Here is a 144,179-nt window from a genome sequence, read left to right as displayed (position 1 = left end):
AGAAGAAAAGGAAAATCTACGAATTCTTACTATGTCTCAGCTACACGGAATTCTAACTGCTTATGAAATGAGAAAGGGAGGTCCATCAGACAGAAGAGAAGCTGCTTTCAAGGCTTCAGGCAAAGGAGACTATTATGAAGCAAGTCACGTGCCAGAAGAAGAAGAAGAAGAATCAAATTTTGTCAGAAATCTTCAAAGGGGAACTGGAAGGTTCAGAGGTAAGTTACCTTTTAAATGCTTTGCTTGTGGAAGAGTAGGTCATTATGCTGCAAAATGTCCTCATAAGGATAAAGGAAAGGAACCTGCTAGATGGAACAAGAAACAGATTGCAAATAAGAAAAGCTACTACACTCGTGAAGATAGTGATGGTCTATCAAATAGTGACGAAGATGAACGAGGTAATGACTATAAACTCTTAATGGCATTTGAAGATGATGATTACATGGATACTATAGATGTGGATAGCTTTTGTGAAGAAATTTCTAGACTCAAGACATGTATAGAAGAAAAGAATAGGATCATTGATACTCTACAACTTCAAATTGATGAAAAAGAAAAATATCTTGAAAAGTTAGAAGGCGAAATTGTTGGTCTTAGAAAAGAGATTGAGAAGACAAAGGCTATTAATCTTAAGTTTGTCAAAGGATCTGAAACTCTGGATGAGATCATCAATGTACAGCGCTCTCCTCTAAACAAGACAGGTCTGGGCTATAATGGAGAAACTTCTCAAGCATCCACCTCAAAGAGTTATCTTGATGCAGCAAGAAGGAATGAGCAAAATCACAATGGAGATCACCAAGTAAAGCAGGGACCAATTACAAACAAAGACTATCAGGCAAATCAGGGGCAATCTGTCTTAAGGATGAACAAAAGCTACAACCAGCCACAGGTAAAATCCTCTCAATTTGCTTCAAGAATGAATGACAATAGAAATTACAATCGTTTGGCCGGAAGATTTGATAACCGCAGAAATTTCTTCAATGGACAATGCTTTTCTTGCCATAACTTTGGTCACAAAGCAGCTCAATGTGTTGCATATAAAACGATCATGACTAGAGAAGCTCAAAAACAAAGAAGTATGACCGGGATTACAAAAAGGACCTATAACAACTTTTCGGTTCTTGAAAATGAAGTTGAATGTTCTATTTGCAATAACTTTGGTCATGAAGATTCTGAATGCAGGAGCAGGTTTCAGCAGACAAAGGAACAAGCCTCAAGCACCAAAACATGGAGAATAAAGGAACCACAAATAGAAAGGTGTGGGATAGCATTTTATGCAGAGGGACAGGAAAATCTATGGTACATTGACAGTGGATGTTCGAAGCATATGACAGGTGATAAAGAAAAACTTGAATCATATTCTGCTCTAGAAAAAGGAAAGAAAGTTTCTTTTGAAAATGATACTCCTGCAACTATAAAAGGAAAAGGCACTGCTCAGTTAAAAGAAAAGGTCAAAGCTGGAAATGTTTTGTATGTTGATGGATTGAAACATAATCTTCTAAGTGTCAGCCAGATGTGTGATCAAAGAACCGAGGTGATATTCAGATCAAATGGATGTCTTGTTCGTGATCTTGATATAGGTAAAACAGTGATCAAAGGTAAAAGAACTCCAACTAATCTATACATATTTGAAGAAGGACAACAACAATGCTATCTAAGCAAGGATGATGAGCACTGGTTATGGCACCGGAGGTTGGGGCATCTAAGCTTTTCACAAATAAGGAAAGCATGCAAATATCAGGCAGTTCGTGGTCTTCCAGATATCAAAGTTCCAGACAACACCATATGCAAATCATGTCAGTTTGGAAAGCAAACCAGAACTACCTTTCCGAAAAAGGAAGGATCAGCTAACATGCCTCTTGAGCTAGTACATACAGATACATGTGGTCCATTCAGGAAAAGGACACCTCGAGGAGAAGAATACTTGATATTATTCATTGACGATTTCTCCAGGTTTGTCTGGTTAGGACTTATGAAGCACAAAGATGAAGCATTCGAAAAATTCAAATCCTTTAAAGCTTTGGTTGAAAATGAATCAGGATACAAAATTAAGTGTCTTAGATCCGACAGAGGTGGGGAGTTTACATCAAATGAATTTTTCAATTTCTGTGAAGAACATGGAATAAGAAGAGAATTCTCTACAGCTAGAACTCCTCAGCAAAATGGAGTGGTGGAAAGAATGAACAGAACTGTCCAACAAATGGCTCGTGCTATGCTTGATGAATCTGGAACTCCCGCAACTTTCTGGGGTGAAGCAGCACATGCTGCGGTTATTATTCTCAGCAAAACAAATGTCCGAGTGAACAGCACTCAAACCCCTCATGAGCTCTGGTATGGTGAGACTCCTTCGGTAAAGCACTTCAAAATCTTTGGGAGCAAATGCTATATTAAAAATACTGATGAGCAACTTGGCAAACTTGAACCTAGAGCAGATGAAGGCATCCTTCTTGGTTATTCTCCACACAGCAAAGCATACAAGTGCTATAATAAAAGACTTGGAAGAATTGTTGACAGCATTGATGTAGTGGTTGATGAGAAGGGATACATTCCTAGGCAAGTAAATCATGAAGATATCGAAGAAGATGAAGGCCATCCTCAAAGACAGAATGATGAAGAAGAAGAACCTCAAGAAGAACCAGAGGAGCAGATAAGGATAGAAGAGAAGACTCCATCCAGATATGTTTAGAAGAATCATCCAGAATCTCAGATTTTGGGACAGAAAGAAGCAGGTGTACAAACAAGAAGAACAATTGCAGAAGCTTCAAGCTATTTGGCATTACTCTCTTCCACTGAACCACAAAATGTGAAAGAGGCATGCAAAGATGAATGTTGGGTCAAAGCAATGGATGAAGAACTTGAGCAGATCGAAAAGAACAACACTTAGGAGCTGGTTCCTAGACCAAAGGATAAGAATGTTATAGGAACAAAATGGGTCTTCAAAAATAAATTGAATGAAAATGGAGAAGTAATTAGAAACAAGGCCAGACTTGTTTGTAAAGGGTATGCGCAGCAAGAAGGAATAGATTTTGAAGAAACATTTGCTCCTGTTGCAAGACTTGAGGCCATCCGAATGTTCCTTGCTCTCTCAAGCTTTCAAAACTTCAAAGTATTTCAAATGGACGTGAAATCAGCCTTTCTGAATGGAGACTTGGAAGAAGAAGTACACATTGAGCAGCCAGATGGTTTCATTCTTGGAAATGATCCAAATCTTGTATGCAGATTGAAAAAGGCTCTCTATGGCCTCAAACAAGCTCCAAGGGCTTGGTACTATCATTTGGACAAATATCTTCATCAACAAGGTTTTTCAAAAGGATCAGCAGACAGCAATCTTTATATAAAAGTTGAAAATGACAAATTGTTGATACTTGTTGTGTATGTAGATGGCATTATCTTTGGCAGCAATGAAGAAGCTATGAGTCAAAGCTTTGCCTTGGTGATGCAGAAAGAATTCGAAATGTCCTTGCTGGGAGAACTGACATATTTTCTTGGTTTGCAAATCCAACAAAATGAAGGAGGGATCTTCTTGTCTCAAACCAAGCATCTCAAGCAGATTTTGAAGAAATATGGTATGGAAGAAGCAAAACCAGTATGTACACCCATGGTCACAGGATGTAACCTCAGTGCAAATGATGAATCAGCAGCAGTGCATCAACCAACTTACAGATCTATGATTGGAAGTCTACTTTATTTGACAGGTACCCGACTAGACATCATGCATGCAGTGGGAATAGTTGGAAGATTTCAGGCAAATCCAAAGGAAACTCATCTTCAGGCAGTAAAGAGAATCTTCAAATATCTTCAAGGGACTCAAAACTATGGCTTATGGTATCCTAGAGATACAGATCTCACACTTCATGCTTATACAAATGCAGATTGGGTCGGAAGTGTGGATGACAGGAAAAGCACAAGTGGTGGTGCATTCTTTATGGGTTCCAGATTAGTATCTTGGTTCAGCAAGAAACAGAGTTCGATTGCCTTGTCTACAGCTGAAGCAGAATATGTTGCTGCTGCATCTTGCTGCACTCAACTCCTTTGGATGATGCAGACCTTGCAGGATTTTCAAATCACTTGTACACCACCCATCTCCATCTTATGTGATAATACAAGTGCAATCAACATTTCAAAGAACCCAGTCATGCATTCAAAAACCAAGCACATACCAATCAAGTATCACTTTCTCTGGGAACAAGTGCTTGAACAAAAGGTCAAGTTGGAGTATGTTCCTTCTAAGGAACAGGTTGCTGATATACTCACCAAACCATTGCCTAGGGAGACCTTTGAATACCTCAGGAAAAAGCTGGGGGTTGTTGATGCATCATCTTGTTGTTGAATCTCTTCTGATTGTTGGTTGTACGCAAGGTTCATCTGAAGTATATGCGTACATGTGCTGGGTTGCGGATTAGTCAAAGATCGAATGGCACAGGTTCAGGGGGAGCATATCATGCATTGTTGGCATTATGGAGGAAGTACAGAAGGAGATCATGGATGCTGGTCTGAATATTGCTGCAATACGTCTCTATCTCTTTCATGGTCATGGATTATGGTTCTTCTTTGCAGATCTGGTTTATAGTCAGGGGGAGCATGTTCTTAGGGGGAGCATAACCCTTTGCCCTTGATGTCAAAGGGGGAGAGTGATTGGTTGTTGTTGCCATCAAGTCCAAAGGGGGAGATTGTTGGCATTATGATACATATGTTGTACTTGATGGAAACCCACTCATCTCAGATAATAAATTATAGTGTAGAGAAAAGTTCACGCACTTATATGCAGAGAAAAGTTTATTTCATGTAGAGAAAAGTTCACGCACTTTTATGCAGAGAAAAGTTTATTTCATGTAGAGAAAAGTTCACGCACTTTTATGCAGAGAAAAGTTTATTTCATGTAGAGAAAAAGTTCATGCACTTTCATGCAAGGAAAAGCGCGTATATGTTGGAGAACTTACCTTTGGTCCATGGTAGTTAGTCCTTGGTATTTGAACCTATGAGGAAAAGCGCGTATATGTTGGAGAACTTACCTTTGGTCCATGGTAGTTAGTCCTTGGTATTTGAACCTATGAGGAAAAGCGCGTATATGTTGGAGAACTTACCTTTGGTCCATGGTAGTTAGTCCTTGGTATTTGAACCTATGGTTTTGGACCATGGTACGCACTTTCATGCAAGGAAAAGCGCGTATATGTTGGAGAACTTACCTTTGGTCCATGGTAGTTAGTCCTTGGTATTTGAACCTATGGTTTTGGACCATGGTACCTCATCAAAAGTGTTGATCTCACGCAATTTCATGGTTGGTTCATGGTATTAGTCCGACAGTTTTTGATCCTATGGTTTTGGCCTGTGGTATTGCATCCAAAAGTGTTGATCTCACGTACTTTCATGGTTGGTTCATGGTATTAGTCCAACAGTTTTTTGATCCTATGGTTTTGGCCCGTGGTATTGTGAAAGGCCTAAGTCTATAAAAGAGGAAGGAGATCATTTGGCAAAGCATCTTCTGAATTATCGAATATCTGATAAAGTGCTAGATCTGGAATATTATGATTGGGTTTTGGTGCAGATCTGGATCTGAATGAAGAAGGTACCTGAGCGTAAGGAGAAGGATAAGTTCTATTGATGGGTCAAAATCTTAAGGCTGGAATAGTGGTATCTCTATATGATTTTGATCTGTGATATGTGGCATACGCTTGATCTATAAATCTAATAATCTGGGTCTGAATTATTGATGCATGTTTTATTTTACACATGTTATGATCTAGGTATGTCTGATGTAACAACTGCAAAGTTATAAGGAAATATTTGCAGATCTGTATGCGGGTTGGCTTTGGTGAAATCAGAGATTGATGATGCAAGTGTAGTTGATGGGTTTTTGATGTTCTTGGATCCAGCTTTTTTGTGGTCCTTGAAAGAAAAGAAGTAGGGGGTTGTAGCTCCCTTCCAGGAGAGACTGGAAAACGAGAGAGAGTTGTAACTCTCTGCAAGTTGCAGCCTGCGTACTGGTAAAGGACTGCACCAGTACAAAACCATTGTAAAAGGAGTTTCTAATTTGAAAGAAGATAGAGACATATTGCAGCAGGTGGTTTTCACCCACATTGGGTTTCCACCTTACATCTTGTGTTCTTTGGTGTGACTATCTGTTTTCTTTGTTCATGCTCATTATTTTATGGTACTGACATGCAAAAATAATTCAAAGAATAAATAAGGAAGATTTATTAAAAGAACTTGATAATACTAATTCACCCCCCCTCTCAGTATTATTTCCAACAGGTGTTGTGTGACACTACGTGCAACTTTGAATCAAAAGCACACTCTTGATTGAGACATGCAAGCAAACGAAAGAAACAAAGATAACTTGTGTCACGCACGATTACTTGCAATGTAAGACTCCTCCAATGCATGAGCAATGGGATCATGCAATTCGAGTGGAGGAAGTGCGATCTGTGTGTGAGATGGATCTTCAATGCATACTGATGAGTGATGAGAAGCCTTGGGTATTAAATAGTTTCGTGATCAGAAGTGAGACTAACCCAAAGAGAACAAGGGCCTGACATAACCATCAGCTCAGGCTGAAGTGCCTCAACAATCTTGGGTGTCTCAACCTCATCATTAGGTAGATCATTATAAACTGGAGGCTTCAAAAGATCAACTGCGATAGATTCATGATCGTGATAGAAAATGGAAGCTAATGGATCACGACCACCATGATCAAAAAAATTAATGAATTTTTCGGCATCCTCGTGATCTGATGAATCAAACAGAGGGGTAGATGCAAAGCGAACGAACTCATCCTTTGTGTTTCCAGAAAAGACAAATGAAGTGATCAACAATGGGTGCACCCATAGATGAAGACACATATACAAAATCATGGATGGAAGGTTCACCAAAGAAGTTAGGAAGGAATGGAGGGGGCTTGAATGCAAGGGAATCATCCTTCACCGAGTGTTGATGTTCAAGCTCCCACTCATACTCTTCATGAATGACAGCACAGGTTGGCTGTGCAACACCAAATCTGTCAGTGGGTCATTCCTCTTTCACAAAAAGTGAAGAGCCTGGAATGGATGAACACAAGATAGCATCATCCGGAGGAAACCTAGGTGCGAAGACGGAGGTTGAAGAAAAGAATGTATATGGGAAATCGAAGGACTAACAACCAACTCTGCGTGAAAAATTAAGTGGAGTGATGTTGGAAGGGTGTGAAGAATGAACAGATGTGTGAACATGATCCTTAGCATCACTGGGTGATGGTGGAACTATTGGATGAAAGGGAGGCGAACAATCCATTGAGATAGTGCCTGCTCCCACATGGGATTGCACAGTTCCATCAATGAAGAAGGTTGATCGAGGCTTGACATCAAGCTTTCTCTTGGGAAGGGAAGATTTCTTAAGACAATACTCGAACTGGTCCCAAAGATAAGCAAACTTCATCTGGCTCTTCGGAGCTTGAAAATTGCGGTCACAAAAGCACTACCAAAAATCAATAACAGATTCATGTGGGGCCTTCCGTTACTATAACAGTTTCCGGTCAAGATGGTCTAGATCAAAATGATGGAACATGTCTTCAATAAGATCACAGAAGTGCTCGCTTGAGTGGATGGTGTCAGCCGGTAGGATGAGCACCCATTGAAATGGGGATTCACGAAGTGTGAATGCAAGCAGCAGACTGGCCTGTTTGTCAGTAAACTCATATTCCTCATAAATCATGGAAAGGAAGTTGTGTAAGTGCTCAGGCCAGGCCACTACGCCTTCACCATCATATGTGTGAGTGGACAAGATATTGAAAAGCTTCCCCGAGATGGATACATCTTCACAATTCGAAAAACACCTCGAGGGAAGAAGAATGCAAGATTCTGTGAAAGATATGCAAAGGTTAAAAACTGGATAAGACGACACTGCTTGTGATTGGGACCTCCTTCTAGCGCCAGAAATGTGATGGTGTTGGACTCGCCAACATGTCAAGGGGATCTTCCCATAAAGAAGACCCAATTAGACCTCAGACCATTTGGTGTAGGAGTCCCAACAATGGGTTGTAAGGTCATGCCTTGACCGCGATTTCGCATAGAGACAAGTAAGATAACTCTATCAATAGCAAGGGTGTGACTGATGCAGTGAGTCAAGGAATGAGTATGAGAGGTTCCAACCCTTCAAAGGGAGAGGAAGGTGAATGTGGGTCCTAGGTTGAAAGGGATCAGTCCCAACTCTACTAGGAACACACAACACAAAGGACATGCACAACTTCCGGCAGAGTAGTCGACACGGATGTGAAAGTCCCAACATACAGGTAAGATAACACAAAAAACACTCACAGATTAGTCCGAGACGAGTGTGACGGTTGATATAATGAGGTTCAGAGAAAGGTTTGTCTAGTGTCCGGCAGAGCAATCGACACGGAAGTTGACATCATTAACAACATATGCAACACATTAACAACAAGATTCATATAATTGCATGTGAATCAGTTCATACACAAGTACGTAAGTTAAACAACATATATCATTAAGGCAACTGGAGTAGTCCAACTACAATAACAACATATGCATGAAAATGTGTTGAATTTTATTATATAAAGAAGTGTAAGTCACAATCATACAATACACCATGTAAACCTGTTAGCCCTATCAGTAGAACGTTACAGCCACATCCACTTTCTCCTCCAAAAAGATGTACTAGCTCCATGCAATGGAGAAGCCAAGGCGCGTTACAATACTTTCCAAGCCTTCTTCAAGATATTTTAATAGAAGCTTGGCTAACCAAAAGCTTCTACGATTATTTATGAGGGACTATTTAAAGCAAAGGGTGGGGTGACCCTTGACATTCCCCTTTGTGACAGTTCAACTATCCTCATGACTCTTCACCTACTTTATGATTGTTACATCCAACTGTTGACACTTGAATTAAACTTGACATGACTCAACATTAAAATGCACGTGTACTCATGTGAGACAACATGGCTTGAGTAAGCCTTGCAAGACATCACTAACACTTCGTCTGTTGTGATGAGACCAACTCTTTGACATGCTTGTGATGGTGAAGGTGGTGAGCTGATGCCAAGCTTGGTCGTCTGTGATGATGTGCATGCACCTCATGGTGACATCTTGTTAAAGTGAACTCTTACCTCTATTGCAACTAGTGCATTGGTTCGACCCCTTCATCGAACTCGTCTGCTAACATGCGCATGGTCTTCTTGGGTATGGTTGAAACGGAAACACATTGATGCATAGTGTCCATGCTGATATCCAAGTGCGTGTTGGTGGTCATGCACATCAACTTGCCAAAGTACATGTTCAGCCCCAGTTGGACTTGCTTCTTGTCTTCGCCTTGGTGAGTGTGTCGAATGGGTTCGATTGCATGCGTGCGCTCAACGACATGCATGTTGTTGGATCCTTTGCATGTGATCAACAACATTGCTCACCATGTTTTCTCTGTGTTAGCTGCTAGGATGGATCCTTAACTTGTACTGGCTCAATTTCATCCGTGAGTGCATGTTACGCCCACTGTTTTTCATGTTCCTGCGGCAACTCATGCAGCTTCATGTTCTTCCAAAGTTACTGCTTTAGCACATGCAACTCCTTCTTTGTTCCATCTTCTGCCTTCACGTGATCTTCATGTCGTGTCGTCACTTCATAGCTGAGTCTCCAAAGTTGCTTTTATTATCATTGGATCTACTTGATCTTGCAACTTTGCTCCACCTCTATGTTGTTAACAACCTTCCTCTTCATTCACTGTGATCGCTTTATTTTCTATGTTCGCTGCATTCGGTGTGCTGCCTTTAGCTATTGTTCATGATGTTGCTCATTGTGATGTTGTTTCTTAATGTCCTTGTCCACAAAAAACTTGATGTCTTCGTGAGTAGGTAAGCCCACGGACACTTGATCGATTGCATCCCCAAGCATGCTCTTAATGATGTCTTTGTCCCTGCTCTCTTGGAAACCATTGTACTTTACTACTGAGAGGCAGATGAACACCTATGATACGTGGAGACATGGAAACACTCATAGCAAGAAATTTTTCAGTCAAAAACCAAAATGAACATGAGAAGTGACTTGCAACATACCTGGGTGAATGATCATGAAGGTTGCGTAATTTTGGTCGAGAGGTCGGGACTCTAGGTTGCTGGGAGACTAACTGACTGCTAGAACTACAAAATGTGCAATCCAGTTGGACAGTTGGCTGATTCGATTGCAGAATGCGCAATTCCAGTTGGGAAAGGCTATTGGCCCAAGGACAGATTTGGGCAAATTTTTGGGCCAAGCAGCCACTAACCTCCAGAAATGCGCAACTCAGTCTAGAAGGCCAGTGTTGGGCCAGAATGCACAAATCTGGAGGGGAAGGTGAGCCTTCCTTATCCAGATTACGTAATGCAGCCTTGGTGAAGGCAAAGATGAGGCCAAGGTTGCCCCGACTCGCCGACGGAAATTGAAAGCAAGTAAGTCGATGAAATGCATGGCGACACTAAGTGACAGTATAAGTGATAAATAATGCATGCAAAACATGAATGGAAGATTGAGAAAATAGATCAGCATGCATGTGGGTGAGGCCGTTCACCAGTTGGGCGAACATTCGTGCAAAACAATTTCATGCATGTGACAACAGTGAGATAGCAATGAAAATTGAAACAGATCTAGGATAAGCTAGAATATATGTAAACGATAGTAGGTGTTGAAAGAAATCAAAAAAACAACACTCACACAAGAAAATACACAAAAAGTGGCAGAAATGCTGAAAAATACAAGTTGAGGCCACCTACCCGTGAATAGATGAGCCGGATGTGTTGTGGGATGTCAGGGCTCCAAGATCGATGTGAATGAATGAGCTCTAATGTGCTGAATAGATAAGTTTGGTCTCAAGACGTGCAAGCCACAAATCTAGGAAAAAGCGACACTTGGAGGAAACCTTCTAAAACAACTTTGCATGTACCCTCGGCTACTAAAAATAGCTCCCTGAATCATGGGATGCATTTTTCATGTTGTCTCTTGCTATTCCAGGAAGATCAAGTCATGCATGCATGCAAGTCAAGTTTCCTCGGTCTCGGGTGGAACTAGTCAACCGGACTGTCCATGCATGTCAGTGCTCAACTGCTTGGGGAAAATGCACATTCATGACTATAAGTTGGGCTAACCTCCCAAGGGGATTGTGTAATTTCTGGGCCCAACAGCTGATTACTACCAAGATTTGCGCAAATCTTCGATTGAACTGCCTGTTGATCGGAAAAATTTCACAATTCCTGCTGGGAGAGTTGGTTGGCAGGATTGCGCAATCCTAGAGCCCAGCAAGCTGTCAGAGGGAATTGCACAATTCCTGGAGGGAATGGATGGTTTTCCTCCAGAAATGCACAAATTTCACTGAGAAGTTGCTCAGCCTACAGTGGGACCAAGTCCGGGTGAGCAGCCCGTGAAGGGAAAATATCAAATTTTGATCAACAGGCTGCCTTTGAGCAAGAAAGACACTGAAGCTTGAGGACTTGACTAAGCAAGGCAAGCTGTTGTGAAGGTTGGTAGGGAGGCTCCAAAACAAGCTAAGGCAAAATTTTGGAGGGTGGTTGTAGGCGCTACAACAATTACTAACAACATTATGTGTAGGGTTTTGTATCTCAAAGATTATTGTTAGGGTGATTAATCATTAGATTGAATCTACCCTCATGATATTATTTGATCATTCTTGTGTAAGCCTAAAATTTAGGTTTCACTATAAAAATCTAGCCTCTTGTTGCTAAAGGCATGTCATTATTCATTCTGAAACCCTATTCTATTTAGGGTTGTTGATGAAATTTAGAATTCCTATTCTTTTGATGTTTAGGTTTTTGTACTGTTATGATAGAAACCCTAGCCCTTTAGGGGTTACTGTTAATGTCTAAATTATGTATCGAAATCCTAGATCTTTAGGGTTTTATGAATTAGGGTTTATGAACAAAACCCCTATAGTAAGATCATAGGAATGAAACCCTAGGTGTATGTTCATATGTTTGATAAAAACCCTATCCTGAAAGAAAAATTGTTGTATTTATAACTTTGATGTATTGATGTGTGTGTCTTGGGTTTACCTATTAGAAATCGATGTGAAATGCATCCTAGATATGTACATGCGAGTATGTTGACCTAATTATTGATGCTCACAATTTATGAATTCTAGGCCCTGATAGAATATTTATATTCTAGGATATAATGATACTATTTTCCATTATTGATATGATTCAGTTTTGATGATAAAATCTAGGGTTTGTAACAAGACCTTGTAGAAGTATAACATGTAAATGTAATTAGTTGAAACCTTAGATGCATTGTAGAATTTCTATTTGATTGAATTGATGATATCTAAGGCTTTATGTCTTGAAGATGGAGTCTTAAGGGTTTGTGACAAAACCCTAGCAAGAGGTTGAAGTTGAGTATGAGTCTCTTGCTTATTATGAACCTAACTAGGTTTAGGTATTTGATTTATAAAGTATTTGATTGTTTTGATGCTTCCTTTATATTAACAAAATCTTGATATAGTTAACTTCATGATTTTATATATGTATTTTGGTTGTACTTGCTATTAAATTTTTGCAAGTACATAATCTTCAAGATGTTGAAGATGTTCGTAAGTGAAGAAGACTTGATAATATTGGTAAGCATGATGAAGGAAGTTATGATGATCAATATGATCTTGATGTCGTAAGAAGGAAGTGATTGATCTCCCTAAGTTGAGAGGGAACCTATCCAGAAGAAAGGGTATATCTCCCCAGTTGAGAGGTAGGGCATATTATGACAGTAAATAGTTTGAAGTAAGCAAAAGTACTATCAATAAATGTTCATAAAATTGCAAACAAAAGACCTGAGGAAATTTGAAGATGTATTTGGTGTTGTTGTAGAAATGAAAGAAGAAGAAAGCTTCTGACAAATTGTATATGGATAAATTGATGATGAAAATAGCATCAGAATGATTGAAGACCTTGAAGGTTTGTGTTTACTTATATGTATAATTGAAAGTTTATTATTGATTGGGGTTTGTGTTTGTATAGGTGAATATCTCCATAAAAAGTTTTAAAACTCTAGAAGCATGCTTGGAAAAATGGATATATCTAGTTCGATAGGAAGAGTTGAAGCACCTAATGGTGGATGCTTGGGAGGACATCTAGCTGGCCTATGTGTTGATGTCTAGATCCCGAAGAGGGAGGGTTGTGTTGGTCATGGAGCTTCCACCTTGGACACACACCTAGATACTTGGGTTGATGGTTAGCACGTAATCCTGATATTACCTAGAGTTGTTGAAAGCTTGAGTCAATCTTAGTCCCACCCGAATAGAATACCCTGGTCAGGTATCTAGTCTACAACACTGAGTTTGCTAGAACTCTTCGTAGTTCATTTTGAGATCTTCTATGTACCTCCATATATATATATATATATATATATACCTCCCTAGTTAAAAGGGAGTTTTGAAGAATGTAACTAGTGTCGATCTTCATAATTATATTTGAGTCATGATGTAATGTAATTATCAAAAGAAAGAAAGAAAAAAATTATTATTGAGAAATTGACTTATTAAAGCATGGGTTTCATGCTTGGGTCAATTATTTATAGGTCATAGCCTCCATTGCAAGCTTCTAGGGTTTATGTCAAGTGTCCTTGTCCATTTCATAACGTAAAAGACCCTTCTTGGGCTTCTCTTGTTAAGAAAGAAATATATTTTATTATATTTTAGGTCTTCTAGGCCTCCTCCACCAAGTCAACCTCAAAGAAGGACAAGTCAACCTAACTAAGGGGCAGAAACACCTATATAAAGGCAAGTCAAAATTTCAGAAGTATAAGAAAGTCAAATTTCAGAAGTGAGGCAAACCGAGAAGTGCAGGCAGAGTGAGAAGTGCGGGCATGATGAAAAGTGAAGGCATGTTGAAAAGTGCAGGCAGACTGAGAAGTGAAAGCAAGCTAAAAAGATACAGAAGTGTAGGCAGGTCTGAAATTCTTAAGAAGTTGGGGTCGAAATTTTTGGGTTGTTGTTGGGTTATAGCTGTTGAACAAAAGGAGAATATCGAAAGTTGTTGTATCATCTTGGAAGTTTGACTTGGTGGAGGAGGAATGCCTATTAGTCTAAGGTCTTGGTCTATCTCATTTTGAATCTATTGAAGTAAGAGTTTTTCACTACGTTTTCCCCTATATAGGGGTTTTAGCCCTTTCTCCCACTTGTTGTTTTCTTTCCACAGGGGGCCACAAGAGATCTTAGTCATTTATCCAGCCCTGCAACGCCTATTGTTTCTCTACACCAAGAGAACTTCTCAGAGCTCACAGATTTTGTCAATGCATCTGCAGTATTCTTCAAAGTGTCCACCTTTACCAGCAACACCTTTTTTTCTTCTATCATATCCCTCACAAAGTGATACTGAACATCAATGTGCTTTGTCTTTGAATGGTAAGCAGGGTTCTTTGCCAAGAAAATTGAACTTTGGCTATCACAGTCTATCCTTATAGTTTCCTGTACTAACCCCATACTTGAACACAATCTCTACAACCAAATTGCTTCCTTGCTTGCATGAGTGGCTGCCATGTATTCTGCCTTTGTAGTTGATAATGCCACTACAAATTATTTCTTACTCATCCAACTAACTGCACCTCCAAATAGGTTAAACACATACCAACTTGTAGCTCTTCTCTAATCCAGATCTCCAGCCCAGTCTGCATCAACAAAGCCACGAATATCCAACATTCTGTCCAATCCTGATCTTCCCTGGTAGCACAAACTATAATCACTAGTGTCGCACAAATACCTGAAAACCCGCTTCACTGCTGTCCAGTGCTCCTTCCCTGGTTTTGACATAAACCTGCTCAATACTCCCACTGCATGTGCAATGTCTGGTCTAGTACATACCATCGCATACATCAAGCTATCAATTGCACTTGCATATGGAACACAGGACATGTCCTCTTCCTCTTCTTATGTCTTGGGACACTATTCAGCTGATAACTTTACACCTATAGGAATAGGAACCTTCACCGGTTTACTATCCTGCATATTAAACCTCTGCAATATTGTCTCGACATACTTCCTCTGGTTTAACCAAAGCTTTCTCTTTGTCCAATCTCTTTTAATTTCCATGCCCAAAATGTAGTTTGCAGCACCAATATATTTCATGTCGAATTTGGAGGACAAATGGGTCTTCAAATCCTGGATAATTTCTTTGTCATTTCCAACCAGCAACATATCATCCACATACAAGACCAGATAAATAACACGGTCACCAATTAATTTAAAATACACACAGTGATATGCTTTCCTTCTGGTGAAGCCAAGTCCCCGTATAAATGTATTAAATTTCTAATACCACATCCTTGGTGACTGTTTTAACCCATACAGATACTTCTTTAAGTTGCATACCAGTTCTTTCTTACCCTTCACCGCAAAGCCTTCAGGTTGCTTCATGTAGATCTCCTGTTCCAGATCCCCGTGAAGAAATTTTGTCTTCACATCCATCTGTTCTACCTCAAAATCAAAAGCAGCAGCAACAGATAAAAGTAATCAAATAGATGTTACCTTGGAAACAGGAGAAAAAATATCACCAAAATCAATTCCCGGCACCTGGGAATAACCTTTTGCTACCAACCGATCTTTAGATTTCTCCACCTTTCCTTTTGCATTTGTCTTCGTCTTGAACACCCATTTGCTTCCAATGGGTTTCCTTCTAGCCGGAAACTCCACCAGATCCCAAGCCTCATTTTTGTGCAAAGATGCCATTTCATCAACCATGGCCTTTTTCCAGAGTTTTCCATCCTCTGACTCTATTGCTTCCTTCACAGTTCTGGGATCATCATCAATAATAGATAAATCAAAATTTGAACAGAAAGCAGATGGACTATACCTTTCTTGCTACCTTATTTCTCGAACTAATCTTCTCACACCCGGAGTTTGTGCCTCTTCATCTTCTGATTCCTCCTCTGCTGTAGAGTCTGATTCTTCCTCCTTTAACTCAAATTCTATCTTCTCAAGTTCCTTTGGTTGGACTTCATGTTTAATAACATATTTCACTTCTCTGAACACCACATCTCGGTTGTACACAACCTTCCTTGTTACTGGGTTCCAAAGCTTATAACCCTTAAACCATCCTTATACCCAATAAAGATGCACTTTTCAGATTTACTATCCAACTTGGTTCATTTCTCGTTTGGAACATGTACATATGCATCACATCCAAATACCCTCAGATGCGAAAGAGAGGGTTTATTACCAGTCCATACCTCTTGTGGAGTCTTATCCTCCAACGTTGTTGAAGGTGATCTATTGACCAAGTAACATGTTGTATCCATCGCCTCTGCCCAGAATTCTTGTCCTAACCCAGCACCACTGAACATGCTTCTTGCCCTTTCCATCAACGTTTTGTTCATTCTTTCTGCAACTCTATTTTGCTGAGGTGTATATGGAGTAGTATTATTTCGTGCTATACCATACTTCTTACAAAATTCTTCAAATTCCTTACTGCAAAACTCTCCACCATTATCTGTCCTTAGCACCTTTATCTTCTTCTCTGTTTGGTTTTCCACCAGAGCCTTAAATTCTTTAAACCTGTCAAAGACTTCAGATTTCTTCTTAAGGAAATATATCCATGTATTCCTTGAGAAGTCATCTATAAATGATACATAGTACATAGACTTATCCAGTGATAGAACCTTCATAAGTCCAAACACATCACTGTGCACAAGCTCTAATATTTGTTTCATCCTCTTACCACCAGAGGGGAAACTCACCCGATTTTGTTTCCCATATACACAATTTTCACAGAAATCAAAATCCAAAGAGCTATTACTCATACCTTCTACCATACCTTTACCATGAAGTATTTGAAGGCCCTTCTCTCCAATATGTCCAAGCCTTTGATGCCACAACATGGTCTTCTCTCCTGAGACCACTAGATTTTCTGCTCCACTTTCAGGAACCACAGAACTGTTGCACCCATCAACAACAGTACTACCAATTCCAATTCGAACTCCCCGCATCAATACTAGTGCCCCCAGAACCATTTCTCAAACACTATTTTTACACCTGCATCATCCAGCTTGCTTATAGAAATTAGATTTCTAGCCAATGCATGAATATGTAGAACACCCGAAAGTGTTCTAACCCTTCCACATTGCAACTTCAACTTTACTTTTCCGCGACCAACGATTCTAGCCTTCCTATTAGCCCCTAAGAAGACATCACCACCATCATATTTCTCATACTTACAGAACCACTTTCTATGGGGAGTAAAGTGAAAGGATGCACTTGAGTCAATCAACCATGCCTCATGATCTACATGTGTACTTGAAGAAGTCAAGTACACATCCCCACCTTCATCTGAGGTGGTTTTCGCCTCTGCAGAAGGAGAATCATCAGATCCCTTTCCTTTATCAGGAGCTTTAGATTTACAGTCCCTTTTGTAGTGCCCTTCCTTTCCACATTTCCAGCACACCACCTTTACAGGTTTTCCTGGAGATTTAGATCTCCCTCTAGATTTAGATCTCCCACTTGATGACTTATTTTTGTTTATGTTCTGGGACCGTCCTCGTACAGACAAGGCATCACCATTCTGACTCTCCATATTTTTCCATCTCATCTCCTCTGTCAACAAGGATGAGACTATTTCATCAAACTGCAAGGCAGTTGCATTGCTACCTATTGCAATAACCAGACTATCCCACGAATCTGGTAGAGAACACAACAAACTGATGCACTCATCTTCATCTGAAATTTCAATCAACAGATGCTAACTGACTTACCACAATATTAAATGTGTTTAGATGCTTTGTCACCGAGTCTCCATCTTCCATCCGCAGGTTATACAACTTTTTCCTCAGGGACAGTTTATTCACCAGAGACTTAGATTGGTACAAAGCCCCTAACTTGTCCCACAAGGCCTTCATCATAGCTTCCCTTGATACATTCAGCAATACTAAATCTAAGACATACAATCTTATTGTGCTCTTTTCCTTCCAATCCAACTTTTTCCATTCTTCATCGGACAATCACATTGGTTTAGTACCCGGATCTACTGCAATCCACTGATCTTTATCCACCAACAAATCCTCCATCTTGAGTTTCCAAAACTCAAAACTCTGACCATTAAATTTCTCAATCTCTATCTTTCCATTGCTCGCCATCTTCTTTCACCACCAGAATCGATCTCGCAGATCTCCCACTGAACAAGGTCTACCACAGGCCCGAGTGAAACCCTCAGCAACAAAGGCATCTCCTTGAAGCCAAAATAGATCCGATACCAAAAGTAGGTTTTAACCTTGTACAGAAATTACCTGCAGACGAATTCTAAAACATAGAAAATAAACAATGCGAGAGCATAACACATAAAACACATATACACATAGATTTTCCCCTAGATCCCAAAACCGGGACTACCAGCTTGATTTTTCATTATGTTCCTTTCAATGTTACAATACATATTTATACATGCCGAAGCATCCAATACCATAGACCAAAAACCATCGCGTCCAAAACCATGGACCAAAAACCATCGCATCCAAAAACATGTGCGAAAATCATGCACAAAACCATAGGTGGGTCCGCCCAACCTAACATAGGTTCCAAAACCAAAATTTTTCAGGGCGCTACCCCGAACCCCATAGAGTGGGGTTACCTGCACCCCTCAAACCCCCTGTGACTCCCCCCCATGCAATCGGCACAAAGAAGGGGGGGCTCCTCTCCCCTTCTAATCCTCTGATTAACAATGTGGGCTAGTCGTGGAAAGAATATAACCTACATCTTGTGTCCTTGATCTTCATGTTTTTTTCTATATAATTGCTTGATGAGAAGAAGATTAAGGAAAAACATAAAGAATAGAATGTGAACATAATAATATCACAAGTAATTATCAACATAAGAAAATCTTTCTGCCTTTCTGGTTTTCTAACACACACGAAGAAAAGTGGGGATGGCTACTTCCACCAATAAAGACTTGAAGAAGTGCACAAAAGGATGGACCAGAAGTAGATCACAAAAGAAATATTGCTTGAATAAACTCGAGAGTTTTCTATGCTACATAAAGAGGAATATGAGATTTGTCACTTGAATTCAAGGAGCCTTTGGCTGAATGTTGGAGATCGAAATACAGTTCTTTCCATCATCAAGCAAAAATGCAAGAATAGAAAAATAATATGAAATCCATCACGATAGAGGGAGTGGTCCTAGGTCCTTATGGAAAAGTCAAAGAGGTAAACCATGATATTTTTTCCAATATGTACAAGGACCCACAAGTGCATAAGCAAATAGAAAGGGAAGACATGTTGGTGCACGCCCCCCCCCCCCCCTGCTGACAAAGAGGATAATGAACTCTTGCTTTGTCCTATAATAGAGGAAGAAATTTAAAATTTGCTCAAATAAAGTTGGACAAAGCCATTGGATCAAATGGCTTCTCAACATGCTTCCACCATTACTACTAGCACATTGTAAAGTTTGATCTATGCCAAATGGTAGACATCACTTTAAAACATCGCACTATGGGAGGTGGGATCAATTTTTCTTTATTAGTTCTCATTCCCAAAGAGATTAGTATGCCCTCATTTTCAAGATTTAGACCCATCTCTTTATGTAATGTCTTATAAGGTCATCTCAAAAGTTATAGTTGGTTGTCTTAAACCCATTTAGCCCAATATTATCTCATAAAATTAACGAATTGTGGGTAATCACAAAATTGTTGATAATATCATCTTAGTTCAAGAGGCTACTCACTCCAATAAACTCAGAGGGGAGAAAGGGATGATCATCACATTGGAAATGGCTAATGCCTTCAACCAAGAAAACCACCAATTCCTCTTTAAAGTAATGAGAAGATTTGGATTTGACACTTCATTTCCCAATTGGGTTATAGAAAGCACCTGAAGTCCATGGATTGCTCCTCTTGTAAATGGCTGACCAGGTGGTTTTTTCCAAGCCAACATGGGCCTAAGTCAAGGGTTGTACCCTCTCCCCTTATCTATACATCCTTTTAGCAAAGTCGTGGAGTAGGTGATTGGAATTTGAAAGAAGGATTGAGATATTTCCAAGAATTCATTTTTATGGGGGAGTGAAAAGCATAGATCACTCTAAATTCACCTACAACACCTTGTTTTTAGAGGTAGCATCTATAATACTTGCTTCAAGTTTCAAAAAGTGTTCGAAAAATTTTGTGGTTTCCTCTAGAGACTTGATAAACATTGAAAAAAGTTAAATATAGACTTGGAATGTAAGTAAGCTAATTCAAAAGTAGCTTCTTTGAGTCATAGGCTTTCAAATAATAGAGGCATGGAAATAATTTAAATATTTTGGAATGCCTATTTCTCTTAGACCTTTCCCCCACCCATCTTAGGATCCCTTACTCTCTTAATTCAAGTCAAATTCACTCAATGGGGAGAAATATGGTTTAACTCGACAGAGAGAGTGATCCTCATTAATGTTGTCATCTATTCCCTTCCACTATATCATTTTTTATCCCTTTTAGCTCTTGTAAGGTTGAAATATCATAGGGCCCAAGAGATCCAAAATTTCTTGTGGCAAGGCAGAAAGTCGAATAAAACATTCCATATGGTAAAATGGGATTTTGCAAAGCCCAACCCTCCCCCCCCACCAGGACCTCGCTTGGAAATCTTATGAAAATGTAAAGTAATCATGAGTATAAGGTTTCATGTTCAAATCCTTGGTTGCTCACCCATGGTCATGTGTCGGGGGTAGCACAATTCACTTAATTTATGGTGGTAGTGATCGGAATTGACCCTATGTTACACAAGCACGAGAGTGGTCTATTATTATTATTATTATTATTATTATTATTATTATTATTATTATTATTATATATTGTAAAATCTATATATATATATATATATATATATATATATATATATATATATCTGTGTGTGTGTGTGTGTGTGTGTGTGTATTATAAAATCCATGAGATTTCAGGGAGACCTTGGAATCAAGTATTCTCAACTAGTGAACATAACATTAGGAGCTAAGTTTCTTTGGAGATTAATCACAAGCATTGAAGAATGGTGGAAGTAGGTTATCTAGAAAAAAATATATTAGTAGAGAAAGAAGAGACTATCTGCATCAAGTAACAAATTTCAAAGGAGTTTCCTCCATTTTCCCACTTATGTGCTTGACCATACCCTCATCAAATCTTCTCTTTCCTAGATTCCTAGAAATGGACCTTGTATCAATCTATGAGAGGATAACATTATAGGGAATCATACCATTTCTCTTCTTCCTTCCTTGTTTCCATTCCATGCTTGAGTGGTTGGCCAAAATAAGTTTCTCCTTGCTAACATTTCAGCTTGGTATGAAGATAGTTTTTAGAGGAAATGCGACTGTGGAATTGTTCCCAGTCATTTACAAGGCATTGACAAGCAAGTTAAATCCCATCTCTTAGGTTTTTCTCCTAAAAGGAAGTTGGATGAAGACATAAGAGGTTGGGAAACTTTGTAGTTGTAATACCCCTGCTGACTTAAGATGTGAATATGATGTAATGATGTATATCTTGATATTAGGTTGGTGATTCAGACTCATATTGGTGCTAGATTGCCTAGGAATATGTGTTATTTGGTAAATAGTCGGAAGACGAAGATTGTAAAGATTGTAATCTTGTATATATTTATATAAAATAAAATAATGTTTGATTGTAAGGATCACTCCATGAAAAGAGTATGGGGGGCAGTGCAACTCCATGGAAATAAGCAACGGGTGTTGTAGTTGGTTTTTGGAAAGGAGGCACTTGGGGTCACGTGGCTTCAAGCGGGTGCCACATGGCAAAGAGAGGCCTTATATGACACATGGCATTGAAGGGACCATGCATTATAAATACCTAAGGGGAGGAGACTACCATTAGTTTTTAGTTACTAACCGACATTCATCACTATGCTTACCAATCTTTGTCACTAACCATCATTTCGATTACTTGATAAGAAATTCCTAGTCGGCCATAAGGTGCCACTAGGTTGCAGGTATGAGGAAAATTGGAATCCTATGGTTGAGAAATTCCAACCTAGCTGTAAGGCACCACTGGGGCGCAAGTATGGGGGGAATGGGAGCTTGTTCTTGAGAAATCACTGACTAGTCGTAAGGTGCCATTTGGATGTAGGTACAAGGGAAGTAGGGCACAAAGATTAAGGTCATGCAAGTAGGGTTGGTACCCTGGCCATGGACGTGTTAATTCAATTATTTATCAATTTTTTCGCTGCATATGGAGTTGTAGCCCTAGCTCGGGGGTGACCCGTGGTTGAGAATAACGAACCACGAGGTCTATGGTTGGTTGGAATGTGGAGAACCTATAGCCAGTTACCATTTCTATGAAAACAAGTTCCCAATTTTATGTGCAATGTTGATCCTTGGTTATGTAATGAATGGTTAATTAATTTATGTTGTGCAAATTGTCAATATGCATTTTTATGGTTTAATTAAAATTGCATTGTTGTTCTAAAATAATTTGTTTTTCTAATTGAATTAACTCAGTACATATATTATATACTCATGTGAAAATGGGCTACCAAACTTCATGTAGTTGCATTTGAGTAATAGAAATCACAGGGTTTTTTCCTTCACTAAGAGTCTCATAGAGAACTTGTGTGTTTTTATGTGGTAATGTTGCCCAACAATAGAGGGGACATTACAAAGTGGTATCAGAGCCAAGTTTCAAACCCAGGCCTGATTGGGCCTATTATGGGGAAAATTGAGGAAATCTTAGGATTCCTTCCTATTGTTTGACGAAAGTTCCAGGTACGAGTCGTTAAATTTCCACTTTGAGAAAGGACATAGGAGTCCAGAGAAATTTAGTAGGGTTAAAATTTTGTGAATTTGACGAAAAATTACTAAATTTTGATCCAAGTATGTTAAATTTCGTGTGTCATACTCATTCCTATATCAGGTTTTATTTTAGAATGTGTGTGTGTGTGTTTGTTTGACGAAAGTTCCAGGTACGAGTCGTTAAATTTCCAATTTGAGAAAGGACATAGGAGTCCAGAGAAATTTAGTAGGGTTAAAATTTTGTGAATTTGATGAAAAATTACTAAATTTTGATCCAGGTATGTTAAATTTCATGTGTCGTACTCATTCCTATATCAGGTTTTATTTTAGAACGTGTGTGTGTGAGAGTGAATTGGGGAAAGTAACTATTATGTAGATATATGTAATAATATAGGTTTTAAATATCCTATGCAATGTTTTATATAACTATATATAGATTTTATGTATAAAAAGTTGACAATGGAAACGATAATCAATGTAACGAAGTATTTACTAAGTTATGAAGTTCCACAGGGATGTGTATTATAATGTTTGGTTTTATAATGTTTCAAAGTACATTAGTTATATATTGTTAATTCTCGTTTATTACCAGTTGATGTGCATTACATGTAATATATATATATATATATATAGATATCACGTGAATTTTAAATGGTATATAAGGCATCGCCTAAGGGATATACTTCACCGAGTGCATTATATGCTCTCGCAAGTTACGATCCGAGGTTTGACTACAAAATTAGGGATATATATATCAAAATTAATTGTACATCACATATCATTTGAATTATCATGGAAATGTTAAAAGGTATATTTATATACATACCACAATTATATTGAAATAACATTATATTACTTAATATTTTGAATTCTTTTGGTGGGGTGCATTACAATGGGGGGCAATATTTTGTTGGTTATAAACAATAAATATTAGAAGGGGAGCCATTTGGAATGTTAGAGGGATCATGCAACTAATCAAAAGGAATGATGCCCCATCAACACAAAATTGGACTACAGAGTCGTGGAGGCATATCTATAGTGGCAGTTCATGAGGATGCAATCCCCGTGCTGAGTGAGAAAGTAAAGTGCAACCACAATAGAGGAACCCTGTGGAAGGTTGGAACGTGAAGGTGATTACATGGTTCTAGGGAGGGGTGGAACAATGATAATGAACCCCCTCCCCCCTGTGTTTGTTAATCTCATAAGGACACCCCTTGCTTTCCGTAGATTTAGCCAGATTAACCTAAGTTATCAAATGGAAGGGATCAAACTGGGATGTGGAACCGTGATAATGGACACCCCCCCGCCCCGCCCCCACACTATTTTATCCTATTCATTGATTTTAGTTGAGTTTCACCACTTTCATTTCTCTAGGAGCAAGCCCATTTCTCATTTCCCATATCTGTGTATGACTTATTAGGTATCAATGGATGCAACTTTTGGAGCACATATATACTATACATATATTGTTCTCAATACATTCCCGATGTGTTTGCTTGTAAAATTGATTTGACGTGAATTCTTTTTTTGTGTGTGTGTGTGTGAGATATGTCGATTATAAGTGCAGGTTGTTATATACAATATACTCATGGTTATGTAAGGCAATAAACCATCCATGTGTAGTTTATTAATCTTAGACCTCCTAGAGTGAGTTTATTTATACATATCCAAATATAATTTGTATAAATTTGATTCGTTTATATATATACATTACAAATCAAACTAAAAGTGTTGCATATAATATAGGTTATGTATGGTAAATGACCACATTCCTTCATATAAGAAATATAACACTCGTATGTATATATTTTACAAATTATGAACATATATTTATGTGTGTAGCGAACGTGTAATCGCTGAGGAGTAAGAACATGTGTTTCCTCCTAACAGGTTACAGGTTCAAAACCAGAGGGGTGTAGAGTATGCATGCCTTCCTAGACTTAGCAGTGAAATCGTTGCGTGGAGATGGGTCCCTTGTCCCACAAACAAGGGCGTCTCATACACCAATTTTGCGTCTAGCTTGGTCATGACCTTAAAATTAGATAATAATAATATAATAATATATTTCAGTGACGTGTATATCATGGGTAGGCCACATGGAATTTTTGAAGAATTAGGCTCGTCTGTTGACGTAAAACTGACCAATGCATGTCGGCCAAGTTCCTGACAACTCAATTGTCGCCCAATGAAGACAAAATCGGGTATAATCATAAAGACCAAGTCTAAGAGAATTTGTCAAAGAAAATAAATTTGATTCTATAGCAGCTACGAAGAGGCAACGAGAGTACCAGAATTTTGAAGAATGTAATTCTATGTCTAGTAGTCAGAATTTTCTCTGTAACTAGTCAAACAAAATAGATTTCCAAGTAGAACACATCTGGCGAAGAAAGAACTAAAATTGGTGGCAAAAAACTATTAGAAATTGGAGGTTAAAGTTAGGGAGGTCTTGCTAGGAACAAAATTGAGTCAATTGACTATTTCTGAAAGACCTAATTTCCTATCCAAGTAGTGAAATACTTCAAAATAAATAGTCTACAAAAGGGTGTTGATAAGTAGAATGTGTCATTGGTTGTAGAATTTTTTATTTGGAAAAGGTATTTGCATAATTTCTTGGAGAAGTATGGAAGAAGAAGGGAATACACCAAACCTTAATTATCTAGGGGAGGAAGTTAGAACAGTTGATGTCAACATAGGGGATGACAAGATAGAGTCAAATGGACATGGAATGATTAGATATGAAATTCCCAACTTGGATGATCCAAGATCTTTTGCTTATAGATGTATTAAAGAATCACATGCATCAGTTGCAACTTAACCATAGAAATTTAATGTGCACATGAGAGAAGAGGAAGAAACACATAAAACATTAAAGAAGACAAGAAGCTTGATAACGGAGTTTGTCCCTCTTGGACTACGTCTCCAGGCCTTACTCGATCAATGGGGAGGCCTTCATTCATTAAATGGCATGAGGAAAAGAAATACAATCATCAGTTACAAAAAGGAGTCTTATACCTCCATTCTGTAAAATGGTCGAGAAATGGAGAGCTCTGTTGTAGAAACTAGCATCACCATTGAATTCTTGTCGCCGAGAGGTGCAAAATCGATATAAAACTTGCCCAATTTTGACACTGGACCAAAACTGACCCCCCGGGAAAATGTGCTCAGGCAAGGTTCCACCCCCTGTTCTAGCGCTGTTCAAGGTTCCGCCACCTGCAATCTTGAAATCCGTGCCCACTATCCTTTGTCCCGTACTGAGCAAAAATATAAGTTTTTATATGATGGCTTGGGCGGAGTTTTCAAAACTAGACCGTTGGGCGCATTGGTATAAATGTCAAGTGGTTAGGGAGGGGTCGGGTGGTCAAACCCCGCCCCTCCCTTTTTTTAACTGTTTGTTATTAACATAATGATTTTTTGTTTTACAATCAGCGGGCGAAGATCATTAAATGGTCGTTTTGGGAGGCAGGGTCGTCAGTCCCGATGGCCCGCTCCCCCTCCATACTCCTATGGCTCTGTATTAACGCGCTTTGTTGCACGTAGTGTGACGGTGGTGGGCGACGGGGTTGGCAGCCCGTGCCCACCGTTATTGTTTATAGTATATGGTTGTGGTGGAGGGGCGACGAGGTTGACAGCCTGCGCCCCACCACATATAACAGTTTTGTTGTATGGTTTTGGGGTGGCAGGGTCATGGCCGCCCACCCCAATATTTTAATACGTTTTTTGGTTATGATTGTTGGGAAGGTCGGCGGGGGTGGTGGCCTGTCGACCTATATTTTTTATTTTTTATTTTTAATAACCATCCCGCCGTTTCTCAAAATTTCGAATCTGGGCCGAAGGAAACAAATTAATTGGGCCACAAATTTACCCGGAATCTGGCCCATGTTGGCCAGAATCTGGTGGTCGGGTTTGGTCAAAATTGTGCCTCCTTTAAGCCTGCCACATGGGTAAGTCAACCCTCAACTTTGACTGCTTCTATCTTCTCCATACAGACTCGGATTGGAGCGTCGTTCACACTGTTGGAATCAGGGCGACGAGCACTTCGATCTGATGTCAAGTTAATTGTCTTTCTGCCACTTTGAATTTTGAGCCTTTTCATGCCTCTGGTGTCTCAAGATCCACCTGGATCATTGGAAGAGACTATGAGAAGCCTGAAAATGGAGGTTTTGAGTGTTAAAGAGGATAATTCTAGATAGGTTAAAGAACAATAAGAAATTAACACTCAAATTATATAAAGTTTAAGTAGAATCCAACAAGAATTGGGCCAACAATCTGAGTCAAGACAAGCTCAAACAACTGAGCACCGAAGTGGTGAGAAGGTAGATGGGAGTCCAAGGTGGACTAGGAGTGATGGTTAGCATCATTTTCATGCAGAAAGGAAGGCACGTAGAGGGCCCATACCGCTTCGGAGTCTGATAGCAGCACTAGTGTATCACTAGATAGAAGGATAAAGAATAGGAAGTTGAATAAAGAATAAAGAATAGGAAGTTGAAGTGTTGGTCCTATGAAGGAAACCATAAACTCAAGTGTTTCCCTCATAAGAATGGGAGCTAGAAGATTATGCATACTATGAAGGTGGTTGATAGAATAGTAAAGATGGGTCACATGCCCAAGATTTATGTGGCATTGGATAATAAACAGGTTGAGCACCAAGCACATATGATTGAGGTTGGAGGTAAGTTAAATAACTAACCTATCACTATTTTAATTGATTCGAGAGCTAGTCATAGTTATATTGATCCAAAAATGATAAACAAATTTAATTTGAAGAAATCCAAGCATCATAGGGTTTGGCTGGTTCAATTAGCTACTAGGGTACAAAGGAAAGTTACTAAATGGGTGAGAAAATGCTTAACTGATATGAATGGGCTAATTACTAAGGCTGATTTGAATATAATCTCGTTGGGTTCTTATGATTGTTTGATCGACATGGATTGGCTATAAAAGCATCGTGTAGTCCTAGACTACTATAGTAAATCTTTTAATTATATTAATGATGAGGGATGACAGACACAAGTCCAAGGAGTTCCTTGACTGATATCTATTAGAGAAATATTAGCCTTACAGTTAAGGAAGAGTTTTCAGAAGGGTTATCAGATTTTCGCAGTTCATATGGAGGAACCCAATAAGGATTGACCAACTAATTTGGAAGATTACCCTGTAATAAAGGAATGTGTTGGTGTGTTCTCCGAGATCCCTAGATTACCTCCAAGGAGGGGCATTGATTTGGTACTTTGAGCTACTCAAGCATCTATGGCACTGTTAGCGCTTGAATTTGGCCTCAGGCTGAAAAAGACAAAATCCAAGGCAACATCAAACCACTTAGCCTTGTAGCTAGCCCTACGGGGCAGGAGAGGGTTCTCTCCGGGTCTATCTCGGCAAAAGGTTTTCAAAGGGCGGAGATGACCAATAAAGAACACTGATTTTAGGCTAGTAAACTGATTGAGAAAGTTTGATTTCAGATTTTTAGGGTTTTGGTGGAAAACAGGAGGAGAGCAATTTTGGGTGCGGGGATGAGACACAGCTTTTGCAGAGGTCTTTTTGGGGCAAGGTAGGAGATTGTCTTGATGCCTTTGATTTAAGTGAATGAATAGGAATGACCGGTGAGGAGCTAAAGAGAGCAAGAAGCTTTCGAGAGTTCTCTTTAGACAGAGGAAAACATAGATATTACACAAACTTAAAGGCAGAGCATACAAATTATGAATTCTACCTTAACACTTCATTTACTTAATGTGCAGAAAAGAAAAGTGGGAAAATGATACACATAACACACTTACAAGTACATGAGAGAGGCACACCATCAACACAAATAACCACAGGAATCCCAAAAAGTGCTGCAAAACCCTGGTCTTTCCTTTTCCAAAATTGCAGAGATACAAAGTGTAATACAATAGAAGCTTATCCCTCAAGAGTCCAACCATGAAAATGACTAAGAAAATACACAATATAGGCAAACTAACACCTTTCCTTGCCTCTAGGGGTCGAGCTCATCATCCTAGGAGCTGTTTCAACCAATTCTCTAAACTGAGCACTATAATCTAGGCAATCAAAACAACTTGCCTCTATAAGCTAGGAAACTAATTCATTCATTAAATTTTTGACTTTTTATGAATGAATCTTCTAGAAGAGATAAATAAGTGCCATGACATCATAAAATTACATCAATTACATCAAGGAGAATGAAAAATCACTCCAAAAAGTCAAAACTAGTCAAATCTGCGTTTTGCTGAGCTGTAGGTGAAAATCTGGCAAACTTCCCTGATGCGTAGCGCCCCAATCCTCAACGCGTAGCGCGCCTTTGAGCCAACTTTTGAGGCACTTCCCGGCATCCAAATGAGGCAAACGTAGGCTTGTTGGAAAGGTCTGGATGTCTACTTTCCAGCCCAAGTGGAATTTCTCAATTTGGTGGTCATTTGCCCCTCCAAAATTGCAATCTCCCAAGATTGCTCCCTGTGTGTCCAAAAAGTGGCCGAAAGTCATTTTTTGCATGTTTTTTGACCTTCTAAGGACCCAAAACCTGATGAAATGTCTTGGTAATTGCTGAGCAAGTGTAATTTGTCATGACAAATCCAAAAATGCTGAGTTTTTGAGGAATGGACTTGCCCATCTTCAGGGTAGCGCGCGGCGCGCTACACGTTGAGAGAAAACATGTGTGTGGCACAAAAAACTCAAAATTGACCAAAATTGCTCAAAATTTCCTAAAATTTGAGCTGGAAGTGCATCATTGAGCACCATGCTCCTCCAAGGAAGCCTCAGCCAAAATATGAAGGGGATCGGGCCTTTTCCTCCGTTTTAGTGCCTTGGCCAACCGTCCTTTGAGCACCTTCATTCTTGCTTTACACACATGCATTCGAGCCCAATAGTGATTCTTCATGTGTCGGAGCATGTCTTTTTCCGTGTTTGCCTTGGCCAGCAACTTCTTCAAATGAGTATTGACCCGGATGAGCATAGCCTCTCGCTCAATGGGTGTCAAATCACCGGGTCTCTTGCGATCCAAGTTGCGGTCTTCATGGATTCTCCGCAACTCATCAAGAGAGTGTTCATCCTCTAATTGCTTGTTGTGCTGCTCTAAATAAGTAATTGTCCAGTTTGCCATCTCCAATTTTTGCTGCAACAAGTCATTTTCAGCCCTTAGTTGCTCGATGATCTCCTTTGACTCTAGGCTAGGAGAAATGATATCAAGGTCAACAACATCTATGCCTGGAACACCTGATGGCCCCTCATCAATCTTGGGCTGCTTGCCTCTCTCTGGTACCTGTGCTGCTGTCGAAAGCGAGGCCCCTTCCACTTGATGTGGAGATAACACTCGTTGTGCTGATGAAGAAGGCGAGACCCCTTCCACCTGATGTGGAGATAATACTCGTCGTGCAGATGCAAATAAGACCCTGTGGCCTCTCTGATATGTGACAAATGGAGGGGAGCTGACATGCTCGGGCTCTGGAATATCAAACTGATGTGAAGGCCCTCCCTCATCACGAACAACCTCAGGAGGTGGCTGTGGCACTGTGAACAAGTCACGAGAAATGAAATCCTCCCATGGAATACCCTGTTGTGCCAACTGATGCATGACCACAATCTTGATCAGTGCATAATGATAAATGCTCTTGTGTTGCTGTGCTGGGCTCTTTCTTTGCACCAAGGGCACCATCCTCTCTATATTTCGGCACATGAAGAATGGAATGTTCATCATTCGTACCCGTGTGAAATGCATCAACAAACGGATATGGTACGAATACAAACGTGAAAATCTGCCCTCACAAGTGAAATAGCGAATGATGATCCTCATCAAAGGTGCATACTCGTCTCTTAAGAATCTGAAGGGAAAAACACCAGTTAGGTACCTCATATATGCAGGTTTGATATATGGATCATAATGAAATCTGTCCAACTGCTGGCGCTTGTTCCATTCTTCTCCAATATTGGGTATCCCTGTTGCTTGAGCAACAATCTCAGGTGACAATGTGAAGTCCACTCCTGCAAGATTCACATGCCCATTGTGCAAATGTAGGACAAACAAGCGGGCCAATTCCTTGTGGTGTTGAATTTGGGAGATTCTCTCACAATATTCATAGCATGATAGATATCGGAAACATGACACTGCAAGTGGACAAGCTTGTAGATAAGCCAAAGAGGTGGGTTCCTCCCTGACATGCTGACCACCCTTACCACCCCTGTGATGCCTCCTTGGCACCTCTACCTCTGGTGTTGATTCACAGTCATCACTTTGCTCATAATCTGTTTCGGTTTTTGACATGGTTTTGGAGGCAAGTGACTGAAAAATAATGCTCACTGTGCACCCAATGAACTGCTGTTTTGACTTGTTTAAATGCTGTTACCAAGGGGACAAACACACATGGGAAATGTTAGGGAAAAGGGAAAATTGAGGGGATTAGGGAAAACAAATGTGAAAGGAAATTTTAGGAAAGGAACATGGAACATATACAATCATAATTTGTAGGATTGTAATGGGAAGTGGGGTTTAGGAAATTTACATAGGATTTTAGGAATTAGTAGGGTTTAGGGATTTTAATGATTTTTAGTAGGGAAATTATATGATTTGCATGGAAAATGTCAAGGAAAATGGTGAGGAAAATATGGGGAAAGAGGAATGGGAAAATGGGTAACCTTGGGCAGCAACTTTCAATGAAACCCTAGCACATTTGCATTTTTAAAATTTGATACAGCAAGGTAGGGTTTTACTCCATATTAGCATGGCATTTTTGCATGTTCATTGCTCATTCATCTTAGCCAAACCAAAACCATCATGGATTAAAGGCCTACCTGAAAGATTTGGAGAGAGAAGCAGCTTTGATGACTTGCTGGCGATTTCCTGAGCAAGAAACCCAACGCGTAGCGCGCCCAGCCTGATGCGTAGCGCGCCTCCAACGCGTAGCGCCTGAGTTAAATTGAACTGGAAACTGCGCGCTGATGCGTAGTGCACCCCCAACGCGTAGCGCGCCTCCTCTGATGCGTAGCGCGCTGCTGCAACTACTCAATTCGCCCAATGAACCTTGAAATTGACTTGACAAGTATTCTCTTGAAGTGTTGAGAGGCAAATGAGTTACCAATGAGGAATGGCATGCTTTTATAGGCTTCCTTTTAATTTTTACTTGCCCAAAACCCACTTTGTAATGTTTTGAATGTTGACACTTTTTGCTTTAATTGGCTCTGACCTTTAATTTCATTTCTTTGAAAAATTGGTTGAAATGATGATTTCTTCTGAAAATTTTCGCAGGGATAGCTTCTGGGATGCTTTGGCAAAGGAGACCAAGGCTGCACTTCGACATTTGAAGAATTTGAAATTTTGAGAATTTTTACAAAAATGAGATAATGACCTTGTTTTCAAAAACGGAGTTTTTGAGAACAAGGCAAAAATTAAGCTGTACAATGATAAGAAATGTTTAATGAAGGACATCCCTCTAGCCTGCTGGTCCTTGATGACCTCTCAAGACAAAATTAGACTCAACCCTAGACCTAAGACCTTAAAACTTAAAGCAAAATGAATGACCCATTGAGGACTTTATTTATTTGAACAAACCTGAACCAGCAGTGCCAAACAAGAGGGGAATAATGACATAAACTCCTTCCACCGAGATTATGGCATGCCTAACGAAATGCAACATGATCATGATCACACTGATGAGACACCTAACTATGAAATGCAAAGAGCTTTGATCTCTGGTGAATGGCTACTAGACTGACTCTAACAAGCACCATACCAGATGAGCACTCCAGAGCTCAAGGAATTACAAATGTAGTGGGAAGAGTTACTCAAAAAGGGGTTCATATGACCAAAAGTATCACCAAGGGGAGATTCAATTTTGTTTGTTAAAAAGAAGAATGGGATATTGTGTCTATGTGTGGATTTACGAAAGATAAATAAAATGACAATTAAGAATAAGTATCCATGACCAAGAATAGATTATTTATTCGATCAACTTCGGGGAGCTAAAGTATTTCTAAAATTGACATGAGGTCAAGATACCATCATCTTCGAATTAAGGAAGAGGATATCTACAAAGCATCATTCCAAACTCATTATGGGCACTACGAGTTTGTAATGGTGTCTTTCGGATTAACCAATACACCAAGTGTCTTTATGTGCCTGATGAATGGTGTTTTTCAAGATTATTTGGATAAGTTTGTGATTGTTTTCTTGGATGATATTCTAACTACTCAAGTAAGAAGAGGAGCATGAGAAACATTCGAGGTTAGTTTTGCAAGTGCTCATAGACCATTATTTGGGTCACATTATTTCAGAGGTTGGTATAGCAGTGGATCCAAAAAAAAAATTGAGCCATTGAGGAATGGTCAACACCAAAGAATGCTTCTAAAATCATAGCTTTTATGGGCTTAATCGGTTATTATAGGCGGTTTATTGAAGGGTTTTCTAGGATTTCTTACCCTATCACTTCATTGCAGAGGAAAGTAATCAAGTTTGAATGGACTCTTCAGTGTGCAGAGGCCTTTCACTGGTTAAAGGCATTATTGACAAGTACTTCAGTGTTTCAAGTTGCAGACCCAACTGAAAATTTCCTTGTATGCACTGACATGTGTAAAGAAGGTTTGGGGGGATTACTCATGCAGAATGGGCACATGGTGTATTATGAATCCAAAAAATTGGAGCATGAAAAAAACTACAATGCTTATGATTTATGATTGGAAGCCATTATTCACACACTGAATATGTGGAGACGTTATCTCTTGGGACAAAAATTTGAGTTACAGTGGATCACTAAAATTTGTGACATTTGTTTGAACAACCTAATCTGAATGCTCGACAAATTCGATGGTTGGAATTTTTAGCGGAATATGACTTCGAGATCAAATATATAAAAGGAAAAGAGAATAAGGTGGTAGGTGCACTTCGCTAAAGAATACACCTAATGCATGTGGCACCAATCAGCATGTGTAAAATGGATATTTTGACCCAAGTTTTGAAGGATGGGGACTCAAACCAATTGTGTGTGGATATTAAGAATAGTTTGTAACATGAAGAAAACAAGAAAAATATTTGGAATATGAACTTGGAGAGGATAGTATCCTTCTTTACCGAGGTCGATTATATGTGCCAAATATGCAGGAGGTGAAGGAAATGATTCTGTAGGAAATGCATAGGGTACCTTATGTAGGACACCCGAGATATCATAAAACTATTACATCAATCAAAAAGCAATATTTTTGGCTAGGATTAAAGAAAGACATGGCAAGTTACATAGTTGGATGTTTAGAATGTCGGAGTTAAGGTCGAACACAAGCATCCAACAGGCCTATACCTATCTCTGAATGGAAGTGCAAAACGGTGTCAATGTATTTTATTGCTAAATTACCTAGGACACAAAAATGCCATGATGCGATAATGGTAGTGGTCAACAAGCTTACTAAAGTTGCCCATTTTATTCCCATGAAATCAACGCATAAAGAAGCCAATATTTCCGATATTTTCATGAGGGAAGTTGCTAGGTTACACAGTATGTCAAAGATCTCTGAATTTCACCTCTAATTTTTGGAGAGGTTATTCAAGGGATGGGATGCTAATTTGATTTTTATTAAGGCATATCACCCATAATTAGATGAGCAAACTGAGCAGTTTAATCAAGTAATTGAAGATATGTTACAAATATATGTGATGGAGAAACTATCCAAATGGAAGGATTATCTCCATTTGGTAGAATTTGCATATATAACAGATATCATGCCTTGTTAAAAATGAGCCCTTTGAAGCATTGTATCGAAGAATGTGTTATACTCTTGTGAGTTGGAGCAATCCAGTGGATAGAATTATGGTTGACCCTGAGCTACACCAAGAAATGGAGGAACAAGTGATCAAATTAGGAAAAACCTGAAAGATTCCTAAGACAGACCAAAAGAGTTATGCATATAGGCATAGAACTTTTCAAGAATTTAAAATTGGGGATCGTATGTTAAAGATTAAACCACAAAAGAGCATAGTAAGACTGGGCAATTGTTCCAAGTTGGCAATGTGTTATTGTGGACCGTTTGAGATTCCTAAGATAATTGGTTCAGTGGCATATAGACTTGCATTGAAAGCATCTCATGCATATTCATGATGTATTCCATGTATCTTTGCTTAACAAATACATTCCTCGTACAAACCATGTAATTGACTGGCACATGATTCAAGTGGAACCAGAAAGGGATTTTCAAGTCTTGCACATACAAATTATAGACAAGATGGTCAAAGTGCTTCGAAATAGAGTCGTCGCTATGGTAAAGGTACAATGGACCCCACTCAATCCTAAAGAGGCTACATGGGAACAACATATAATGAGGGAGGACTACCCTCAAATTTTTTTATTGATGTATATATTTGTATATATATACGACACAAAGGATAATGCATAAAATAAGGGGGCAAGAAATGTAATATTCCTACCAGTGTGGAAAAAGTTGCCAAAAAGTCGCGATTAAATCAACAAACTCTGATTTTTTGGACTATCCGATTTAATCAGCCGATTTTTTGGCGATTTTTCCCTAGTTGAAAAAGTCAAGATTAAATCGAGACTTCTTCCAAAAAATCATGAGGTAGTTTCTTTAACGACTTTTTAATTTATTTTTTGTAAATCGGGATTTTATTGAAAACATCAGGATAAAATTGGGAGTTTTTCCAAAAAAATTGTGAGTGAGGTAGTTTTCTTAACAAATTTTTTAAACTTTTTTAAAAATGATTTTTTTTGTATTTTGTTTTTTTATTTTGCCGATTTTTTTCAAAAATCTCCAGACTTTAAAGACTTTTTCAATTTCTGGACCCTTGTCTATTTAATCCTGACTTTAACTTTTTCCACATTGATTCCTACTGACTTAAGATGTAAATATGATATAATGATGTATATCTTGATATTATGATGGTGAGCTGGAGTCATTTTGAGACTAGATTTCCCGGGCATATGTGTTATTTCCCAAATGCTTGGAGGGCCAAGATTCTAAAGATTGTAATCTTGTAAATATTTATATAATAATAAACTAGCAACTGGTTGTACGGACCACTACATGAAAAGAGTATGGGGAGAAGTGGAACTCCATGGCAACAAGAAACATGTGTTGTTGTTGATGTTTGCGAAGGAAGCACTTGGGGCCACATGGATTTAGGTGGGTGACACATGGTAGAGGGAGGCCTTACATGACACATGGCATTGAAGGGACCATGCATTATAAATAACTAGGGGGAGGAGACTACCATTAGTTTTTCGTCACTATAATTATTGATCTCTGTCACTAACAATCATTTCGATTACCTACTGAGAAATTCTTGGTCGTCCATAAGGCACCACTAGGGCATAGGTACAGTGGAAATTGGAATAATATGGTTGAGAAATTTCTGGCTAGCCATAAGGTGCCACTGGGGCACAGGTATGGAAAAATGGGTGATTGTTGTTAAGAAATGCTTGGCTGGTTGTAAGGTGCCATTTGGGTGCAAATATAGGGGAAGAAAAGCACAGAGATTAAGGTCATAGCAGTAGGGTTGGTACCCTAGAAATAGACATGTTAATTCGGTTATTTATTGGTTTTTCCATTGCCTATGGAGTTGCAACCCCATCTCAAGGGTGACCCCTGGTTGAGATTGACAAACCACGAGGTCTATGGTTGGGTGGAACGTGGAGAGGTTGTAGCCAGTTGTCATTTCTATAAAAGATAAGTACCCAATTTTATGTGCAATGTTGATCCCTAATTATGTAATGATTGGTTAATTCATTTTCGTTATGCAAGTTGTTGGTATGCATTTTTATGGTTTAATGTAATAATTGCATTGTTGTTCTAAAATAATTTGATGTGCTAATTAAATCAACTCAGTACATATATTTATACTCATGCGATAATGGGATATCAAACTTCATGTAGTTGCATTCGAGTATTAGACCTCGAATGGTTTTTCCCTTCGCTAAGAGTTTCACAGAGAATTTGTGTTTTTATGTGATAATGTTACTCAACAGTAGAGAGGGAACATTAGATGAGTATTATGCTAACTCCTCTTTCTGAATGGTCCCCCGCCCTCAAGAAGTCGTATTTGGGGAAATATATGGAATATCGTTGGCCTCTTGAAAATCAAGATTTTCTGTTGGACCTTGGTTAATAAAAAAAATTCTAACATAAAATCTTCAGAAAAGAGGAGTTAGCAGACCATCTAGATGTGCCCTTTGTCTCTCTTAAATTGAATCTTCCCCATATATTTTTCTTGAATGCTCATTCTCCATGGAAGTGTGAAAACATGCCTTGAAATATTTTTCTCCTACACTGGTCTAGCCCTCTCATCTCCCAACCTTCCTCTCAGCCTAGGATAAGAATTATTTGGGAGGATTTAAAGAGAAACCAATCTTCAAATGAATCCATAAATCCCTACCAAAATATGTCTATTGGAAATTATGGATAGCTAGAAATCAATCCATCTTTCAAAAACAAGCAGTTTCTTCCTAAAATTGTAGTTTCTCACTCTCTCTCTCTCTTCTGTAAGAGCACTTTGGTTCCCAGACTATCCTTGGCATCTCCACAACAATTGGACCATCATGAAGAAATTTGGTGGAAATAGTTAGTCATTAAGATCCAACCCCCTACAACAAGCCCTCAATAGGAAAGTTGGTCTCTATGACTTCCCCCAAATTAGTTTAGACAATGGATGGCTTCTCAATCACGCAACACTGTGTTTCGACGAGGCCTCCAAAACGAACCTACTGGGGTGCTATTTTTCGCCCTGATCATCAAGTAGATATTTGTTTGCTTGGAGTTTGGGGTGGACCATCAACAACCAAGTATATGCTCATGGCCTTTTTCAAGGTCTCTCTATGCCTCATGATAAGGGGATTACCAAGATAACAATTGTTGGGGATTCCAAAGTTATAATAGGTGACCTACATAAATGAATCATACCTAGAGACCTACACCTTAATTCAATTTTTCTTCATATTAGATCCTTTCTCACCCAGTTTGAAGAACTCAAATATTACCATATTCTCAAACAAAGCATTTTTTTGGTAGATCAAATGGCTAACAAGGCAATTTGTTTGGCAAGGGGGATCACTGCTTATCAGTGATCAAATAAGTTACTATCATATCCCATAATTGAGCCCCCGATCAAAAAAGTGTGTTTTGTAGATTGTGCAGTAAATTATGTTGATGACAACTGCAAAAATGATTGTTTTGGGAGGCTATCGCCTCCATTTCCCACATACCCCCTCATGCAAGGTGGTGAAGGACAAGCAACCCCTCATCCCTCTATTTGGGTGAGCCTACTTGTGTACAAAGTAGTTATTTCTTCCAGTGGACGAGATGTATGGCACATTATTGCAGTCATGAATGTGAGAGGGTAGGAGTGTTGAGTTATGTTATGTACCAACCATAATAATACACATTATTGGGTAGGAGTGTTGAGTTATGTTATGTGACCAAACCATAATAATACTTGTTGACCTTTGGTACAAGCCTGTAGATCTAGATTTGTGGACAATCAAGATTAAGGTGATCAAGGAGATCATTAGCTATAATGAACATTTATGGGGGCGAGGAATTCCAAATGAGCAAGGGATAGTTGGGCCACTGCACATTTAATTCCCCTCGTGCCATTCTTTAGGTCTATGTATCCTCTACTCCCCTTTCCCTAGTATGATTATGTTCATTAATGTCTTTTGTTTGGTCCTTGGTGGCATTCTACATAGTTTAAATTTACACTTGCACGGTTGGCTAATCACATTTGTGGTAGTGGGGATAATCAACTAGTTTTCACTCGAGTAGCCGAGATCTAGGGGCTCCCCCATCTTCCCTCTGCATTTCTTTGTTTTGTGTGGTATCAATTTGGCCTCCTTTAGGTTCTTGTTTGACCTCTTTGCCTTTACTTCGTTTATCCTGTATCCCTGCTTTGGGTGTTTAGCAATGTGGTTGTCAATTCGTGCTCCCTCTTCCATGTTATTGTTGAGTCCTTTTATGGCCTTTTGGTTAAGTTGGTTAATAGGGGAAGTGTCAATTTCAATTGGGTGGCCATTTGATTTTAGGGTATCAGACTTCCTCTGTCACTTAGGAATGTCTCGCACGTTGGTTTCTGCTTTGTATTTACAAGTGATCGACATCAAAGGACAGGCCTTTCAAGCCCTCTCTGCGAGTACACAATTAGAAGAAAATTTGAAGTTTGGTTTTGGGTATATTTCTCCGCTATACATCTTTCAAATCAAAACATGGTTAAGAAGCCTCCTGGGAAAGATTTTTGTCCCGACTGGATTGAAGATATTGAGCACTTACAATAAGAACAGTTTCAATTGCAAATTCAACATAGTCAAACAGTGCCTGAAGTGAAATGGCCCCTCGTGAAATTTTTTAGTTCTAACTGATTCTTCCTGTCTTAATCACTCTCTTTACTGTGAAACATTAATAAGATGTTAACATATTTTGAAGATTAAATTTGACTTGTTTCATTGAAATTGTTCTAACTTCTTACACGTTCCCTGAATTTGATTTAAATAATGTAGAACAAGTGCCTGTGCCTTCCCCTTACTGTACACAACATAAATAATATCTTGACCAGAATGTCACATGATTTTATAGATATGGTACAGATCTAACGATTCTTGGAAAATAGCTAGATATATCTACTCTCTGAACAAATAGCAACATGTTTCAGTGGATATGATACAGATGTAAAATTCTTGTAGAAAAGCTAGAAGTTCTACAGATCTATAATTCTTGAAGAAAAGCTAGAAGTGATCGGCTTGCTGCCCAAATGTCATCTTCTAGAACATGCTCTGCGGGAGAATGGCTTATTCCCCCAGTACATCGGACAAACAACATCCCAACCTGTAAATTTCTACGATTAGATACACAAGAGAGCTTATACCAAGAAAAATGTGGACAAAATTTGATGTGTAAAGGGATAAAACAAACCTTCGTCAGATGTGACATTGCCATTGCATCATGTCCTGCTCCACTCATCAACAAAGGAACAACATTTGATGCCTTGGTTATCTGAAGCAAAGCCAAGTCCTGTGTCGCAACCCTTGCAGCATTTTGTAGGCGAAAAATCATATCTTTGTCGCATTCCATTGCACTTGCATCATGCTGGATTGAAATAGAAAGTCAGTCAGAAGTATGTTTGTGCGAATATTTAAATAGGGCTCACACTCAAGGAATTCATGCAACAATATTAACCTTATCCCTTCATCTCTATTACTTCTCCAAGGTATTAAATATAGGACTAACCTTTCTTTCAATAGAGCATGAAATAGATCGTTGATCACAAATTTGAAATATTCTGTCATTCAATTCAGAAATGATAACCTCACGAATAGTGTCCTCTTTTGCACGGACATCTACTGTAAATATCACCTGCAGAGACATGAATACAATACAAGCTAAAAAACAATGATGATGATCCCTCGATATTCATTAACAAAAAAAAAGAAATTGGAAGTTAAATTTATATTGCAACCAATCATGTAATAACATGTTTCTCATAAATTTGAAATCAATTATGTTAGTGTACATACATTACAGAGAAGTCTTGTTCAAATTTCATTGATTGTAATTGGAAATTGTTGATGTTTGCAACTCATGCAGGTATTTATGCACAGACCTAAGTGTCTGGGCATGCAAAAATGACCTAATGGAACCTCAACTTTAATAATTAAAGTAAGTTCTTTTATAAGAAAAAAGTGGGTTTAATAAAATATAATGCAAAGTTTATTTGCATTAGTGAATTAGATGAATTGCAACCATCGGCCTCAAGTGAGACAAGATCTAATCTTATCCGTCAATCACTTTGGAGATTAGGGTTGTGGATTCGGTCGTAACTCAAGCTTATAAAGGAAGGCTAGGCCAAGGGAGAAGACAACACACAGGGGCATAAGGAATTGAGAGAAACATCTCAATGATGGGTAGAGAACTTTTACTCAAGTGTGTTAGGCCCAAACAAGGTGTAAAGGGAACAGCAAGGAGATCCAAATCATCCAAAGTCTAGTGCCTGATCAGTCGAATCAGATCCAGATTGTTGTATGTAGTTTCTTTAGTTTGCGTCATCTTCCCAACAAGGGAGCCCAAGCAGAATATAATTAATGAAATGAAGAGTTGTTGATTGAACAGAAGTTTGTGTGCGCATGTGTCAGATTGGTTATTTAACGTGCTTGCGCTAAACAATTTGTAATGTCCCTTCCTAAATATTTTGCTAAAGGGGAGAAAACCCAATTTTGTAATTTTGTCATTTTTGGGGGTAGATTATAATTAATGAAATGAAGAGTTTTTGATTGAACCAGTGTAACAGGAATCAGCGAGTACTCGCGAGTTAAAATCTGATCGCCCGTGAAACGAGCAGAGTCAAAACTCTGCGAGTCAAATCGCGTTGACCGAGTTTGACTCGTGGTCAACGTGAGTTTGACTCACGAGTTTGCGATTAGGCCGATTCTGCGTTTTTTTCCAGAGTCCTGCCAGTTTTGGGTTTAGGGTTTATCGGGTTTTGGGTTGTCGCCAGTTTTTGGGTTGTTCACTTCGCTGCCGAGACAAACGTTGCTGAAGCCGCATTCCACTACAACGCTGCAGAGCCATTCCACCGTCCATGACGCCGCAGACTCGCAGAGAAGCCGCCACTACGACGCCGTAGAGAAGCCGCATTCCACTACGACGCCGCAGAGAAGCCCATTCCACCGTCCACGACGCCGCAAACTCGCAGAGAAGCTGCATTCCAGACAGACGGGCAGAGAAAACAAATATGAAACGGGCAGACTGTATGAGTCCTTCAATTTCAAAATTTCCTTAATTGTTCTTAGGATATCGAATCCTTGTGTTCCAAGGAAAAAATTTCTTGAATCATCTTGGTGCCTAACTTGAATAACCTATTTCAGTTGCCAATTTGTTATGGAGCAGTATTCTAATGTACTAGGAGATAGATAGGTGTGAGGATCACTGTATTAGGAGATAGATAGAGTAAACATTGGTTTACTTAGTATTTTACTATTTTGGAGTTCTTTCTTTTCCAACGAGACTGGGAGTGATATGACATGGAAGTCTATCCTAGTAGTACTGCAAACAGATCCCATATGAGTCCATGAACTATCCCATTCAAGTACATATTCATGAAGGATCCCAGCCTTATCCAAGAAAGAACCAGATCTAGTGCATATCTGACTGTATCTACAAAGAAAGGGGTAAGGATCTGGTAACAGATAAAAGCCATCAAAAAATATTAGGACGGTATTATGTCAAGTATGTAATTCATTTATAATCAACATCTCTCCAACTACCAATAGAAATCCAGAAGAACAAAGTTACAAAACGATGATAAACCTAGTCCATCCAAAAATTTGGAATACCTAGAGTGTTGGTATAATCATAGATGAAATGTAGGTATATAATTAAATTGTATTTTTTCTGCTTCCTAGAATTAGAAAAGGTTTCAAACCAACAACAATACTGCTCCATAACAGTGATCCTCACACCTATCTATCTCCTAGTACATTAGAATACTACGCCATAACAGTGATCCTCACTTGCCTTTTGCATAGTCTCTATATGTTCACTGACATCTATCTTCATTTAATCTTTTAGATTTCTAGAATATTTTAAATTTTTGGATCATTTTTAAATTTAATTTTTTTATTGTCTTTCACAGGGGCCACAAATTATATAGAAGCCATGACTCCAAATCTTAACAGAAGCCACAAATTATATAGAAGCCATGACTCCAAAACACAATTCCAAAACAACAACAATGCCGAGGGAGGACTTTGCTTGGGTTTATTGTGACAAGATTCCCGGAGACCCCAAGCTCGTTCGTAAATTTTGCAAAGCAAAATGTAGTGGAGGCATTTATAGATTCAATTTCCACCTTGCACAAATACCTGGCCATTATATAGGTCTTTGCAACATGGTTGACGATAATGTCAAACACCAAGCAACCTTGGCCATTGATATGTTGCGTCAACATAATGCCAAGAAAGCAAAGAAAAACAGTGAGATAGGAACTCTTGGAGTTGATGGTTTTTCTACCACTACCCCCTTGTCACCTCTCTCTGTTGAATCCTCAATGTTGTTCCCAAGTTTCCCACACATGCCTCCAAGTCTAAGTCAAACTCAAGGCCAAATGAGTCCTTCCTTCAACACTGGAGGTGGAAACATAAACACCTTTTTTGCTCCCCGCACAACACCCGGTTCCCAACATACCTTGGATGCCACTGGTTGGAAAAAAAATATCCATAGTCAAGAAAGGAAGGCCATTGCTAACTTTTGGTACTATTCTGACATACCTTTCCACTGTGCCAGAAGTCCTTATTGGCAAGCTATGATTGATGCAGTTGCTATTGCAGATCCAGGGTTCAAAGCCCCTACATCAGAGAACCTTAGGACAAATTTGTTGTTAGAGTGTTGAAAATGTCATGCTTGTGCTAGCTGAGTTTCGTTCATCATGTGTACAAATAGGTTGCACCATCATGAATGATGGATGGACAGATCAGAGGAATAGAACTTTAATAAATTTCCTTGTATCTTGTCCCGCAGGCACAATGTTTCTCAAATCAGTGGATGCTTCAGACAAGGTTAAGACTGCCCAACTTATCTGTGAAATGATGGAGGAAGTCGTTCAAGAAGTGGGAGAAGAACATGTTGTACAAATTGTCACCGATAATGCAGCGAATTATATGGCTGCTAGTAGACTTTTTGAGATTAGGCACCCCACTATTTTTTGGACCTCTTGTGCTACCCATTGCATAGATTTAATGCTTGAGGACATCGGTAAGCTTCATTGGATAGAGGTTGTGGAGAAGGCAAAATCCATAACCAAATACTTATACAACCACACTATTGTCCTAAACACGATGAGAAAATACATTGAAGGTAAAGAAATTATTCGACCTGCAGTGACTAGATTTGCAACAAATTTCATATCTTTGCAATCTGTGGTTGAGCAAAAGATAAATCTGAAGAGGATGTTCTTGGGACCTGAGTGGATGTCATCTAAACATTCCAAGACCCTTGAAGGCATCGAAATTGTTGCACTTGTGTTTAATGATGGTTTCTGGAAAGATGCCGAAGAGATTATTGTTGTGACGGAGTCCCTTGTTAGAGTTCTCAGGTACTTCAAGTCTTTTAACTTTTTCATGTTTTAAATTTCATTTCAAGCTTCTTTTTATTTACAATGTTTCATATTTGTTTAAATTTGAATGCTTGAACTTTCAGGATGGTTGATGGTGGCAAACCCGCTATGGGTTACATTTACGAGGCAATGGATCTCGCAAAGGAGGCCATCAAAAGAAGATATGGGGATTACGAGACAAAGTATATGCCTCTTTGGGACATTATAGATGCACGTTGGGATAGGCAATTGTATTCCCCCTTACATGCTGCTGGGTACTTCTTAAACCCACAATATTTTTATGATAAGAGCAAATTTAATGAGGATGGGGAGGTTGGCAGAGGACTTATGACATGCATGGAAAGGTGCTTCCTTGATCCAGAATATCAAAGTCGCGTCTTTTCCCAACTACAAGATTATAGGGTGCCATCTAAATTGTTTGCCTATACCAGTGCTATAAGAGAAAGGTCTAAGATGTTGCCAGGTACCCAGCTTGAAGGCTTCATCAATTCATTAAATTTGTTTAAACTTTATTTTGTATGTTAAATGTTTTATTAAATTTTCTTGTCTTTTTAAGTTTTTACTATTTAATACTTCTACTCACAAACCCTTGCCAGTTGCTAGGTCTTTGGTGGCAAAACTTTGGTAGTGATACGCCAGATTTGAAGAGATTTGCCATTCGAATCTTAAACCAAGCATGCAGTGCTTCAGGTTGTGAACGCAACTAGAACATGTTTGAGAAAATAGATTCTAAGAAGCGCAACCGATTGACACAAAAACGCTTGAATGACCTTGTATTTGTCCATTACAATATACGACTTTGCAACAAACAAATACTAGGTGAGACTCGAGAGCTTGAATTTGAAGGTTTCATAATCTAGTTCGTAATTTAAAGTTCAAACTTCAAACTTCAAAGTGAAACTTTAATTCACATTTCAATGTCTCGTGATAATGACAGGTTTGGATCATTCACCAATCGACCTTGAAGAGATAGATTTGCAAACTACAAATGTGGCAGACTGGGTCCAATTAGAGGAGGCTCCTCTTTTAAGCCTTCATGACTTGGAGAACTTTGAGATTCAAGCAAGCGAAGGAGTGAAAGGAATTGCTTCTAGTTCTCACTCTTAGGAGTCTTAGACTCTTAGTTACTGATTTTTTTCTGATTATTATGCAGTTTTTTGTAAACTTTTAGAAGCATATGCCTCTGGTTCTATGTACTATGTAGTCACTGGTTAGGACTCAGGAGTCAAGACTCAATATTTTGGATCATGTTTGGACTCGTAACATATATGAGATACTTATTCATTCAAGATATTTTTGACATCTATTGATATTATGCATTGTTTGGACATGCCTTTACCGAATATTAATGAAAAATGTTTTTTAATTCAATATATGTGTATATTTTTATTTAATGAATTCAGCGATTTTTTGCCAATCTTTTGCCGATTTTTTCCTGATCCGATTAAAAATCTTCGCTCTTTTGCCTCGCCGATTTATTGGCGATTCCGAGTCTGGTAACATTGGATTGAACAGAAGTTTGTGTGCGCATGTCTCAGATTGGTTATTTAACGTGCTTGCGCTAAACTTGTAATGTCCCTTCTTAAATATTTTGCTAAAGGGGAGAAAACCCAATTTTGTCATTTTTAGGGCTTAAAGAAAAATTTGGAGAAACACTTAGGAAAAGTGGATCGAAGTTTTTTTAGTGGAATGTTGGGGCCACATTCCCACAAAATAATATGCTCTACTTGGTGAAGGAGTATGAATTGCCTAAGGAGGTCGAAATTATTGGAGGGACCCACATGAGGCCAAGGTCCAACAAGTACAAACAAGAGATAGGCAGCATCATTTGGGGCTTTTTGATAATTTGATATCTGATCGTTGCTCTAGTTGTTCAGCTGAGTTACAAAGTGTTGCTGAGCATAAGAGTTTCCCAAGGAGGAAGCTCAACCTTTCTTCGGTGGACCTTGAGTGCCACCCTAGGGAGTCTTTTACCTTTACTTGGAGGCTAGAAGAGAGACACTACGCAGGTACCACGCCATTTTTGTTCATCTGGGACGCAGAAGAAGAGGCCACGCAGTTCTTGAGGAAGGGTGGTGTCGGAGTTGGGGATTGTATTATTGCTGGAGTGTTTCTTGACTAAATTCCAGGCTAAAGGGGAGGATTTTCAAGAGCAGAGGACGTCCTCCACATCAGAACGAATTTCTGGGACGTGGGACTACGTCATCTTGTACAGGCCTGCGCAATCACTTGTGGGTGTTGAGTGTGGGAAGGCTTGGGTGAAGGATTGAGGAGTTGGGTTGTCCGGATTTTGGTTGGAGTGGATTTGTGGGGGAAATTCCTAGCCATTTGGGAGTAGTAAACACCATTTTCTGCTACAAGAGGAAATTTTTGGCAGTGGAGAAGGGCCAAGCAATTTTGGGTCAATTTTTGAGGTTCAAAACTAAGGCAAACCCTTTCTGGGTTTTTCTGGGTTTTTGGCAAGGATCTCAACTCTAATTTTGCAGAATTTTCTGGGCAGATTTGAGGGGTCAAATCAGGGTCTCAACACAACCAGCAGTGCATAATTACTAGGCCAATGCAAATTTCTAGAAGATAAACTCCTGCAACAGTTGGGCATTGATATATCAACCACCTGAGGCTTGTAGCTTGCCTTGTGCAAGCCCAGGTGCACTCTTTCTATTTCACATTGTACTCCAGCAATTATATACATAATAAAATTCCCATTTTGGAGTGTTTGGAGCATTTTTTGTTACATGGGTGTTTACCGAAAATTTTTGTGTTGGATTTTATTGCATGTTCTTGTTATAACTGTTAATTTTTCCATTAGGAATATTACAATGGTATCAGAGCATGTTTCGAGCTAGCATGGGGAACAAGAGCAGGTAATGCCACCAAGGTATCAGGGAGTTGTTTTCCATAGGGACCATGGTATAGGCAGAGGCAGGGGTCGAGGTAGAGAAGAAGAACCAGATCCATTTTCGGACACTAAAGTGGAAAATATTAGAGGTCGGAGGGACAATCGAGAAGACAATGAGCAGCCCAGGAAAATGCGCCAAAACCAGGTTTTAGAGGAGTTGCTGAGAACCAATCAACAGATGTTGAGGCAAGCGCAGCTCATGATGGACATGATGTAGAAGGTGATGGGGCTGCAAATGAATGGGAGGCCTGAGGGAGAGGTCCATGGTGATGGAGGTTTCAAAGCAGGAGGTTCAGATCCCATACACACCCCAGCATGGGCAGGCTGGCCGTCCCACTATGCCTCACTTTGTGGATGATCCAGAATCGGAGACGAAGCTAGACCCGGTTGTAGACTTGGTCAAATCAGTTGCATCAAGAATTGATGAATATGAGGAGTTGGATGCCCAAATTAAGTGGGTGATGTCTTTTGGGGAGTACATACATCTCAAGAAGAGACATACTACTGGGGCTGGAGCACACTACCGAGGGGGACCCGCTAATCAGGAGATGCATAAGATAGCAAGGAAGGTTACACTTCCTAACTTTGATGGGTCGGCCAGGAGTTTAGCCAAAGCTTGGGTTCATAAGTTAGGCACATACTTCTAACTGAACCCTATGTGGGAGACCGATGCTATTCGGTTTGCTACTCTTCACTTGGAGGGGGATTCCCAGGAGTGGTGGTACCATGGGCTGATCACATTGGGACATATACACATCACTTCTTATGTCGAGTTTGTTGATTTGGGGTAGTATCGGATGTGCTCTAGCCATGAAAATTGGTGGAAAGGCTAAAGCACATGAGATTTCCAAGACCCAGAAATGGTTTGGGCAGATTCTTCTGTGCAGAGGAAGATGCTCCTAGAGAATCAACTAAGGTCATACCAGATGCAGAAGGGAGAGCAGATGGATGTCTTCCTCGGTTGGTTGAAGGAGATCCATGACCAATTGACTTCCATAGGGTCCACGCTGAATCAGGAGTTGATGGTAAGGACCGCACTTAACGCAGTCTCCGAGGAGTGGGAGACATTTCTCCAGAGCATATTGGGCAGGGCAAGTCTTCCAGATTAGGAAGAGTTGTGGACGGCTCTTCATCAAGACAAGATCAGACGACTGACCAAGACGGGAAGTAGCAGCAAAGGGGTCAGGATCAAGAAGGAAGAGGAAGAGGATGCGGCTCTGGCATCTGCGGGAAAGCAGGAGAAGAGGAAGAAGAAGGACCTCTCCAAGGTCAAGTGCTTCCACTGTGGGGAACTGGGTCACTATGCGAACCAGTGTCCGAGGAAGAAGAACAAGGAAAGGCTTCTAACTCTAAGGCAACGCCAGCGAAGGCGGATAAAGAAGTCGAAGAGGATGATGATTGTGCCATGAGTGCTCATGTGCCACTTGGGAAGAAGTGGATAGACATCGAGTTGTAGTCAAGAGGACTATAGGTGATGAGGGGCAGGATCCTTGAGGTACCCAACCTCTTGGATTATGCCTTGCTACGGGAGCCTCGAAGAGGAGTAGCAGGACTGGCGAATGTCAGTAGAGATGAATGCAGATGATGCGGCAGAGAGTGCTACAGTGCAGAAGTCTCCAAGCAGGGCGAGCCTAGCAAGCTGCAACAGTGCAAGAGGCACGGGAGTGTTGCACCAATGCAAGATGGCACAAAAAGGTGTGCAACGGTGCGAGATGCAGGGAGTTGTTGCAGTAGCGCAGAGGTTAGTAGAGGGAGCACTTGTTAGCGACAGAGGGAGCTTCAACATCGGGAGTGTTTCTAGCCTGATAGGGATGTCAGAGTTGGGTGGATCAATTACTTACTTCTCAGTGACTGAGTTGCAGTGCAATAGCAGTTAGCAGTAGCACGATGCAGCATGATGAAAAGGGGATGTAGTGCAGATGCAATGCTGGGAGGATGGACCAGCAACAACACGGATGCAGAGGGAGCTGCCGTACGAATGCGACAATGGCAGTGGCAGGGCCATGGGCAGTAGTACAGGATGCAGCAATGCAGAGGATGTTGGGCAGGGAGGCCTAGCATCAGCACATGTACCGGTGTCGGATAATCAAAGTGATGCTCAATGTGGAGTATTACTAGAGCACAGTCCTCGCTAAGAGGGAGTGTTGATTTGGGGTAGCATCGGATGTGCTCTAGCCATGAAAATTGGTGGAGAGGCTAAAACACATGAGATTTCCAAGACCTAGAAATAGTTTAGGCAGATTCTTACCGGTTTGGGAGATATTAAAATAATTAATATTTTTAATGGAGTTTCTAAGTCTAAACTTAGGAAAAATAACATATTAATGGGTATTAATATAAAACTGGGTTAAAAGGTTCCAAAAGTCATGGATCAAGCCAAATCTAATCTTAGTCGTTGATTAGAGATTTAATCTCGGTCGTTGAAGTTCACGACAGAAGATGCAGATTCGAGAGAAAGGCCATGATGATGGCATAGCAATTTGCATTCGTGATGACAAGAAAAAGATTGTTGAATTAAAGGTGTGACTTGACATGTTGCTAGAGGTATTACAGAGACAAAGACACGGATGGATAATGAAAAGAAAAGTCAAATGGCATAGATTGCAAGTGAAGTGGGAGCATATATTGAATGCTCAACTAAAGGAAGAATTACTCAAAGTAAATGAAGTTTTGGTATGTGAACCAGAACATGACCCATTGCTTTTTGAAAGTAATGAAGATACAAAGGATAAATCTACAGAGAATCTTCTAAATCATATGAAGGATTCAGAACAACAAGAAGACTTGGTGCTTGAAGCATCAAATGGGGCCGAAAGGTCTTGTATTTTAAAAATTGATAGCTTGTTTGTGGATGCAGGACATGTTAAAGATGTTGAAGGTGAACAAATAATTGAATTTGTTGATAGTCATCAAATAATTTCAGATGTCAACATGAGTAATATTGCAACAGAACTAAAATTTCTAGAAGAATGGTTGGATAATCCAAAGTTAGAATGTAACAATATGCCTTCAAATCAACAAATATGGCGCATCGGAAGCATAGAGAATGATAACAAAGTTGAAATTGAAGAAATGAAAATGTTGTTGGAACATGAACACATTGCACATATGGAAGAAAAATGTTCAAATGTGGAACTTGAATGTAATCATGATGATATGTTATTCCAATCTTGTAATAATAAACTTCAATCAGAAACTAGATTGGATATTGAAATCGAAGATTTAAGGAAACAACATCAAGAAGAAAGACTGAAGGACCAACAGCAAAACAGAGTTTGGAATCCTGGAGGTAGCAAGTCATTGAGACTTGTAGTTGTCACATTACTACAAAAAAGTGACAGACCTCATAGACAAGAGTCTATGAATTTTTCTTTTCTACATCGGGAGTCTGATGTAGGAGCATCCTGCTTCAGAAAATCATTGTATATTTGGTTGACTTAGGGGGCGTGATGTTTTTAATTTATTTGTGTATTTTTAATAAATTGAGTGAAAAATATGTGTGAGGTTATAATTGTAAATATTCTCGATTATGAAATAATATGAGTGATGATAGACTTGTAAAGATCTCATAGAGATCTTAGGGATTAGGGAATCCTAGAATAGAGGATCAGTTGAGTTAAAAGTGGAATTAGAGGATTTTTAGGATTTGAATGAGAGATTTTAGGGATGAAAAGAGATATTGTTGGAGTTTGTTAAGGGATCTAGAACCTACTTGGGTTCTAATCCATTTGTATAAATTGAGAGGAGCCCATGATGCATGTAAGATGTAGTAGTGTGTGAGTGGGTGTGAGGAGTGAGAGGCCATGAATAGGCCATGATTTCTCATGTAATTATTTTACTAATGAATCATTTTCTGAGTTTTATGTGCACATGATTTGGTGTGCTTTTGATTTTAGTTTTACTCTTTTTGTAAAGACCCATGGTTAGATATGTTGCACCACCTCCTCCACACAGAAACTCATGAAGTCACTGTCTATGTACTCTCCTATGTTATCTAAGTGAAGTACCTTGATCTTTTTGCCTGTCGCATTACCTACTAGAGCCTTGAACTCCCTGAAGCGACTAAAGGCCTCATCCTTTATCTTCAAGAAATAGATCTAGGTTTTCCTGGAATAGTCATCAATGAAGGTAACAAAGAAGTTGTACCCTCTAAGAGATCTAGTGGACATAGGGCCACAAGTATCCGAGTGTATAAGTTGTATCACACCATTTGATCTATTGTCACTTCTTGGGAACGCTGCCGTAGCATACTTCCTAAGTATGCAATCCCGCACACATCATCATGTTCCATGCTCAATTCTGGAACACATGTCACTGTCTCCCTGAACATTTTAAGTGCTCCATGGTGTAAATTCCCCATTCTCCTGTGCCATAATTGATTCGGATCTCTCCCACTGCTACTATTATCACTGTTGCTGTTGCTAACTAGTGCCTTTGGAGAGTCGAGTTGCAACTTATACAGTCTGTTTCTATGAACTCCAATCTACCTTACCTTTTTACAATTTTGGTGTTTAACGAACACCTTCTTCCCTACAAAGTGAAAATCATATCCCTTATCTTGTAGCTGGGATACTAAAATAGGGTTCATATCCAAGTTGGGCACATGCAGCACATCTGTAACATTGGTAGTTGCCCCAGACTCCCTTTGAATCTCAATGGCACCTACTCCAACTAGAGTACATTTACTCTTCTTTCCCATCTTAATCGTGAAGTCCATTTGCTCCTCCTCGTAACCGGAGAAGTATTCTCTAACTCCTGTCATATGAGTTGACGCTCCACTGTCTATATCCCAAACACCCTGTGAAGTCGAGCTAGGGAGGCAAGCTATCAAAGCGAATTCATCTTCCAATCTGGAAGACAAATCCATGGCCTCCTGAATGTTGAATCTTTATGCGGCCATACTGCAGAAATCTGAGAAATTTACTGGAGACATCCTAGGAATAATTTCTGTGTTTTTCTCTTCCAATCCCTGCACAGATTTGCAACTTAAACCCTCGCTGCAAAACTTCTACGCCTAGATCTGCTCAACGAACTAACTGATCTACTCACCGGAATCCTTTATCTAGCAATCCACTACTTGCTGGAATTCTGCTCAAGGAAAATCGAAATTTTCTTGCACCTGCAACTGGAAATCAATTTTTGTCCAGCGATTCGCATTGTCTAGATAGCCTACATAGATCTCGAGAAATTGTGCTCAGATCTCCCTCTGAAATTGCACAATTCTACCTCTCTCGCTTCTGAGCCTCTAATCTAATCTTAAATGCTCTTATACCATGTGAAAATTCCTTGATTGCAATTACTAAAAATTTATCTCCCAACTATTTAACAGTTTATTTGTTATTACAGCAAATATCAACAAACTCACAATTACAATCTTCACCAGAAATAAAATATGCTACAGAAAATAAAGTGGAATCTGAGAAAATATGCACACACATAATAAAATCGACAAAATAATTTTGGACTAATAGTCCCCGAAAAAAACCCTAAAGGGAAAATCGATGCAGCAGATGAGGATTTATTTATTATGCAGCAAAATAGATAAGTCCCCGGAAAAACCTCGAAGGGAAAGCCGATGCAGCAAGTGAGGGTTTATTTTATTATGCAACAAAATGGAGAATTACAACTATTTGCCTCCTTGGCTCAGCTCCAAAAATTTAATCTCAACTAGGAAAATTATTTTTCCCTCTCGCCAACGCAATTTGACCCTTTGTGCGTAATTTGCACTCCTTGGCAAATTCACTTAGCCGGACAAGAGGTACACACTGTTGCTCCTCGGTAAATCAATCTTCCCTGGAAACCCCTCTAGTCGAGCCAACCTGCCTGTTTCTACCTCCAGAAACAATTCACTAGGCTTCCCGATGCTAGATCTGGACACTAGCAGTTGAATCGAACCTCTTTGGGCAACTCACTCTGGCAACTTTGCAACTCGCGTTGCAGAACTCAACCTCTCTGCTAGAAATTTCAGCCTTTCTTCCCCACTACTAGAAATTGGAAAACCACTAGAGGATTTCTTTGGAAATTCTCCCCTGCTACTCCCTCAATCACTGATGCTTCTCCCTTTGGCTCGAACTCTTCCCTCACTGGATTTTTGCACACTGGGTAGCTCAATTTTCCTTCCTCTTGCTCTCACAATTATGTTTATCTCCATCCCATCGACTTGCTCTTATAATCTCTCGTTGGAGCTTCAACGACCATGATTAGATCCTCATCAACAGCTAAGATCATCTTAGACTCGATCTGTGTGAGTCTCTAGAGCATTCTCGGTCATCCTTAATTAATTCCCAGTAATTAATCAATTTTGCTAAGTTAGAATTAGCCATTTTTTTATTATTGATTAAATAATTAAATTAAGGAGTTTTGTAAGCTTATCTCATGAAACCTTTTCTAGGTTTCAGAGACCTTGTGTTCCTTAGTCTCTTAGACACAAATCAAGACTAGAACACTTGTCCGATGCTACCAAAATCTAATAGATAGTGGAGACACATGTCATATGACAAGAGCACGAGAGTTGTTAGGCATCTTGATAGAGTGGGACTCAAAGATGCATGTGGAGTTTGGTGTTAATACCAAACATGCAATAAAGGGAGCTCTAACAGTGGTATTCCAGTGTGATTCAGGAGGTGTGTTGGAAGTGAAAGACGTGATATGAGTGCCAAAACTAAGGAGAAGTCCACTTTCAGTCTCTATGATGAATAAGAAGGGATTTGTTGTAGTGTTCTAGGATGGACAGACACTGATCAAATCCATGGGATCTAGCTCTAATGATGGCCATGCATTAGAGTTAGAGAGGGAAACTTGTATAGGCTAAAGGGCCAACCTATTGAAGCAATGACAAGCAACAGGACAATGATAGAGAACAACAAGCAAGAAGCTCCAAAAGTTGAACAAAGTAGAGAGAGTCAACCTTTAGGCTCAAGTGGGAAGAACCAATCAGCGAATCCTTCCAATTCTGTCAAGGTCTCTGGTATGAAATGACTTTACAGGATGTTCAGGAGTAGGGGGTTTCTAGGAGCAATTTTAAAGGGAGCAAGTCTTCGAGGATGATTCCAAACCTGGCAGCAAGGAAGGCTTAAAGTTCAAAGGGAGCATCCCTAATAGTGGATGTGATGTGGGACATTGTTCTAAATTAGAGCTAGTTCTAGGTTGTATAAGTACCTCCCTGCCAAGAGGGAGTGTTGACATTTGTAGCCCAAGCAAGTACCTTTGCACAAACCTAGATGTTTGGGCATGTAGAAGTTGCCAAATGGACCCTAGAACCTTCGTAATTAATTTAATAATTAAATATATTTTATAAGATAAAAGTGAGTTTAATCTAATCAAATGCAAATGTTATTTGCATTAATGAATTATATGAATTTCAACCATCGATTTCAAGTGAGGCGAGATCTATCTCTGTCATTAGTCACTTTAGAGATTAGTGTTGTGAATTCACTCATAACTCAAGATTATAAAAGAAGGGCTAGGCCAAGGGAGAAGACATAACACAGGGCCCCAAGGCATTGAGAGAGACATCTCAGTGGTGGGTAGAGAAAGACTTCTACACAATTTTGTTGGGTCTGACGAAGGTGCAAAAGGGACATCAAGGAGATCCAAATCATCCAAGTCTAGAGCTTGATCAACTCAATCAGATCCAGATTGTTGTATGTATTTTCCTCAATTTGGGTTATTTTCCCAATAAGGAGCCCAAGTAGCTTTTGATTAAGGAAATGAAGAGATGTTGGTTGGGCAGAAATTTGTGTGTGTGTGCATGTGTGAGATTGGTTATTTAACGTGCTTCCACAAAATAGTTTTTGTTTATGTTAAGAACTCAGTGCTCTTATTTAGTAGATGTAAACATGTTAGGAATTAATAGATAGATTGTTGGGTTCAAAAATTAATGAAATGTTTGAATTGTGATACAGCTATCCTTCACTGACATGCGATCAATGCTTATGAGGTCTTACAAAGTCATAAATTTAGAGATCAACATAAAATACAATAATTTTATAATTTCCATCAAATGGCCAAGAAAAGGTCAATGGGACTAAAAAGTATATATGGTAGCCAATAGACAATTGGACTATCAAGAACAGTCCTAGATGCTCAAAATAAGAGATACAAATGACAATAAAAGAGAGAGTAGTGAGGTCTAGGCAAAGGATAAAACCTTAAAAGGCATAAGGCCTTAGACAAACATGAACATAATAACCAGAGATAAAGATAGAGGTGAAAGGGGGAGAGGAGGTTTCCTCGTCTCTATCTATCATTGTCAAGGGGTCGATAGAAAGCCTGATGATGTCATCTAGAGAATGCCTAGTGCTAAGGGGGCCTAGTTGTGCAACCCCGAAAGGAGATATAGAGCAAAATGAACTCTCTCTCCCAACATACAAGGCCAAGTGAAAAATCCCTTAAATGGAAGTTTAGCTAACCGACTAGGGCCAATGGGAAATTCTCTATACTTTCTCAGCAATTCCAACTTTGAAAATTCCTAGAGGTGGGAGGTCTATTAGTCAAGTGGGAGGAAGTCCTTTGTCGCATTGATCTACATTGAACAAGCCCAAGATGTGAAGAGTTAGATTGTTGCTCATTGTCTCTAATAGCACAGATGGGCTTGAAGAAAGAGGTGAGGATCCTAATGATATTGAGTCTAGACATGCCATGCAAAATCCCTCATTTGTAGATCATGGCCTCTTAGATTTATAAGGTTCGACATTTATAGTGAAGGTACTAAAAGAATGTCACAACGAACAGCCCTAAGCCCCAAAATTAAGTGATGGAACCTCCCTAAAATATCATAGTATATGGGACATTTGAAAACAAAATGCTCCTTAGTCTTCACCTCCTAGATATGGGAAAGTTGGAAGACCCTCTTAGACTATCGGTTGTGATGGTTCATCTCAATCTATACATGGTGCAAGAAAAAATCCACAACTAGTTCAAGTGTACCCCAAGGTCAAGAACCAATTTGTTTCAAATGTAATCGGGATGAACAATGACACAATCTTGCATTTGCATGAAATGCTCATAATAAAAGGCCATCTTGGGGCTAAACACTTAAAAGGGGTGAGACCTAGGTGCTTTGAATGTATATATGATACATGTCATCCCTAACAACTTTGTTGAGGAGATGTTTCGAGGAATCTAAGAAGAATTGAAGGAATGTATATGATTTATGAAAATGCACCAATAGTTAGGAGAAAGTAAGTGGCCTTTGGGAACAAGCAGCATCCTTGTAGGAGCATAGAGTGAGATAGGGATATCAATCTCAACTAGAAGCAAGTCCCTTGGCATGTAAATCTTATGGAGGAAGAAAATGAGTATGAAAATGTGCTCCAAGCATAAAGGATGAACCCTAAACTCAACTAGGACAATGGTATGTGGGACCACCCATTTGAATTGTGGAGCATATAAGCTCACTAAATTTACTCAATGTTCTTATAGATCAATTATAAAATACTTGAGATATAAAAGTGAATGAATGAAAAATATGGTTTACATATGAAAAGTCTTGAATGTAAATATATCCTAAAGTGCCTTTAAATGAGAAGACGTGACTTTGAGTCATACGTACAAATTTTTCCTTTAATATTATTATTATTTATTTTTATTTTTTTAACTAAAACAAAAATTTCTAGAGAATCAGTAACATCAAATGATCCATTGCCACTATTACAACAGGGATAACTATTTATAAATGCCAAAAAGGGGCTGATCACAACATGTCTCTAAAGACTTGAACCCACATAGATGGAAAAACAAATTGTTCTCCAAACCACTCGAGCTAAGACACTTTGACTCTTTAAAAAGGAGGACATGGGGGTGGGCTTTGATCCACTTATGTGTGCATAAGTCACAAAACCATTTAATATGGTCTCTTTGGGTGCAACCACATGTTCAACCACTACCTCAAGGTGCCCCCATGGCTCCAAGGAAGCCCTCATGGGAATTAAACCTTGCCCAATGGTAAAGAATTGAAATATTATTATTATTTATTATATTTAAATTTTATCATTTTTAATCTTAGGCTTTATGTATATACAATGCATTCCTTTTAAATGCTTCATCCTCAAAGCAATCTTGGATGATTTTTCCTTCCATTATATAGAGGTATCTTATTTTCGGATTTGTTTTTGAATATTTGTGAGTTCTTTTAACGGATAATGTCGACATTATGAGCCATATACTTTGTGGTTCTTTTGTTTCCATTTGAATTCCATAAATTGTTCTTGTAATTTTGTGGCATAGGTGCCCAATTACATCAACCATTCCAATCCTAACATCATGTTCGTTCCACTAAAGAGTAGAGCCTAGTATTCAGATTGTAATTCTAGATTTTTTATCTTTACAAAAACATTATGGCACCATCCTAAGACTTTTTTTTGTTGACCATCAGCAGCTATAACTATTACGCACCAAAGTGTGGGTAACCCATCAGAGAAATTTTTTTCCTCGGACAACAAGCCAGCCAACAACCCTATTGATCAGCACATGACATGATACCATAGATCCTCCGCCTATTGCTTTGATCAAAATTTCTTTCTGAAATTCCTCTTTGAAGGAAGTGTTGATTTCTGGTAGCATTGGATGTGCTCTTAGCCTCAAAATTCGCAAGGAGGTGAGGACACATGCATTCCACAATACCCAGAGATCATTTTGGGAAATTCCACCCGGAGACATTTTTATTAAAATAATTAATTATTTTTCATGGGTGCCTAAGTCTAGACTTAGAAAATTAAAATAATTAAAGGGTATTAATCTAACTTTGGGTGAAATTTCTAGAAGAAGACAAGGATCAAGCCAAGATGATCTGAACCATTAATTAGGATCTAATCTGGGTCGTTGGTTCTCAACAAAAGGATTATAAGAAGAGGGTTGATGGGAATTTGGAAGGCACATCGAGTGAAGATCAGAAGATCGAATTTCTGAAGCATAGCAGTTGTCGAAAGAGGAATTCAAAGTGATCTTTTGCAATGAGGAGCATGGGTAATATCCAAAGAGAAGCTTTTCAGTGGCCAGAGAGTGCAAGGCAGAGAGGGCAGAACGACGTCCAAAGAGGCCGACACTGGGCCACGCAGAGCCTGAGAGAGAGATTGAATTCCTGCTAAGGAAATCGAGTTTCAGAAGTCGAGAGCCGAGGTGTGAGACTGGGACGCTAAGAGCTAAAGTTTCCAGCCAGTAGAGGATCAGAAGGAGGGGCAACGCAATCCCAGCAGAGTTGACGCAGAGACTGCGTGGGGTTGACGCAATTCTGTGCAGAGACTGATGCAGAAGGGACGCAAAGGCTCAATTCCAGCGAGATCAGAGACAGTTCTTCCAATGATAGGGTGAGATCATCTCACTATTTGTTTTGCCTAGTTTCTCTCTATATCGGATAGCCAGTTGAGCATCCAACGAATTGTACTCAGGATTACTACTGCTTAATAATAAAACCCTCAACTGCTACATTGGTTTTCCTGCATTGGGCTTTTCCGGGGACATTGGTCCAAAAACAACGGTGTAATGTGTTGTGTATTTATTTCTTGCTCAGTTTCTTGTTTCTGCTTATAATTTAATTGGTGAAGACTCCAGTGTATTAGTTTTGGTGTTTACTAAAGGAAACAGTAAATAATTTGTTCAGTGATTAACAAATAGAAGGAACTTAATCAGTTGCTGCAATGGTGAATCCGGTAATCGAATTTTCACATGGTATCAGAGCTGCAAGTGAAGCAAGAGAGCAGAGTTGGAAGAGCCGAGAGCTGAAGAGAAGGATCGAAGTGCTACATAGGCAGTAAATCGAATCCCTAAAGGGATTGCACAATTCAGGCATGGAGGGCAAAGATTTTTGAGGAAGGTCTCTCTTTGACTGAGTCAACAGAGAGGTCAGACTTCCAGATCGAAGTTTGACAGTGTCAGAGGGAGCAACGTAGCAGCTTCAACGAAGAGGTAGTTTTCTAGTGTGACGCAATTTTCTGCAGCAATTGTTGGGGTAGAAAATCGTCAAAAGGAAGAAGGGAGACACTATTGAGGGAATTTCTTCCTCGGAGAATTCCTAGCCAAGGAATTTGATTTCTCTATTGCTGAGCAGCAGCAGAGAGGAGCAGATCTACTAACTCCAGCAGGGAGTGCGTAGGCCATCCCAGTGCTGCGTAGAGGAGAGAGGAAGCAATTCAACACTTTCGTTGGCAGAGATGGCAGCCAGTGGGTTACGAGATCAGGATCGGTTGGATGGCACATCCAACTATGTGATCTGGAAGGCGAGGATGTCATGCCTTCTCGATGAACATTTTTTCAAGATCTATGTTAATAGTGCGGTAGCTGAGCTTGCGAATCCAGATCCGCTCAAAAAGTAGAAGGGAGAGATGGCAAAGGCAAAGGGGCTGCCAAAGACTGCCAAGGAAATGTGGGATGCCTTGTCCATGTTATATCAGGGATCTTCCGAGCAGCGGAAGACGTACTTGGAGCAAAAGATTAGAACCACGTAGATGCAAAAGGGGGAACACATTGAATCGTTCCTTGCAAAGCTTTAGGAAACCCGAGACGAGTTGGCAGCTGTGGGGCCAACACCTCAACCTACCGAGATGGTAAGGCTGGCTCTAAATTCAGTCTCAGAAGAATGGCAAGTGTTTGTCTAGGGCATCCTGAGCAAAGCAAGATTGCCAGATTGGGAAGGGATGTGGGCCACTCTTCAGCAGGAAGAGAAGAGGAGAGACTTAGTCAAGTGCAAACTTGACAATAGCAGTGGCAACAGTGGGACAAAGCTAACGGAGGAGGATGAAAATGCATCCCTCGAATCTAAGGGGCAGCAGGAGCAACGGAAGAAGAAAGATATTTCGACGATCAAGTGCTTTGGTGTGGCGAACTTGGTCACTACGCTACACAGTGTCCTCTCAAGAAGAAGGACAAGGACGAGAAGCAGGATTCGAAAATTGCATCTGCATAGATCGAGGACGAGGAGTTTTCCATGATCACCCAGAGGCGAGGTGATATAGAACTGTAATTCGAAAGAACTGCAGATGGGCGGGATCCTTGAGGAGTCCACCTCTCAGATCAATACCTTGCTACAGGAGCCCAGATCAGAAGTAGCACGATGGATCAGGTCAGTTGACACAGAGGAGTATCGGAGAGAAAGTTACAATAGCTAGGAACGCCAAAGACTGAGCAGCGCAAAGCTAGAGTCAACAATAGTGCAGTTAGCACAGAGCAGAGTCAGCAGCGACGCAGAGGCTTCAGAGGCTCACACAGAGGCTAACAGCAGTCAAAACTCTAGCAACAAATGCATCATGTTGAACACCAGTTCAGTAATTTTGGATGCTTTTCCGTTGTTGATGCAGTAGCAGTAGCAGTTGGAGAAGATTGCAGTGTAGATGCAGTGTTGGCAGTGGTGGTACCAGCAATAGCACAGATGCAGAAATTATGAGGGTTGTAGTACAAATGCAGAGTTGGTAGTGGCAGTGTTAGCAACAGTACAGATGCAGCATTTGCATAGTAGTTGGTGGGCAGCGATGTCAAACATCAACAGCACAAAGGGAGATGTTACAGAAGGGTGATGCTTCAACAGGTTGCATAACTATAGGCATTGAACAAGAATATCAGGCTCAAGGCACGAGCACGAGTACAGTGACTAGTATGGCATTGGTACAGTTGTTGAGAAGAGTTCGCAACATGATGAGGAGCTTGAAGCTCCACCCACCACAAGTGGGAGAAGAAATTGAGGTTCTTCGAGCATTGAGATATGCAGGAGTTTGTGGGAACTCCTAGATCAAGCACTAGGGACAAGATACCACCAGAGAGATATTTGGGGTACACGGAGTTGATGAGTGAGATTATTGACAATGAGCCTTCCAGCTATGAAGAGGTTGCGCAGCATCAGGTGTGGCAGGATGCAATATTGGAGGAGTACAAACCATCATGTTGAATGATGTTTGGGAGGTCGTGCCTAGATCATTGGATAGGGCAATGGTTGGTTCTCATTAGATCTATAAGATCAAGCACACTACAAATGGCAACATATAGAAGTTCAAAGCCAGGTTCATGGCCAAGGGGTTCTCCGAGGAAGATGGAATAGATTATGAGGAGATGTTTGTTCATGTGGCCAAGTATACTTCCATTAGTGTCGTGATCTCACTTATAACATAGATGGGATGGCATATCCTAAATGGAGTCATAGAAGAGAAGGTGTACATTCAACAACCAAAGGGCTTTGAAACACGTGTATGAAGGTTGAAGAGAGAGCTACACAAACTCAAGCAAGCTCCTAGAGCATGGTATGGTCGGATTGACAACTACTTGCAGGAAATGGGCTTTGTATAGAGTGAGGCAAATTCAAACTTCTATAGACTACTATCTTATGATTGGAGGTGAGCCACTCATTCTCGTGTTATATGTGGATGATCTATTTTTGATTGGGTCGCTACGGATCATAGAAGACTACAAGAGGGACTTAGCAACAAAGTTCGAGATGAAGGACTTGGGATTGATGCACTATTTTCTAAGACTCAAGGTGTGGCAAACAGACGGGCAGATCTTCCTTGGTCAAGGGAGATATGTTCTGGATATCTTGAAGAGATTCAGGATGTTGGATTATAGACCCATGCCTACACCTATGATAACCAATTGGAAGAAGATTGATGCATCGAATCAGGAGGCAGTGCACCCCACCTTGTATAGATAGCTTATTGGCTCTCTCATGTATATGATGAACACAAGGTTAGACATTTGTTTTGCAGTCTGTTGACCACTACGTGTCAATGACCCATAGCAGTACACCCCCTTTTTTCGCAAAAAGGGATAGCGTCTGATCGATGTGTCTATGTCGTCCAGCTATCATCATCAGTCTGATCTTTTCATGTTATAATGTAAACCCATTCTACATGTATATGATGTAAATAATCTCAACAGATTTGTGTCATGTATGTAATTGCCTAGGCAAACCTAATTTTTTGGTGACGACCTACATTCTGGGAGGTTTTTTGTCTCACCAATCCATTCTCGGATGGTCAACAGAGTTTTCCTTTAGTCTTACCCCAAAGCCGGAATTTTTTTTTTCACTGGGATCTTAAGCGAGTCCTAGTTATAGATCGAGTCTATGTAAAAGTGATTTGGGAATAATCCTAACTATTTGGTTAGATTATTTTATTACAAATTGTTTGGTCTGCTAGATTATATTTGTGTCGCATAAATAGGTAATCTATGAGGGTCTTTTATAAATGGGTTTTCCCCCTTGAGATGTAAAAAATATGAAAATTATGATGTAAAATGTCTTGAGGGTTCAAAAAATAATTTATCCCTTCATAGGTTATTTAATTAAATTTTCTGGCCAAAAATTAATTAAAATCCTAAGCCAGAAATTTAATTAATTCTAAGTCCTAGGTAAATTTTAATTTTTCAAAGGCAAAATTCGTTTGTCCTTCAAAATTCAAATTTTAAAAGGTCCCGGGATTAAGGTAAATTAATTATTTTGCTAAATTTTAAGACTTTGGTCCCTAGGGTTCAAGTCAAAGCCAACTTTTTTAGGAAATTAACTCAAAATCTTTATCTTTGAGTTAATTAAAATGCATTTAATTGAAAAATTCAAATTTTCTCAAGAATTTAATATTTCAACAAATGAGATTAAAAGAAATTTTAATCTTCATCAACGGTCGAGATTGCTTTGACGAGGATCACTCGAACTAGTCGTTCGAAGATTTATCTTTAAATAGGAGGTCATTTGTCACTTATCCATCCTATCTCTAGATCGTATACTAAGCTCTCAAGCTCTCTTGTATACCTTTCTGAATTAATGCGAAAGTCTTTGGGGTTTCAACGTGCTGTAGTGTTCCTCTTCATGAATTTATGGTAACATTGTTTTAATTTCTGCTTAATATTATGTGAAAACTATCAATCAATAGCTCTCTTAGAATAATCTGAATACAAGTATCTTATTCAGTTTGTTGGATCTAGGGTAACATTTTTAATTTTGATTGAAGTAGCAGGTATCTCTATTTCTTTAGAATTTTATTGTTGTTCTATTTCTCTACTTGATTTAATGGTTGATCTAGTGTTTGCAGAAGATCTCTCAGGTTCTCATTGAGTGTTTAAGGATAGTCTTTGGTTGGACCAACCAACTCTCAACACATATTTTTCGAAGAGCCTACTTAATATAAGCCTCAAGATTTATCTACCAATAATCTTTTTTTTCTGCAGGGTGTTTTTGGGCTAGTACCTCTCTAAAATTTCAAAATCTTTTAAATATTTTGTGGAAATTTTGATAGATCTAGCTATTAAGAGCCTTAAATTATCAGATTTGAGAGCGGAGTTATAGTCATACTCCTTAGATCTGATAAATCTATAAATTATTTGTATAGATCTGTAAATTATTTGTATAGATTTGTTATTTACTTGTGTAAATCTGAAATTTTGTAACATAATTTTGAATTTTAACACTTGGGTTTTTGGGACTTTCTCTAGTTTTGTACATATTGGGTAGAGTTTTTTACTTTTCATTTGTGTAGGAATAGATATGAGAAATCAGCCAAGAAAATCTTCAAATCTAAGTTAGATCTAAACCCTGGAGGGCAAAATCTAGGCTCAAAGATTGTGTGCAAGAATAGATCTGAGAAATTAGTCAAGAAAATCTTCAGATCTGAGCTAGATTTAGACCCTGAAGGGCAAGATCTAGGCTCAAAGATTGTTTGTAAGAATAGATCTGAGAAATCAGCCAAGAAAATCTTCAGATCTGAGCTAATTCTAGACTCTGGAGGGCAAAATCTGGGCTCAAAGATTGTTTGCAGCAATAGATCTAGGAAATCAACCAAGTAAATCTTCAGATCTGAGATTTTTTCAAGAAAATCTGGGGGTTTTGAGACAAATCTAGGCCCTGGAGGGCAATATCTTGTCCGAAATATTTTTACAAGGCTAGCCATTAAAGATTTTGTAATAAACCTGAAGATCTGAAGCAAAATAACTTTTTTTAGAACAAGGGTTTCAAGTTTTGGAGCTCCTAAGCCCAGATCTGCCTTCTCCTAGCCCAACGCTAGTTCTATTAGGCCTAGTGCTATCTCTCATTGGCCCTAGATTCCCCTTGCTCCATTTCTGATTTGAATGTTTGATTTTCTGAAGCTAATCATTGGTGGGTTTTTGCAGAAAATTTGGTAAAAATTTGTGTTTCAAGTATTGAAATTTTTTTTTGGGCAACTTGGACAAGGTATCTTCAAGGCCTAGGGTCTAAGGGTTTGATCTCTAAACCATATTTTTTCTCACTGTTTGCTACAGCAGTCATATACCTTTCTAATAGTGGTGAAAAACACATCTAAGTGGTTTGAAATTAACTAAAAAAAATTGTTAAATACATTAATAAGTCATTTATGTTTGATGTGTATCAAAAATTTGGCCTAGATCTACATTTTGGGTGACTGTTATCTCTGAATAATTCTGTTTCTGAAGTCTGAAATATAACAGTGGCAAAATTTCATGTGGGTTAGCCTAAAATCAGTTCCTAAGTTGTCTAATACATTAAGGAATTAATTTCTTGAGTTGGGCATTCATCATTAGGCTTATTTCATGTTTTAATTGTTGGCTGTAATAAGTATATCAGATCTGATATAATTCTGGAAATCACATCATAACAGGCTGAAAAATTTTTATAATTCATGTGGGCAAGTTTGGAAACTTTTCGGTAAATTTTTGGCATAAAGATATCATTGATAGCTTACTATTTTCATTGTCATATTGTTGTTGTCATAAAGTTTTTCTTACTACTGTCCTAAAAACTAATTTCTGAAAATTAAGTACTCTGTCATGGAATTGTGATAAAATGCATATCTTTTGTTTCATAAACTGAGTATTTTTTGAGCATCTGTTGACATTGATTGCAAAGAATTTTTTGTTCTCTTTGAGCTATAATTGTATCAAAATTATTTGACATACGCTTGTGGTTTAATTGTAATATTTTCAGGGGTTTATTTTTAAGTCTTCATCCAATAAAGCGAGCATTTTATTTTGGTGATTAAGGGCTTTTGCAACACAAGTGTTTCTAATCCTCGGGTCTAACTTCTTCTCATCATCTGGTGCATTTGCATATAAGTTAGTTTTGAATAAATAAAATTTACTTCCAAGCATAAACTTGATCGATAGAGATAGGTATCCATCCATCTTTTCTTGAGAAGTCTGCTTTTAATAGTACTTAAAACGGCGACCTTGCAGTTGTTAGAGCCACAGCTCTCTGCGGCGCCGGAGGCACCGGGTATGTTAGATTTTCAAGAGAGGTATCGTTAATCACACCTTAGTGTGCTTCACCTTATCTTCTTTCTGCCAATTACTGCGAAATCAGGTTCAATATAGAAAGGATCGAAGGGTTAAAACTTAGATAGGCATTTAACTAAAATGAACCAAGATTCTTGCATCTCATATTAACTTTAGGATCTGCACTTCATATAAGATAGTCATTCATCCAAGCAGCAGTTGCAAATCAATTACATGGTCCTAAATTTCCTAGCAAGATAGTTGACTCCATAAGGAATTGGCATCAATTGCTTAAAATCTGATCAAAACCTATAAACCTTGCTAAATCTAAATCAAATACTTGGTCGCTTCGCTGTGTCTCCCGAACTGACTGGTTGCCAACTAGTTCTCCTTCATAGGGTCTACCCCCCTTAGCCTACTGTAGGGAGACAGCTTAAACGGAGAGATTGGGGATCAGGGTGACAACCTTCGATCTGAACCGTTGTCGCGGTGCCTAGACATTCTGTGCGACAACACAGTCAACACACTTAGTCAGTTCATGGTGGAGCAAAGAGAGTGCATTGAACACTAGCAAAGCATGTGTTGTGATATCTACGAGGTACAGTTGAGTATGGGCTGAGACATACTCAAAGTGATGGTGTCGGGTTGATGGGATATACTGATGAAGACTAGGCAGGTAATGCAGTGGGAAAAACACTTCAGGATATTGCTTCAGCATGGGATCAAGGATCGTCTCTTGGTACAGTAGGAAGTAGAAATCAATTGCATTAAGCTCTACTACAGATATTTCTTTATCTCATACACTGTTCGTGGACTTTATTGCAAATTGAAAATAGTTACACTTAAGTTTCCTAATCCTAAACTCCATTTTACTCATGTCTAGGGGCCAATAACAAAAAATTACTCAACCCTTTTTAAGTTACTTGAGATTTTTAAGAATTGGCAAGTGTAAAAATTGTGCATAATACTATATAATATACCTTGCTATGGTTATAAGCTTCAAGCAAATACAAATGCTAATAGTTAATTATGACTTTTAATATATATATATATGATTGTCTTCCCCAACCTGTCATCCCTTAAAAAATTTGGGGGTACACTCTAGCAGTCCCGGGGACATGTCCTCGTCATTCCCCTATCCTGAAAACCAATGCGAGAAGAAACATTACACGAAAAGGGAATAAGCTAAAGTTGATAATTAGATCTCCCCTACAAATCTCACTTTTCTCCTTCAGCATACAAATCCCACAGTGAACACGCATTCCTAAAGGGCGTATCAGGGCATCCAGGGCTTGCATGCTTTTCGAGGCACTCAAGCTGATTTTGTGGAGGCCGTACAGGCCGTACGAATCTCGCAAGGCAGCAAGAGAGGGCCGAACCTTAGCATGGATTTCGAGGCAGCTTGGAGCTGCATTTCACAGTTGGCATATTTTTCTAGGCAAGCCATACAGCTGTACAGATGGGCTGGACTCTAAGTCACCTGACACGGGGATTCGGGACACGTAGGATTCGGGATTCGTGGTGTCGGATTCGGGACACGCTGACCCCCGGAACAGGACACGTTAGGACACGTTATATATTATTTTATTAAATATATATATATATATATATATATATAGATATAATATTTAAAAATATATATATATATATATATATATATATATATATATATATTAAAAATTAGATATTATCATATTTTTTACACAAATTTTAATTTAGTAGACATATATATACATATATTTATATCAAATATAAATATATTATATGTTATATTTATATGATATAAAATATATAACATAAATCGACAATAAATTAAAAATGTGTTGTCCTCACTCTCAAATTTACCATATATATTGGACATTAACATATATTGAGCATATATATAATTAACCCAACGGTCCCCACACACCCATGTCAACGCTCATCCATGTCCCTACCTATCCACGTCAATACATCCACGATGATCCCACTCCTCAGTGGTCACCATGTCATTTGTGGTCCCAAATACCCACACGATCATTCGTCCATCAGACGTGCAACAACGAGTGCGGGTTTCACAGAAACGTCGAACATCTTGATCATGTTCAAGTGCTCACTGATCATGATTTGTTTGCAAGTCTGCCCTCAAGTCGGTTTTATCTAACTCGATGTGTCCCTTCATATTCAATCAAAATGACTATAAATATAAGCTCTGGATGATTCATTCCTCATCGAATTTTAACGCAAAAGATACATATGGTTCACAACTCGTGAACTGAGGAAATAAGATCAAATGGTTTCATAAGTTGATGGCAATTAAGACTTTTGGAAGTAACAGTAACACGCCCCTTTTAAGTTTTAACTTTTAACCTAGCAGCAGATCCGAAAACGAATCCGCAAACCAGGACTCGACAGGAAAATCGTGACACGCTTTCGAATTTAGAACACGCCCCTGGACACGACGTGCCACAAGAGGACACGACGAGTCCTGCCATCATGACACGTGTCAGGACAGAATCGTGTCCGATTCGCGATTCGTCCAGGGTTTTGGACGAATCCGGTTTCATAGGCTGGACTGTTTCAGACACATTTCTCAGTGACATTTCAGAGTTGTACCAGGTTCTAAATTGCTGTAAATAATTCATAGATTTTCTCTGAGCAAAATATATAAAAACACTTGTCGCTGGTTTCCCCATTGGGGTTTCCAGGGTAAAATCTGTGTCATTTTTTGCTATTGGTTTCTGCATTTTTCAGCTGCATTTAAAGTTATATATTTCTGTATAATGTTGTTCTGAACAATCAGATTTAGAAATAATCATTTACAAAAGTAAAAGCTGGTTAGAAAAGTTTTCATTGGAACAGTAAACTAACACCATGGTCATGGGACCAACTAATGATGGTCCATCATTCTAAGTGGATGCACAAGTTATCCCTTTCCTCAGTGTCCTTTTTCCACCTCTTTGGTGCGCCTTTTACTTCTTTTTGATAATTCTTTGATAAGGAGCATAGGTCAGGTGTCCAAGCTTGCTTTTAATGATGTAGTGTTCATTTGGGGTAGCATCAGATGTGCTCTAGCCATGAAAATTGGTGGAGAGGCTAAAGCACATGAGATTTCCAAGACCCAGAAATGGTTTGGGCAGAATCTAACCAGTGTGGGAGATATTAAAATAATTAATATTTTTAATGGAGTTCCTAAGTCTAAACTTAGGAAAAATAAAATATTAATGTGAATTAATATAAAACTGAGTTAGAATGGTCCAAAAGTCATGGATCAAGCCAGATCTAATCTTAGCCGTTGATTAAGGACTTAATCTTGATTGTTGAATCGTCAACAGGAAAAGTATAAGAGGAGGCTTGAGGGTCAGTTGGAGAACACACCGAGTTGATCAAGAATTCGATTTTCTGGGGCAGGGCTTGCTGAGGAAATCGAAAAAGTGATCTGAGTTGCAGCTGAGGGGCAGTGAATACACAGAAGAGAGGCAGAGTTAGTACCAGGAGCATCAACGCAGACGCCAGGAGAGGGTTGACGCAGAGCCAGCTAGAGGCCACACAAAGGCAACCAGGAGCTACGCGGAGCCTGAGGAGGGCTAGCGTGTGAGACACAGAGGCTCCAGAGGCTGACGTAAAGCCCCAAGAGGCTGATGCTGGGCCAGATAGGCTGATGTTATGCCAGAGAGCCTGAGACAGACCCTAGAGGCTGACGCTGGGAGATTCCGTGGGATAGATTGGAGCTGGAGAGCTGGAGAGGGTGATATAGCCCCTATCAGATTGATGCAGAGCAACAGATGTGCTGCAGTGTTGCTGTGAGATCGTTCATCCAGTGATTTAGCCGAAATATCTGTCTCCGACTGAGAGGTACTACTACCGAAGGCATTCTCTGTTGGGTGAGCCATTTTTGGCACCCAGGTTGTATTCTGAAACAGCTTAATAATAAAAGCCTCTAATAGCTGCACCGATTTTCCCGCATTGGGTTTTTCCGGGGACATTATTCCAAAAACAACAGTGTCACTAGTGTGCTTGTTTCTTTCAGTTGATGATCTGTATGTGTTGATATTGTACTTGCATTTATTTTTAGTATTTACATGGTAAATAACTTGTTAATTAACAGAACAAGTAGGAAGAAATAAATCAGACAGTACAGGAAGAATTTCTAACAGATAGACTTAGAAATTCCAACATGTAGCATTGATTTAACCCTTAATGATGAGTCAGCTTCTCACTCATCAAGGTTGGAACATGCAAGGGTTCCTTTATTATGTGATGGAGCATCTAGTGCTCAAGAACTGGGTGATGGCTAATGAGGGGGGTAGAGCTCATGCTAGCCTTTTTCCCAAGTGCTAATTAATGTCCCAGCCATAATTTGCATTTATTCTTTTTCTTTTATTGTGGCCATCTTATGCTTTTACCTTTCTTTTAGCTGCATCAACCTCCATGACAAAGTTTTCCAGCCCTACTCGCTGGCTCTCTGTCCAAAGTAGTAGAAAATTTTCTGCTATCGGGTTACCCACTTTTCGTGGGTAACAAGAAGCACACTCGCACTCTAACCAAGGTCAAGCATCCACCCAAACTGATCCATCCATTTGTCCATAAAGCATCAACAAGGAGCTAGGAGACACAGCACACCCCTAGCAAGATGAAAATGCCTTTGGGCTAACCCCAAAAGCTAATAAATCAAAGGGCTTCCCAGCTGAATTCTCCAAAAGCATGTAAATATTTTAATTGACAGTCTATATGAATAGATAACCTACCATTTATTAGCCAGAAAGATAATACTAAGCGAAAGGCCACAAGCCTTAAAAACATGTTTTTTCACCCTTGTGACTAGTCAACGCTTATACGTATACCATCACAAAGCTCATTGTAATCATCATTTAATACATCTCTTTTATATATATAAATATTTTATCTCCAAATTGGAAGAAAAATCAGATTAGAAATTTAAGTTATAATATTGGTGTCAAATCTAATCCTAGGTCGTTTGTGTTGTGATAGATCACTTGCAAAACACCTCCAATATTTGTCAAGGGCAGAATTCATGGAGACCATATTTTGCAGGAGGTTATAGTTTAATTAGGCTACAACTAGTAATATTGCATTCAGAGTTTCTCTACTCGATTTGCATGCTTGCTGCCAACTTATTTATTTGCTGTTTTATTTCTGTTCTATTTCTGTTTTATTTCTAAACAGCAGATTCATTTGTTCAATTGAGGTCACAGTTATGCAGTTGATTCAATCAGTTGATACGTTAGACTAATCAGGAAGAATCCTTTGTTCTTTGCAGGAAGGAATCTCTAGATGATAACAAACCCTATGGGGTAATAGTATTAGCTGGGAATGATCCAAATGTAATCCTGTACATAATGTGAAAACATATATTTTGTTTCTATTAAAAAAATACTTAGCAATGGAGCCAGAACTAAGTAAAAAACTGCAAAACAATATCTAACTTTTATTTTAATAGGAAAAATTTCGAAGTCAATTTTCGTTTAAAGATCAATGATTTCACAAAACTAGCCTATCGACAATGACCATAGATGAGCATTAAGTCTTCAAATTTGATAATTATTTGGCACAATTGCTTCTATTTTCATATCTGCAAAGATTATGTTTTATCTTAATTTTCTAAGTCATTCTGCCTTGAAAACATTAAGTTTTAGAAATGATGCAAGCAGAAGGAAAATAAGAACCTGCCCAGGAATAACATTGCTTGCACCTGGCCAGCTTGCTAATTCTCCAACTGTACATACTATTGATCCTTGTGAAATTCCTTTCCTTGAAATTTCATAGTTACTACCTTTGTTTAGATGTTCCTCTGGATATTTACAAAGTTTCTCGACAAGTAAGATAGCTTCTGCAGCTGCTGGCATTGGGTCATTACGCATTGACATCGGCACTGTGCCTGCATGTCCTTGTGAGCCCTTGACTGTAACCTATAAAGGAGGACCAGATTTATATATTTAGTTTTTGATACATTAAATTTGCAGAGCCAATAGTATTTGTTTCTGAATTTCTTTTGTAATTAATAGATGCAAACTTGCATTAAAAAAGATCTTATTTCTTCACCACTATAAGGTCCCTAAGAAAGGAGAATGTATCCCAGACTTGCCAAAGAAAAAACTGCTTACTTTTAAACGTGTTTGCCCTGCTATCCCAACTACAACTCCCAGGGGAACATCATGTCCCTCCAGCACAGGACCTTGCTCAATATGAACCTGTTCCATTCAAAATAGTTTGTTCAAATCTAGACATGTAAACTTTCATGCTCCAACAACTAAACAAGTGTAATGTGGTCTTGCAGGAATGACCTAATGAAAGTTTATGTTTTTGCAGTCGCACCTCAATATAACCCCAAACTGACTGAGGATCATACTTGAGTTGAAGCAGGCTTTCTTCTGTGCCATCAAAAGCCTTATCTATAAGTGCATCCTGAATTGTCAATCCACTGCACAAGTATCGAGAAATACCAAATATTAGGATTAGGTAGAAATATATTTCACATATTATTAGTTTGTGATGGAAAAAACCTTTTATCAGATACACGTAGAATATCAACAGCAAGTATTCCAGCAACAGCTGCACTTCCCAGGAAGGTAGAATGAAATCTAACACCCTCCTCATCACTAAATGCAATAACCTGCTCAAGTTTCAACTTCCAAAATAATTAGCAAGTGGAACATAGGCAAGGTCGCATTGTTGAAGAAAACTAAACATCAGTTCTCTGTTGAAATCCAAATAGCTGCTAGAAAAATAAAACAAATTGAAGTTCAAAAATCAGGATACAGTTAATACCAATAAATATTGTAAATCAATTTGATGAAATCTGAATACCGCACATCTACAAAGGTTCAATTCTCTATAACCATATTGTTGGTGGTCAAGAATATGGACCAATGCAACCGATATTACATTGTACATTACTAGATAATTCTAAAATACATCAATGCTGAAACATCGGGGATCCAAAGGGAAGATACACAAATTCCCCCTCCCAACAGTTTGCTTTGACCAAATATATAAGAGTCTACAATTTCCTAAAAATATCCATCCTGGTTAAGATCTGCATACACCAGTATAATGATACTTTCCTTGGCTTCATTGGCAGGGACCCTAACATCAAAAACAAAAGGGATTATAGAAAAGTTTGAAACAGAGAAGAACATATCATTACACAGAAAATTGCTTGAAATCTGTGTGTCCTTGTTGAAGCAAGCACAGATGTCATTTTAAGGTGAAAAGGGAGAATGCTCTCATTATGAATGCTATATGCCTCTTTGAAGATGATACAGGGTACAGGTAATCCTTATACATCTTGAAGAACACCAAAGGTAATATTCAATTACCATTAAATTGACAAGACAAGGCAAGTTTGGAAAAAAAATGCATACTTCCCATGACCTACTCTCCTTACTAAATGCAGGCATTTCATAGATTGTCTGTTGTATTGTTATGCTGCTTTGGCTCCCATAATTATATCACACACTAAATACATGATTCCATCCCCTCTCTCTTCAACTTGTTAAGGTGTGAATCTTATGAAGGCTAGAAATTAAGGATGTCATGACTGCATATTCTCTCTCAAAACATTCTCGAAATAGAAGTCTGTCTGTATGATACATGTCTAGATCTTCATAACTTGGACAATTTCTTCAGTTGCCAATAGAATGGCATGAAATGTGCATTGGAGGAGATAATAGTTACAAACAAAATGCAAATTATAGAATTTAATAGAGTGCAGGAAATTTGTCAAAGAGTTGAAGAGGTACAATGAGAGAAATTCAATGCAAAGTTCCGGAAGGTCTCCCCGTGCAATAACTTAGCAAGAATAGTAATTGGGAACATCCTGTTTTATGAAACATAGACTAGAATCCCAAGTGAAAAAGTGAGAGAAAGAAAGAAAGATACTAATGTTCACAAATGACCAAAATAAGTTATGGAACTACAAAATACAAGTTATAATGGCAATGCAGGAAGGCTAAAAGCAACTACTTGATGCAAAAAGACGTCAAAATAAAGATAAAGTGTACAATGGCATACACAGAAAAGGTAAACCCTAGATAAAGAAATAGAGAAGAATATTTCCCCTATATAATTAAAGACGCAAAACTCTACACAAGAATCAGAAGAGGAGATAGCACTGTCATCAACCACAATAAAGTTGTCAATATGGAGTTAAGAATGTCTTAAAGGGAATGGCATGGGCTATGTGGACCAGGTTGGAATATCCTAAAGGGAAGCAAGATGTTATCTAGTGGAGCCTATTGCCTCAAAATCTAGCAAAGCTTGTGAGAGGCCTCACAAGACAAGGACTAGACCAAGGTACAACAATAGGGTGGAGACCACTGTCACCTCAACACTCCATCTCCTTCTCTTTAGTAGAATTTCACCATAAGAGAGGCTTCCCCAGTATAAGTCACCTAATAGATATTCTAAATCAATAGCTCAAAGGTGATAGTTTTAATAGCTCAGATAGGGCACTCAAACTAAACCTCAATCCAATGAGAGAAGAAATAGCATACCCTCTAAAGAACCTATAGGGATGGCTTATAGTGTAGGATATAGATAATGTGCTACACAAAGGACACACTTGGGCACATAAGACCAAGAAAAGGCTTGCACGAGACGTGCATGACATGATGGCTGGGGCGGATGGCTTTCGCACCCCCCAGCCGTGTTCGATCCCTGCGGAGGCTCTCTCGCATCGGCGAAATTGTGACGGCTATGCCGTATATAACTGCTGGCTTCGGCCATATCGATTGTAATCTGTGGCCTTTGGCCATATGATAAGGATTTCTCTCTGAAAAAAAGACCAAGAAAAGGCTTGCAGGAAAATATCATCAACAAGGTGGAGCAACAAGCCCTAAGTTGAAGCCTTAATCTTAGTTTAGGGTTTCTAGGCTAGAATCGCCTAGGGTTTGTGACATTAGCTCTATGGAGGCTATTCCAACCATGAAAAATGGAGGATTTAGATGTGATAAGGTCCAATCAGCAAGAATAACCTCAAAATCACACTTGTCCACTTGTCCCACATGTTCACCTCCTAACACGCTACTTTCCATAATTCTCCTTACATAAGGGCATGTGGCCTCTTCATGCAACTCATCACATGGCCTACAATAAAGGAGAACTTGATTTACCATGTTGATGGATTCCAATGGATTTGGAGGACTATAATCTTGTGAAGGCCCCTTATTTTTTTGCCATATATCATTGGGCCTATGTTGGAACCTTTGCACTTGTGATCTTTCCATGGCCACCAACCTGTTTTGCATGACTTGCATTTATTTTGCATGATTAATCTCCATGTTCTTGACTAATTGGGTTAACTCCTTAATGGGATCCTTATCAACCTCCTTTGCTTCAGCTTTCCCCTTAGATTCATGAGACTTTGATGGCCCTCTACTATAACCAGGAATTTTTTACTTCCCTAATTCCTTTCTAGCCTTTTCCATGTCTAAGGCTTCTATTTGAGCTACGTCTAGAGTTGCAGGCTTCTTTCTTCTCAACTCATAAGATGTGTCAACACCAAAAGCATCTAGATAAGAGCACAATAGAAACTTCCCAGGAGGTCTAACATCTTGAGGCATACTCTTTACCACATCATTGAATCTTTTGTTAAACTCCTCCACAGTTTCATTCTCATTCTTCTTAATATGGCTCATGGCATTAATCAAGTGTCTATCTTTTTTATTTTCCCCTTACTTGTCCAAAAAGGCAATAATGATGGCTCTCAAAAAGTCATATGAGTTAGCAAGACGCTCAGTGAACCAATCAAGAGCATCCTCTTCTAAGGAGAGGACAAAAAGTCTCATCTTTACATCCTCATAGTTAGCACCATTACACCACTTAGTGATGCAAACATTGAAATTCTTTAAGTGCGATGCAACACTAATGGCATTGTTACGTTGGAAAGAAGACGACTTCTCAATAGACTTATCTGGAATATCAGGTGGATAGCCATTGATGTTAGTAAAGTTACAAGGACCAAACAAATCATTCATGATGTCTTGTTCTACTTGTCCTTGGAAAATAAAATGGATATCAGAAATAGCCTCCTGCCCAAGATTAGCAAGAAGTCTACTAGAAGAGAGTCTATTTAACCTCACTCTAAAAACCCTTTCAGGCTCAAGAGTGGGGCTAACTAGGCCACTTGGATTTCTCCTAGTAGAAACTCTTGCAGAAATTGAGCCAAGTGGAGTTGCCACTTGAGCAGGAATCTAACTCTAAAAATCCAATATGCAAAAACCGAAAGTTAGTCGTATTCCAGGTACAAGAGGACTTGTCCCCGGCAATGGCACCAAAAAGTGTTGTCGCCTCACTTGCACACCTAGGTTAATGTGGGAAAAATCCTCAACCCCACAAGGTGTGATCTTGGTGGCAAACTAAGAGAAGGGGTTGTCACCTAATCCCAACTCTCTCCGTTAAAGCTCTCTCCTAGTTAAGCTAAGGGGGGTGGTCCCTAAGGAAGGTTAATGAAGTGAAATGTGAGGTTCTAGGAGACTAAGGTTAATGGAAATCCTATCAAAGATAACTTGATTTCAAGATGTAAACAAGCATGTAAATATATGAGCAATATTCAATGATTCATTCAAAAGATAAAGAGTATAGACCAATGCTTAAACAAATAATTGCTCAAAGTAAATGACAAATACTTGCTCAAATGGAAATTCAAAGTACAATGATAAAAAGTCCTGCAAAACCAATGTTAGATCAAAATGAACAAATAAAGTATCACTTGCAAATATAAATGGAAATTGTACTTGTAAAGGGGAGATTCAAGTAGCAATAAATAATGACATCAAATAACAATGAGTCAAATAATCATCCAAATGACAAGTACAATGAAAAACAACAATATTGCAAGTAAAACTTGAAATACTCACAAGATGAATTGATTAAGATGATGTGCAAATGCTAATTTTAGGTATGTTTTATGCTGAGAGCAATTTACTTCAATTTTTCACATTAACTCAATATCAATTCCAGATTAGCAATCACATTTAGCATGATAGTAAAATGCAGATAGAACATAAACATAAATCACAGAAGACAAGCCAAGACAAGAGGAAACAAGATGTGGCGCCAGCCAGGGACAAACCCCAATGTGGGGAAACCCTTGATCAATTCTTCTTATAAGTTCTTCAATAGTTCAGCACAAAGAGAGAGAGAGAATGTATACATCAGAAGTCAACATTTTGACTTGTCATAATAAGAATAGAGATCTTCTCTAAGAAGATGACACATGAGGTAGTTGATCCAAACACAGGTGATTCCATCACCTTGCTTGCTGTACCTATCACTGTGCTACAACATGCTACACCATCATACCATGTCCATCATCATTGTGCTACACCATGCTACACCATCACTGAGATGTACCTCATCATGTTGTACCCAACATGTTGCTCTTCGTCACCATGCTGCACTATGCATCATTGTATTGTGCACTATGTTGCACCTATTCACTATTGTACCCATCATTGTGCACTATGCTGCACCAATGATTGATGTACCCATCACTGTGCACTATGCTGCACCCATCATACACATGTTGCATCCTTCATGCTGCACATCAATACATTCATGTTGTTGAACCCTATTACTATGTTGTCCCATCATATCATATGTTGAAATTTGGTACCAGAGGACAGGTGGTTCCCTAAGGCTTTGATCTTTGGCCTAGGGAAAAGTGTCCAAAAGAATTTAATTTTTCTCCTAAAGTGACTTTATAATTTTTATAAAGTCAAATCTAATTTAAAAGTGACTTTAAGTGATAAAGTTACTAAAGTCTAATTTTAAAGTGACTTTAATAAAGTCAATGTAAAATTAGAAAGAAAAAGGTGACTTTGGAAATAAATGACTAAGTGGGTCTTTATTAAAGTGGGGTGAATTAAAAAATAGAAAGTGAGATTTAAATGAGTTTTAATCTCAGCCCTAGATCTCAATCTATTTCAGCCATTGGATTTAGGGATCACCCAAAAGTCACTTAGGGTTAGATTAAAGAAGGAAAAGGAGGAAAAGATCATTCATTCTTTCATGAGCAGATTGGGAGAAGGAGAGCAAGAGAGCAAGGGAGATTTCTGGAGAGGGAGGAGAAGGAGGCAGCAGCTTGGCACACATTCCAAGGCAGTATTCTAGCAAGTCCGTATAGCTGAGTTAGCATACAGTGAAAGGAAGATTTTTGGGCACAATTTTCAAGGAGGTTGTACAATAGTTTGCACAGAAATCGAGGAGCAAAAATCTGAGTTTGCTAGCACGATTTTCAAGGAGGCCGTACAACAGATTTTCAAGGAGGTCGTACAACAGATTTTCAAGGAGGCCATACAGCAGTTTTCGGCATAGAAATCGAGGAAATCGTACAGCAGAATTTCTGGCAGCTTGCATGCTTTTTTAGGCATGTCGTACAGCAGAATTTAACGCTGAAAATTGGCACAGAAATCGAGGTGGCCGTACAGCATTTATTGCTGTTCAGATTTTGTTGTTTGCAAGTTTTTCCAGTTGGCTGTGAGGCACGAAAAACAAGATAAGTTGTAAAATTTGCTCGCTGATTTTTTGCTGAATATTTCTCACTATAAAAGGCATTTTCCAGAAATAAGAAGGAGCTCTCGAACTGGTTTCCCCAAGAGTTGTAGGGAGGTTTTCCAGGGTCACCTTGACCAAAAATCACTGTGTTTAAATGTGTTGAATGGCTGTTTATATGTGCTGATTTTTATATTTCTGCATTTTCCAGCATTCTGTAAAATTTCCAGAATTTGTGTTTTCAGCAAAATTTATTTTTGAGTTGTTAAATGTATGGATATGGGAAAGGACATTTAACTATTTTGGAGAAATAAGGTGAAACTGAAAACTGGGGTGCGAAATGATAAATTTTTACATGGTATCAGAGGTTGAGTGCTGAAGTGCAGTATGGGACAGCAAAGAGGAAAATTACAGCGCGCTGATTTTTCACTCAGAAAATTCCAGCAAGCTGATTTTTCACAAACAGCAGTTTTATCTTTATTACAGCAATGCCATTTTTCAGTTTTAGGACAGCAGGATGTCATTGGGATTGAGGGTGGAAGATAGGTTGGATAGGCATAGCAATTACAGCGTTTGGAAGGAGAGAATGCAGAGTATCTTTGAGGAGGCAGAAGTTTAGGACATCATGGTGCATACCACACAGAACCCTGTTGTTGTGCCTACTGATGCTACTCAATTGGCTGAGTATAATAAAAAGAACAAGGGTAAGAGACTGATTCTAAATGGAGTCAAAGACCATTGCATTCCTCATGTGAGAGGAAAGAGAAATGCCCATGAGATGTGGACAGCATTGTCCAATCTCTACCAGAGTACCAATGAGAACCGGAAAATGGTCCTGAAGGAGAAGTTGAAGACCATTAAGATGGGTAATGATAGTGCAGCTGGATATCTCACAAAGATTACTAATGTGAGAGATGAGTTGGTAGCAGTTGGAGAGGACATCCCACCCACTGAGTTGGTGCGGATTGCAGTGAATGGCCTCCCCCGTTCATGGATGAACTTTGCTGATGGGGTTTGTGCACATGAGACACTTCCCACATGGGAGAGGTTTTGGGATGATTGCATTCAGACAGAGATCAGGAAAGGTCAGCTTGAGGCAGCCAAGCCAGTTGAGTAGGATGAGGATGTAGCACTGTTGGCAGGAGGCAAGAAAGGCAAAGGGAAGAAGCAGGCTTCCACAAGCAATGGTGGGGGCAAAGGCAAAGGTAAACAGGATAACACACAAAAGGACTATTCCAGGGTGAAGTGTTGGAATTGTCAAAAGATGGGACACTATGTAGTTGTGTGTCCGGAGAAGAAGAAGAAGGGGAAGAACCAAAGCATGGCAGCTTCAGCAGAGGTTGAGGACTTTGCAGTTCGTTTTGACCAGGAGTTTGCATTCACTGCATATGAGTCCTCTAGTGCAGGATCACCTGCCACACAGGTTCAGAGGGAGCATGCTTTTCCCTCGATTAGCGGAGCATCTTCAGGTATCTGGTATGTGGACAGTGGGGCTTCACGTCACATGACAGGAGTCCGTGAGTACTTCTCAGAGCTTTCAGAGAGTGGCACTGATATAGAGGTACTACTCAGTGATGACAGAGTTGTTAGAGCAGTCGATGTGGGGACATTGACATTTCAGAGGGAGTCGAAACCTCCCTTGAAGGTGTCAGATGTTCTTTATGTGCCAGGGATGAGGAAGAACCTCATATCTGTCTCAGCTTTGGAGGACAGAGGATATGAGGTAATGTTCAGGGGAGGACAGGTGTTGATGTATCCTAGGGGCACTCCAGCTGATTCAGCTAGAGTGATAGGTGTACGCCATGCAAAGGTGTACAAGTTTGCATTCCAGCCCCTTTTGGCATTGAGCAGTAGTACCAACAACAGAACTAGCAGTTCTGAGCCGTGTGAGATTTGGCACCGCAGGATGGGGCATATGTATCATGGAGCCTTGAGGACATTGCGGGAGATCACTACAGGTGTGTCAGATTTCAGTGCTGATCACTTTGATACTTGCAGAGGATGTGCGATGGGCAAGTTTGCCAAATCCCCTTTTCCCAGCAGTGACAGCAAAGCGATTGGGATACTTGATTTGATTCATTCCGATGTGAGCGGTCGGATGTCTCATTTTTCCTTGAGTGGATATGAGTACTATGTTTTATTCATTGATGATCACTCCAGGAGGACCTGGACTTATTTCTTGAAGACCAAGAGTGAGGTCTTCAAGCGGTTTCAGGAGTTTAGAGCTCTTGTGGAGACACAGACAGGTCGGAAGATCAAGTCCCTGAGGTCGGACAATGGGGGAGAGTACACCCTTGGAGAGTTTGTTGACTATTGTGCGGAGGCAGGCATTAGGAGGGAGTTCACTGTTCCTTACAACCCCCAGCAGAACGGGGTTGCGGAGAGGAAGAACAGATCCATCGTAGGCGCTGCCAAAGCCATGTTACATGATCAGGGGTTTCCATTGTTCTTGTGGGCAGAGGCCTGCAACACAGCTGTTTATTTGCAGAACAGGAGTCCGCATCGTGCGTTGGGGAACATGACTCCGGAGGAGGCTTTTTCTGGGAAGAAGCCTGATATTGGTCATCTTCGTATCTTTGGGTGCATTACATACTCCTACATACCCAAGGAGAAGAGGACCAAACTAGAGCCCGCCGCAGAGAAGGGTATCTTTGTGGGCTACAGTGAGACCTCAAAGGCCTTTCGGATTTACATTCCTGCACAGAGGAAAGTTGTTGTCAGACGGGATGTGAAGTTCGAGGAGGACAGGGCCTTTAGGAGGTCACAGGAGTTAGAGTATCTGGATCAGCCAGACCCTCAGCAGCAATTGAGTCAGTCGCAGGGATCCAGTGGGCAGGGGTTAGGAGGATCCGGAGGTACATCTATGAGGATGTCAGGTCCGTCAGTGAGCAGTGGCTCACCAAGCCAGAGGGGTGGTGCTCCGGGCAGCATGCAGAGCAGTTCACATAGCAGTTCACTAGGGAGTCCACTAATGGACAGTTCATAGGGTACCTCAGCTTCTACAGGTTCAGGTGCAGGCAGGAGGACAGCAGACAGACAGTCAGGAGTTCAGGCTCCTGATGATGATGAGGAGGAGTTTCATTCTCCTATGGGAGAAGTGCGCTCAGGGAAGAGGAAGCCCAAGTGGCTTCAGGACACCTTGAGAGATGCCACATCTGTTGCTGAGCCTAAGAGGCCGATCAAAGAGAGTAGACCACCTGAGAGGTTTTGTAGTTATATGGCAATGACTACCAACATCCTTGACTCTAATCCTTCTAGCTATGAGGAGGCAGCTAGCCAACAGGTCTGGAGAGAGGCCATGCAGGAGGAGTATTCTTCTATCATGAAGAATGATGTTTGGGAGGTGGTGTCGAGGCCTGAGGGCAAATCCGTGGTTACTTCCAGATGGATTTACAAGGTAAAGCATGCTGCATATGGCAGCATTGAGAGATTCAAAGCGAGGTTTGTGGCTAGAGGATTCTCCCAGGTAGAGGGAGTTGATTATGAGGAGACCTTCGCTCCCGTGGCTCGATATACTTCGATCCGCTCCATTATATCGATAGTAGCAGAGATGGGTTGGAAGATCCACCAGATGGATGTGAAGACTGCATTTCTCAATGGCTTCATACAGGAGGAGGTGTACATTGAGCAGCCACAGGGCTTTGAAGTGCATAGGAAGGAGTCCCATGTGTGCAGACTGAAGAAAGCTCTTTATGGCCCGAAGCAAGCTCCCAGAGCTTGGTACTCCAGGATAGATACATACTTGCAGGGGATGGGTTTCACAAAGAGTGAGGCAGATCTGAACCTTCACTATATTGTGATAGGTGAGGAGCCTCTCATTCTGGTGCTGTATGTGGATGACTTGGTCATTACAGGTGCAGAGAGACTCATAGAGCACTGCAAGAGAGATCTTGCGGCGGAGTTTGAGATGAAGGACATCAGCGTGATGCATTACTTTTTGGGTTTGGAGGTGTGGCAGGAGGAGGGGCATTTCTTTCTGGGGCAGGGGAAGTATATTGTGGACATCCTTGGTAGATTCCACATGGAGGATTGTAGACCCATGTCGACACCGATGATCACCAACTAGAAGAAGCTTCATGCTTCAGATTCCGAGTTGGTGGATCCCACAATGTATAGGCAGCTGATTGGTTCCTTGATATATTTGGTCAACACTAGACCAGATATTTGTTTTGCAGTCAACACGATGAGTCAGTTTATGTGTGAGCCTAGGAAGGTTCACTGGGTGGCTGCAAAACACATTTTGCGGTACTTGCAGGGGACAGTGAATTATGGTCTGGACTACAGGTAGGGGGATGGAGTGAGATTAGCAGGTTATACTGATTCTGATTGGGCAGGTTGTGCTTCTGATAGGAAGAGCACTTCAAGGTGCTGTTTTAACTTTTGGGTTGGGGTCGGCAGTAATGTCATGGTTCAGCCGGAAGCAGCAGTCAATAGCATTGAGTTCAGCGGAAGCAAAGTATATGGCAGCCAGTCTAACTAGTTGTGAGGCCATCTGGCTTCGTAAGATGTTGTTTGGCTTATTTGGTCAATCGTTAAGACCTTCAGTGATTTACTGTGATAATCAGAGTTGCATTAAACTCACGGAGAATCCAGTATTTCATAACAGGTCAAAACATATCAGAATCAAATATCATTTCATCAGAGACTGTGTTCAGGAGGGCACTGTGAAGCTTGAGTATATTCCCATTGATGAGCAGGTTGCAGATATTCTTACCAAAGCCTTACCACGGGGCAAGCATGACTACTTCAGAGACAAGATGGGTGTGGTGAGGAACACCTTCCTCGGTAAGAGGGAGTGTTGAAATTTGGTACAGGAGGACATGTGGTTCCCTAAGGCTTTGATCTTTGGCCTACGGAAAAGTGTCCAAAAGAATTTAATTTTTCTCCTAAAGTGACTTTATAATTTTTATAAAGTCAAATCTAATTTAAAAATGACTTTAAGTGATAAAGTTACTAAAGTCTAATTTTAAAATGACTTGAATAAAGTCAATGTAAAATTAGAAAGAAAAAGTGACTTTGGAAATAAATGACTAAGTGGGTCTTTATTAAAGTGGGGTGAATTAAAAAATAGAAAGTGAGATTTAAATGAGCATTTAATCTCAGCCCTAGATCTCAATCTATTTCAGCCATTGGATTTAGGGATCACCCAAAAGTCACTTAGGGTTAGATTAAAGGAGGAAAAGATCATTCATTCTTTCATGAGCAGATTGGGAGAAGGAGAGCAAGAGAGCAAGGGAGATTTCTGAAGAGGGAGGAGAAGGAGGCAGCAGCTTGGCACACATTCCAAGGCAGTATTCCAGCAAGTCCGTACATCTGAGTTAGCATACAGTGAAAGGCAGATTTTTGAGTACGATTTTCAAGGAGGCCGTACAGCAGTTTGCACAGAAATCGAGGAGCAGAAATCTGAGTTTGATGGCACGATTTTCAAGGAGGTCGTACAGCAGATTTTCAAGGAGGTCGTACAGCAGTTTTCGGCACAGAAATCGAGGAAATCGTACAGCAAAATTTCTGGCAGCTTGCACGCTTTTCTAGGCAGGCCGTATAGCAGAATTTAAGGCTGAAAATTGACACAGAAATCGAGGAGGCCATACAGCATTTATTGTTGTTCAGATTTTGTTGTTTACAAGTTTTTCCAAATGGCTGTGAGGCACAGAAAACGAGATAAGTTGTAAAATTTGCTTGTTGATTTTTTGTTGAATATTTCTCACTGTAAAAGGCGTTTTCCAGAAATAAGAAGGAGCTCTCGAACTGGTTTTCCCCAAGAGTTGTAGGGGGTTTTTCCAGGGTCACCTTGACTAAAAATCACTGTGTTTAAATGTGTTGAATGGCTGTTTATATGTGCTGATTTTTATATTTCTGCATTTTCCAGTGTTCTATAAAATTTCCAGAATTTGTGTTTTCAGCAAAATTTATTTTCAAGTTGTTAAATGTATGGATATGAGAAAGGGCATTTAACTATTTTGGAGAAATAAGGTGAAGCTGAAAACCGAGGTGGGAAATGAGAAATTTTTACATCATATTGTTGCACCCTATCACTACGTTGTCCTATCATATCATATTGCTGCACCATTCCATCATTGTTGTAACCAACACCAACAAGCTGCTGCAATATCGAGTTGCTACTATACATCCATGCCCATCATCATGTTGTACCATAGTGCTGCACCATGTTGCAGCAATAAACCATGTTGCTGCAATATACCATGCTGCTGCATCCATCACATCATGCTGCACCTCTTTGCATTATGCAGCACCTTATTATGTTGCAACATTCATCATCATGTTGTCTTCAAACTTTACTTTCATCAAACCATGAAAGAGTATAGACACACACACACACACACACACATATATAACTGATATACATTGCAAGAAGGAAGATCCATATACTGTCCTCGTCTGAAGTCTTTCCTCTGAGATATCATCTTGCTACGGCTAAGGTGTCTTCAAATTGTTGTAGATAACTCTTCAAAACAGTAATATAGGATTGTTGTAGATAACTAGGACAGTGAATAGCCTTCCTTTTGACGACGTCTTAGGGTCTGTTATTAGACCTGCTTTCAGCGTTAGATATGTTGTATATCTGTCTCCTCTTTCTATTAATAAATCTTCTCACAAGCCTGCAGCTAGGGCACATTGACAGCAAATTTAGGGTCTCATAGATCAGCGTCATAGGGTCTCTTAGACCTGCGTTTAGGACTTCACCATAACTGCGTTTAGGGCAGCTTCATCATGAATAGCGTTTAGGGCAGCTTCATTGTGGACAATGTTTAGGGCAGCTTCATTATGGAAAGTGTTTAGGGCAGATTTATTGTGGAAAGCATTTAGGGAAGCTTCATTTTGAACAGCGTTTTAGGGCATCATCTCCATCACTGAGTTTTAGGGCATCATCTCCATCACTACGTTTTAGAGCAGCATTGACTTCTTAGGATCTCTCCTCCCACCAAAACCCAAGACAAGTGGAGAGGAAGAGATCACAAGAAGTGTGTGTACAAATGACCTTCAAGGCACCTCTATTTATACTAAAACGTTGAGCACAAGTGGGGGCAATTTGGTTGTTGGCCGACCTTGACGAATTGTCCCATAACACAAATAAATTCATATCTCCATGAATACTTGTCGGAATCGGATGATCTTTAGATCAATCCTACACCTCTCGATGAGAGGAATCCAAGAAAAATATCAGCTGCCATAAATAAGATGACCCACATGGAGTTTGGCCCTAGTTTCCAATTTTAACACTCCCTCTCAACTAGGGAGAACTCCATCCGTTGATCCATCTGTCAGACTGTACTATCTCTGCCATCAGTGCCCTGCACTACTCTGCTCTACTGAACCATGAAGAAGAAGAATTGATCGAGAATGTCTCATACCATTCTCTACTGACCCAAAGTCAGTTCCATATGAAGAGAGTGTGTCATACCACTCTTACTGATCCCAGATCAGTTCCAAAAGAGAGTGAGTTATGTCACTCTTACTAACCCAAAGTCAGTTTCATTGATCCTAGATCAATATCAAAAGAGAGTGTCTCAAACCACTCATACTGATCCCAGATCAATGGAGGTCATCCTAGCATAGGGAGTACGGTAGATACAACGATGCGTCCATCGATAGTACTACTATGGTCCCTAACCCCATTTCCCTACTCATTGGCCAAATGAGAGGTACTTCCCATGAGTCCCAGACTGCATGGGTAGGATGCCTCGACAGGAGAACCACTCATCCTGTCCATAAGTCACCACGGGGTATCACTAGGGGAAGGTTGAACCATTCACCCTGTACACAGCGCACCATTAAGGGAGGATGAGTTTCCCTATGGTCGCTTGTTGCTCCAAGAAGTACCCCAAGCCCCCTGGACCTCCCAGAGCTCAATGCATGTAATATGTAAGACCCTCATAAGAGGGTCTCTCAATGACTCCAAGTCATTCTCGGAAAGTCACAAATTTGACCTTTCCTCGGCGCTTTGACAAAATGTCCGCAACCTGTACATCAGTATCAATGCGATGGAGCCTCCTCGCTCATCGACATACATATCCCAGATAAGGTAGTATTTGATGTTTATATGCTGGAGCAATCATAGAATACGGGATTCCTCAACAATCGAATCCCCCTGGTTGACACAGAAGATCACGTTGGTAGCCATCATGTGTCAAACAACTCATTTAAGAGCTTCCTCAACCAGGCAGCTTCACACGATATCATACTCGTAGCTATGTATTCGGTCTCAGCAGTGCTTAAAGCAACCGACTTCTGCTTCCTGCTCATTCAGGATATCGAAGCAGAACCCAAAGAGAAACAACACTCAGAAGTGCTCTTGTGATCCTCCACACTGCCTACCCAGTCAGCATTCGAATAATCATGCAGCTTCATATTTCTGACAGTGTATCTCAATCTATGAGTGATTGTGCCCCGAAGATATCTCAGAAGATCCTTGGCACCAATCTAGTGAGGCTCAACCATATATGAGCTCACCATGCTAACTGCAAAACATATGTTCGGATAGAAGTTCACCAAGAACATCAATGTTAATGAGTTTATGACACTCAGAAGCATTTCCCAAATTTGGTCCGGCATTACTACCACATAACTTCTAAAAGTTAGGCTCCATTGAGGTAGTCACAGGCTTGTAGTTTATCATTCCAAATCCGGAATCCAACTCCCTCTTACTTTTGCAAATGAGAGGGTATGCACCTATCAAAAAGAGGTCATCCTCAGAAGGTACCAATGTTAGAGGTCTATCATCCACAACCTTCAAGCAATGGTTTGGATCGGCTTCACTCCTAGTGAATCTCAGCTTCATCAGACAACTATCAATCCTCTCATACTATGCCCGGGGTGTTTTGCTTCAATCCATAGAGGGCTTTCTTCCACTTGCATGCATGAGATTCCCAATCATGAATCTCAAACCCCTCAGGTTGTTCCAAACCTGTGGACTTGCTACATGAGGGGAATGGTCCCCTTGTATGATTTTCCTTTGGTACATCTAGGACATGTACCTTCATGCTCTTCTTGAATTCAGGCATCCCTAAAACCATCTAACTCACATCGGGTAGAACCCCATAATAAGCATACCTTCAGTGCCATAGATGAGATGTGTCAACTGACATGGTCCCTAATGGACTTCCTGCAACTTGATAAAAATTGCCAACCCTAAATAAAAGCATCTTTGAAAATTCCATTTTCAAACACGTACCTTTCCATTGATGAATGCCACCCTGAAACCTTTGACTTCCATTGCCGAAATGGACACCAGGTTCTTCTTGCAATCAGTTACATAAAAGAGATTCTTGTAAATGAATAGAGTTATCCTCATTCAATTGAGGGGTAACATTCCCTACACCCTTTCCAGGATAGGTGGCATTGACTCCAAGTATAATCCCACAATTTTTTCCATACCTACCAAATTAGAGAGAGCACCCTTCTATGCGATGAAGTGTCTTGATGCACTACAATAATAAACCAAATTCCCAAAGAGTCTGGAGGAGAGGGCCAATAAAGATAATGCTTCTTTATCTTATCAGAAACAACATTTGATTCTCAATACCTAGGGTTCTTTGCTTTCTTTAAAGAGTCGGCTATTTCCTTGATGACCTGCATTACTTGTCATTCCTCCGATCATTGAAAATGTCCCTAGAATGATTGTTATCATCATCAAGTGATGTGTCCCTGCCATTCGGACACTCCTTTGCATAATGGCCGAACTTATTACAAACAAGGCATCTGCCTTTCCTTCCACCCTTAGACCTGGACTTCCCATTGAAGTGATCTTTAGGTAGGCCATCAGAAGCTTCCGCTGCGCCACTTGGATAATATTCTCTGCTTCGACTTCACCCTTGGTGAATTTGAAGAGGGATGAGGAATGCATTGATCCTTTTGTCATTTCCCAACTGTCTTCAGTGATTGATATTTCACTCTTGCTTGGGCTTGGTCTTCACCTCAGCTCTGATACCATGTTAATTTTAGGTATGTTCTATGTTGAGAGAAATTTACTTCAATTTTTCACATTAACTCAATATCAATTCCAGATTAGCAATCACATTTAGCATGATAGTAAAATGCAGATAGAACATAAACATAAATCGCAAAAGACAAGCCAAGACAAGAGGACACAAGATGTGGCACCAGCCAGGGACAAACCCCAATGTGGGGAAACCCTTGATCAATTCTTCTTATATGTTCTTCAATAGTTCAGCACAGAGAGAGAGAGAGAGAGATAGTATGTATACATCAAAAGTCAACATTTTGACTTGTCATAATAAGAGCAGAGATCTTCTCTAAGAAGATGACACATGAGGTAGTTGATCCGAACACAGGTGATTCCATCACCTTGTTGTACCTATCACTGTGTTGCACCATGTTGCACCATCATACCATGTCCATCATCACTGTGCTACACCATGCTGCACCATCACTGAGTTGTACCTCATCATGTTGTACCCAACATGCTGCTCTTCATCATCATGTTGCACTATGCATCACTGTATTGTGCACTATGCTGCACCTATTCACTGTTGTACCCATCACTGTGCACTATGTTGCACCAATGATTGTTGTACCCATCACTGTGCACTATGCTGCACCCATCATACACATGTTGCATCCTTCATGTTGCACTTCAATACATTCATGTTGTTGTACCCTATTACTATGTTGTCCCATCATATCATATTGTTGCACCCTATCACTATGTTGTCCCATCATATCATATTGCTGCACCCTATCACTATGTTGTCCCATCATATCATATTGTTGCACCATTCCATCACTGTTGTACCCAACACCAACAAGTTGCTGCAATATCGAGTTGCTGCTATACATCCATGCCCATCATCATGTTGTACCATAGTGCTGCACCATGCTGCAGCAATAAACCATGCTGCTGCATCCATCACATCATGCTGCACCTCTTTGCATTATGCAGCACCTTATTATGTTGCAGCATTCATCATCATGCTGTCTTCAAACTTTACTTTCATCAAACCATGAAAGAGTACAGACATATATATATATATATATATATATATATATATATATATATATATATAACTGATATACATTGCAAGAAGGCAGATCCATATACTGTCCTCGTCTGAAGTCTTTCCTCCGAGAGATCATCTTGCTGCGGCTAGGTGTCTTCAGATTGCTGTAGATAACTCTTCAGAACAGTAATATAGGATTGTTGTAGATAACTAGGACAGCGAATAGCCTTCCTTTTGACAATGTCTTAAGGTCTCTTATTAGACCTGCTTTCAGCATTAGATAGGCTGTATATATGTCTCCTCTTTCTGTTAATAAATCTTCTCACAAGCCTGCGGCTAGGGCACATTGACAGCAGATTTAGGGTCTCATAGATCAGCGTCATAGGGTCTCTTAGACCTGCGTTTAGGACTTCACCATAACTGCGTTTAGGGCAGCTTCATCATGAACAGCGTTTAGGGCAGCTTCATTGTGGACAGCGTTTAGGGCAGCTTCATTATGGACAGCATTTAGGGCAGATTTATTGTGGACAGCGTTTAGGGCAGCTTCATTTTGAACAGCGTTTTAGGGCATCATCTCCATGACTGTGTTTTAGGGCATCATCTCCATGACTGCGTTTTAGGGCATCATCTCCATTAGGGCAGCATTGTCTTCTTAGGATCTCTCCTCCCACCAAAACCCAAGACAAGTGGAGAGGAAGAGATCACAAGAAGTGTGTGTATAAATGACCTTCAAGGCACCTCTATTTATACTAAAACGTTGAGCACAAGTGGGAGAAATTTGGTTGTTGGCCGACCTTGACGAATTGTCCCATAACACAAATAAATTCATATCTCCATGAATACTTGTCGGAATCAGATGATATTTAGATCAATCCTACACCTCTCGACGAGAGGAATCCAAGAAAAATATCAGTTGCCATAAATAAGATGACCCACATGGAGTTTGGCCCTAGTTGCCAATTTTAACAGCAAAACTAACTAATGTGAAATGCAATTATCTTGGTTAATTTTAATCTATATGCCTATCCTAAAGTGAGAAATTCTCCTTTCAAAGTTCTTACCAAGGGGTAAAGATTGGGGTGACTTGCAAGGAAGAGGGGTTGAGGAGGCACTTGTCTGTCATTAATGATACCCTTCCCCTAATCCTTACAAATCATATGTGTCGTCGTTCCTACAAGGGGACAAAGCCACCTTCATAACTGCAGGGTCACATACTTTACCTTACTCCGTACCAAATGGAAAATCAGAAAAATTTGGTTTTATGTTGTCTATACAACCAAGCTTATGCTTGGAGGTAAGTTTTAAATATGCAAGTCTAAACTAGAATGCCTAAATGAAATGCTTGAGTGTTATTATTTCCAAAGAGAAGTGTTGATAGCAATGCTTCAAAAATAAGTGAAATGAAATAATGCTCAAGATAAATTGCACCAATAACTTCAATGGAAGAAATTAAATGAAACTAGCTCAAAGTCACTATACAAAGTATGAGATAGAGATCACATGTAATCATGTGCTTCATAAATTGCTTGTGAGATTGCAAATTGCTTCAAAGTAAAATGACTACAAGATGCTCCAAAAATATCAACAATAATCAAAATAACATATGAGCACAAGTTGACATAAGATGATGAAGCATTTATCCAAATCACTTATGAAACAATTTGCCAAATAATGGAAATGGAGTGGTGAACAAATCAAAGCTTGCAAATGTAAAGTACTTGAAAGCACATAAAGTAAGTTGCTCAAAAGAAATGTTGCAAATGTTGTAGTTTGAACAAGAAGTAGATTGTACAATGCAAGAACTTGAAAATTGAAAAATGTCAACTAGATAAGCCCACTTTGCAAATGAGAATTAGATGTGAGTGTTATGTTAATTCTAAAGATTAACCAGATGTGAATTAGATTAGCAAATCAAACGTGCATCCAAGTAAACTAAATGTGAAAGTTAGAAGCTAGACCATGGAAATCAATCCACCCAAGAGAGCCCTACTTCTAAATGAGGAGGTGGAATGCAAAGGGAAAATTTCCCAAGCTCCCTCGCAAGAGAATTAATCTTTTATTAAAGAAAAAGTTACAATGATGAGCCGTCTTTTGTGTGTGACAGAAAGGCTTCAAGATTCGAGGACTTTCTTCCAATAAGATTCAACTTCTAGGCACTAGGATCCTTCCATTGGGAAATAGAGACAATTTTTTACAAAAAGAAGATGGCTACAAGATGTCAATGATCCTCGTTTACAAACTAGAAACTTATGACAGAATTCTGCCCCAAAAATTTCAGCCTTCAATAACCAAGAAGAAATGTGCAAGGAAGAGAGGGTAAGCTTCCCTCAAGCCCACAATTAGCTAAAGATAAGTGGCAGTCTTTGGGACCTTTTGTGCAACAGCGAATGAGGCTGCAAACAGTCACAAAGAGGGCTGCAAATAGTCACAAAGAGGGTTGCGGTCTCTATTCCAAAGGTCCTACAAAAGTGTGTTAGAAGTCTCAAGCGCTTGCTCCCTCAAGCTGCCATAAGAAAGAGTTAGTATAAGCTCCAAGCAAAGGCTGCAAATCAAATCAACTGTTAGTGAAAAACTAGCAAATAAAATTAAATGTATATATACAATCTAATCTACAAGGGCTAAGCTACAGAGTATGAGTAAACTCTCCTCTTTGCTTAGCGATCATCAAGCTCTTAAATAGCATATTACAACAATGAAGCACAAGATTTTTTTGAGAGAATGATTTAAATTTGAAATAACTTGACTTGTACACAAGCTATGGCTAGCAACCCTACAAGAAAATTCGTAAGATTAGACTATGAGGCTAAACCAAATAGGATTTCCTCTAAGAGCACATCAAGAGTGGGTTGGTCTCTCCAAAGACTTCCCCTCACACTTGATCATTGATCCATAAAAGAATTTCCTTCTACAAAACTCAACCAAGTATTAGCTCCACATATATATTTGAAAAAATAAGCAATGAAAAGGAGGTATGGAGATTTATGTGAAATCAACTAAGACTATCTAAATCTAGAGCAATTTTTTTAAATCATGTATTGATGCAAGATAGCTCTACACCCATACATCTCTAAAGCATATGGAAGCATGAAATATATAGCACATGTAAAAGGAAATAAGCACATTAATCAACAAAAATCCATACCATGCTCAAGGAGGAAGAACATCCAATTTGTGAACCCCAAAGTCTTTATTGCATTAATATTGAAAGTACACAAAGGAGCAAAGCTTCCGCAAGCACAAGAGCTCGTATCCAAGACTACAAAATGAGAGCCCAAGTATCATTTAAATAGAACTATGGGAGCAGATCCCAATGAGAGAACCAATGCCAAGTGGTTAATGATGACAGTCCCAATGAAAATGAGTAATCCACATGTCAATTGCACTGTTGGAGTATCCCTACAGATGGTACCAAAGAGTAGTGCATACTCCGTCCATTTGGCCCAGCGTTTCTCCTAATCCTATGTGCATATTTTCGATGGAAGCCAAGTGGGAATGAAGGTAGCTGATAGGGAGACACACTCCCATGAAATCCTGAAGCCAAAACCAAGGATGTGACACCTCTGTAGATCCAACCAAGAGTTGTTCCTCAAGTCCGTGTGGGGCTGTAGATAACTGGTATTTGAACATGATGCATGGAGGTTGATTTCGTTGTGTGTTGATTGTTGTAGATGTTCGTTGCTTGGTCCATGTAAAATTTGGAGGAGACATATCTCCCCAAATATCTGAATCAAATCCCAAACAAATCAACCACATGTACAATGGTTTTTCTTGTTGCATGGAGCTTTGAGTAACTGTGCAATCTGCTATAAGTAGAGGTTGATGTAATATGTTGAATGGACAAGTGTGATTTGACAACCAATCATGTGGAAAAATCCCTTCAAACTAGAGTGCTCACACCCAAGTCCGTCTTCAATTCTCTGCTAGCAGTTTCGTTGACCATTGATTGGGCCTGCCTGGAATTGCAACTGGTCATGTGTGTAATAGCCGTGTGAACTTCCTTATACATAGACTAGAAGACGAAAGAGGTGGGGTCCAATCTCCTTTATTAACTTCATACTTTAATATCATTTGATATAAATTAAATCAAAAGTAACTTCAAACTTTTTCATTGCCTCATGAACTCATCGTGGACCATTTAACTTGCTAATTGACCACCCTTTGACTTTGACCATGAGCTAGGACCCTTTTGGTGGACCCCATGTAGCTGCCACATCAGCATTTGCTTCTCCACTTAATTTCCATGTCAAAATTTCACTTATTTTGACTTTGGAAAAAAGTATAATTTTTTTCAATTATTCATTTCTTTTGAATTTTTCTCATTTTTGCTACTAACATCAGAAAAAGTGGCTTTTGAGGGACTATAAGTCGTTTTTTACCCTCAAGTTGGGTCCTTAGATAATGCTAGGCTTCTGAGGATAAATTTCGAGTAGTCACATACCCTAGACATTTCCTAACACCACATACTTACATGATTACATAGAAAATAATTAAAAAATCTCGTTTTGTGGGAAATTTTTAATTATTAAAAATCCTACTTAGACCTAATCAAATTCCAGGAAATTTTACGAGTGATCTAGCATGGTAATATAAAATTACTCTATACAATAGGACTCACCCAAGGCCTTTCCATCAAGCCGCATTTTGGCTTTGCGGTTATATCTGAGAGAAAAAACTCAATTAATTACGAAGTGCTAAAAAGTACCAATAATTAACCAAGTAAAAAAAAACTCTCAAGAGTGAACTCACTTGATCATGTCCGAAGTTACCTAGGTCTATTACATGACTCTATTCATCATACTAGCATCACCTTACAACATCCCCATAAGGCTTGCGGAATCTGAGTACAATATAGAAGAATAATGAGAAGAAGAAAGAACTTAAAAGCTTTGATGATATCTGAACTCTGATGGTACACGAATTCTTTGACATATCCTCGGGAAATCCCATGGTGTGGCACTAATTGCTCTGCATGGATAGACTCTAGAGGCCCATAGCTCTCAGTGCTCACCATACAAGTGCCATTATGACCCTCTAGAGGCTTGGATCTCATATAAGGAGGCCAAGTCCAAGATGGAAACCGACCTGCAATCTTGTATAAGATCACATGTGTTTCATCACCTTTCAATACAATAAATCATTAATGCAATTGAGTAAATAAGATTGTTCATCAAGGGCAGAAGTGGACACTTCATAGTGGCATGCCCTTCCAAATGAGCTTTGGACATGCCTTGGTGTTACCTTGCTTGAGGAGAGAGGTTAATGAAGGTCCCTGTTAGGTGGTTTCAGCCTCTAAGGGAATGACAGGTCCATGATACATCCATCAAATGGTAGGTGTCATGTGAAATAATGGTGGGTTGGAGTAGGGGCAAAAAGGGAGGCCCCAAGCCACATGCCATGGTACAAGGGTAGCTATGATAAAGGAGACTCACACCTTGGTGTATGAATGTAGGAGGGAGCAATCATGGTACATGAGTTTCCTTGGCCTTTGTTTTTCCACCTTTCTTCATACGCCTTTTTCCTTTTATTGATTTTTCTTCATTTTTACTGCTCAGGGCTTAAGGGGACAAGAGCATGATGTGTAAAATGTAGCAATGATTACCCCCTTTAGGTGGGGCAGTTCATCTCCCACCAGGGGTCGGGACAATCATGGGTTCCTTAATGATGCAAAGGGCACTCATAGGGGCCCCAGAAATCAGGGTGATGGCCATAATTATAGGGGGTAGAGCTCATGTTTGGCTTTTGCCCATGCGCTAAATTCTACTATCCCATCCATCTTTTGCATTTTGTGGTACATTTTTTGTTGTATGTGCCCATATTATGCTTTTATCTTTCTTTTTAGTTGCATCAACCTCCAAGCATCATTCCAGGCCCGACCCAAGGTGTGGACAAGGGGAAGGGGAAGCTAACACCTTCAGACTCAATGGACAAATGTGGACCAGATGGGGAAAATGTGAAAGGGCTTGTAATGAGCGGAGGGGAGTGAGATATATAGTATTCGGAAGCAAAACCATGTAACCAAAATCAGGGTTTCCCATGTAGTGCCACTCCTAAAGCTAGTAGCCAATAAAGGAGATCCCACGGGACTAGGATACAGGATTTACCCCTAGTTCAAGTAAGGGAACAAGAGTACAATCAAATCCTTTTCTTTCTGTCGAATCCCCCCACTATTCCATGCCCAAATGTGCCCAATAAAAGCAAGCATAAACACCCAATTACATAATGAAAAATCATACATTCGGGGTTGGATGGCCTACCTTCAAACATAGGATCATAACAGATGAACGAGGGCACACAATGGCTTGCTTAGGTAGCAGAGAATAGTAGCACATCGAGCTATCAAGGGCTTGTAGGCTACTGGCTGAAGACAAATCTAGAAGAAAATTTTCTCCTATAGGGGTCACCCACTGGTGGTGGGTAACATGACACTAACAATAAAGTCAACAATTCAAAAGAACAAAGAAATTTCTCATCTAAAGAATCATAATCAAAACCTACTTATGCAAATAAAGAAGCTTAAGAGTGATAAGAAGTCGCTAAAATACAAGTTAGAATAACTTATTCAAGAAGAAGCATCAAAACCTTTAGATGTGAAAATTCAAGTTGAAGAAAAGGAAACAAAATTGATCTAGATAATGCCACAACTCAAGAAGATCCCAATCCAATTGAAGTGAAGACATATTCATATGTTGCAATTCAGACAATAGGAATTTCAAATAAAGATCCAACAATTTTTTGAGAAATCTAGGGGCAGCTAGATTAGGAGATTTCTCTTTCTTTGATAACTGCTTGTGATATATTTTTACTTAACTTGATTATCTTTTTCTTCCACTTGTTCATTATTAGTGTTTTCTTCATCAAACAACTACCAAACCATCAAAATATGACAAAGGACACAACATATAGGCGATCAGCCAAGGCCAAAACCTCTCTAACTGAGACGAAAACCCACAAGAATTATTCTCTTCTTATAAACCTTCAATTGATGAATTCCAAGACCTATGACCCTTGACCAAATGACCCCTCCAAGACCAAGTCACAATTCTTCTTGAAAACTTGACTTCTAGCAAAGTCAACCCAAGTCTCTTCTTCACATCATAAGCTCGGACCTGCACTTGGACTATAATTTTCAGCCTCTTCTGACCTGCAACTTTCGATATCTTCTTCAAGAATCCTATTATAACATGTGTGATCAAAACATGGATAGAATCTTCTCCTATCTCCTTCGCTTGTCTTATCTTTCCTTCCTTGTCAACTCAGCTTGTGAAGGAGACCTCTTTTATCCCAAAACTCGGCTATAGATGATGACTGTAATATCTTTGATTCTACTGCAGTAGATGACACTCTATCACTTTTGCACGTGTGAACAGTTTGAGCCCAAAAGACAGTCCAAAACTTCGTTATCCTTCTCTTCTTCTTTGCTAAGTATTTTGGCTTCCTTTTCGACCTTTTATTCTATCTTGATCAAACTTCTTGAGTGATTGTATATCTCCTCCAAGTGAGGTCAAGGTTACTCATTTATAGGCTTCTTCTAGAGCCTTAATAGGCTGACTTGATCTTCTTAGGCAGGCCGACTTGTACTCCTTTGATGGTCGACTTGATGTGACATTGTGACAAGGTCTTGGAGGGTTTTCTTGACATATTTGACTATACAAAATTTTTCTTTACAATATGTAACATGCCCAAGAAGGGTCTTTCATACATGACAATGACTCTTATGACTTGTAGACTCAATAACAAGCCCTAGAAGCTCTCAATGGGAGCTTGACCTATAAAATAAATTTCCTTGAGCATGAAACCCATGCCTCAAGAATAACAATGATAAATTTATTTTTCTCATTACATCAAATACATAAAATCATGATTACATATGTCATTATGAAGACCAAACCTAGTTACATATTTCAACACAATTAACCAAGCGAATTCTATACCTAAAGGAAATATGATACCTCAAATAAATCAAGAAATCGCCACAAACATGTTAAGAAGGGGAAATCATATCAGAAGAACTCTTTATTGACACCCAAATCATAAAAGCAGACATCTCAACCAGTCTACATATCCTTATCACTCAAACCAGAAACAAGTGACTTATGTTCCCAAGAACGTCGATGTCACCATAATCCAGTCTTATGATAACAATTCATCCCAAGTTTCCAGTAATCGCAAGATTCCATAGAAAATTAATTTGGGATGGTTAGATAATTTCACAGTATGACAATTTTGTACCACTCAAAAATTCATATCGTCTGGTATCATCAAGGATGATCGTTCCAAGAAATGAGAAAGACGAGAAGACATTACGAGACAGAAAAGATATCAAGCCTTTTCATTAATAAGCTTTGAGAAGAAAGCTTTTCTAAAGGGGAAGGCAATGTTATGAATGCAAATAATTAATGATTAATAGTTAAACAATGATTTGTGTATTGAGGAGGCATGTCTCAAAAGACTTGACCATTCATGAAGGGGCTCCTGCCTAGGCATATAAGCGAGCCCTCATTTATAACAATTTCATATCTCATATCACTTGTATTCAAACATTCATATATATATTTATTATCCTACGATGGATACTTTTATATTCCAGATATTTTGAATATTTTGTTGTGTATACGAACTTTGTTTGTAGCACATTTAGATAAAGGTAAAATAGTAGAGTTTTCACCTCACCTAGTTGTAATCAAATTTTAAAAGATCCTAAGCATGTTCTTGCCACCGGATTTGTTGATGATATTCCCAGGTTGTACAAGTTTGACAACTTTGGGTCGTCATCTTTCCCTCAATTTTTATTGCTCACAACAATGACTTCAGCAAATTTTGGCGTGACAAATTTGGTCATCTAAACTATAGCTCATTGCGGCAACTGTGTAATCAAAATATGGTGAGTGATCTTCCTCTTGTTTCTTGCAAAGATGGTGTTTGCGCCAGTTGTGTTCTCAACAATCATCGTCGAAACAATTTTGACAAATGTGCCTCTTAACACACTTCAGCCTGTTTGTAGCTTGTTCATATTGTTTCATGTGGTCCATTTTCTTCTCCTTCTTTCTCCAAGTACAAGTAAATCTTAACTTTCATTTATGACTTCTCCATATGCACTTGGGTTTACTTCTTAAAACTTAAGAATGAATTTTTTGACTTGTTCTTGGCCTACAAGACCCTTGTTGAAAAACAATCTAGACATCAACTACAAAGGTTAAAAATAGATAATGGAAGTGAATATGCCACAACAAAGTTCGCAAATTATTGTACTACACAGGTCATTCAAATGCAACATATTGTTCCATATACACCACAGCAAAATGGTATTGCTAAAAGAAATAATCATACAAAAAAGGAAGTGGCTAATTGTATGATTCAATCTAACGAATTAAGTCTGCAATATTAAGCAAAAGCAATTAATTGTGCTAATTACATGGTAAATGGTACTCCCACAAAGACTTCAAAAAAGATAACACTGGAAGAAGCATAGACTTATTAAGCCAGATGTAAGCCACTTCCATATATTTGGTAGCATAGCATGGCCTCACATTCCTAATGAGAAAAGGAAAGCATTACAACTTAAAAGTAAAAAGTGTATTTTTGTTGGATATTCTAAAGATGTCAAAGGTTATAGATTTCTTCAACCTCATTCCAATGAAATAATCATTAGAAGAGATGTCAAATTTGAAGAAAATCTCTTGGCCTACAAGCTTAATTCGATGGTTGTGTCATCTTTGGCCTGCAATTCATCCTATAGCCTTGTGCCACCTTCTATTCTTATTTTAGTTTCTTATTTAAATGATGACAATGAGGATGAAAATCCACCTCCACCTACTCACATTCCTCCATAGGAGTCCATTAAACATGACCCTGCACTGACACCACAACTTCTTAGATGGGTCTTGTTGCCACACAAACTAGCAGGCCTAGTTTGTAGGCTAAAACTAGAGGGCACAACAACACTTTGGGACTAAGGTCCGTTGTCACCACAACCTAAGTCCCCTTCTCTTCTCGGATTTTCACCGACAGGAGGAGTCTCAATATCCCTCACTCATGATTGATGAGTCTATAATAGGTTTCAAAGTGAGGCAAGGATGGCTCATTCAATGGAAAGGTTCAATAAATATGCAAGCTTTGGGAGAAGCTAGTAAGACTTTCCAAGAAAAACCCCTTGAAAAAGATCCTGCACGAGACCTAGGGTTGAGATATATGACGATATATTGACACATCCAAGGTCAAGGTAGGCAAAAGAAAAGGCTATGAATGATATACTTCAACAAGTACTAAAGTGCAAGCCTTCAAAGAATCCCCAAGTTGAAGGATTAACTTCTAGGGTTCCCACTTGGTGTGATAGCTAGGGCATCAATTATATTGAAATTCCACCGTCGGAATTCATTCAAAACTTGAGGACTCCTAGAGGAGACACAAAGGAAGAATCTTGTCAGGACGGAATTCAAAAATTCCTCCTCCCTAAAATTTCGCACCAAGCCCTAGATGGCCTCCTTATCCTTAAAGGGACGAATTTTAAGAAGAGAAAAGAAGGAAAATTTATGGATTAAATCCAAGTTTGACCACCAAGGGACTCGACTAGTGCCTAGACCATTGGGAGTATGGAGTCATGGGTGGTTATAGTAGGCTAACCTGACCTTCAAGGAGGCTAAAAGACAAAGCCCTAACTATCCCTTTTAACAATTACCTTCATTAACATTAGTTAATAGAGTTTCATAGATAAATTATGACAATTTTCCGCTAGGAACATTCATTTCATACCATCAAAGCATAACACATGCAAAACTTCCCAAGATCACAATTTTGCACCATATCAAGTAAATTAGGGCATAAATCTTCACTATGAGAAAGAATTCCATGCATTAGACATTTACATAAATATATTCAACAAGAAAAAGCACTTACTAGACAATATGAAGTATATCCATCCATCAATAATGCATTTAGAAGCTCCAAAAAGATAGCAATATATCCATACATCAAAGTGCATCCCAAAAACATCCAAATCTTCTCCAAAATTGCAGGTCTGAATCCTCTAATGAGGCTAGCGAAAATCTAAAGTGTGATAATCCAAGTGAGAATGATTCTCACTTATTTATACATGTCATATAAGTTCAAAATCTAAAATAAAAGCCCCTCCTATGCCTAAAATTCCACCCATGGTTACAAGCCAACCATGATAGCTCAATAAACAAATTGAATTAGCCTTCTTAGGGTCGCGCTAGGCTGACCTGGAGGCCTAGAAGGGTAGCGTTGAGGCCTCATGTGAAAAAAAAATTAGAGTGAGGGCCTCAAAATCAATGGGAAAGAGGGGATACCCTCCAAATGTTGCATAACATCTCGAAACCCCAAGTTGGGCCCTGTGATCTCCAAATGGGTCTCATGGATCTCCATGTGGTTCGGGATCAAGTCGATGCTCAATCAATGAGGGATAGAAGATGATACATGCCCTCCCATGTCTCCCTAGAAGAGACAAAACCTCCTCTAGGCCCTGGATCAGCAACCAAGTGTCGAGTGCAATGTGAAGCTAGTTGGGCAACATGGTCCAAGTGCATCATCATCTCTATATAAATAGGGCACAAGCAACCAATGTGGTGGTGTTCAACAATCCCATGGCGTGGCAATCAACGTATGCAAGACTAGAGGCCCATGGCTCTCAATGCTCACCCTACTAGTGCCATTATGACCCTTTGGAGGGCTTGGATCCCATATAAAGAGGCCAAGTCCAAGATGAATACCCACCTGCAATCCTGTATAAGATCCAATGCATCTCCTGACCTTCTAGTACAATTAAAAATTAGTGCAATTGAGTAAATAAGCTCGCTAATCAACGGCAGAAGTGGACACTTCATAGTGGCATGCCCTTCCAAGTGGGCTTTAAACATGTACAAGTGTTACCTTGCTCGATAAGAGAGGTTAGTGAAGGACCCTATTAGGTGGTTTCACCCTCTAAGGGAGTGACATGTCCATGGTACATCCATCATATGGCAGGTGTCATGTGAATAATGATGGAATAGAGTGGTGGCAAGAGGGAAGGCTCCAAGCCACATGCCATGATACAAGGGTAGCTATGATGAAGGAAGTCCACACATTAGGTATATGAATGTAGGAGGGAGCAATCGTGGTATATGAGTTACCTTGGCCTTTGTTTTTCCACCCTTCTTCATATGCATTTTATTGATTTTTCTTGATTTTATTGTTCGGGACTCAAGGGGATGAGAGCATAATGCATAAGATGTAGCAGTGAATACCCCTTAAGGTGGGGCAATTCATCGCCCACCAGGGGTTGGGACAATCATGGCTTCCTTAATGATGTAGGGGGCACTCAAAGGGGCCCTAGGAACCATGGTGATGGCCATAATGATAGGAGGTAGAGCTCATGTTTGGATTTTGCCCACGTGCTAGATTCTTTTGTCCTGACCATCTTTTGCATTTTGTGGTACATTTCCTGTTGTGTGTGGCCATATTATGTTTTAATCTTTCTTTTTAGTTGTGTCAACCTCTGAGGCATCGTTCCAAGCCCGACCCAAGGTGTGGACAAGGGGAAGAAGAGGCTAACACCTTGTGGACCAATGGATAAATGTGGACCCAAATGGGAAAATGTGAAAAGGGGCTTGTAATGAGTCGAGGGGAGTTAAATATGTCGTGTCGGAAGGCAGGACCACGCAACCAAAACCAGGGTTTCCCATGTAGTTCCCTTCATAAAGCTAATAGCTCATAGAGGAGATCCCACAAGACTAGGATCCAAAATTAACTCCCAAGATGACGTAAGGGAACAGGAGTACAAGTCAAGGCTTATTCTTTCTGCCGAATCCCCCCACTAATCCATGCCCAAATGTGCCCAAGAAAAGCAAGCATAAATACCCAATTACATAATGAAAAGTCATACCTTTGAGGTTGGAAGGCCCACCTTCAAACATATAACCATGACAAATGATCAAGGGCACATAATGATTGGCTTAGGCAGTGGAGGATAGTAGCACATCGAGCTATCAGGTGGCTATAAGGGGTTGTTGGCTGCTAGCTGAAGAAAAATCTAGGAGAAAATTTCTCCTATAGGGGTCACCCACTAGTAGTGGGTAACAGGTCCATTCATCATGAGAAGAAGTTGATGATCTCGTCAATGATCCTATAAACCAACATCGTACTCGTTCACAGTTTCAATGAGCCTCCTCTCTTTTGTCTAAAGTTTCAAAGACTCATGATCCAGAAGCATTTGCAAAAGCTTTAGGCCAACTAGATTGGGAAACAACGATGATTGAAGAATACCATTCCTTGATGGCGAATGATACTTGGGAACTTGCCCCTCTTCCAAAAGGAAAAAAACTTGTTAGATGTAAATGGGTGTATAGAACTAAGTATGCATCAGATGGAAGTGTTGAAAGACATAAGGCCTGATTAGTTGCTAAAGGATTCTCTCAAGTTGAAGGAATTGACTACAATGAAATCTTTGCCCCTGTCACCAAAATGAATTCCATCCACATTATTCTAGCCCTTGTTGCCTCACATGGATGGGAGGTCCATTAGATGGATGTTAAATCCCTCTTTTTGCATGGGGATCTACAACAAGAAATCTACATGGAACAACCTACTAGCTACTGGCGATGCTCAAAGTGAATCCAACCTTGTTTCCCACCTTAAGAAATCTCTCTCTAATCTTAAGCAAGCTCCTCAAGCATGGTATGCAAAATGGATAGCTTTCTTCTTGACACCAACTTCTCTAGATGTCATTCTAACCCTAATGTCTACACCAAAAAAGTAGGAATCTATTTCATAATCCTTGTTCTTTATGATGATAACCTTATTTTCACTAGTAGTGGCCCTAAACTTTTATCCCATGTAAAATCAAGCCTTAAGAAGAATTTTGGAATGACAAACTTAGGCTATTTGCATTATTTTCTTGGCCTCCAGGTATTGCAAACCAAGACAGGAATTTCTCTTTCCCAATCGAAGTATGTTTGTAACCTTCTTCATCACGCTCACATGGAATATTGTAAACCATGCCCTTCTCCCTTTCAGTCTGGAGTATAACTTGTTATCACCTGCACTACACTCAAATTTGATACCAATTTCTACAGTGAGTTAGCCGCTAGCCTCTTATATTTGACTCATAGCTATCTTTATATTCCTTTGTTGTTCGTCTTGTTGCCTCGGGCCTAGTATCTGCAAACACCCCATGAAAGTCACTGGAAACCAACAAAAAGAACACTTCTATATATCCAAAATATATAGTTTAGTTTCAGATATATCACTGTTAAGGGGGGGCTCCTTTGTTGTTTGGTTTCACTTATTCAAATTGGCCTAGAGACCCTGATGATAGAAAGTCTGGTACATGTTATGTTTTCAGTTTTGATTCAAGACCTGTCACTTGGACTTGTAAAAAGAAGCAAGTTATTGCTCTTTCTTTAGCATAAGCAAAGTACCAAGCAACAATTAATGCAAGTCAAGAAGTCTTGTGGCTTCAACAAATTCTTTTAGAGTTTGGATTCTAGTAGCAACATCCAACCACCCTCTAGTGCAACAATTACAATGCCATCAAGCTTTCCAAAGGTCCAATTCAGCATCAACAAAAAAAACACGGTGAACTACAAATGCACTTCATCAAAAAGCTCATTCATGATCGAGTTATTAAAGTTCTCTTTTCCTCCAAAGATGATCAAGTTGCAGACATTTTCACAAATTCTTTTATAGAAGCAAAGTTTTCTAAACTTTGATCTATTTTAGGAGTTCAAGAAGTTGTCATTGAGGCTCTAGTGCCTTCCTCCTTCTCCTATTGTGTCACCTTTGTAAATCCTTCAATAATATCCCAAGTTGTTTTTATGGGGGGATGTTCGATATTTAGACACTTGGGAGTCAGTGAAGTTCAACTTGGTTTAATGTGTCTATTAGGTAAAGTGTGTTTATTTAATATGCATTATTTGTGTTGTAATCCAACGGTCACAACATGTTCTAAGACATGAGTGATTTGACAACTCATATTCCCCTCGACATTGATGACTCATATTCTCCTCGATATTGATGGTTATTGATCCATGGATTGACACCCAATTGGTCCATGATTTCTATTTAAAGTGCATGCAGGGTGATTGTCGATGATTGAATTGTGACAAACTATCTTATGTACAATTTTTCTCTTGCATTAATGAAAATGCCTCAAGTGGCCACGTTGGTTGGGGCCATTGAGTGTTTCCCTCTTAGAGGATTATGACCATGTAAAAATCTTAGTGCTATGATTTTTGATCTAGTTGTTGAAAAGTGTAGCTTGGGAGGTACTCCCACAAGTATAGGGCACTTTGTTGATTTTTGTAGCATCGGATGTGCTCTAGCCTCGAGATTTTGCAGAGAGGTGAAGACACATGCATTCTCCAATACTCAGAAATCATTTGGGAAAATTCCACCTAGAAATGGTTTAATTAAAATAATTAATCATTTTTAATGTATTCCTAAGTCTAAACTTAGGAAATGTGATTAATTAAATCTAGTGTAAATCTTCTAGACGAAGACGAGGATCAACTCTCAGTTAATCTTAGCCTTTGATTATGTTTTAATCTTGGTCGTTGGTGCTCCAACAAGAGATTATAAGAAGAAGATTGATGGGCACTTGGAGAACACATCAAAATAGTGAAATCAAGAGATCGAATTTCTCAAGAGTAGCAGCACTGAGTTGCCGGAGAGATAGTGTAATCTTCTTGCAATGAGGGGCAAGGATAGTAGACCGGAGGAGAGTTTTTCCAGATCCAAAGAGTGCAAGGCGGAGAAGGCATAGAGAGGTTCAAAGAGGCAGCACAATGCCACGCAGAGGCAACACAAAGCTTCAGAGGGAGTCCGAAATTTTGCTGGGAGAGTCAAAATCTAGTGCCAAATGCTAGGGTGTGAGACCGGAGGGCCAAAGAGTCGAAGTTCCAGAGGCAAATCGACCAGCGAGAAGGATGATGTAGAGCCTAAAGACTATGATGCAGATCTGCATAGGCTGACGCAGAGGCAGCATGGGGCTAACCATCCAGAACCTAGATCAGTTTCGGATCGCCAATGATAGTGTGAAATTTGTCTCACTACCTCTTTTCCAGTTTCGGCATCTAGAGATTTGTACTCAAAAACTACTGCATAATAACAAAACCCTCAGCTGCTGCACCAGTTATCCCAAGTTGGGTTTTTCAAGGGATGTTTGTCCAAAAATAACAGTGTATTTGTATGTGTGTTTATTTCTCTCCTATGTAGTATTTAGTTTCCACAGTATTTGTTTTGTGTAGGCTACAGTGTATGTATTTCGATATTTGTTGTAGAAAACTGCAAGTAATTTGTTTAAAGTAATTTAACAAATAGGAGAAATATCATCAGTTTGTTGCAGTAGGAATCGGGTCACCGATTTTTCACATGGTATCAGAGCACAAATCGTAAGCAGAAGAGCTCAGTTGCAGGTGGAAGAGGGAGTTTGAAAACATTGTGTAGGCAGCATTTCAAAACCTCAAAGTGGCAGTGCAGTCCATTGACTAGGAGGGCTAATTTTCTTGGAAAATTACTTCTCTGGGTGAGTCGACAGAGAGTAATTTTTCCGGATCGAAGATTCGCAGAGGCAAAGGGAACAGTGCAGTAGTTTCCACGCAAAGCATGCCTTCATCTGGGACAGTCATTTTGCAGCAGTTGCTGGCAAAATAGCGTTAGGAGAGAAGAGCACAGGGAATTTTTTTCTTAGGGGACTTCTAGCTAAGAAGTTTGAATTTTCTCAACAGAGCAGCAGTAGCTGTGTGCAGGATTTCTCACTCCAGAAGGGTGTGCGAATAGCTAGGTAGCAGTTGTGCAGAGGAGAAGAGGAGGAGTTCGACATATGTTTTAGGGAGATGGCATCAACTGGCTTGAGAGATCAAGATCGATTGGACAAAGCCTCCAACTATGTGATCTGGAAGGCTAAAATTTTTTGCCTTCTAGATGAGCATGATCTCAAAAGTTATGTCGATAGTGTGGTAGGTGTACCCGCAGATGCAGATCCGCTTAAGAAGTAAAAGAAGGAGATGGCGAGAGATAAGAGGTTTATTCTCAATGGGGTTCGAGATCATGTGGTATCTCACATAGCTGGCAAAGATACTGCTCGGTAGATGTGGGAGGCACTAGCTATGCTATATGAAGGATCTTCTGAGCAACGGAAGATGTATCTTGAGGAGAAGTTGAGATGCACGAGAATGTAGAAAGGGGAGCATGTAGACCCCTTACTAGGCTTCAAGATGTCCGAGATCAGTTGACTTCAGTAGGATCAGTGCCCCAGCCTACAGAGTTTGTACGATTAGCGCTAAACAACGTTTCTGAAGATTGGCAAGTTTTCATCTAGGATATCCTAGGCAAAAAAAAACTACCAGATTGGGAACGTGTGTGGGTTGATCTGCAGCAGCAGGAGATGAGGCGTGATCTGGTGAAGGCCACCATCAGTGGCAGCAGCAACAATGGGACGAAGCAAGTGAAGGAAGAGGAGGACGTGGCCCTTGCATCAAAGGGGCAACAAGAGCAGCGCAGAAGAAAGAAGGACATTTCGAAGATCAAGTGCTTCAGGTGTGGTGAGTTGGGCCACTACAGCACTCAGTGTCCTCTCAGAAAGAAGGACAAAGAGGAGAAGCAGGATCAGCAAGCTACATCTGCTGAGATCGACAGGTTGTCCTCCAGATTGGAGGAAGAGTTTGCCATGATCGCCGAGATGCCTCTAGGGGTAAGGTGGGGTGATATTGAGTTGTAGCCCCATAAAGCTACAGGATGAGTAGGATTCTTGAGGAGGTCTACCTCATGAATCAGTACCTTGCTACGGGAGCCCAAGACATGCAGTAGTAGGATGGATCAGTGGCAATTGGTGCAGTTAGGTGCGAGAGTGACAAATGTAGTAGCTAGTAGCAGGTCAGAGACTGAGCAGCGCAAAGCAGAGTTGGCAGCAATGCAGTTGGCACAGTGCAGAGTTAGCAACAGCGTAGAGGCTTCAGTGACAGTGCAGAGGCTAGCAGCAGTTAGAACTTGGGTGACAGATGCATCATACTGACCATAGTTGATTCAGTATTTTGCATGTTTTTCCGTTGCAGTTGTTGTAGTTGCAGCAATAGCAGTTGGAGAGGGTTGCAATGCAGATGCAGTGTTGGCAACAGTTCAACAGGGCCAGCAATAGCACGGATGCAGCAATCAGAGTTGCGCAGTAGTTGATGCGCAACAGCAGCGAGACATTAGCAGCGCAGCAGGAGATGGTGCAAAGATAGGGTAATGCTTCAATGGGTTGCAACTCTAGAGTACATTCCTCACTAAGAGGGAGTGTTGATTTCTATAGCATCAGATGTGCTCTAGCCTCAAGATTTTGCAGAGAGGCTAAGACACATGCACTCTACAATACCTAGAAATCATTTGGGAAAAATCCACTTAGAGATGGTTTAATTAAAATCATTAATCATTTTAATGTATTCCTAAGTCTAAACTTAGGAAATGTGATTAATTAAAGGGTATTAATTAAATCTTATGTGAATCTTCTAGAAGAAGACGAGGATCATCTCTCAGTTTATCTTAGCCTTTGATTATGTTTTAATCTTGGTCATTGGTGCTCCAATGAGAAATTATAACAAGGAGCTTGATGGGCACTTGGAGAACACATCAAGACAGTGAGATCAAGAGATCGAATTTCTCAAGAAGAGAAGCATTGAGTTGTCAGAGAGAGATTGAGTGATCTTCTTGCAGTGAAGGGCAAGGATAGTAGACCGGAGGAGATTTTTTCCAAATCTGGAGAGTGCAAGGCAGAGAAGGCATAGAGAGGTTCAGAGAGGCAATGCAGTGCCACGCAGAGGCAATGCAGAGCTTCAGAGGGAGTCCAAAATTTTGCTGGGAGAGTCGAAATCTAGTGCCAGAAGTCGGGGTGTGAGACCAAAGGGCCAGAGAGTCGAAGTTCTAGAGGCAAATCGACCAACGAGAAGGGTGACGCAGAGCCTAGAGATTGTGACGCAAATCTGCGTAGGCTGACGCAGAGGCAGCGTGGGGCTAGCCATCTAGAGCCTGGATCAGATTTGGATCGCCAGTGACAGTGTGAGATTTTTCTCACTACCTCTTTGCCAGTTTATTCTTTGTATCAGATTGCCAGTTTGGGCATCTAGAGATTTGTACTCAAAAACTACTGCATAATAATAAAACCCTCAGCTGTTGCACCGGTTTTCCCAAGTTGGGTTTTTTCTAGGGATGTTTGTCCAAAAATAACAGTGTATTTGTGTGTGTTTATTTCTCTCCTGTGCAGTATTTAGTTTCCGCAGTATTTATTTTGTGTAGGCTGCAGTGTATGTATTTCGATATTTGCTGTAGAAAACTGCAAGTAATTTGTTTAAAGTAATTTAACAAATATGAGAAATATCATCAATTTGTTGCAGTGGGAATTCGTTCAGCAATTCTTTACATACTTGACTTATGAGAGAAAACCCACTTTGTGGGCTAAGTACCCAAGCTCATGGATTTTGGACTCAAAGACGTGGGCTAGAGACCTAAAGAAACTATTTGCTTATTCTAATTATTGTAGTGGAGATCCTTTAATGGAGTTAAGGGCTTCTAAAACAATGATTAGAGAGCTATAAATTAAAGAGACCTAGGAGAGGTCTAGACACAACATAGAAACTCATATTGTGATCAACATTAGCCCAGGAAGGAGCTATAGGACCTCAAGGAGCAACCGCAACTAGAATGAGAGCAAGTTTTATGGTCTGTTCTGTGATGTAAAGAGGTCAAGTCTGCTCAAAAGCTAGGCCAAGATTTTTCTGTATCTTTTGTGCCCTCAAAGGGTTTTGTCCAAGCTAAATTAAGAAGTAGCCTACCGAAATTTTGTTCAATGGTCGCATTATGTTTTGTGGAAGGAGAGAGGGTTGAAGCCCAGGAAAGAGGCCTAACAAGCCTCAGATCTACTTACTATGGAAGGTTGAAAGGACTCAAAAGTTACATAGAAGTTTTGTGGTAATTTGAAACCCTAAGAGACGTCGGAATTGATCTTAGACCTAGAATAGACGCAGTAAAGTACCTCGAGCAGGGAGATAAGGCTATGAGACAATGTGGAGGGTTGATATATTGAAGGAGAAGGGTTTTTGAGTTGGTAATGTGAAGTTCGTTCATGAATGAAGACTTGAACAACAAAGTTTCAAGGCTAGTTGTGCAATGATCTTCAAGAACTAATTCACTAAGTAGCTATTGTTTTTTGGGGCTGATACATACAAGAGGCCTGAAGGATAAGGCCAATGTGAGCAGCTAGTTGTACAAATATCAGGAAGGAACCTAATCTCTTTGTGGAGGGAAAGGATAGCCAGGTGTCAAGGACAAATAAGCACTAAAAGGACTAGTTGTAAAGGAGCTACATCAGCAAGTAAGTTGTTTGTTTTGCTCCTCTATTTTTGGGCAAATTGAAAGTCAAAAGGAGCTGACTTCAAGCCCTAGTGTATATCGTTGTATATTAGTCTTGTATAGGTTGTAAAAGGGCAATGATCCCTGGTACGAGAACCTTATGTTGGTTTTATTGAAGGACAAATAATAACAAGTTTTTGGCCATGTATAAATCTATGTATTTTATTGATTCCTTGTTGTTACATTTTCATTGTGCAAAGTGCTTGTAGTTGTATATCTTCAGTGTGTTTATGATCTAGTTTAGACATATACTAGATCTGGGATAGAAGGAAAACTCAACATGGTATCAGAGCTACTTTGAAGGGACAGTTGAATCAAAGTGTGCACAACAAGAAGTCTAAGAGGGAGTTGATTGAAATGTTTTTGAGAAAGTTGGTTGCTAGTTTGAGGTATGAGGACAGGTTGGAAGGGTTGTCCAACTATAGTCATTGGAAAGAAAGGATCAGGCTAGTCTTGTTGGTGAACAAGATATGGGAGTTTTCTGAAAAGGAGATTGCTAAGCCAACAACTCCTAAAGAGTTTGTTGAGTTTGAAGAGTTGGATGCAAAGGCCAAGTTGATCATCCTAGATGGAGTAAAGGATCATTTGATACCTCATCTTACTGGGAAGAACACTACACATGATATGTGGAAGGCTTTGTAACCCACCATCCATGGGTGGTATCATAAGAGAAAAAATTTCTCCTAAATGGTCCTTGTCATCGCTCAAACTAGTAGCGGTCCTAGGAGGGGATCCTAAGGGCAACTGCTAAGTCAAGGGCAACAATGGAGCGATAGCCCACTGTCACCTCAGCTAAGGTTCCCTACTCTTTACGGACTTTCACCAATGGGAGGAGACCTAGTATAAAGAGAATCACTAGATGAATGAGTCAATGAAAAGATGAGGAGTGATTCCTAAGGCCTATTCACAAAAGAGACTCAATTGTATGGTTTGCTTGCTTGAGAAGCAAGGTATAAGGCTCCCTAGGAAGGGCCAAGAGGGTTTTAAGGGCTAGTGTTTGAGGATAAGACTTGTAAGGAATATACCTAGTCCTAGAAATCCTTGTGAAAACTTGGTTTCCAAGTGGTCTTTGTGAAATTAACTTCAATAGGTTGTGGGACCACACAGGACCAAGTGGACCCAAAATTAGGTCAAGGGGATGGAATTGATCAATGAAAGGATGAGGAGTGATTCCTAAGGCCTATTCACAAGAGAGACTCAATTGTATGGTTTGCTTGCTTGAGAAGCAAGGTATAAGGCTCCCTAGGAAGGGCCAAGGGGATTTCAAGGGCTAGGGTTTGAGGATAAGACTTGTAAGGAAGATACCTAGTCCTAGAAATCCTTGTGAAAACTTGGTTTCCAAGTGGTCTTTGTGAAATTAACTTCAATAGGTTGTGGGACCACACAGGACCAAGTGGACCCAAAATTAGGTCAAGGGGATGGAATTGATCAACCAGGGGTGTGTTTGACCTAATTGAGGGGGAGAAGGGGATCAAAGGAGAAATTTTCGATAATTTTGATGCAATGATCCCAATGAGGTCACTAGCCAAGGGAAACTAGAGGCAAGAATCGATCTCGGAGCTAGGGCTTGAAATATTTCAAAATCCCACCTTTGGAATTGCTTCAAATTTAGAGGGCCTCTAAAAGACACAACAACATAGTAGTAGGCAAGAGATCAAACTTTTTGGGTGGGTGAATCATGAGAAAATCAATGCCCTATGTCACCTATGGAGGCTAGGCCTAGAAAGAGAGAGCGAGAGAGAGAGAGATGAGAAAAAATTGCTTTTGAGTGATAACCTATGGAAGATTAGTGCCTTGTCCTTTGGGAGAGATTGGGTCAAGGAGATTTCAATATTTGGAATGGATTCATTTAGTTAAGGAGGCCTTAAAAAAACAACTTCACATGGCAAAAGGCATGAGAACGGCTGCTTCAAGGTCTTTATACTTCGATTTGCAATATTTGATGACTTATCAAGATAAAATTTTGACACAAAATATCTCTAGGAATATTCACTCATTCATACATGGCCCATGACATGATGCAACGCTATAAAAGATCAAATTTCCACAATTTCGCATTAGAAAAGCAGTAAATTTCAGCCTAGTATAGCGAAAATCCCAGCAACATGCATGTGACAAAAGAAAATAACAAGTATAGCATTAAAATAGTACTTACATGTAAGAAAGAGTATATCCAATCATCAACATATGCCAATAATGAAGCTCCAAGACAAAATGAAATAGATCCAAACATCAAAATTCATCCATTCATCCAAACTCGTCCTCCAAGAAGGAAAATGAAAATCTCACAAGAGAAGATAATTGTTATGCGACCAGCTCACAAAACAGAAGAAAATATAGATCAACAACTTCAAAATCAGTCTCTTTGAGGGGGAAACCTCCTTTACATTACATGAATGAACAATTCTTGGATGATTCAAATGAAAAAACCACATTTCTATATATAAGAGTCTAAGGGGTCACAATATAATCAGAGCCGACATAACAATAATAATGTAAAGGCAAAACAATAACAATAGTGGGCTTCTACGGGGCACAACAATAACAATATGGGGACCACATGGACACAACAATAACAATAAGGGGGCTACACTAATAGCAATGAGGGAATAATCTAGTATTATAGGGACCTAACATGCCCCTCTCCTTCAAAAAAGTGTTGTCCTCAACGCTTGAGTAGTTATGGATGCTTAAGTATAAAATTATCATCCTCCCATGTGGAATCTTCCATGGGTAAGTTCTTCCACTTGATGAGATACTCTGCAGCGTCGAAGGCATCGGGTGGTTGGAACACAGGGGGAGGTATCGTTAATCAAGCCTTTGCTTGCTTCCCATTGGCTTCCATCCCACAACCTACTCTAGAGACTAGTTCCAAAACAGTTAAGAGGAAGGTTACACTTAGAATAGGCATCTAACTTAAAATTAACCAAGATTTTGCATTTTCACCTAGTTGGTAGGATTTGCATTTCATTTAGGTTAGTGAAGCATTTAAGCAGCGATTGTCCATCCGATTACTTGGCATTTAATTGATAATAAGAAAGAAGTTGACTCCATAAGGAACTGGTCTCACAATTCAATCTAATCTAATCTTTTAATCTTGTTAAATTTAACCAAGTAACTAGGCCACTCAATCGTGTCTCCCGGACTTGTTGGTTTCCAACTTGTCCTTCACCTTCACATTTCCATGGAGACTACCCCCCATACCCTGTTGTTGGAAGACAACTAGAATGGAGAGGTTGGGGATCACAGTGACAGCCCCCGACCTGAGTCGTTGTCGCAGTGCCTATACAATCTGAATGACAACAAGACTAATCTGTGTGTGAAGAAGGCAAAGAACAGCCAGGAGTCAAGGGAAAATAAGCACTGAACGGGCTAGTTGTGAAGGGGCTACATCAGCAAGTAAGTTGTTTGTTTTGTTCTTGTTCTTTTGGGCAGATTGAAAGTCAAAAGGAGCTGACTTCAAGCCCTAGTGTATATTGTTGTATACTAGTCTTGTATCAAGGTGTAAAAGGGCCATGATCCCTGGTATGGGAGCCCTATGTTTGTTTTATTGAAGGACAAATAACAAGTAGTTTTGGGCCATATATAAATCTTTGTATTTTACATTTCCGCTGTGCAAAGTGCTTGTAGTTGTATATCTTTAGTGTGTTTATGATCTAGTTTAGACATAGACCAGATCTGAGATATAAGGAAAATTCAACACTAGTTGTGTGATTGGTTACAAAAGGTGTTCATCCTATATGGAATACCCTATTTTCCCAAACAAAACCCTCAGGTGTATTGAAATACAGTCAAAGAGATGAACACTCCTTGAAAATCTGTCTATTTCATTAGTAATCATCATAGAAATTCAAGAGGCACCAAAAGTAGTAGAGCACACTTCTTCAAGAGCCATATCTCATCACACCATACAACCATGCAAAGAGTAGTATCATAGGGCAAGGAGCTAGCACCATCAAGCAAGCCAATTCAAGGACATACAACATAACACCAAGGATCATTATCACCATCTAACAAATCATGCTTAAGAAGCATATCACCATGAAGGTGGCAACATGAATCAAGAAAATCAACATCTCATGCAACATCCTATAGGATTACCACTCTATCACTATATCAATATACACTTTTATTGGGAAAAATTGAGAGGTATGCACCTCAAGCTCATCATCATCTCTACAAGTTACTACTGAAAAACATATCATGTGATAATAATCACAATTTACCACTCATGCCAATATGACAGGTAATAGGTCCACAAGTGGATTTCTCTATACATGTCAAGAAGATAGGCACACACCCAAAAGTTCCAACTCACCCTCTCCACATATTTGTATACAATACCACATCTTTCTATGCACCCACAAATGCCAACTAACCCACACCACATATTTCAATGCAACAAATGTGCCCTTCTAGTCCAAGTGACAAAATAGATGAAAAAGGGGCCATGAGACAAAACTACCTTCTTGAAATGCTCTCCCATGAAGCCATTACTCACAGTTAATTCAAACACTCTCGGAGCAACATGTAAACTAACAAGGATGATTGGAGAAACTTGAACTTGTAGGACAGCAAGTTAGTTTCTTGGAATTCTCTATAGTTAAATCCTAATTCAAAAAAGAAAATCACTTGGAGTTAACAAAATGTTCAAGTATCCAACTCTCTGAATGGAAGGCCTCTTCATCTCTTTAATGAGGTCAGTTTCCTGGCTCGTAGTTCAAACTTCAGAGTGCCCAAGGATTGTAGCAGAGTGGCTTGGGAGGAGCAGAATAATTCATAATGGACCAAGGGAACTCTAACTAGAATTTACAAAATGATCTCACAGTTAAAGAGCACTGATGGTAAGGCGCAAGTAAAATACACGAAATTGAATAAAATAATGCTTTGCTAATACCAATAAAGGGTAATAACAACAATGAGAATATCATGCATTCAGGAAGGATGTAGTTCGGTAGTCATATGCAAACAGGAGAGGATGAAACATATCAAACAAGAAATGACAGAATAATGACAAAACTAAACTATTCCAACATCAAGATACAAAAATCAATGCAACTTATGCAGCAAGAAAAATTCTGCATTCTACCTCACATAAGACCTCAAGATTGAAAAGCACAATACACATGTAACTGATATTTTTAATTTGAAAAAGATGCTTAGAAAATAACTGATCAGTTTAGTATGGTAGTTCAAGAGATTGATTTGGTCAATTTAATGTTATTGGGAAAAAGTACTTGTAAAGAAGTTTACAAAAATTACTTAATAACTATATCTATGCATAAGCCTAAGCTCTAACCATATGCATGCAATTTTTTCTTGTGCATGAAATTTAGCCACCATGACATATTTAAGCCAGGGCAACTTGTACTTTCTGTACATGTATATGGATTTTGAACATTTGTGTGCATTGTAGAGAAATGAGATGTGATATCACAGTCTCACCTCTACTGGGCGAGGCAGTTCTTCTACTTTTCCGGTAGTTTTCAAAACCTTGATTGCAGCTAGAGCACAAACTATACCCAAGGAGCCATCATACATTCCAGCATCAATAACTGTATCCTGTTCCAGGCAAAGTGATAGTTGTCAATTTTTTAATTCTGCCAGGACAGAATATATGACATGAACACCATGTATTTCTATAACTATTTACAAAATACATTGATTTCAAATTTAGTGTAATCACCAAATGAGATCCTATTAGTAGTGCTGGTGCACTGGCATTTCCTCCATCAGTACGCCCATGTACATTTCCCATTTGATCTACCCATCTGAAAAATTACGGTTCAGTCAGCAAATCTTTCTCCTGTCTTGTACTTATCTGCATATAAGTAAAGTTCAGGTAAAGGAAAAGAGAATATACGTTTTCAAACCAGCATCTTTCATCCACTCTTCTATGAGGTTTCCAGCCTTTATTGATGCAGGGCTCAAGAAAGTGCGTTGAAGGTATTTGTCAGAATCGCTAATCTGTAGACGGCATGCAAATAATCAGAACATTCCATCATTAAACAAGTGAGCTGCCTTCTATAGGAAACATATGGATGCATGACATGCCTTAGTGATTTCTAACATAAGGAGATGAAATTTTAATAGTTTGTTTCTCAAAGTCATGTGAAACGGCTTTCTTGGATCATCAACCTTCTAAATTGAAAAATATCTTCTTTTGAGGAGGTAAAATCACTTCGCAATAAAAGCAGATTAGCTACAATGATGAATGTGAAGCTTGATAACTGTTACCGTTTAAAACAGTAATAACCATGCAATGCCACATATCTCATTGAGTTTACTGTGTTAAAAGAACAACAACATATAGGTGGATATTTATGTAAATGCATTGTTAATAGCAATAATCAATTCCATGATGATAATAGTTTTCCGGTTTTAATATGGCTTGTCTACATAGGTACAAAATCATACAACTTTATTTAATACAAGTTTGCTCTATATTTTTGAAAAAAAGGGGAAAGAGATTGATTTCAAATTTAAGGCATACTTGCCACAGGGCATACAGCAGAAGGTGACAAGGTTTTCTGTGAAGGCACTCCATGGTGTAAAGGTAACCGGTTTGAAACTCCATGGGAAAAAATCCAGCCATGCTAAGGGCTGGTGTGGTCCAAGCTAGGTGCAAACCCCGGGTGATTTTGACAGCTTAGATGCCCCTGGGTTGCAGCTATTCAAGCCACAAGTTAGGCATGCCATTCAGATCAGGGCTCACATAACCTAGAAAACAAAAACAAAAACAAAAAAGACAAAGGCATACTGAACTTTATATTTCAAAAACAAATGGTATCCTAAAACTATTGATAATATATCTATAGGTTATTCACAAATTGTCTTTGATCAGTCGCAGACTTTTCTGGCTTAAGGGGCAGCTTTTCAACGATTTCGTTCAGCACATTTGAAAGCATAAAATGGAGGCAGAAAGAGTTTATAATCATGTTTGGAATAGAGGCAAGCAAATAGAAAATTACTATTTTGGTGGGCATGGATCTAAAGTTTAAACTTGACTGTGGCTGGACGAGACAATGTTTTATCCAAACTGTGAAAAGAAAGGGATTCATCAAACTAAACTTATTTGAATTTCCTGGTCAAAAATTTCATCTGTGGTAGGAATGGTATAGAAACAATATTTTGTTAATTTAAGCTAGAGCTTTTATAGCTATTTTACATTGTATTAACTTTTTAGTTTATGAATTCAGGCTTCTGTGATTCATATTTTTGCAAGAATTTTCCGGTAAAATCACATTCAAAAATATATGGTCGATACGTTTCGAACCGCCCAATGTGGTTCATCGTCGGGACTAAGATGGAGAGTCTGATCTAAGAATGTAGTTAAATAATGTAGAGATGCAAAGAAATTACGACGGCTAAATTTCTAAAGGTAAAAAATAATTAATAATATTTCTATTAATTCAGGGGTAAAAAATAATTAATAATGTTCCCATTACATTATTCAAATGAAATGTCTAATTATTAAAGAATAGAATTAAAAAATCAAAATATAAAAATAAAATAATGAAAAGAATTTAAATAAAATTCAAGAGTAAACTAATTATTAATATATCCATGTATTAATAGTAATTATATATTAATGTCAATCTACTAACAGATATATCATACCTGTATGTCCATAAATAATCAAAAGAATAATACTTTTAGAAGTTACAAAAGTATTTCTCGATAGCACAACATTAGGACATTCGAATAACCAAAGAGAAAAATTTAAGACCAATCTATGCCTTTTTTGCTGCAAATGCATCATATCCGGTAAAGATAATATATACTTGATAATGCTTTCTGTTTAGTAAATGAAAGTTAAAACTAACAAACTTATGGGTTTCCCAGCTCTTCCGAATCCTCGAGGATATTGAGCATGCTTTACATGAAACAAACCTCATTAACGATAACCAATTATTTATGTTGTTGCAAACACAGTTGCCTTAAAAACTCATCTACAACATTAAACATAGGCAATATTGAATATATGTTCAAACAAAGGATTTAAAGATTGCATTAATATTTAGTGTTTGGAAGGTGAGTTGAGTAATCAATTATAAACAAGTTTTATAAAACGTGAAAAATATGTTGAACCAACGAACGTAAAATTTTGATTTAAGCACTTTTTATTTAGCACATGGTCAAATGTGCCTCATTTATTCTCCCCAAAAAAGCAAGATATATTAAAATTGTTTTATCCCTGACAATCTTATAACTTGGGAAAACTTCAAGTGGGCACAGGAAACTAACCAAAATGTCCTATTTCTCAAGGTTGATTTTGCTAAGGTGTACAACACAATTGAGTGCAGTTTCATCCTTGATATGATCTCGTGGTTGGCTTTTGGGTGGTCCCTCATCATTCCAGTCAAAACTCTCTTCTCCAATCTCTGTGGGAATGGACAGCTATCCAAACAGATTTTCTTTCACTGGTCAATTGGCAGCCGATGCTTGTTGGATCTTCAATTATATGTTATTGCAGTTGATGATTTATTCTATCTACTTGAGGCATGTCACATTCATGGTCAGAGTTGAGAAATCAGTCAATCACCCTTCCTAATGGTGAACAATTACTAAATATGCATTTTGCTGATGACTCTGCTCTCACTCCAAAATTAACAAATGATTTTATTGAAGGTATATTGCACTGTTTTGATACCTGTTACCGCTCAATTTGTACATTAAAGTGATGAAAACTCCAACCCATACTGTACAATCCAAGTGGAAACTTGATAGGTCACCCACTGTCACCTCAACGACCTACCTTGCCCCTTTACGCCGGCTCTCCTCTGGCTTCAAGGGGGTCTCCCATAAAAAACTCGCCAGGGAATAAACAATAAGGAGCAAGGTGAGATCACCAATAACCCCAATGAGTGAATTGGTTTTTTGCAAGAAAAGGAAAATAGTGGTCATTGAAGGATGTGAAGACCAGTGCCAATGTTCAAGGGAATGTTAGGACGAGAGGATATCAAGAAGAATGAGCCTCCTTAGGTCAGTTTCCTAAAATAATGGATTGGGGAGGTGTTGACCACTCTGTGTCAACTACTCTATAGCAGTGCACATTTTTTTCTAAGCTTTCCATCATGATCATGCAGCCAGACATCCAGAGATCATCATCATCTTTCAGCAGTTTTGTCAAGGTTGTAAATCCAAATTCTGCAACCCTGTTGGCCATTATGTAAAATGATTCTAGTATGTTTATAAAGATATGTAACACACCTAGGTAAGCTTAAGAATTTTCAGCAAAGAGTTTCACTTTAGGGAGATTTTTAATCTTAACTAATTATTTGTGTTTTTCCTAAACATCAAATAATTAGCGGAGTTTTTCTCCCAAGCATACTCCAAAACTAGAGTTGGGACTCAATGGTGAAGTCTTAAGTGAGTCCTAGTGTATAGATTCTATGTAAATTATCATACTAGATCATGTCTTGAGTCTTGCAGAATTTGGTTAAGTCCAAGTGTCTAATTTTCCACTGGTCGGGATTTTCATAATTATTTTGACGTAAAATGTAAATGTAATGTCTATAGAAGCTGATGGGGGTATGAATACTCATAATTAAAACCTCTACACCTCGAATTTCCATTTAGACACTTTTTGAGGGTTGAAATTATGTCTATCCCCTCAAATTATTTTTATTTTCTTTTTCCGACAAAAAAATGGCAAAATAATTAGCCGGAAAATAGTTAAAAAAATAAAAAATGAGTGAATAATTTTCTCTCCAAGTGGAAAATCGAATTACTGAGAAGATGGAATTTCCCAAGGAAAATTAAATGTGAAGAACTCATTCCCAAGGAAGATTGGTCCAAGAAAAATTCGTTGGTCCACAAATTGAGTTAATCGCAGGAGAAAATCATTTTTTAAGAGAAAATCGAATTTTTGGTCCAAGTGGTTAAATTAAATGGAGACTTTTCAAGGAGAATAATTTGAAAAAAATATTTTTTGGATCAGAATCAAAGCCTTCTTTAACAAATTCGAATTTTTTCTTTCATCAACTAAGGAGATCGAATTTTTCTCAAGCAAATCAAGGAACGAGATTACTTTGGCGAGGATCAAGCATTAAACTGGCCAAGATCAAGTCAAATTTGTTCAACCTATTGGACCTAAGCTGTTTTCCACTTGGAGAAGGATCTAGATATCTCATTTTTCTATAAATTGAGCCTAAGTCTCCTCATTGTGATCATCTTTGGATGGTGTAATTGGCTCTGGAAGCTCTATAATATTTTCTCTGATTAATAAAAGCAAAAGTCTTTGGGGGCAAAGCTATGGTGTATTTCTTCAGTCTCCTGGTAACTTTGTTCTGATCTTTAGCGCTTAATGTTCTAATAATGTTTTATATTGTTAGTTCCATCTGCATTTGGATTTACTAGTGTACAATTATTTTGCACTATTATTTGGATTGAGGAAACACTAATGATTAGGTAGATCTAGTGGATTTTAGTTGAATCCCTAGGCTTCCTTTTCCCTGTGCCAATCAATTCCAGTGGATCTAACAAATCTTTCAAGTGTGTGTGTAGAAAATTTTATTTGATAAGATTTCAAGTACTTAGGGAAGTTTTAGCTGAACCAACCAACTACTTGAGGCATGAAGGCTAAGAACCCATAGTGGGATTTCTGAAAGACTTATCACTAAGACATCTTTGAAGGGAGTTTCTTGCCTTTTATTCTACGAAGATCATCTATTTACAAATTTATCTCATTTACTTTCAAGTACTTGTATTGAATATATATTATTTGAAGAACCTATTAACTGATCTAATGGCAGAGGTGTCCTCATATCCTTAGATTAGCCTTGTAAATATTTTGTATATAACCCTTGTATATATTTTATTTATCTTGTGTATATATTTTGGGTTTGTCTTCACCATTTTTTGCAGGTCTGAATACTAGGACGAGGTTTTCTATTTGCAGGAGGATTTTTGGCTTCAAGATTGAAGAGGAAACAAATTGTTTTGGAGACCTGAATAAATTCTTTCATTGAAGCTGCAAGTGTAGGAGGCTCTCCTTGCCTCTCGAAGCAAAGGATTTTGGGGATTTAAAATAGTTTATGGTTTTAAAAATATTGGCAGAAAACTTTTGGGCATAATCTCACCTGGTCGCAAGCCTTGGAAGGCTTGTCTCTGCCTTGCAATAATTTGCACTAACCCTAATATATTTTTGCAAACAAGATCGAATTTCTTCAAGGGATTTTTTAGCTAATAATTTTTTTTGCAAATCTTTTTCTTTTTCTTTTTTTAAGGTGTTTTGCTTGGGGCTTCTAATTTTGCAAATCAAAAATCATTTTGTGGAGGTCACTAGCAAAGAGAGGCTTGTTTCATCATTTGACAAGGTTTTGATTGAAGCTTTGTGGCTCAAAAATTATGTTGACTATCTTTTGGGCAAGCCTCAAACCCTCTAGGCCCTAATTCTTATCTTCAATTTTATTTGCTGACCCTGGTTAATTTTTGGAGTGATCTAGCAGTGTTTTGGCAGGGGTTTCATTAAGATATTTTGGCAAAGAAATCGATTCTTGAAGGCTTGACTAAAATGCAATATTTTTAGAAGAAGTCGCAATCTCTTTTAAAGCCTCTTCCTTGGGGCCAAGAGCTCATAGAGGAACATTTATGATTTATCTCACCCGGGGCGAAAGTCAATTTGAGGAGGGTTTCGGTACAAAATTTTGGGAGAATTTTGGAGCATTGCATATCCATTTTCATCCTTAAAATCTACCTCCAAGCATAAGCTTGGTTGAATAGAAAGTTAGGCAAGCCTTCTTCACCATTCAATCTAAGAGCTAGACCCTTACTTAGTGGTTAAAATAGGTGACCTTGCAGTTCTCTTGTGGGCATTCCCTTGTAGAAACAGAGGCACTTGGGTCGTTAGAAGTCCTCAGTAGGTATCATTAATGAGCCCTCAACCTCCTTTCCCACCACTTCTTTTTACAACCTTGTTTAAGACTAGTTTCTGACAATTGAGGAGAAGGATTTCACCTTAGAATAGGCGTTTAACTAAAATTAACCAAGATTTTGCATCTCACCTAGCTTAATTTTGCGTTCATCTATCTAACTTTCTCTCATTTGGCACATTGTTAATTGTGGGCATTTTATTTTCACTTGCAATATTACATTTTTTCTCTTGTACTTGTCATTAAATTTCCTTGCTCATTGTCTTTGATATTGTCATATTTTATTTGAGCATTTCTTGAAGCACAGTACAAATTTCTTTCATTCTTGCAAGTTACATTTTACTGCTCATATTTTAATATTGTGCCATTTCTTATACTAACCTTGTCCTACAACATTGCTTATCTAGTAATTTGAAAATATCATTTTGTATTTGAGCATTGTTATTAAGGCACATGTCCATCATCTTATTTATCTTGCTAAGTTCCATAGTGATCTAATTGAATTTATCCTTAATATCCACATTGCTCATTAATAATTTCACTTGCTAATTATTTTAAATCAAGTTACTCATATAAAGTAGTTGCCTTGCCCTTAGTCTCCTAGAACTTGTTCCAGCAAGTTTTCCTTTGTCTAATCATCTTTGGGGACTACCCCTTTAGCTTGTCTAGGAGAGAGCTTAAACGGAGTGGGTAGGGAATAGGTGATAACCCCTGCTCTAAGAGTTGAGCCATAAAATTATACCTTGTGGGGTTGAAAATTGTTCCCACATTTAGGTGTACATTTCAAGTGACAACGGGAGGAAAAACTAGTATCTAGAAAGATGGGTGGCTTCCTGGCCAATCAAGGTAAAATGCAAGGTCAAGAACCCACTAGAGAGGATTCCTCAATGGGTTTGCCCTCAGCCCAAGGATCGACTATGGCATGAAATAAGCCAAGTATTTACCAAGGGTCTACCTGGAAAAGAGATGCGGCAACTACTTCACACCAACAAAGGGGGCATGAAGACCTATGTCTTTGACACCCCCTTCCACATGACCATTGTCGCTCAATAGATTGATCACACTAAGCCATGTGATGATCTTGAATCACCTACAAATTTAATCCTTTAAAATAATGTGGATGGAACCAAGAAAAGGAATCCTTCTAAGTCAAAACATGCATCACATAACAAACCTGAAAAACCAATGGCACTAAGAAAATTTTCATTAAGCCCTACGAGAGAGGAATACTCCTCGCTATGCAACCATGAGTTACAAATGAGGAATTTCCTCATTTATATAGATGAGGGAAGGAATTTCTTTTACAATATAGTAATATTATTTAGGGAGTACCTTAGATCTAGTCTAACTAAAAAACCAAAAAATAATGTAGTAGAAAAAGTCACATGTTAAATGATCAATGATAATTTTCCCATGAAGGAGGGGTTCGATCCACCCTATGTCGCCAGGAAACGTGGGTTCGGGGATGGGGACGGGGATGGGTATGTCATTTTTTGAAACAAGGTGCGTGGGTTCTTCAGGGGTATATTATAATTTATATATATATATAATATAAATATTATATTTTATAAACTATAATATATATGAATTTGTATATTTTTCAAATTTACAAGAAAATTAATATATTTATGATTTAAACTTTAAAGATTTAAACATGCACATTATTGAACATTCAACATTCACATTGAAATTTCAAAATTTCTAGTTTGATATCAAGTGCAAATTGGAGTTTATATATTAATAAGAATCATGATATATGTCCATTCTCATACTACATTCAAAATTTGCCTTAAGGCATCTCCAAACATGAACTAGGAAATTTTAAAATACTAAAATAAAAATAGCTGATAGTAAACAATGGCTTCCTCAAGCCATGTCATCAACATCACTCAAATCTTCAATTAGCATGCTCTCCAGGTAGGAATCACTCTCATCTTGAGGAGGTAGCTTAATAAGGCCATCTAGTTGTATCTCCTCGTCCACACACATAGCATCATCTATGTATTGGTCCCATCTCTTGAAAGGACCCTCCATGTACCTAGGGTCTTTTCGAAATATGAGATGAAGTGTGCTATGAATGTACACTAAGTTCTTTGCCTTCTTTGAGCCCAACCTATTTCTCTTTACTGAATGGATAAAGGCATAAATACTCCAATTCCGCTTGCAAGATGAAGGACTAGCTACCTGGAATATAATGGAAGCCCATTAAATTAATTAAATATTTTAACATAAAAACTAAAATTAACCCCAAACAACCCGATTTTCGGGTTCCACGTACCCATCATCAAGGATCTTCATACCCGTCAAGATAAAAGAACCCAAACTTTTTTAATGGAGAACTCAATTCTTATGGGTTCTTCTTAGAAGCACCCATACCCAAATCAGGTACTTGGGGACGAGAACCTAGGACGGGTTCGAGAACCCCACCCCCGGGTTCGCGAACCCATGCAACATAGGATCCACCCAATTATAGCAGAAGGGTTTTATGATTATAAATAATTAATCTTGGAAAGCAAGCTCAATATCTATTTAAGGGTCCAATTCCACTCTTTAAATTGAAAATGCAATATCTAGCTTTAACCACATCAATGTGCCTACGTGTTCGAGTTCTCTAGTCCAACTAGATGTAGGAATCGCTTCGTGACTAATTTCGACAGGATCAACAAAGATTGTAGGTCAGGTTTACTAGATAGTTGCCAAGGAAAAGGGCAAACTTCGTTTGAATTTCCAGTGAGATACCTGAAGATTTAATACTGTGGGGACTAATGGAATTATGGCATTATACTTAGATCTTTAAGCCTGCAATGCATAGCATCTTTGAACTTTATAATCGTTGCGTTGCCAATATGAACTCTGTCATAACTCACTTCGCTTTTAAGGGGTATGGGGAAGCTTGCGCTTCGGCTGTCGAACTTGAGGTTACATCAAAATCATTATTTTTCAGCATTATTTGCCTTGCACCTTATTGTCCATGTGTAAAATAAAATAAAGTCATTTTACATGCACTTTTCATCCATAAATTAGGGCTAACAAGTAGGATTTTTAATTGTTGTTATATGTTTTTTCCTCCGTTAAAAATTGTTGTAATTTTTTCTCATGTTTATGTTGATGTTTGTAGCTCAAGTAGGTGCTTCTGCACAGGCCTTGTGTTTGGGCATGCAGAAGTCACCCACATTCTCCTTAGAACACTTGCTCAAGTGTGAGCAAGTTGCTAATGTAACTTAGCCTAAGCCTAACTTAGGAAAAAACACAGATTATTATGTTGGCTTACTGAGATAAAGAAAGTTAGGAAAAATAAATAATTTGCTTTAGTGATTATTGTTTTATCTTAGTTGTTGATCTCAAGGTTAATCACTAGGTTAGGTTATGGATTTAGCTCAATGTAAAGTTATAAAAGCAAGGCTAGGGAGGAGAAAGAAACACTACAACAACATAAAATTGAGAGAGGCATCTCAGTGAGCAAGTGTGCTAAATTTGAGGGAGTGCAGAGGCTAGATATCTAGATCTGCAAGGAAGATTGAGCACCAATCTAGGGAAGATCTACTAGATCAGATATAGGTTTACTTTTATTCTATATTTTCTCAGTTGGGCATTATCCCAGAGCGTGAACCCACGTAAGTTTGGATCATTAATGAAAAACTTCGTTGGGTAGAATCTATGTGTCATTTAATGAGGTCGGTTATTTTAAATTTGCTTCCATTGAATATGTGTTAGAAACCTAGCTATGTATTTAATCAGTAGATCAGTTTTATGTGAGGCATGAAGTGTCAGGTACTAGGTTTGCAGGAACAAAAGGGATGGAACCTAGTCGTGCTGCAAAGGATTGAGCCACAGACGCAAGGTGTTATGATCGAGCCATGTGTAAAAGTACAGGCATCTGCAGTCGTACAGGTACAGGCAGCCGAAAATGACAATTCATAAGCAAGGATTGCCAGAAAGGTAACGTACAGTTGAACAAGGGTTGTATGCACAGAGAGGATAACAAAGTACAGCGAGGGGGGCAACAACGTAGTGACATTAGGGAATAGGTTATGACTACCAAAAATTTGTAGTCATAAGTTTTCCAACAGGATTGGCAAAGGTCAACCCTGAAAGGGAGAGAGGGAAACCATATCAATCAGGGCGCAATAGTGATTTCCCAATTTTGAGATGGCATCAACCAGTATGAGGTTCGAGAAAAAGTTATATTGGGCCTACACCTTCAATCCATGAAAGGAGAGGATAGTGTTGGTTCTCAAAGAGAACAGCCTATGGGAGTTTGCAAACATCAAGATTACAGTTCCTTTCGATGCTACAGCTCTGGCAGTGCACAAATTGAAAGATGTGAAGGCCAAACATATTATCATGGATGGGGTTAAGGATCACGTGATCCCTCACATATCAGGGAAGAATAGTGCCCATGAAATATGGACCGTTCTCAGGAGCTTATATCAGAATGACAATCAAAATCGGAAAATGGTGTTGAGGGAGAAGCTCGAGAAACACCAAGATGACAGAATTAGATACCATGGCATCATACCTCACTAGGATCCAACAAGTTTGAGATGAGCTTGGAGATGTTGGAGTAACCTTGCCAGATGATGAGCTTGTAAGGACAACCATGAGGGGGTTTTCAAAATCCTAGGCTCCATTTGAAATAGACATTCTAGCAAGAGAACATCTACCAGATTGGAACAGACTGTGGGATGACTTCACCTAGAAGGACCTCATGGAGAAATCCTTGTCTGAAGAACAGCAAGAGAGTGGGGATGATGAGAACCTTGCTCTTTCCAATCGAACAATGAGGAGAAAAGGTTCGAGTAGAGCAGGGATGAGGAGTCAACCTCACAAAGGAAGAAGAAGAAGGACTTGACTAAGGTCATGTGTTTCTCATGTCATAATACGGAAGACTATGCTTCATAGTGTCTGAAGAGGAAGAAAGGGGGAAAGGGCACACAACTAGTTGTATCTGTGTCAACAGAAGCTTAGGAGGAGTTTGCCATGAAGTTTGAGATGAAATTTGCACTTGTTTCCTATCTTAAACTAGTGAGTGCGTGGCTGATAGATAGTGAAGCCATAAGACATATGACGGGAGCACAAGAGCAATTCACCACCTTGACGGAGTGAGACTCAGAATTGGATGTGAAGTTAGGCATTGATACGAAGCATGCAATTAGAGGGGTTGGAACAATGTTATTACAACTTGAGTTAGGATGCAGGATGGAAGTGAAAGACTTGTTATGGGTGTCGAAACTCAGGTGGATTTTTCTCTCAGTCTCGATGATTAAGAAGAATGGGTTTGGTGTAGAATTCAGGGATTGACAAACACTGATCAAACCCAGGGGATCTAGCTCAAACAGTAGCCACGTTATTAGAGTTAAAGGGAGCAACCTATATAGGCTAAAGGTCCAACCCATACAAGCGATGGCACAAAGCACAACAATGACAAAGAACAAAAAGCTCCAAAGGTTGAGCAACCCAGAGGGAGTCAACCTTCAGAATCCGGAGGGGAGGAGAAATCAACATACTCTCCCAATCTGTCAAGAAGGTATCTTAGTATGAGATAACCTTATAGGATATTCAGGAGCAAGAGGCTTTTAGGAACAAGTTCACAAGGAATAGGCCTTTGAGGATGATGACAGAGAAGTCCTCTGGTTCAGCGGGAGTAGCCATGGAAACGGATGCACATTCAAAATCGAAGCCAACCCAGGTGGAAAAAGTACCTCCCTCGCTAAGAGGGAATGTTGATGTTTGTAGCTCGGGTAGGTACTTTTGCACGGGCCTTGTATCTGGGCATGTAGAAGTCACCCACATTCTCCTTAGAACACTTACTCAAGTGTGAACAACTTGCTAATGTAACTTAGCCTAAGTCTAAGTTAGAAAAAAACATATATTATTATGTTGGATTATTAAGCTAAAGAAACTTAAGAAAAGTAAATAATTTACTTTAGTGATTATGTTTTAATCTTAGTCGTTGATCTCAAGTGAGTCAAGATCTAATCTTAGCCATTAATCACTTTGACATTAAAGTTACAGTTAGGGATTTAGCTCATGTAAATTTATAAAAGCAAAGCTAGGGAGAAGGAGAAAGACACACTACAACAGCACAAGATTAGGAGAGGCATCTCTATAAGCAAGTGTGCTGGGTTCGAGGGAGTGCAGAGAGGCTAGAGATTTAGATCTATAGGGAATATCGAGCACAATCTAGGGCAAATATGTTGGATCAGATCCAGGTTTATTTGTATTATGTATTTTCTCAGTTGAGCCATTATCCCAGGATGGGATCCGACATAAGTTTGGATCATTAATAAAAAAAATTGTTTGGCAGAATCTGTATCGTTTAATGAAATCGGTTATTTTAAATTTGCTTCCTTTGAATATGTGTTAAGAACCTAGATATGTATTTAATGAGTAGATCAATTTTCTACTCGGAATTAAGTGTCGTGTGCTAGGTTTGTAGGAAAACTGGCAATTTACTCCTTCATCAGCTCTAATTTTATACTTGTTTATCATAGAATCTAGATTGTTTCCTTATCATTGTTATAAAATATTTACATGTTGTAAATTTTGATAACGTCTTTCGAATTAATCACATCATAAGTTGTTGGTCGACGTTTTGAACCATCTAATGTGGTTCATCCTTAGGACAAAGGTGAAAAAACCAATCAGTCATCTTGTTTAAATAGCAGAGATGCATCCAGTTCCAAAGATAGTCGTTAGGAAAATAAAGTATATTAATTAAAAGTTGAACGTTGGGTTAGAGAATAGTTCAATATATTATTATATTATAATTTATTTATTTATTTATTTATTTTTAGTTGAATAGGTCGATATATAATATTATATTATAAAAAATCCAAAAAATCATCAAAAAATCAAACAGTTAGTTAAGGAAACTCATAAAAATAAAAGAAAATAAATGGAAGAGAACAATTTGGTAAACAGTGAAGAAAATGGAAAAAAAATAAAGTAGAATTAAATTAAATTATTATAAAATAAGAATTATATTATTTTATTATAAAATCAGTGCAAATATCATTATAGTAATATGTATTATTATTATGATATAATATTAAAATATTTATGCAGAAAATATGAATCAGGTTTAAAAATATATATAAGAAAAAGACTATTGATAATAAATTGTATAATATTAACAAATAAACTATATATATAAAATAAAATAAAATAAATAACTAAATAACTAAATAATAATAATAGTAATAAATAAAAGAAAGAAATTACAAGAGAACGGATTAAAAAAAAGGGAGAGGGGGATAAGAGACACCCTCAATCTCGATGGCCTCCCTTAACTTCCTATGGTGGAAGTGATCAATCCTCGCAATGACCTTGGAATTCTCAATGCAGACATGGTGTTTGGTTTTCTTAGCATGTTCAACTATAGTTGAAGAGCGAGAACGATTGTGCTTAATATTTGTTGCATGCTCTTGAATTCTTTTATTAATAGAGCGACCAGTTTCCCCAATGTAGGGAATCCCACAAGAGCAAGGGATTGAGTAAACCCCTTTCATGTCTTTAGGGTTAACTGGGTCCTTAATGGATCTAAGGGAATTTCTAATGGTATTAAGGGGTTTGAAGGTAGCAAAAACTCTATTCTTTTAAGGATATGAGCAATCTTATCAGTGGTCCCATGGATGAACGGAAGTTGGACCTTGGAAACTTGTTCATCACAAGCATTTTTTATTCTTGGTTCTTTACTAGCTTTTTGAAAAGCTTTGAGACCCTATTTCTTGCTATATCCATTCCTTTCAAAGACTTCTGAAATATGAGATTTCTCCTTTTCCAAGTGATTTTCATCATAAATCCTTAGAACACGGGTGGCTAGCATGTTAGGAACTCTGAATTTTGCACCGGAAAATGGTGAGAATTAGCATGAAGCTAAGTAACCAGATTCGTTCTATAGGGCCCACGAATCTGAATCCGTCGTGTCCAACACGATTCTCTCGAAATTCGTGTCCAAAAATATGACACGTCGTGTCCTATTTTGACAAATCGAATCCCCTAGCGTGTCACGATTTTGGAAATCGTATCCTATTTTCCAAGACTCGTTAGGCGGCAAAAGTGACCTGCGTGGGTATGAAAAGGCCGCATTTGGTCATTACAGCCATGCATATTTTCATTTGGCAAGCGTTTTGGCAGCTTAATGATCAAGTCTAGGCCCTAGTATTGATATGCTATTCATGGTAATGTTCAATTCTTAAAGTAAAAGTGACATTCTCCTTAATCTTCATTTCCATCCTTTTACTTAAATTTTTAACATTGCCATGAAATGACTCAAGATGTTTGAGAGTGGTTCTGGCCTCATTAGATTTCATTAGGAGAAAGTAGAATTTTAGATTTCATTCAAAATCCAGCAGACTTATCAGTTTTTCAGGATTTTAGGATTGGGGGATTGCAATGTTTCCATTGAATTTTGTCATGTATTAGGGTATGGAACTCGTATTTAATCAAACCAGGAGCTTCTGAAAATGTCGCTCCTGCTCCCATTTTCACTCCCGCTCCCGTTTTCGCTCCCACTCCCCGCTCCCAAGTAACATTGTTCCTGATGATATGGGTCTGGACACCAATGTTGAGTTGGCATTGGCTAACATGGATCTCAATTATCCAGTGCTAGAGCCTGTTAGATTTGATGACTTAGAGGGGTCATCCTCCACACCAGCAGATGCAAAGGCGACTACGGATACAGGGGAGGAGGAGGATGCAGAGGAGAGCAGTGGGGACCATGATGATGAGGACATTGATGCTGATTCTGATGCTAATTGATGCCTTGAGGCTTGTATACCTATAGTTGTTTTATATTTTCTATTTCTATTTGCCATTGGCATTGCACCAACACTACCTATGTAACACATTTTGATTTGATGACTTAATGAGAAAACTACAGTTGTCAGTGTTTATCTTACTATCTTGTAGTTGTAAGTTGTCTTTCAGTTATGAATTATGAATCATGATTTATGTGACCAGTACCACTGACATGTATTTGAATTTTGTATGTACTATGCATGCTAATAGGTATAGATGAAGATCTATGTTTGAAATAAATAAATTTGTATCATTAATTAAAATTTGTGTAAGAAATATCTAATTTTTAATATATATATAAAATAATATATAACGAATCCTACGTGTCCTGTTCCGGGGGGTCAATGTGTCCGAATCCGACACCACGAATCCCGAATCCTACGAATCCCGAATCCCCGTGTCCGGTGACTTAGGCATGAAGATATTGTTCTGTGTGAGATTTTTTACAGAACACTTGGTGGGATATGGAACCATCTTCCATTCTAGAGAGGAGAATACCAAGGAAAGGAAGGTTACCGTCAACCTCAACCTCCATTGTGAATTTGATGGAGTCAGATTGAGAATTAAGATGGGAAAGAAACAAATCTAACTTCTCACGACCAGGGGGCCATGTGAAATTTGCGAAAACCAGAATCCTATTGCAGCAACTAATAATTATTCTCCTAATTGTTAATTTAATTTTAACAATTTATTTATTGCTTCCTACAGCGAGTAATAAATAACTCACACTACAACCTACACAAATAAATTTGCAAAAGAATAAACGTTGGAAGAAATGCTAGCACACATACATAAAATGACACAGTTATTTTTGGACCAATGTCCTCGGAAAAACCCAACATGGGAAAACCAGTGCAGCAGTGAGGGTTTAATTTTATTATGCAGCAGTGAAATCTGAGTACATATATGGATGCCCAACTGACAATCCAAACAACAAGAAAAACCGCGCAAAATACTGAGGGGACTTACCCTTCTCCCACAAACAATCTTTGGCTCGGCTTTCCCTATCAAAACTCGGCCTCCTGGAGCTCTGCGTCAGCCTCTGCATTGCTCTGTGTAGCTGGCTAAATAGCTTGCTTCGGACTGGGCTCTGATGAAGTCGTTCTGCCTCTGGATGTTGAGGAAATCGCCTCTCCGAACCTCTAGGACTTCTTCCCAACCTCTGGAACTAAGAACAATTTTCCTTCCTCCAAATCAAACTATCTTGCTGAAGCAATTGCATTGCCCCTCAACGTTGCCTCTTTGGGATAATTCGACTCTCTTGCTGCTGCCTCTCCGGATTTGGAAAATCTTTCCTCCGGATCACTGTCTTTGCCCCTCACTCACTGCTTCGATCTCACTAACTCTCTCTCCGGCAACTGATTGTTGCTACTCTGGAAATCGATCTGCTCATGAAATCGAACTACTCAAGTGTCTTCTCCAAGTGCCCATTGACTTCTTCTTATAATCCTCTATTGGGACTCCAACGGCCAAGATTAAATCTTAATCGATGGCTAGGATTAACTTGAAGTTGATCCCTGTGAGTTTCTAGATCATTCATGCTTTGACTTAATTAATTATGATTAATTAACCATATTCCCTAAGTTTAGACTTAGGAAATATTTAAAAACTGGCTAATAATCTAATTAAGTCATTTCTAGGCGGAATTTCCAAAAACGATTTCTGGGTTTTGGAGATCTCCTATATTCTAGCCTCTCCACAAAATTTCATGGCTAGAACACATCCGATGCTACAAAAACTAACACTCCTTAGCGAGGAATGTGTTCTAGTGCTCTACTGCTCAACCTATAGAGGCACCATGTCTTTGCATCATCTCTTGTCACGTTGTTGATGTCCAAAATAATGCTTTGTGCCCTCGCTTCTTTCACCTCACGAAAGTCTATGGCAATTGGATCTAAAATTGGCGGAACTACTGTGGCATTGACAAAGTGTCACAGTTTGTTCTCCTTGAGAACAGCTATGCTTTGAACCCTCCATTAAAGATAGTTCGAGGACCCTTCTAGTCTGTCTTCATATCGAACACTGGTGGCCATGTTGGATTAAACCATTGAATCACTTGTTTGTTGGAATCTTGAACTCCTTTGAGTTCGTGCCTGTGTCAAATGCCCTTGGTTTCATACTCAAAGACTATTGCTCTGATACCATGTTAGATTTCTTGAACCCAAATCAAATTATATGCCCAATAAAATTATACTCAGGACAAAAATAAAATGCGACTTTCAATTCTGAATTTTATGACACCAAATACACTGGGTTTCTAACTCAGCTTGCACAGCAAAAATAAAATAATAAAAAAACCAAGCACATAAAAATATTTTGACACAGTTTTACCCTGGAAACCCCAATGTGGGGAAAAACTAGCAAAGTTTGAGCTTCTAATCAACTTGGAAATTTTGATTATAGCAAGTGTACACTTCAGAAAATTACAGCAGCAAAAAGACTCAGCAATTTCACTGTAATGTCTTGCCCTATGTGGCCTATTCGACCCAGAAAATATTATTGCATGACTTTGATAAATATGTCCTGTATGGACCAGCTTTTTTAGCCTGTACCGCCGTGAAAATTTCAGCCTGTATGGCCCAGATAAACTCATGCTACTTTTTCAAATTTGGCCTATTTGTTGCCTCTGAGCCTTAACCTATTCGTTTTCTTCTCTTGCTGTCGGTTCAACCTACTTTTCTCAGTTGAAAGCCTAATTGCTTGTGCCAAATCAATCTACCTCTCCAACAATCTATTTCCCTTTTTATAATTTATGACCTAATCTCCAAAGTGATGGAGGGTTGAGATTGCATCTCCACACTTGAGATCTATAGTCACAATATAATCTTTCGTTGACCTTTTTAACTTTATAAAAGTTGGTCAATAAAGTAATAAAGTAAAAAATTTAATTAATGACTTTATTCCTAAGATCCAAAGTTGGGGAATAATTGAATAATTTTGTTGTGAAAGAATCTTGATGATTCACTGCATGTCATGACACTTGACCGATTCAAAACCACCTACCAAGCTATAGTTTCAATAGCGGATAATCCTTCTCAAGAGCAAGATTGAATATTGATGCTCAGGGTATTGTAATGTGTATGTATATAGATATAGTAATTAATAGTAAATGAAAGGGCACATCCTATCTAGAAGACATGACATAAGAAAGGAGATGTTCCATCAATGTGTATATACCATCACAGAGGTCATTGTAAATCATCTCACTTCTACAGATTTATGTCGTATATCTTTCTAATGCTGAATGTTTATTAGTAAATGAACTTTGTTCAATTCATTGGTATCAGATCTGAGTTCTGATCTTAACCCCAAGCCACACATTTCACCAAACCTTGGTCAAGAATTTCATTGCCCTTAGCAACATATATGTTCATCTCTAACTACACCCAAAACTTTCGAATTTCTCTAATTTTGGTCTTTGACCACCCCTCGCTTTTGACCATTTAAAGTCAAAAATTCTGTTGAATAAAGTGTATCTCTGCTGCAAACATATCGAAATTGTGGCACTTGAGCGTTTGGAGTGTAAAACTGGACATTATTTGGTCAGAACACATGGCCAATCAAACTGTTGACGTCTGCCAAAATCCACCCAGGAAGACACGCGTTTCCTTGGAACAGTCGTCGCTCGAGTATCGTTAAGCGTTGGAGAAATCGTGAGTATATGTAAATAAAAGTTGTGTTTGCAATCGAATTAAAATCACTGTGAAAGATCAGAGAAGACGTTTCCCTGCCAGTTCTGAGAAACCACCAAGAAAAAACAGTGCATCGAACAACTATTTGCCGCCAGAATACAGTGTCGGAGTCGGAGGAGAGGTAGCATCCCTAAGCCGCCATTACTATTGCCATTTGCACGTTCAAACAGTAACCACAACAAAATCCTCCAAAAGATAGCCGTGTAACCTATCTAGGTATAAACAGAACATTGAGATGTTGACTATCAGAAGCAAAGTCACAAAATTCCAAGTTCTTTACTCATATATGAGCACAGGAGCGTGGTCTCCTTAAAACCGCACCCGTGTCACAATATAGGCACGATATTGGAGATATTGTGACTCTTTGGTATACAACTCCACGATACGCGGCTAAGATCTCACATTTTCGGGATAGTGGACGAAATTACGCAACGAAAGCCATCGAGACCGTTGGTGTCTAACGCGACCTGGGATAGAGTCGCCGAACACGCCGGAGAGAAGACGTCTGTCCAAATCAAGGGTAACAGTATTCGCCCAAAAGTAGTAAGCCTGGACCGAGTATTCCGGTTGGCGGCAGCCTCTTCCAGGTCGCTGGCACCTGGCCCTCTCTGTCCCTCTGTCATGACCATGAGGCGCAAGGTTCAAGGAGAAGGGTTTGACTCTCCTCGGGTCCGTTGGGTTAGGTTCACAAAATTAAGTCGATTGTGCCACTCGCAAGGGTCATTACTCGATTGTACCACTCCTTTACTTGGCCCAGCAAGGTCATTATTGCAAGTTGTTTTTACTGAGACTTTTTGGAAACTTTTCCGGTCTAATTTCTCTAAAATCCGACGGGAATTTATGGATTATGGAAATCACAAGCTTGATAATGGACATTGCAAGCTTGATTATGGCTAACCCTCGCACAATCGAAGTGCCCTAGGGCTTTTTCAGGGTGTTGAATCCATATATACAGTGAAAAAAAAAACTAGTGTAAATAACACAAATCAAGATTTCACATCAATTTTTCCCGCCGGATTCCAACACCCGAAAGTACAAAAAGTCACACTAAAAACAACTCCCGAAAAGATGTTCACCCAAAGTGTATCGTGAACCTGTATCTGTTGTGGCCCTGTCCTTCTAGGTTTGGCTCCCTGAGTTGAAATCCGGCGGGAATTTATGGATTATGGAAATCACAAGCTTGATAATGGACATCGCAAGCTTGATCATGGCTAACCCTTGCACAATCGAAGTGCCCTAGGGCTTTTTCAGGGTGTTGAATCCATATATACAGTGAAAAAAAAAAACTAGTGTAAATAACACAAATCAAGATTTCACATCAATTTTTTCCGCCGGATTTCAACACCCGAAAGTCCAAAAAGTCACACTAAAAACAACTCCCGAAAAGATGTTCACCCAAAGTGTATCATGAACCTGTATCTGTTGTGGCCCTGTCCTTCTAGGTTTGTCTCCCTGAGTTGAGGCGTGCAGCACTTCAAGTGGGCCCACCGGATTCCAACACCCAAAAGTCCAAAAAATCGCACTAAAGACAACTCCCGAAAAGTGTTCACCCAAAGTGTATCGTGAACCCATATCTGTTGTGGCCCTGTCCCTCTAGGTTAGGCTCCCTGAGTTGAGGCGTGCAGTGCCTTCAGGTGGGCCTGCCAAGGGTCATCACTATGGAAAAAGTGTTCACCCAAAATGTGTATCGTGAACTTGTATCGATTGTGGCTCTACCTTGTGCGTTGTTTTTTAATTTTTTGAAAATGTAAATTTACAAATGACTCTCACTCTCAACCCCTCTCATAAAGTTTGAACCCCGATATTGATGGTACTAAACACACAAACATTTGAACCTTTCTGAACATTGATGGCATTAAGTCCCACAAACCTAATAGTGTAAAATAGTACCAATTAGAATTAAAGAGTATGTAAAAAAAGCATAGAGTATGTAAAAAAAACATAGTGGGTCCCTTGTATTTTGAGTGGTAATTAATTATTCAAAAAAATGAATTACTCAATTGAATATCAAAGTGACATGCAAATACAATTGCAAATAAATAGAAAAGAAAAGAAAAATATAGAAATAACAAGTTAAGAAATTAGAAAAATATAAATATTTTTCTAAAGATAGACTACTAAATTTCTAGCTTAAAAGATTATAGTAAAAACTCACTTGCACAAATCAAGAAAACAAGACATATAAGACAATGCAGTCAAAAGTTGGAACAAGAGAGTCAAAATATGGAAGAAAAACTCAAAAAGAGTTTATAATATAAAAAGAATGAAGAAAATGATCACTTAATGAACTTTAATCAAACGTTGTTTGAACAAATCAAAAGGTTAAAAGATGAGAAAGGAAATCCAGATATTAAAAATAAATTTGAGAAATCAAAAAATGAGAAACTTTCACAGCTAAGGAATCATAATCAAAACCCATTAAGATAAACTAAGAAGCTAAAGAATGATAAGAAGTTGCAACAAAACAAGGTTGAACAACTTACCAAGAAAAAAACATTAATAAATAAAAAAGCTTTGACTGAACCTATGGAACTAGAGAAGTCTTCAAACATAAAAATCCATGTTAAGACATTTTCAAATGTTAAATTACAAATGATAGAAATTCTAAATGTGCTTACTAATAGAACTTCAATGATCACAAAGCAACAGAAGTACCTGAAAAGTACATGAGAAAAGCATTAAAAGTATGATAAGGAAAAGTCATGTTATAAAGACACATTATCAGCATCTTAATCACAAGAACTAGTACCTTAACCAATCTGTGTATCAATATTGCTTTGAACAAAAACAATTAACCTTTATTTTGAAGAATATTGATGCGAGTACAATTGAGTCTCAATAAAAGTTCATCTTGGGAATCCTATAAGTGCAAAGTTCCAAAAAGGATCGAATTAACCTAGTCAAACCCCCTCACAATTTGACAATTTTATTCAATGCTTAGAGGATCATATCATCTTGTGTCATCATCAATTAGAGCTACAAGAACAGAAAAACATGAGACTACATCACAAGCCAAAACAAGGGATGATTTGTGCAAGTAATTTTTTACTATCATCATTTACGCAAGAAATTTTGTCCCCTCTTTCTAATAATTCATCACCAAACATACCTTTGATATCCTTATATTTTTCTGGCTGCTTAACTAGTTCATCCTCTACTTTTTTTATTTGTGATTGTTATATATATATATATATATATATATCTCACACCTACCGCAATCCCTCCAAGAGTCCAAAATAATGCAGGCATCCCAATGTTCATTGTAAACAACTCAACTTGTGGATTAAATCTTAGCAACTCCAAAATCAAAAGTTGGTCTGCACTAAAAAGACCATACTCCTAAGCAAGAGCATGCCAATACTTCCATTAATGAGATGCAGAGTTCCACAAATCACCCTAGAAGAAGCTGCTCTTTTGACTCAAACAGCAAGCCTAAAATGGTGGCAAATCAACAACACATGAACCTTAAGTCTACCAGCTCCAAATGGGCTGACAAGACAAATCCCACCCTGCACAACTACTCCCTCAATGCCAACGAAACAATCTTACAACAGTTTTCCACGCTGTCCAAATGCTCCTGATGATGATAAAGCCCAGCACCTGAAGCACATAGATGATATCACAAAGACCAAATTCCCCTCAACCTCAACTAGTATGCTATGTTGTGCTCACCCAATGTTAATGCATGGTGGGGAGCAGGGTCTTCCATTGGTTTCATCGTTCTAGGCATATGACCTATGCTCTCATCTCCAAGAATCCAATCAACAAATCAATTCACATGATAAGAATGTATTCTCCTTACACAAGAATAATTCCTACCCACTACAATCCTCTCTAATGTACTATGATAACCTCCCAGTGACTTGCACTAAGCCTTTGTTGAAGTTGGACTACCCATCTTGGTACCTCTCTTGTTTCCTCTCATCCCAAAGCCATCATAGGGTCATCACCACCTTTACTGCATATGTTACTCTCTAATTTAGTTTACTAATTCCACACATCACTCTCTTGGGTGTTGCAAATCACTCATTTTTGGCTGCTCTGTCCCAACCTGACTACTCAGCAACAACACCAAATAATACAATTTCTCCACCGAAGTTACACAGTTTGAAAAACAAGAAAAGATTTGATTCAGTTGTGTGCACATAACATCCATATCTCACCCATACCATACAGATGAGCACAAGAGAATTACTCAACACAATGTTCATATGCAATCGTGTTGATGCTGATAATAATGATACCATTCATTTTTTAGGGGATGCTCTTTATACAACATGTGAGGCAACACGCTCTACTATAGTTGGGAAAATGTCAATTCACCACCGTACAAGAACAAGTGCTACATGCAGATAATGTATATATGTACACTAATGACATGTATGCTAACCATTCATTAATGATCTTACAACATCGTCATTCTTATTATATGTACATAACTACTTTATTCATGGTAATGAACATTTTGGAGCTAGCAGCAGAATCTAAATGTTATTTGACCAAATGAAGTCCTTGAGATTGTGGTACTACGAGCTGTTTGAGAATCCCTTTATTTATACTTCTGATGGAAATTGCAATTGCAAATGTCCAACAGCCCACAGTCTGATCTCAAAACGTTTTAAGGAGTGCTGCAGTTCCAAATGCCCAAGCTTGTCCATAGAAACCTTAAGCTTAAATGTCAGGACTCAGGAAACTTTAATCAGACCCCATACTCAGAATTGGAATAAAAAGAAAAACAAGAGCCTCTGAATTCTTGGAGTGAGGATTTCATTAATTTGGCTTTCAACCTTAAAGCCCAACAAAGACAAAGGTCGATGTAGAACCTCAGAAAACAGCCAGTTAGAAGAGGAGAATTGGATATGTTTTGGTTGCCCTGTGAAGAATGGGTTCCTTGTGTGTAGAAATATGTACTAAAAATCAATCATATTCTATAATCCTTTAAACAGCAGCTACTTTTCCTAGAGTTCATCTCAAGATGTATAACTTTTTCTATACTAGAATAAATATTTTGGTGTAATTTAATGCATATTGAACTAATTTGCTAGACATTGAAGAAAAGGAAATGGGTATATACCATTCCTCTGTCAAAAATAAAAAATATTCTCCTGCCCTAGGAATTCCTCTTTTTTTTGATAGACAGAGAGAGATACATAGAAATTATTCTCTTCTTGCCAAGGTAATGGTACTAAACATACCTTTCCAAGTTGCTCTAATCTGAATACTGCTTCATCCCTTAGAATGTTTGAAAATGAATCCAATTTCATCTCTGTTTCCTGTTTGTTCCATTCTGCCCACAAAGAATAAATTTAGATTCTCTGAGAATGCACATCTCTAAATACTATTCTTTTCTTAAAAATTGTGAATGCTTTTTCTAATAAAATACCAAAATTGGTTAAATTGACTAGAGATTACGCCAATGATAAAAAGCCCATACAAAAACATGGTAGCAGCAAAAGGCTTCCTAAAATGAAAATGCGACAACAACAGGAAATGAAACAACATAACCTAAGTGTACAAGTAGGTTATCCTAGGAGGGAAAACCCTAGACAGTAAAAGAAAACGAGTGAAAGAAACAATATCTGGATAGAATTGTATTTGCAACCAAGAGAAAGCAAAGAAACTGAACTCTAATGACCTACAGGACAAATGATCACAGAGTTTCTGCCAAGATTCTAACATCTTATACAAACTGAATATAACTTTCTTTAACCAATCAAATTTCAATTGATCTATTTATATCAGCATCCATATGATTCAGCTACTAGATCTGAAATCATCTACATCTGGCCATTAGTTTCTAATTCTCTAACCTACTATTTTCTAATAGCTTACTCTTCAAAACAATCTCATTTCCTATTCTTCTCAGCCTTGTGCATCTCTAAGTCCACTGCTTCTTCCTTAGTAATTATTCATAATGGAGTAAGATCTTCTGGAAAAAAAGCCTTAGATGTTTAACCTTTACATTACACTAGAATATTTCTCCTAGGATCCTTCCCACTTAACATTGGAGTCTTGGACCTAAGTCCATTGTTTTCCCAATTCTGTTGGATCCAATAATATCGAAATTTTAAGGTTTACACTCTTTTTATCACACTGTTCGCACGAGGTGCTTATTTTGATATATGCTGAATTATATCATTGCCAAAGTTTCAAATTGAATTTTCTCTTACAATTACAACTTCTGGTATGGTTCCAAACTCCTGGTTACATTTTACTGTTGTAATTACCATTTCTTAAATGTGAACTCTCGTATATATTAATTAAAACAGCTTCATATTATATGTTACCTCTTGTAAATTTTATTACAAGAAAAGAAAGTATCAAATGCTTGTAAAAGCTATGTTCTGAACCCATGCAAAGGAAATTTCTTCTGATGCCCACGGGGGCAGCTCAGTTGGCGATCACTATGTTATGAAGTACTATGCAAAACCTGAGATTCAAGGTTCAAATCCCCCGTGGGTCGGCCAACAAAGAAAAAGGAAATTTTTCTGCAAAATGCAAGCATCAGTTGTTTGAAAATATAACCATTTTGGTAATATAGAAAATTTCTAGCATAGGGAAGTTCTTAAAATTCATACACAGTTTGCTGACACTGCTTGCTACGCAAATGGGCAGCTACATTAAAGACATCTTAGAATACTGGAGAAAGTATTTAGATAGTTTAGACGTGGCATAGCTACAGGGCAAGATTATACATATTACAAACCATGGTTGCGATCCAAATCAGCAGAAGAATCCTTTGCAGGTGCAGCACTCATCCAGAAATTAGGAATCGGAGAATCAGAACCCTAACCCTAAATTTTATATATATATTTAAAATTTAAATTTTATATGGAAAGAAATGAAATCTGAATTAATGCATATCAACTATTTAGCTTTCATACTCATGGTCAGTTGGGGAATGAGACAAGACCACCAAGTTTGCTGAAAGCAGATAGCATCATCAAATATTCACTAGTAGGTGACTAGACATCAGTTCGAAGCATGGACACCATAGACTGATTTTTTTGCTATTAGGGATACACAAAAACATAAATAGTTAACCAGCTAGAATCCAATGCTGCATTTGAAGTTTGAACCGTACATCAAAGTCTGCATAACTACCAAGTATTCTAAGTAAGACAGGACTAATGATGAAAATGCAAGTCAAACTCCAAGCTTTGACCAGCATATTAGGGAGAGAGAAGAAGAAGGCCCCCAATAATTTTCAAGGTGTAAAGTTTAAACTGCTTGCATGTTTCAAATTTCAATAACGTTGATTCAAATAAAAGGCTAAAAAATGTCTGAAAGAATGCAAAGCCAAATATAGCAAACTGCAGAAGATGGAAAACGCAGGTAAAAATCCCCAAAAGTAACCAAAGAAAACTCATATGCATGTTTATGTTCCCCAGTTTCCAAAACGAATATAAACCAGCAAGAAGGTGCACTTAGCAATCCCCTATGAACTATACAAACATATTAGGAAGAGATATGGAGAAAGGTCCCCAATAATTCTCAGAGTGTATGCTGCTTGCATCTTTCAATACTGCTGATTCATTGTGTCACTCCCTAGTCCTACCCTTACTAACATCACTAGTTGAACGAAAACAGCTATTACACATCGATTCTACAACATACTCATATATGGGGCTTCACATCTATTGAACCGAGAATATCAGGAATAAATCCGGCTCACTAGTAGGCAAAATTAGAAGATAACTAGAGCTATATGCACTAGAGGCCCCAATCAAGGCTTTATCACCTACCTTTTCATCCCTGCAGTGAATATATTGGCCTTGAATATTGGGTAGGCCACTTTTGATACTTCCTCTGCTTCTTCAAAGCAGTTTTACCAAGTTACCACTACAATTAAAGCATGAGAGCTCGGTATCAAAATCGCCTGGGAGTCGATTCCCTTAACATCTCAACAGATTCCAAAACTCAGATCTGAACCCTAAATGACAGGCAATAGATCCTACATCAGGAAACGAATCCTTCAACAAATCATGCCAAATCTGGAAGAAGCAGATCCAGATCACTGTTTCCCCGCTTCCTGCATGATTCACATCCGGGTACAGCACTAAGATTGGCAAATCCAGTAACTTTGTCGCAGGGTACTCAGCAGTTTTTTAGTGACTATAAATTGCACTTAAATTCAAGAGAGAGTCATTGTAACATTGGGATTGGTATGTTTCTCCCATAGATCCTCAGGATCTTCTGTGAATGTTAATTAAATTTCATTTCATTTCAAAATCCATATATGAACTGGTTACTGGACAGCCAACTTTCAACAGAAAAATCAAAAAAGGACACAAGCAGATCATAATGTTTGAGATTTCAGTGTAATCATATTGCAAGAGAAGGATCCTACTTATATAGCTATACAAAAAGAAGGTTTTTTCAGTCTAACCCAGCAGACTGTCAAAATTGCTGAATTGATCTCTTTTTGAGCTACGTGCAACTAGGCTGAAACAACAAAAGTTGTTTTCAGCCAGCACCGGAAGATGATATTAGGAAAATATGTTAATCTAGATTTTGCCACCATTTCTGTCTCTATCATTGCAAAGCAATATGTATCTGGAAATTTTGAAAATGGCATAAAATTCACTTTCAGTAATGGCCGACCTTATATTGCAATCATTATTGTATTTCTAGGCTTGGCTAAGGCCACCCTTGAGGCTTGTACACATAGGATTATAACCCTTCTTGGAGAAAGCACCTTAATCTTAATTAGTGTATAAAATATACAACTCTCATTTGTAATTTATCATCAAGTAATTCATATTCATCTTCTATCATCAAGAGATTCTTATTCATCTTTTCCGACTGATTTGCCTAAGGATACCTTGATGGGTTAGACTCTCTTTTGTTCGTGGGTTTCTTTCTCTTTCTACTGCACTTGTACTTGGGTTATTTAGCTTTGTAGGGTTGCGTCCCTCTTGGCTGATTTTTTTTTCAAGACTTGGGCTCCCCTAGTGCTGGTTTATTTTCTCTTTATTGCATAATTAGGATTGTGTCAGTTCCGTTTATTTCTCTCTATCTCTTATGAATCTCAACAGGATATGCGTCTGATACTTGGTGAGTGCATTCCAGTTATTTGGGACGATATCTGTCAAATGTTGATCACAAACTCGAAACTCATCAGAAGTTAAGACTTCCAGAAAACATGGATGCAAGCCACTCCAGACTCTTATGCTTCTCTAGGGAATGGGATTAGAAGATAGCATGCAAAGACACCCCTGTCGGACAGGGGTAGGTCCTGGGTTCTAGTCATAGCCTGTGTAGGGTTTGATCTAGTTGTGAAATTAAAACACATTCCATAGGTTCAATCCATGGTCCATCTAGTTCAGTGGAAATGGAATTGCAATAAAACCCTGGTAGATGTGTCCCTTCGATTGTTCGGGCTATCCACAACCCAACAAATCCATTTCTTATGGATACACAAAATAATCGAAATGGCTCTTCTCTTCCAATGTCGAGACAGAACCTACCTCTACCAAGGCAGACCCCATTTGAGAAATATAGCTCTTTATCAAGTACACTAACAAGAATCAACCCTCAGAAACCTATCTCCTACAGTTTCTCATGCATGTAATAGAAAAGTTCTAGAGAAATATCATTATTCAATCCCCTCAATAATGAATAGAACCCAAATGTTTAGTTAAGCGGGTCCGCGAGGCTCCAGAGACACACAGAACTTACAGAAACAGCTATGGTTAAAGTAATTCAATTCATGGCAACAAATAACCGATCTGTAAAGTTCATGTGACCAGGACAGAAAAATAAAATGAAAAATCCAATGCTCTCGAAATCCTACACTGCTTGTGCATGAACATTTCGGCACGGATATGGAAAAATGCTTACCAGGCAACGAAACTGCAGCAATTATAACTGCAACCGACAGAAAAGAGAACGTAACAGACAGCGAGCGCTCCATTCCTGTTTGTCTCGTGAAAAAAACAGGTTGAGCTTGCAAGAAATGAAATGGGACACTTCTTGTTATAGTGTTACGTGCACGAACAGAGAGCTGAGATTCTGCACTGATATATGGAATATGAGTGAATCAGAATCGAAGCATGAAATCTCAAAAAAAAAATTTAAAAAGTACTTTGTGAATGGTAAATCAATGGGATAGCACATGTCGGCGGACAATCCAGCTGTACTTTGCATAGAATCACGATAAAATGCAAAAGTTGAAAATGGGTATTTTAACACATGATTCTTGATTTGGGTAGTGGGTGTGACAATTTAGATTTAATTTGGGTGAAAATAAAAATTATTAGATTGCTTTGGCACATGAACAATTCAAAGTGATTCTCATGAAATGTTTAAAAATGGTAAAAAGTAGTTCATGCGATGGAAATCAACACAGTTGTAAACATCGAGTGCATAAGAATCAATACTTATAAAGGATATTTAAGGTTCTTGATTGGGGTGGTGAGTATGAAAATTGTTTCATTTTATTATCGTTGTATTGGAACATGAATCAGTTTAGAGTTATTCATGATAAATTATTAAATATAATAATATTTTTATTTTTATTTTTATTTAATAGTTTTTTAAAATTGATTGATTTTATTTTATTTTAATGGTGAATTTGATTCATAGGGATTGATAAACATGAATGGATTGTGTTTTTATTTAAAATAATAGCATCTAAAATAATTTGCTTATAATCAATAAAAAAAATATTTTTTATTTTCAATCAAATTATGTTGAATTATAAGTTTTTAATAATGTATATTTTTCCAATAAAATAATTAGAACCAAATATTATTCAAATTACATAAACAATAATATTTTTTCATATTTAAATTATATTTTAAAAAGATTATGAAACAATTATATTTGTTCATAATTTAAATTACACTTTAAAAAATTATAATATATTCTTTATAATATTTATATAAAAATATGTTTTTAATAATATTAAGTGTAGTATATAATTAATTATATATATGATTAATGGGATAGAAAATACTTTGTAATGATAATATAGATTATAATAGTAAACAATTCATGATTGTTATAGAATTTAAAAATAAAAATAAAAATGTTATATAAAGTGAATTTATACATTAATTGAATTTTAGTAGAGGTGAATAAAAAAAATATTGTTGC

General features: G+C 38.9%; 1 protein-coding gene across 1 annotated transcript; it reads right to left on the bottom strand.

The window, feature by feature from the left end:
• Window positions 1-39,065: 39,065 nt before the first annotated feature.
• Window positions 39,066-143,125, bottom strand: LOC149234988 (allantoate deiminase 2-like). The gene is made up of 12 exons (XM_089372036.1): window positions 142,923-143,125; window positions 138,275-138,366; window positions 114,573-114,676; window positions 114,396-114,480; window positions 114,155-114,271; window positions 71,363-71,472; window positions 71,175-71,280; window positions 70,964-71,050; window positions 70,526-70,768; window positions 39,901-40,026; window positions 39,586-39,759; window positions 39,066-39,498 (listed from the first exon to the last, which is right to left on the bottom strand). The coding sequence occupies exons 1-12, from the start codon at window positions 142,993-142,995 to the stop codon at window positions 39,379-39,381; spliced, it is 1,437 nt and encodes a 478-aa protein (XP_089228162.1). The 5' UTR covers window positions 142,996-143,125; the 3' UTR covers window positions 39,066-39,378.
• Between the last annotated feature and the right edge of the window lie 1,054 nt (window positions 143,126-144,179).

This window comes from Pinus tabuliformis, chromosome 8 (genome assembly GCF_031772625.1).
Source record: "Pinus tabuliformis cultivar Carrire ecotype Pingquan chromosome 8, CPIR1, whole genome shotgun sequence".
NCBI lineage: Eukaryota > Viridiplantae > Streptophyta > Pinopsida > Pinales > Pinaceae > Pinus > Pinus tabuliformis.
This window is presented reverse-complemented; position numbering and strand designations above follow the sequence as displayed.

Coding starts and splice junctions, on each gene's coding strand:
- LOC149234988 (XM_089372036.1), bottom strand. CDS start 142,995: ATGGAGCGCTCGCTGTCTGTTACGTTCTCTTTTCTGTCGGTTGCAGTT. Junction 114,272..114,395: donor TACTAATAGGATCTCATTTG/GTGATTACACTA, acceptor TGCCTGGAACAG/GATACAGTTATTGATGCTGG. Junction 39,499..39,585: donor CAATGTCACATCTGACGAAG/GTTTGTTTTATC, acceptor AGAAATTTACAG/GTTGGGATGTTGTTTGTCCG.